This window comes from Mus caroli, unplaced genomic scaffold (assembly GCF_978045245.1).
Source record: "Mus caroli unplaced genomic scaffold, Mus_caroli_1 scaffold_9, whole genome shotgun sequence".
NCBI lineage: Eukaryota > Metazoa > Chordata > Mammalia > Rodentia > Muridae > Mus > Mus caroli.
In genome coordinates this window covers 31,513,753-31,657,931 of record NW_028227264.1, presented here as the reverse complement: position 1 = coordinate 31,657,931, position 144,179 = coordinate 31,513,753, and the positions used below count along the sequence as shown (strand labels likewise).

The 144,179-nt window shown below is 39.3% G+C and overlaps 1 protein-coding gene and 1 pseudogene across 4 annotated transcripts; one reads left to right on the top strand and one right to left on the bottom strand.

Annotated features, from left to right (window-relative positions):
• Positions 1-57,654: 57,654 nt before the first annotated feature.
• On the top strand, positions 57,655-104,653 carry LOC147002604 (amine sulfotransferase-like). Of its 4 annotated transcripts, none has more exons than XM_085842746.1 (7): positions 57,655-57,673; positions 85,267-85,418; positions 94,000-94,208; positions 95,548-95,674; positions 96,585-96,679; positions 101,412-101,598; positions 103,268-104,653. In XM_085842746.1, the coding sequence occupies exons 2-7, from the start codon at positions 85,277-85,279 to the stop codon at positions 103,387-103,389; spliced, it is 882 nt and encodes a 293-aa protein (XP_085698872.1). In that variant the 5' UTR covers positions 57,655-57,673; positions 85,267-85,276; the 3' UTR covers positions 103,390-104,653. The 4 variants fall into 4 exon arrangements, with proteins under 4 accessions (XP_085698872.1, XP_085698870.1, XP_085698873.1 ...); XM_085842744.1 differs by lacking the exon at positions 57,655-57,673 and adding an exon at positions 71,226-71,298; XM_085842747.1 differs by lacking the exon at positions 57,655-57,673 and adding an exon at positions 71,226-71,298 and having other exon boundaries at positions 101,412-101,611.
• Positions 104,654-120,169: 15,516 nt separating this feature from the next.
• On the bottom strand, positions 120,170-121,052 carry LOC147002603 (endogenous retrovirus group K member 7 Pro protein-like; annotated as a pseudogene).
• Between the last annotated feature and the right edge of the window lie 23,127 nt (positions 121,053-144,179).

The window sequence follows — 144,179 nt, the reverse complement described above, 5'->3', positions numbered from 1 at the left end:
CTTTGAGGATTTTCTCCACTTTCTCCTCTATAAGTTTCAGTGTATCTGGTTTTTTGGAGTTCCTTGATCCACTTAGATTTGAGCTTTGTACAAGGAGACAAGAATGGATCAAATTGCATTCTTTTTTTTTTTATTAGGTAATTTCCTCAATTACATTTACAATGCTATCCAAAAAGTCCCCAATACACTCCCCCCCACCCCACCCCCACCCCCACCCCTTGACCATGGCATTCCCCTGTACTGGGGCATATAAAGTTGGCAAGTCCAATGGGCCTCTCTTTCCAGTGATGGCCTACTAGGCCATCTTTTGATACAAATGCAGCTAGAGACAAGAGCTCTGGGGTACTGGTTAGTTCATAATAATGATCCACCTATGGGGATGCAGTTCCCTTTAGCCTCTTGGGTACTTTCTCTAGCTCCTCCATTGGGGGCCCTGTGATCCATCCAATAGCTGACTGTGAGTATCCACTTCTGTGTTTGCTAGTCCCCGGCATTATCTCACAAGAGACAGCTATATCTGGGTCCTTTCAGTAAAATCTTGCTAGTGTATGCAATGGTGTCAGCGTTTGGAAGCTGATTATGGGATGGATCCCTGGATATGGCAGTCTTTAGATGGTCCAACCTTTCATCACAGTTCCAAACTTTATCTCTGTAACTCTTTCCTTGGTGTTTTGTTCCCAATTGGGAATTTTGATGGGGATTGCATTGAATCTGTAGATTGCTTTTGGCAAGATAGCCATTTTTATAATGTTGATCCTGCCAATCCATGAGCATGGGAGGTTTTTCCATCTTCTGAGATCTTCTTTAATTTCTTTCTTCAGGGACTTGAAGTTCTTGTCATATAGATCTTTCACTTCCTTAGTTAGAGTCACGCCAAGGTATTTTATATTGTTTGTGACTATTGAGAAGGGTGTTGTTTCCCTAATTTCTTTCTCTGCTTGTTTATTCTTTGTGTAGAGAAAGGCCATTGACTTGTTTGAGTTAATTTTATATCCAGCTACTTCACCGAAGCTGTTTATCAGGTTTAGGAGTTCTCTGGTGGAATTTTTAGGGTCACTTATATATACTATCATATCATCTGCAAAAAGTGATATTTTGACTTCATCTTTTCCAATTTGTATCCCTTTGATCTCCTTTTGTTGTCGAATTGCTCTGGCTAGGACTTCAAGTACAATGTTGAATAGGTATGGAGAGAGTGGACAGCCTTGTCAAGTCCCTGATTTTAGTGGGATTGCTTCAAGCTTCTCACCATTTACTTTGATGTTGGCTACTGGTTTTCTGTAGATTGCTTTTATCATGTTTAGGTATGGGCCTTGAATTCCTGATCTTTCCAAGACTTTTAACATGAATGGGTGTTGGATCTTGTCAAATGCTTTTTCCACATATGATGAGATGATCATGTGGTTTTGTCTTTGAGTTTGTTTATATAATGGATTATGTTGATGGATTTCCGTATATTGAACCATCCCTGCATCCCTGGGATGAAACCTACTTGGTCAGGATGGATGATTGTTTTGATGTGTTCTTGAATTCGGTTAGCGAGAACTTTATTGAGGATTTTTGCATCAATATTCATAAGGGATATTGGTCTGAAGTTTTCTATCTTTGTTGGGTCTTTTTGTGGTTTAGGTATCAGAGTAATTGTGGCTTCATAGAATGAGTTGGGTAGAGTACCTTCTTTTTTTAATTTTTAATATTTTTATTACATATTTTCCTCAGTTACATTTCCAATGCTATCCCAAAAGTCCCCCATAGCGCCCCCCACTTCCCTACCCACCCATCCCCATTCTTTTGGCCCTGGCATTCCCCTATATTGGGGCATATAAAGTTTGCAAGTCCAATGGGCCTCTCTTTTCAATGATGGCCGACTAGGCCATCTTTCAATACATATGCAGCTAGAGACAAGAGCTCCGGGATTCTGGTTAGTACATCATGTTGTTCCAACAATAGGGTTGCAGATCCCTTTAGTTCCTTGGGTACTTTCTCTAGCTTCTCCATTGGGAGCCCTGTGATACATCCAATAGCTGACTGTGAACATCCACTCCTGTGTTTGCTAGGCCCCGGCATCATCTCACAAGAGACAGCTATATTTGGGTCCTTTCAGCAAAATCTTGCTAGTGTATGCAATGGTGTCAGCGTTTAGAAGCTGCTTATGGGAAGGATCCCTGGATACAGCAGTCTCTAAATGGTCCATCCTTTCATCACAGCTACGAACTTTGTCTCTGTAACTCCTTCCCTGGGTGTTTTGTTCCCAATTCTAAGAAGGGGCACAGTGTCCACACTTTGGTCTTCATTCTTCTTGAGTTTCATGCGTTTAGTAAATTGTATCTTATATCTTGGGTATCCTAAGTTTTGGGCTAATATCCACTTATCAGTGAGTACATATTGTGTGAGTTCTTTTGTGATTGTGTTACCTCACTCAAGATGATGCCCTCCAGGTCCATCCATTTGGCTAGGAATTTCATAAATTCATTCTTTTTAATAGCTGAGTAGTACTCCATTGTGTAAATGTACCATAATTTCTGTATCCATTCTTCTGTTGAGGGACATCTGGGTTCTATCCAGCTTCTGGCTATTATAAATAGGGCTGCTATGAACATAGTGGAGCATGTGTCATTTTTACCGGTTGGGACATCTTCTGGATATATGCCCAGGAGAGGTATTGCTGGATCCTCTGGTAGTACTATGTCAAATTTTCTGAGGAACCGCCAGACTGATTTCCAGAGTGGTTGTACAAGCTTGCAATCGCACCAACAATGGAGGAGTGTTCCTCTTTCTCCACATCCTCGCCAGCATCTGCTGTCACCTGAATTTTTGATCTTAGCCATTCTGACTGGTGTGAGGTGGAATCTCAGGGTTGTTTTGATTTGCATTTCCCTGATGATTAAGGATGTTGAACATTTTTTCAGGTGCTTCTCTGCCATTCGGTATTCCTCAGGTGAGAATTCTTTGTTCAGTTCTGAGCCCCATTTTTTAATGGGGTTATTTGACTTTCTGGTGTCCACCTTCTTGAGTTCTTATATATATTGGATATTAGCCCCTTATCTGATTTAGGATAGGTGAAGATTCTTTCCCAACCTGTTGGTGGTTTTTTTGTCTTATTGATGGTGTCTTTAGCCTTGCAGAAGCTTTGCAGTTTCATGAGGTCCCACTTGTCAATTCTCGATCTTACAGCACAAGCCATTACTGTTCTATTCAAGAATTTTTCCCCTGTGCCCATATCTTCAAGGCTTTTCCCCACTTTCTCCTCTATAAGTTTCAGTGTCTCTGGTTTTATGTGAAGTTCCTTGATCCACTTAGACTTGACCATAGTACAAGGAGATAGGAATGGATCGATTCACATTCTTCTACATGTTAACAACCAGTTGTGCCAGCACCATTTGTTGAAAATGCTGTCTTTCTTCCACTGGATGTTTTTAGCTCCCTTGTCGAAGATCAAGTGACCGTAGGTGTGTGGGTTCTTTTCTGGGTCTTCAATTCTATTCCATTGGTCTATTTGTCTGTCACTATACCAGTACCATGCAGTTTTTATCACAATTGCTCTGTAGTAGAGCTTTAGGTCCGGCATGGTGATTCCACCAGAGGTTCTTTTATCCTTGAGAAGAGTTTTTGCTATCCTAGGTTTTTTGTTATTCCAGATGAATTTGCAGATTGCACTTTCTAATTCATTGAAGAAGTGATTTGGAATTTTGATGGGGATCTCATTGAATCTATAGATTGCTTTTGGCAAGATAGCCATTTTTACAATGTTGATCCTGCCAATCCATGAGCATGGGAGATCTTTCCATCTTCTGAGATATTCTATAATTTCTTTCTTCAGAGACTTGAAGTTTTTATTATACAGATCTTTCACTTCCTTAGTTAGAGTCACGCCAAGATATTTTATATTATTTGTGACTATTGAGAAGGGTGTTGTTTCCCTAATTTCTTTCTCAGCCTGTTTATTCTTTGTGTAGAAAAGTTCATTGATTTGTTTGAGTTAATTTTATATCCAGCTACTTCACCGAAGCTGTTTATCAGGCTTAGGAGTTCTCTGGTGGAATTTTTAGGGTCACTTATATATACTATCATATCATCTGCAAAAAGTGATATTTTGACTTCATCTTTTCCAATTTGTATCCCTTTGATCTCCTTTTGTTGTCGAATTGCTCTGGCTAGGACTTCAAGTACTACGTTGAATAGGTATGGAGAAAGTGGACAGCCTTGTCTAGGCCCTGATTTTAGAGGGATTGCTTCAAGCTTCTCACCGTTTACTTTGATGTTGGTTACTGGTTTGCTGTAGATTGCTTTTATCATGTTTAGGTATGGGCCTTGAATTCCTGATCTTTCCAAGACTTTTTTCATGAATGGGTGTTGGATCTTGTCAAATGCTTTTTCCGCATCTAACGAGATGACCATGTGGTTTTTGTCTTTGAGTTTGTTTATATACTGGATTATGTTGATGGATTTCCGTATATTGAACCATCCCTGCATCCCTGGGATGAAACCTACTTGGTCAGGATGGATGATTGTTTTGATGTGTTCTTGGATTCGGTTAGCAAGAACTTTATTGAGGATTTTTGCATCAATATTCATAAGGGATATTGGCCTGAAGTTTTCTATCTTTGTTGGGTCTTTTTGTGGTTTAGGTATCAGAGTAAATGTGGCTTCATAGAATGAGTTGGGTAGAGTACCTTCTGTTTCTATTTTGTGGAATAGTTTGTGAAGAACTGGGATTAGATCTTCTTTGAAGGTCTGATAGAACTCTGCACTAAACCCATCTGGTCCTGGGCTTTTTTTGGTTGGGAGACTATTAATGACTGCTTCTATTTCTTTGGGGGATATAAGGCTGTTTAGATCATTAACCTGATCTTGATTCAACTTTGGTACCTGGTATCTGTCTAGGAACTTCTCCATTTCATCCAGGTTCTCCAGTTTTGTTGAGTATAGCCTTTGGTAGAAGGATCTGATGGTGTTTTGGATGTCTTCAGGATCTGTTGTTATGTCTCCTTTTTCATTTCTGATTTTGTTAATTAGGATGCTTTCCCTGTGCCCTCTAGTGAGTCTGGCTAAGGGTTTATCTATCTTGTTGATTTTCTCAAAGAACCAGCTCCTTGATTGGTTGATTCTTTGAATAGTTCTTCTTGTTTCCACTTGGTTGATTTCGCCCCTGAGTTTGATTATTTCCTGCCGTCTACTCCTTTGGGTAAATTTGCTTCCTTTTGTTCTAGTGCTTTTAGGTATCTTGACAAGCTGCTAATGTGTGCTCTCTCTAGTTTCCATTTGGATGCACTCAGAGCTATGAGTTTTCCTCTTAGAAATGCTTTCATTGCGTCCCATAAGTTTGGGTATGTTCTGGCTTCATTTTCATTGAACTCTAAAAAGTCCTTAATTTCTCTCTTTATTCCTTCCTTGACCAAGGTATCATTGAGAAGAGTGTTGTTCAGTTTCCACGTGAAGGTTGGCTTTCTATTATTTATTTTGTTATTGAAGATCAGCCTTAGTCCATGGTGATCTGATAGGATGCATGGGACAATTTCAATATTTTTGTATCTGTTGAGGCCTGTTTTGTGACCAATTATGTGGTCAATTTTGGACAAGGTACCATGAGGTGCTGAAAAGAAGGTATATCCTTTTGTTTTAGGATAGAATGTTCTGTAGATATCTGCCAGATCCATTTGATTCATAATTTCTGTTAGTTTCACTGTGTCCCTGTTTAGTTTGTTTCCACATTCTGTCCATTGGTGAAAGTGGTGTGTTGAAGTCTCCCACTATTATTGTATGAGATGCAATGTGTGCTTTGAGATTTACTAAAGTTTCTTTAATGAATGTGGCTGCCTTTGTATTTGGAGCATAAATATTCAGGACTGATAGTTCCTCTTGGAGGATTTTACCTTTGATGAGTATGAAGTGTCCCTCCCTGTCTTCTTTAATGACTTTGGGTTGGAAGTCAATCTTATCAGATATTAGAATGGCTACTCCAGCTTGTTTCTTCATACCATTTGCTTGGAAAATTGTTTTCCAGCCTTTCATTCTGAGGTAGTGTCTATCTTTTTCTCTGAGATGAGTTTCCTGTAAGCAGCAAAATGTTGGGTCTTTTTTGTGTAGCCAGTTTGTTAGTCTATGTCTTTTTATTGGGGAGTTGAGTCCATTGATATTAAGAGATATTAAGGAAAAGTAATTGTTGTTTCCTGTTATTTTTGTTGTTAAAGTTGGCATTCTGTTCTTGTGGCTGTCTTCTTTTAGGTTTGTTGAGGGATTACCTTCTTGTTGTTTCAAGGGCGTGGTTCCTGTCCTTGTATTGGTTTTTTCTGTTATTATCCTTTGAAGGGCTGGATTCGTGGAGAGATAATGTGTGAATTTGGTTTTGTCGTGGAATACTTTGGTTTCTCCATCTATGTTAATTAAGAGTTTGGCTGGGTATAGTAGCCTGGGCTGGAGTTTGTGTTCTTTTAGTGTCTGTATAACATCCGTCCAGGATCTTCTGGCTTTCATAGTCTCTGGTGAGAAATCTGGTGTAATTCTGATAGGCTTGCCTTTATATGTTACTTGGCCTTTTTCTCTTACTGCTTTTAGTATTCTATCTTTATTTAGAGCATTTGTTGTTCTGATTATTATGTGTCGGGAGGTATTTCTTTTCAGGTCCAGTCTATTTGGAGTTCTGTAGGCTTCTTGTATGTTCATGGGCATCTCTTTCTTTAGATTTGGGAAGTTTTCTTCTATAATTTTGTTGAAGATGTTTGCTGGTCCTTTGAGTTGAAAATCTTCATTCTCATCCACTCCTATTATCCGTAGGTTTTGTCTTCTCATTGTGTTCTGTATTTCTTGGATGTTTTGAGTTAGGATCTTTTTGCATTTTACATTTTCCTTGATTGTTGTGCCGATGTTCTCTATGGATTCTTCTGCACCTGAGATTCTCTCTTCCATCTCTTGTATTCTGTTGCTGATGCTGGTATCTATGGTTCCAGATTTCTTTCCTAGGGTTTCTATCTCCAGTGTTGCCTCATTTTGGGTTTTCTTTATTGTGTCTACTTCCCTTTTTAGGTCTAGTATGGTTTTGTTCACTTCCATCATCTGTTTGGATGTGTTTTCCTGTTTTTCTGTAAGGACTTCTACCTGTTTGATTATGTTATCCTGTTTTTCTTTAAGGATTTGTAACTCTTTAGCAGTGTTCTCCTGTAATTCTTTAAGGGATTTTTTTGCTTCCTCTTTACTGTCTTCTACCTGTTTACCAGTGTTCCTTTGTATTTCTTTAAGTGTGTTATTAAAGTCCTTCTTGAAGTCTTCTACCATCATCATGAGATATGCTTTTAGATCCGTGTCTAGCTTTTCCGGTGTGTTGGGGTGCCCTGGACTGGGCAAAGTGGGAGTGCTGGGATCTGATGATGGTGAGTGGTCTTGGTTTCTGTTAGTAAGATTATTACGTTTACCTTTCGCCATCTGGTAATCTCTGGGGTTAGTTGTTGTCGTTGTCACTGTTTAAAGATTGGAGCAGAAGCTGTGTTCCACTCACCAGCAGTCTCAAAATCCTGTGGCGGGGGTCCTGGGTAGCTGGCGGGTGTCAGCCGACCCTGTGCTATAGCTACCCTGGTTTTGGTCCGGCCGGAAGAGGCCTGTGGTCCTACTCAGGCCGGTTTTCTGCTTCCCTAACTAATGCAGTCTCAGCTCCCACGCGCAATTGGATTGGAGCAGAAGCTGTGTTCCACTCACCAGAAGTCTTAAGATCCTGTGGCGGGTGTTGTGGGTAGCTGGCGAGAGTCAGCCAATCCTGTGCCCTAGCTACCCCAGCGCTTTTCTGACCAGAGAGGCTCTTGGCCCTACTGAGGGCGGATTTCTGCCTCCCCAACCAAAGCAGCCTCAGGTCCCGCATCGGGTAGAGTACCTTCTGTTTCTATTTTGTGGAATAGTTTGTGAAGAACAGGGATTAGATCTTCTTTGAAGGTCTGATAGAACTCTGCACTAAACCCATCTGGTCCTGGGCTTTTTTTGGTTGGGAAACTATTAATGACTGCTTCTATTTTTTGGGGGGATATAGGGCTGTTTAGATCATTAACCTGATCTTGATTCAACTTTGGTACCTGGTATCTGTCTAGGAACTTCTCCATTTCATCCAGGTTCTCCAGTTTGTTGAGTATAGCCTTTTGTAGAAGGATCTGAGGTGTTTTGGATTTCTTCAGGATCTGTTGTTATCTCTCCTTTTTCATTTCTGATTTTGTTAATTAGAATGCTTTCCCTGTGCCCTCTAGTGAGTCTGGCTAAGGGTTTATCTATCCTGTTGATTTTCTCAAAGAACCAGCTCCTTGATTGGTTGATTCTTGGAATAATTCTTCTTGTTTCCACTTGGTTGATTTCGCCCCTGAGTTTGATTATTTCCTGCCATCTAATCCTCTTGGGTGAATTTGCTGCCTTTTGTTCTAGAGCTTTTAGGAGCGTTGTCAAGCTGCTAATGTGTGCTCTCTCTAGTTTCTTTTTGGAGGCACTCAGAGCTATGAGTTTTCCTCTTAGAAATGCTTTCATCGCGTCCCATAAGTTTGGGTATGTTGTTGCTTCATTATCATTGAACTCTAAAAAGTCCTTAATTTCTTTCTTTATTCCTTCCTTGACCAAGGTATCATTGAGAAGAGTGTTGTTCAGTTTCCACGTTAATGTTGGCTTTCTATTATTTATTTTATTATTGAAGATCAGCCTTAGTTCATGGTGATCTGATAGGATGCATGGCACAATTTCAATATTTTTGTATCTGTTGAGGCCTGTTTTGTGACCAATTATGTGGTCAATTTTGGAGAAGGTACCATGAGGTGCTGAGAAGAAGGTATATCCTTTTGTTTTAGGATAGAATGTTCTGTAGATATCTGCCAGATCCATTTGATTCATAACTTCTGTTAGTTTCACTGTGTCCCTGTTTAGTTTCTGTTTCCACGATCTGTCCATTGGTGAAAGTGGTGTGTTGAAGTCTCCCACTATTATTGTGTGAGGTGCGATGTATGCTTTGAGCTTTACTAAAGTTTCTTTCATGAATGTGGCTGCCCTTGTATTTGGAGCATAGATATTCAGAATTGATAGTTCCTCTTGGAGGATTTTACCTTTGATGAGAATGAAGTGCCCTTCCTTGTCTTTTTTGATGACTTTGGGTTCGAAGTCAATCTTATCAGATATTAGAATGGCTACTCCAACTTGTTTCTTCATACCATTTGCTTGGAAAATTGTTTTCCAGCCTTTCATTCTGAGGTAGTGTCTATCTTTTTCTCTGAGATGTGTTTCCTGTAAGCAGCAAAATGTTGGGTCTTTTTTGTGTAGCCAGTTTGTTAGTCTATGTCTTTTTATTGGGGAGTTGAGTCCATTGATATTAAGAGATATTAAGGAAAAGTAATTGTTCCTTCCTGTTATTTTTGTTGTTAAAGTTGGCATTGTCTTCTTGTGGCTGTCTTCTTTTAGGTTTGCTGAAGGATTACCTTCTTGTATTTTCTAGGGCGTGGTTTCTGTCCTTGTATTGTTTTTTTTTTTTTTTTTTTTTGTTATTATCCTTTGAAGGGCTGTATTCTTTTTACTTGGCCTTTTTCTCTTACTTCTTTTAGTATTCTATCTTTATTTAGTTCATTTGTTGTTCTGATTATTATGTGTCGGGAGGTATTTCTTTTCTGGTCCAGCAAGCTTGTACAACCATTCTGGAAATCAGTCTGGCAGTTCCTCAGAAAATTGGACATAGTACTACCGAAGGATCCAGTAATACTTCTCCTGGGCATATATCCAGAAGATGTCCCAACCGGTAAGAAGGACACATGCTCCACTATGTTCATAGCAGCCTTCTTTATAATAGCCAGAAGCTGGAAAGAACCCAGATGCCCCTCAACAGAGGAATGGATACAGAAAATATGGTACATTTACCCAATGGAGTACTACTCAGCTATTAAAAAGAATGAATTTATGAAATTCCTAGCCAAATGGATGGACCTGGAGGGCATCATCTTGAGTGAGGTAACACAATCACAAAGGAACTCACACAATATGTATTCACTGATAAGTGGATATTAGCCCAAAACTTAGGATACCCAAGATATAAGATACAATTTGCTAAACGCATGAAACTCAAGAAGAATTAAGACATCTAGGTTGTTTTCAGTCTCTGGCTATTGTGAATAAAGCTGTTATGAACACAGTTGAATAAGTGTCCCTGCGGTATAGTGGGTTAATGTCCAAGAGTGATGTAGCTGGTTCTTGAAGTAGAACTAATTCAAGATTTCTAAGAAACTGCCAAATTGATTTCCAAAGTGGTTGTACAAGTTTGCATACCCACCAGCAATGGAGGAGTATTTTCCTTTCTCTACATCCTCACCAGCATGTTCTATCATTTGAGTTCTTGATCTTGGCCATTCTGATGAGTATAGAGGAGTTACAGAGTTGTTTTGATTTGCATTTCCCTGATAACTAAGGACTTTGAACATTTCTTTTAGTGCTTCTCAGGCATTTAAGAATCCTCTTTTGAATTTTCAGTTTAGCTCTATACCCCACTATTAATTGGATTATTTGGGTTGTTTGTGTCTAACTTCATGGGTTCCTTATGAAGTTTGGATATTAGCCCTCTGTTAGATGTAGAGTGGATGAACATCTTTTCCAAATCTGAAGGTTGCCATTTTTCCTAATGACAGTATCCTTTGCCTTACAGAAGATTTTCAGTTTACTGTATGATTAGATTTTTCAAACCTAATAATGGTTCTTAAATGTTTCAACCTGTATTCCAGCTCACCTATCAGAGGTAGGGAAAAAGAAAGGTTAATAGGAAACAGCAGATTTGTACCTGTTTAGAAGTAGTTTTTTTTGGTGATTCGTATCTTTGTTGTCAGTATATCAGCAGTTCAATCCAAATCACCAAGCATGAATCAGTAGCAGTGACTTAATCCAGAAGAAATTGCAAGGCTTTGCCAAATTAGCATGGCCATAGAAGTGCCAAGAAGTAGCCAGAATACCAAAAGAAGTTCTCTGGCAGGTTCCTTTCTATGAAGCCATGATAAGCAAAGGTCAGAGAAGAACAGTAAAGTGTAAAGTGTACCAATACAAGAACACCATCAATGATGACCAGCAAAGCGTTGCAAAGTAAACCAATGGAAGAACATCCTCTCAGTATCTGTGAGGTTTAATTTATATACTTTCTAAACATCATATGCCCTTTCAAGCATCTGGTATAGTGAAATATCACATGCTCTTTCACAAGACAACTTCCATAAAAAGACCACATATCTTTTCTAGCAAAACATCCTATCACTTGTCTCCTTCAGCAAAACATCCTCTCATGAGACAGCTTCCAGAAAAAGATCACAAGACACAACCAAGTCTCCAAAGAAACCAGAAATTTCTGTTTCCGTTTTATGAGATCTGAACTATCAGTTATTGATCTTAGAGTCTTAGTCATTGTTGCTTTGTTCAGGAAGTTGTCTCCTGTATAAATTAAATCATGGCTATTTCCAACTTTCTTTTCTATTAGATTTAATATATGTTGAAGTTAGGCCCCGGTTTGTCCTCCCAGCTCCATGATCCCAGAAATAAGACTTAAACTCAAAATATATATATATAGAAATACCTTCGTCATATGGCTATGCTCTTCTCTAACTAGATATAACTTAAAAATCCCATTTATTATAACCTACATTCTGCTATGTGGCTAGTTTCTTTTGCTCAGGTATTATGCATTTGGCTCATCATAAATTCCTGTCAAATCTGCCCACCTCCTTTTATCCCAGAATTATTTCTCCTCTCAATTTCCCGCCTTCTATTTCCTGCCTAAGAAATAGTCCTTAGGTTTTTTAATTGACAGGTGATGCATCCATAGAGTACACTAGATGTCCTTTCTACAACTCCTTTTTTTTTTCCTGCTACTTAGCATTTATTGATAGGTTGTCCCTTTGTCCAGTTTTTTTTTTTTACTTTTTTTTTAATTAGGTATTTTCCTCGTTTACATTTCCAATGCCATCCCAAAAGTCCCCCCTCCCCTCCCCTTCACTCCCCTACCCACCCACTCCCACTTTTTGGCCCTGGCATTCCTCTGTACTGGGGCATATAAAGTTTGCAAGTCCAATGGGCCTCTCTTTTCAGTGATGGCCAACTAGGCCATCTTTTGATACATATGCAGTTAGAGTCAAGAGCTCCAGGATACTGGTTAGTTTATAATGTTGTTCCACCTATAGAGTTGCAAATCCATTTAGCTCCTTGGGTATTTTCTCTAGGTCCTCCATTGGGGGCCCTGTGATCCATCCAATAGCTGACTGTGAACTTCCACTTATGTGTTTGCTAGGCCCCCTTTTTTAATCTGATAATATAATCGTTTTCTTTCAAATACAAATTGAATGCAATTATAATAATTATGAAACAATTATAAAAACTATAAGATATGATATACATTTACAATGTCAAGTCTGTTTATACTTGGCAAGTTAAAGTATTTTATCACCCTAAAAACATTTTTTCAAAACTAGAACATCTTCTTAAATGCTAAACAACTGAAGTTTAATTGTGAGACTACAACTATCTATTCTTCAACTTCATCAGAGACCTGAGAATTAATAAATATTGCTTGAGTGTACAGATAGTGCAGGAACGCAGCTTCCAAAAATTAAAGAAATGGCAGAGGCAGCTGAGTGCCTTCACAGTCCCCAATATTCTTTATAATACTGGAGCATTTAAAAGGCAGACACCACCACACCCAGCATTTGATGAATAAGTTATGGAAATTAGGCAACTCGTAAGAAATAATATTTTTGAAGTACAAACCAGAGACTGGAGAGATCGCTCAATATTTAGAGCTTGAACTGTCCTTGCAGAAGACCTGGGTTAGGTTTCCATGGCATTGGCTTATAGCACCTATAACTACAGTTCTAGGACATCCAATACTGCGTTTTATTCTCTTGGGGTACCTGGATATATCAGCACATAGCACACACTATACATGTATGTATACAGAATTTGAAAATAAAATTTTTCTGAATTTACTGTGACAGTTGTGTCAATCTCTTCTACTGTATCTTCTACACCTGAGATCTCTCTTCTATCTCTTGTATTCTGTTGCTGATGTTTACATCTGTAATTCATGACCTCTTTCCTAGGTTTTTCATTTTCAAGTTTACTTTGATTTGTGTTTTCTTAATTGTTTCTACTTCCAGTTTCAGGTCTTGGACAGTTTTAGTCAGTTCCTTCACCTGTTTGATTGTGTTTTCCTGTATTTCTTTAACAGACTTATTTGTTTCCTCTTTAAGGTCTTCTACCTATTTACCTGTGTTTTCCTGTATTTCTTTCAGTGATATATTTGTATCTTCCTAAAAGGACTCTATTATCTTCATGAGATAGGATTTTTAGGTAAGCTTCCTGATCAAAGTTGAAGCTGTTTACTGACATAAGGAATTTTAATGTGAAGTAAGTCCAAAGCATGGAGATATTTTCTTCTTCCTCTTTTTCTTTTTCTTTTTCTTTTTCTTTTTCTTCTTCTTCTTCTTCTTCTTCTTCTTCTTCTTCTTCTTCTTCTTCTTCTTCTTCTTCTTCTTCTTCTTCTTCTTCTTCTTCTTCTTCTTCTTCTCCTTCTTCCTCTTCACCCCAAGGCACTGAATCTAGTTCTGAATCATCCTGATTTGTCTTCATTGCCTCTGTAGTGTACATCTGCTTCTAGCTTCCATATTCAGAAAACTTCCATAAAAGATTTTGGCTTTAAAAATGGACAGAAATGTTACCACAATTGACCTTTATGTCTCTCTTTTAGAAGTTGTAAGAATGGTCTAATGAGTGTGTGTTGGGGGAACATTCCCTCTGCTAAATCCTGGACTGTACAAAATGTAGAAAGACCACAAGCATTCATTGGACTCTATTTCTTTGTTGCAGGATCTATGTATTCAGTTCCTCAAATACTTAAGACTATAACTCCATACTATAATGTATGGAAATCTGAAAATCCTTTCTCCATTAAGTAGCTTTTGTTGAAGTATTTTTTTCTCAGCAATGGAAAAAATAAATAAGATAATAACCTTATACAAAATACTGCAGTGAGGACATCTGCCTAGCAGCTGTCTTTTAGTCTGAAAGCACCCTTGTGATCAGTGTTTTTAGCCAAATGTTATTGTTTTAAGATATTTTTATCGAATGCTCTTTATTTTACTTTTACGTTTTCTCTTGATTTTATCTCTTTAAATATTCCCATAATTCACATTGGTCAATAATTCATATACAGTCCTCCAGTTCTCTATAAGAACATCACTTTTCTTAGGAGTATCTTTGGTTTAGCATCGAAGGATAAAATGACGAAAGAAAACTTCGGGAAATAAATTATAATATTATTTTCATGGTCCTGGGAAGAGGAGAGTTTCTTCAGAAAGGTAATATGATAGTGAAATTCATTTCAGAACCAAGGACAAGGTTCAACTGTCAAGAAGATCTCTCTCTCTCTCTCTCTCTCTCTCTCTCTCTCTCTCTCTCTCTCTCTCTCTCTCTCTCTCTCTTTCTCTATTCCCCCTCCCAACGATTTTCTTTTATTGTATATTTTCTTGTTTTATATTTTATGTTATCCTCTTTTCAGGTATCTGCTCCCAAAAACCCCCTATCCCACACCCTCTCTGACTCTATGAGGGTGTTTCCCCACCCACACACCCATTCCCACCTTACAGCCCCCTTAGGCCCAAGGGCCGCTCCTCACACAGATGTTCAACAAGACCACCCTGTGCCACATATGTGGCCAGAGCCATGTGTACTCTTTGGTTGGTGGTCCAGTTCCCGGGAGCTCCAGAGGGTCTGGTTGGTTGACACTATTGCTCCCAACATGGGGTTGCAAACCCTCTCAGCTTCTTCAGTCCCTTCTCCAACTCTTTCATCGGGGACCCTGCCCTCAGTCCAATGGTTGGCTGCGAGTATCCACCTCTGTTTTTGTCAGGCTCTGGTAGAACCTTTCAGGAGATGGCCATAAATCTTCTGCCTCTTTTCTGGTTCTCTGAGTTAGGTAATCTGCCTTACTGTGCATGAACTATGATTTGAGAGCGGCCAGACAGTTTGGAAATCTATTTCAAAACATTCAGCAAGAGTTGTCAGCCTGGCGTGATGGCACGCTATACAGAGAAACCCTGTCTCAAAACACAAAAACAAAAAACAAACAAACAAACAAAAAAAAAAGAGTTGTCAAAGCCTTGCTCAAATAACAGTTGAAATACCAAATGTATTACACAAATTGTTTCTGGAATTTAAATGGAGTCTTTCTTGTGCCATTTTGTGTGATCACACTCACATGCCACCTATGTGTGTAACTTTATTTCATTGTAGGTTTCACCTATGGATGAACATTTATTTACTGTATCATCATATTTGTATCCTAAAATGATGTTTCTTTCTATGCCTATATTTTATTAAACAGGAACATTTATACACAAGTCTGCAATGTACTTGAAGTATATTTTACTCATGCCCCACTGCCCTTCTTCTTGGCCCTTTTAGTCACCTTTGCTCTGTAGACATACAGATTCATCTCTACCTTCATGTCAACAATACTTACAAGTTATACATATATGGTGTCTGGATACACAAAGTCTTTCTGACACTGACATAATTAGTTTTCTGTTACTAATTTTTTCCTGTTAGTGGCATGAATTTATTTTATTATAGCTGGAAAAAAAAACCCTTTTTTCCCATATCATTGTTGTTTGAAACCTAGGTTGGTTCCAGGAGAGCTGTTGTGAATAGTGCAATAGTCACTTTGTGTTTATATTCTCTTGGTGTATTGACTTGGAGTCTTAGGGTTAAAAAGACAAAAAGCAATGCATAGTGTAGCTGGGCCATTTGAAAGGTTCTCTTGTTAGGCTTTCTTTCTTTTACTTTTTTTTTTTGACATTTCCATAATGATTTCCATGTTGGTTGGGCTACTTTAAATACTCAATGGTAGTGTATAAAGGTTTCCTTTGGTCCATGTTCTTACCAGCATTGTTATTATTTATTTTTCTGGTGATTACCATTCCAAATTAGAGTGAGTCAAGCTCTCAATGTACTCTTAATTTTGAATTTTTCTCATGGCTAATGAAGCTGAACATTTTTAAAATACCCATTGGCCACTTGCACATCAACTTTTAAATTTTATTTTATTTATGTTCTTGTGTATGTATCTCATGTATCTCTCTCTCTCTCTTTGTGTTTGTGTGTGTGTGTTGTGTGTGTGTGTGTATGCCATATGTGTGTAGGTGCCAATGGAAGATAGAGGGTGCCATATTCCCTGGAGCTGAAGCTACAAGTGATTGTAAATTTCTCAAGATCCATGCTAGGAACTGAATATATTTCCTCTGGAAGAGAAGAAAGTGTTATTAACCACTGACACATTACTTAAGCCCCAACATACTTGATTTTGTTGAGAACTTTTTGCTCTTTTTATCAACTCATGTATTAACTAGCATCTTACTTAGTTGTTTTATACTTTTTGAGACTTTTTTTTTTTTTTTTTTTTTTTTTTTTTGGAGACAGGGTTTCTCTGTATAGCCCTGGCTGTCTTGAGACCAGGCTGGCCTCAAACCCAGAAATCTGCTTGCCTCTGCGTCCAGAGTGCTGGGATTAAAGGTGTGCACCACCACACCAGGCACTTTTTGAGATCTTTGAGTGTTAAAAATATGAATCCTCTGGTGTATACCTTGTAAGAATTTTTCCCCATTAGACAAGCTATTCCTTCACCCAGTTGTTTCCTTTTCTGTAGTAAGCTTTTAAGTTCCATGAGGTTTCTTCCTGGGCACCTGTGTCTTATTCACAAAGACTTTACCTATGCCAATGTCTTAAAGTATTATACTTACTTTTTCCCCATACCAATTTTAGCGTTTTAGGTTTTACATTTAGGTCTTTGGTAAAATGAGAGTTTATTTTTCATATGGTATGAGATATTTGGGTCCAGTTTAATTTTTTTATGTATGATAATCCAGTTTTTGTGAGTAACATTTGCAGAAGACATTGCCTTTTACATACAGCGTATTCTTGTAATCTTTTTCTAAAATCAGGTAGCCATAGATACTTGAGTTTATATCTGGTTCTTAGACTTTGTTTCATTGATTTTGTATCTGTATTTGTACCAGAGTCATGCTGTTTTTTTTTTTAAAGATTTTATTATTTATCCATTTGTGTGTGTTTGCATGTAGAAGAATGAAAATTCTTATCCATTCTTATCTCAGTTTATAAAGCTCACGTTCAAGTGGATCAAGGGCCTCCACATAAAACCATATACACTGAAACTAATAGAAGAGAAAGTTGGGAAAAGAATTGAACACATGGGCTAATACGTACAAAGAACTCAAGAAGATAAAACTCCAGAGAAGCAAATATTAAAAATGGGGTACGGAGTTACCATATTAAAAATAGGGTACAGAGCTAAACCAGGAATTCTCAACTGTGGGAATATTGAATGGCTGAGAAGCACCTAATGAAGTGTTCAGCATCCTTAGTTATCAGGGTAATGCAAATCCAAACAACCCTGAAATTCCACCTCACAGCAGTCAGAATGGCTAAGAACAAAAACTCTGGTGAGAGCAGATGCTGATGAGGATGTGGAGAAAGAGGTACACTCCTCAACTGTTGGTCAGATTGCAAGGTGATACAACTACTTTGATATTAATCTGGTTGTTCCTCAGAAAATTGGACATCGTAGTATCTGAGGACCCAGCTTTATCATTTCTGGGCATATGCCCCAAAGATGCTCTAACATATAACAAGGACATATGCTCCACTATGTTCATAGCAGCCTTATTTCTAATAATCAGAAGCTCAAAAGATCCCAGATGTCTTTCAACAGAGGAATGGATACAGAAAATGTGGTATGTTTACTGTTTACACATTGGAATACTACTCAGCTATTAAAAGCAATGAATTTATGAAATTCTTTGGCAAATGAATGGAACTAGAACATATCATACTGATTGAGGTAACCTAGTCTCTCTCTCTCTCTCTCTCTCTCTCTCTCTCTCTCTCTCTCACACACACACACACACACACACACACGCAAACCCACACATGGTATACACTCACTGATAAGTGAATATTTGTCCAAAAGCTCAGAGTACCCAAGATACAATTCACAGATGACATGAAGCTCAAGAAGAAAGACCAAAAGTGTAGATGCTTCAGTCTTTCTAAGAAGGGAGAACAAAATATTCATGGGAGGAAATATGGAGACAAAGTGTGGAGCACAGAATAAAGAATTTCCCAATTCCAGGTATATTTCTCCATATGCCAAAGTCGTGCAGTCCCACTTGTAAGTCCTCCTTCTCTCTGTTGTGGTGGGCTAGTTCTCATTGTCTGACACTTCACTCAGAGAAGTTCTAGCAGCCTCTGAAGGCTCTGCAGATAATAACCAGGTGGTAAAATCCTGGCACAAACACCAAAATGCTCACAGTCAGGATGGCAATGGCCCTGCTGGTCCTTTCATAGCTGACATATCCTGTTAGGAGAAGGCAGCCTGCCAAGATGAGATTAGTACCAATCAAGAACTGCAAGGTCATGCAGATGATGGTCTTAAAAGGAATCTTAGCAGGGCTTTTGTTTAAGAAGTGAGACGTCATTACACCCGGACCTCTTTAATTAGTTAGATGTAGGTTCAGCAGCTCAAATTTCTCCTGAAGGTTACAGTGTTCTGGGTCAGTGCAGATAAGTATCCAATGTTTGCTTTGCTCCCTGAATAACAACATGACAGCTCTGATACTTTTCCAAGGTTACAAAATCTGGGTCAGTGTCAGACAGTAAGCTTTAGTTTGTCGTGATGTAAGGAGAAGTATCCAACTAATACATACTAGAGCTCAGTGATGTGTAGGGTGAGTCATAGACAGTAAAGTTCTGTTTACTTAAGTAATGTCCTGTGCTTCTTCCATTAGGAGCTGTTGTAGACTGGAAACATCATTTGACTGTGGAGCAGAGTGAAACATTGACAAGATATTTCTCAGAAACATGGAAAAATCCCCTTAAAATTCTTCTGGGATATAAATGAGGTGTAGAATGTTAATCACCATGAGAATTAATCAAATGAAAATGTGAAAATCAGAGATGTATTTTAGTATTAAAATTAATGTATTTTTCTCATTTAACTATTAGTTATAAATCATAATTCATGGACAAAATGATTAACTTGTGCCTACTGTTTTCCATACCATGAATTTCCATGGGAGTTACTAGCATTGGATTCATTTACAAAACCCAAACAAACAAAAAAACCCAACCAACCAAAAACACAATAATTCAACAGAAAGCATAAAACACTGCTTGTAGATATCTTTTATGAGTATTCTAAGTTCACCTTTTTAAATCTTCAATTAATTTAGCATCAAACAATCATTTAAAATCTCTTTATACTTGTAATTAAACTTTAGTTCATTCTGTTTAAAATCAGTAAGCTTGATAAAATGTGCTGTGTGAAATAAAGGAAAATGTGATATATGCTTTTTAAAAACTATATATCAAGTGTCAATTTGCAATAAAGACATAAAAATCAAAGATTAAACATTTGCTGGTATAATCAATCATAAGGTATAAGGATGAAAACCTAGTTCTGTTTTCATCTATCACTATTTCAACCCATGCCATATTAATTTCATGGTTAAACATTTAATATAAGTCATTTTTAATAACTAAAAATAGACCAGTCTAAAATTTTCAATGAAAAAAATTTAATTAATAAAGCAACTATAGCCAAAATGTTTACTAAATTTGTATCATGAACATATAAGGTAGCAGCATTCATAACAGTCATCAAATGGAATCAATCCAAGTTGTACAGCTTTACATCTCTGTAAAAAATACCCAAAATGGCTAATTTATTTGGCTCAAAAATTGATTTTGAATTAAGGTTTCAACTTTTGTTAAGTACAGCGTTGACTTACAGTCTATGGCCAGAAAATGCACACTGTAGAATATGGCAGAGCAAAGCAGTTCTCCACACAACCACTGGATGCTACAAGAAGCAAAAGCAGGAAGCTAAGAGCTAATATACCATTCAAGATCATGCATCCATACATATGAGTTCTTCCAATTAGGCCCTTTTACTAAGTTCTAATAGCACCAGGACCTGGAGGATAAGCCTTTACTCTATGACCATTTGGTTAAGATAACATATACCACACTGCCCTTTATGCAGAAATAAATAGAGTAAACCAATGACACTTGAAATGGTTGTGGTGTATGTTATATTCTTTTGCTGTTTTGGAGATTTTGCTGTTGTTATTTTGAGACAGGGTGTGCTTATAGAGTTGTGTTGGTTCTGGACTCACATATGTACATTAGACTGGCCTTAGACTAGCCTGGTTCTGACTACTGAGAGTTGACATTAACAGTATGCACCACTAAACCTGGCTTGTATCACATTATTTTACTATGTGGCAAATACAGGAATCTATTTATGAAGAGAATGATTTACTATGGTCCCTGAGTCCAGTGGTTCTGCGTTTAGATAGATTTATTGTTTCAGGATCCCTGATGGCAGAGAGTATCAAGATAGCTTGAATCTGTTGCAGTTGTATCTTAGTCAAGTATTTTGTTGCAAATAAGAATAATTTGATTCTAATATGTTTATACAAAACATAGTATTTCATTACAGTGATTTATGGAGTATTAGAAAGGAATATTCTTGAACCTATGCAGAACTATATACAAGAAATAATGAGCAGAATGGAATTTATAGTTTACCATTCTTTTCCAATTTCTTATTTTTGGATATTATGTTTTATTTTCAAGGTACACTGTTCATAAAAAGCATTTCAATAATAGCCAGTAAAATATTATAAGAAAGACCATCCTTATGGTGGACCGGTGCAATAGGATTTTGAAATGAGTCGAGAGCAACTCAGAATGATTTATAGCCAAGTTTAGGACAAAGTGAAAACCATACAATTGGTGAACAACTCAGGAAGATTGGAGTGAGGGAAATACTATGTACACTGAATCAACAGGATATTTGCTGAGGCCAATCAGGGTGACTGGTCATCACCTGCAGAAAGAGGAAAGATAAGGAGCCCCATCAAATTTAAGTGGCCATCTAAAGGGTGGGGTAGACTTCTTCAATGGCCTTGCAAGGAATTTTTTCTGTAACATGTATTTGGAGACATGCAGAGAAAAATTTAGAATAGGATCCAGAAGCTTTACTAAAGCTAAGCTAAGCAAAGAAGTTTTCAGTACTCTCCCTTGTTAAAGTAAGGAAGAAGACTATCTCTTTCATTTGGATATATCTAGTTGGCTTTTGTTCACTAACAATCAACAGGATAGGCAGTTTTGATACCTCGTGATAGAATATCCAGGATATTTGCTGGGTTTGTGCAGAGGTTAATTATTTTCTGAGGGGAAAAATCGATGAAAAAAACAATTCAAGAATCAGTAACTGGAAACTCACTATTTGAGTACAGAGAACTGGCTGATGATTAATCAAACTATTGAATCATCTTTAGAGTAATAGCCTGAACCAGAATCTTGGACTGAATTTTGAACATACCATGGAAAAGTGAAAATATTAAGCCAGATTTCAGGGTTCAGGTAACAAGATGGAAAATTACTGAGGAAAAACAACTGGACTGAGGGTGATTCTGTTCAAGAGACATAACAGTGGGTTTGCTTAAAGCAGGACAGAGTGATCAGGCATCACAAGAAACACTGAGGTAGGTGAGTAAGGAGGCTTCAGCTGAGTATGATATGAAATATCTTGCTAAGCCAGTCAGATTAGTAAGTGGGAGAACATTGGTGGTCTTTTAAAACTCTGACCAGGTCTCAGGAAACACATACTCCTCACCCTTCAGGATCATGCATATGACATTGCTGCCCTTTTCCCTAGCAAACTTCTTAACTCTGTGGGTAGTTATACTTTTATACATATTTTTTCAGTTTAACAGACTGAATTGTGGGTAAAGATCACATATAAAAAAGGACTTCACCTGTTCCAAGAAAGAGACCACTCCCAGGATATCCCATGTGTGGGCAAGATAAGAAGAAATTGTAGGTCAAACCTGGTACATATAGGTAATAGAAACAGTCTTGACACTGAAGCTCAGCGGAGGCTGCCCTACGCTCTGGATGATGTGCTTACCTTCTCCTTTACTCTTGACCAGGGCTAAATTAAAATTTCAATGTCCCTGGTGTAAATTCTTTGCATTAAAGAACCCAAGAACTAAGAGCATCTTGAATGTTGATGAAGACTAAATAGAATGTGTAATTAAATGCAAAATTATTCCTGCTAATCACGTGAGATTGCTTTCCACCCCTCAGTGTCTTCTTCAGTTTCCTGATTTGGTGTCTTCACATGTTACTGGTAGAAAATTTTCACTTTCTTGCTTTGAGTCATTAATTGGACTAATTTATCATGCAAAGGAGGAAAATTAATGTGAGGAGAAAATCAGGACTTGGGGACATTTTGTGAATTGCCCAATAGTTTAAAGTGAAACTGAGTGTGCCTTCAATGAAACTCCTTAAAAGAAGGAATCATTCACATTTACATTTGCAAAATTGTGAGCAGACTTCCACTTGAATAATATATCATAAAGAGTGTGTGGTGCAAATAAAAATGATTATTTACATTGTTTAAAATTCAATGATTCTTACAAAATGACTGATGTATAAATTCATTAATATTTTACATTTTAATTATTCCTAATTGGAAGCATCTCATTAGACTTCACTTTTTGCATATTAGAAACAAATGAAAACCTAGGTTATATTTCTGATTTGTTTCCTAATTTTTTTTATGCTCTGTCATACAACAGGCTCACAATTCAAAAAAGCATGGGATGATATAAATATTCTAATCCTATGAGCCAACTCTCTATGAAGGAATAACCAGACCAAGCCAGGTTCCAATGAATCAATAATAATTAATTCATACTTTTCTAAAATAAAGAATTAATTGCTAGTGCATAGGAAATTAATATGAAGTCACTAGAACTAAACGGATGAGAAAAGAATCTCTGTAGTAAAACAAAATTAAGCCCTGATACTGAATGCCTTTGAAGAATGGTAAACACCAGTGGATTCTTGTATTGTTCTAGGGTGAGAAACATTTTACTTTCCCAAGCAAAAGGGAAATAATCAGAGTAAAATATGATATCAAGATTACACTGAGTTGTAGCCTGAGGTATCACATTCACAAGAAGATGATATGTCAGTAAAGATGATCTTGTTCTTTCAGCTGACACTGAGACAATGATGGGTATCATTGATGCCCAACAAAAATAAAGCCATTTCCCAGCATGTTTTGCTGTAGGTACATTTTGCTGATCTCCTTCAGGTCTCTGAATAATTTTACTGCTTTCTAGGATCTTTGAAATATAAATATTTGAGATATTTGTAGGACAGATTTACAGAGTTTAACATTAACATTTCTGAATGATCCCAGGCAATACATGACCAGCCTAGTGGCCAATGATTTTTGTGAAATTTTAGACAAAAATCTTTTAAAATACATATTATCTTTTTGAATATGTTTGTGCTGGATAGTTTTATATTAACATGACATATGCTTGACTGACTTAAAATAAAGGAACCTCAATTGAGAAAATTCCTCCATAAGATCAGGTGTAGGCAAGCCTGTGGCATTTTTAATTGGTGATTCATAGGGGAGTGTGGGGCAATGAGCTATGTACAGACAGCCTGTGGTGGTAATTTTCACATACATGGGACAGAAGGTGTTCCCTCATGTCTCCTTGACCCCCTGGCTCCTGTTGAAGTTATCTCCCCCAACAACCCCCACAGGAGTGTCTTGTGGCTTTCAGTCACACAATGTCACAAGGTTCTGGCCTTCTGTCTAGACTCCTACTCACAGTTGCCTAGCATCAGCAGATAACAAGCCCACTATAAGAGGGGATGCTTAGCCCCTCCTTGATCTCTAAGCTCTCTCTCCCTCTCTCTAAGCTTTTACCTCTCTTTCTCTAAGCCTTCACCTTTCTTACTCTCTAGCTCCTTTTCTCTCTTTTCCTTCTCCCTTCTCTCCTCTTGGCCATGTCCAGTCTCTCTCTCTCTCTCTCTCTCTCTCTCTCTCTCTCTCTCTCTCTCTCTCTCTCTCTCTCTCTCTCTCTCTCTCTCTCTCTTTTATTTTCTCGTTTTTCCCCTGCCTTTCTACAATAAAATTCTAAAACCATAGACTGTCTCTGTTCATCCAGGCCTGGACTAAAGACACTTGCCGGTATGGGAACCAACCAGTTCCCCCCTCCTCTCTCCCCTGCCCCCTCTTCCCATATCTCCAGGGCCTAGTGCTGTATTGCAGGGGAGTTCCGTATCCCTAGGGCCCCTCATCTGTTCTCAGCTCCTCTGTCATAACCGGTGTGGGATGCCAGAGACTGAGAACCTGGTACCAGGGGATGACCCTTGTCTACCCCCTGCCGTGTGGGGTCAGTGGCTTCACACAGCCGGATGCCCACCCCAGGGCCACATGGAAAGCATCTGGCAGTCCTCTCACATCTGCTTGCTCAGAGCACTTGAACTCTGGCCAGACATGGGCACTCTCTCCCTCCCTGCCTCTTCTGCTACACCCACTACACCCACGGCCCCATAAATGGTAGCAGAGAATGGCTATGCCATCCATGAGAGATGGAACCAGCTAAAGAAGACTCTCCGCACACAGAAACCTTCATCAGAACTCCAAATTGTCCAAGACTTTGAGTGACCTAGTTCAAAAACTAGGCTTCTCTCTCTCTCTCTCTCTCTCTCTCTCTCTCTCTCTCTCTCTCTCTCTTGCTTATCTTCTCACTTTTCCCCTGCCTTTCTACAATAAAGCTCTAAAACCATAGACTGTCTCTGTTCATCAAGGCCTGAATTAAACACACTTGCCTGTATGGGAACCACGCAGTGCCCCCCTCGTCTTCCCCCTGCCCCCTCTTCCGATATCTCCAGGGCTTAGTGCTACCCCAGGGCCCCTATTCTGTTCTCAGTTCCTCTGTCATATCTGGCATGGGATGCCAGAGACTGAGTACCTGGTACCAGGGGCTGCCCCTTGTCCACCCCCAGCTGTGAAGTGAGTGCCTCAGCCTGCACAGAGCACCAGAAGTCTGGTTGGACATGGGCATTCTCTCCCTCCCCCGTCTTCCCCTACACCTATGGCCCCACAGGGGAGGACCCAGTTCATTGTAAATGGGGACACGTCTGAGCTGGTGGTCCTGGGTTTTATAAGAAACTAGGCTGAGCAAATCATGGGGAATAAGCTGCCACTAAGCAGCACCCATGCATGGCCTCTGCATAAGCTCCTCCTACTTCCAGATTCCTGCCTTGTCAGAGTTCCTATTCTGATTTCCCTTAATCGTGAACAGTGATATGGAAATGTAAGCCAAATAAACCTTTTCTCCCCAACTTGTTTTGGTAATGACATTTTTTCACAGCACCAATAGCCCAAGCTAAGACTACATCTATGATTAAAGTTTATTTTTATAAATAAGTTAAGTGAATAACTTCATTATAAAAACAAAGAACATGATATGATATACTCCAATTATACCTAGATGATTAACATACTGGTGCTCAATTATTTAAGTACATTCACACAATGAATTATTAGCAACCATACTGCAAAGTCAGTATAGAGTCAGGATATCTCTACAGTACTCTGTGTAGTCATTATTTTTCTACAGCTTGTTCTCTGTTGCTTCTTCTTTTTTTCTATTGTTTGCCAGCAAAACAAGTATAACTTCCAGTCCAGGTTCCCTTATTGCCTTTCATGATCTCACAGAATTAAGGTGAATCTGGGGCTTGGTCCAAGTGATAACAGAGTACGCTTTTATCAGAATTTACCTTTCTTTTCTCATACAGATCTCAGCTAACTATTCTTCAGTTTTCTAAGGCAACAGTCCCTTCTTAAAATCACACTCAGTAGGTCTTAGGCAGCATCTGTGACCTATTTCATACAAAATGATATCATAAGCATACAAGATGATAGGGTCATATGAGACCAACCATTGCCTCCATTATACATTGCCCTGCCTACAGTTATTGTAGAGAAACCTTGACCATGTTAAATCATTAGTAGCTTTATTAATATTTAGCTGCATGACACTTAAGTCAAATAGACTCAATATTCTATTGCTGAGCTTTGTGAGAGGGAAGACTTGTTATAAAATATTATGCAAGTGAATATGATTTTAATTTCCATATTAGATGTAAATTGTTAAAATTGTAAGAAATTACACAGAAAATTATCTCCAGTACTGTTATATTTTTCTAACTTAGAAAAACTGTGTTTGTAGAAAGCAAACAACTCTAGTGTTTCAGTCTGAGAATGTACTAAAAAACCATTTACTTTCCTGGAGTGTATATTCTAACTTGAGTATGAGGTAATGTCAAGCATAAAGGAATACTTATAGAAAATAGATCTCAATGGCTGAATCTAGAATTCCTATTTCCAGTGAGGTTAAGCTGAATCGTGTGTGATAAAGGTATCATTGAGTACAACGTCCAAGTGAAATTTGGCTTCCTATTATTTTTGTTGTTATATAAGATCAGCCTTTGTCCGTGGTGGTCTGAGAGGATGCATGGGATAATTTCAATACTTTTGTATCTGTTGAGGCCTTTTTTTGTGACCAATTATATAGTCAACTTTCAGAAGGTACCATGTGGTCCCGAGAAGAAGGTATATTATTTTGTTTTAGGATAAAATGTTCTGTAGATATCGGTTAAATCCATTTGTTTCATAACTTCTGTTAATTTCAATGTGTCTTTGTTTAGTTTCTGTTTCCAGGATCTGTGCATTGATGATAGTGGGGTGTTAAAGTCTCCCATGATTATTGTGTGAGGAACAATGTATTGTTCAAGCTTTCCTATAGTTTCTTTAATGAATTTACATGCCTTTGCACTTGGAGCATAGATATTCCAAGAATTCATCTAGGAAGATTGTACCTTTGATGTGTATGAAGTGCCCTGTCTTGTCTTTTTTTGATAACTTTGGTTTGGAAATCAATTTTATTCCATATTAGAATGACTACTCCAACTTGTTTCTTCTGACCATTTGCTTGGAAAATTGTTTTCCAGCCTCTTACTCTGAGGTAGTGTCTGTCTTTGTCCCTGAGGTGGGTTTCCTATAAGCAGCAAAATGTTGGGTCCTGTTTATGTAGCCAGTCAGTCAGTCTATGTCTTTTTATTGGGGAATTGAGTACATTGACATTAAGAGACATTAAGGAAAAGTATTTGTTGTTTCCTGTTATTTTTGTTGTTAGAGTTGGGATTCTGTTCTTGTGGCTATCTTCTTTTAGGTTTGTTGACAGATTTCTTTCTTGCTTTTTCTAGAGCTTCATTTCCCTCCTTGTGTTGGAGTTTTCCCTTTATTATCCCTTGAAGGGCTGGATTCATGGAAAGATATTGTGAAAATTCAGTTTTGTCTTGGAATACTTTGGTTTCTCCATCTATGGTAATTGATAGTTTACTGGGTATATTAGTGTGGGTTGGCATTTGTGTTCTCTTAGGGTCTGTATAATATCTTTCCAGCATCTTCTGGCTTTCATAGTCTCTGGTGAGAAGTCTGTTGTAATTCTAAAATGTCTGCCTTTATATGTTACTTGATCTTTTTCCCTTACTGCTTTTAATATTCTATCTTTATTTAGTGCATTTGTTGTTCTGATTATTATGTGTTGTGTAGCAATTTCTTTTCTTGTCCAGTTTATTCAGAGTTCTATAGGCTTCTTGTATGTTCATGGGCATCTCTTTTTTTAGGTTAGGGAAGTTTTTTTCTATAATTTTGTTGAAGACATTCACTGTCCCTTTAAGTTAAAAATCTTCATTCTCATCTATAACTATTTGTTGAGTCCAGGGAGCGGCTCACATGTCCGGGTTTGAGCCTGGAAGGCATCTTGGAATCTGGAAGAAAAGAGGGAATCTAGGTGGCATGAGAAAGGATGGAGCTAAGACAAGATCCTGATCAAAGCTCAACTTTAATGTTGGCAAACACGCTTTATAAGGAAGAGGGGAGGCCCATTTCCAGCCACACAAAGTTCCTTTGAAGTAGACAGATCAGCCTTTTAGTGGGAACTGAAAAGGATCACAGTTCTGTGCTAACTCAGGAAAATCTTGGAGAACCAGTTAGGCCTCAGGCAGGTAGTGGCACATCACAGGAGAGTGATGAGAAAGAGCACAACAGGTGGCTCCGCCTAAGTGGCAGATGGTCTGAGGCCAGCCTAGCTAGGCTGGAAGGAGGTAACAACTATTATACTTAGGTTTGGTCTTCTCATTATGTCCTGGATTTCCTGGGTGTTTTGAGTTAGGATATTTTTGCATTTTGCATTTTCTTTGATTGTTGTGTCCATGTTTTCTATGGAATCTTCTGCACTTGAGATTCTCTCTTCCATCCCTTGTATTCTGTTGCTGATGCATCTCTGTTTCCTGATTTCTTTCCTAGGATTTCTATCTCCAGAGTTGTGTCCCTTTGAGTTTTCTTTATTGTTTCTGCTTATATTTTTAGATCTTGGATGGTTTTGTTCAATTCAGTAACCAGTTTGGTTGGGTTTTACTGAAATTCTTTAACAGATTTTTGTGTTTTTTCTTTAAGGACTTCTACCTAATTATTTTCCTCTTATTCTTTAAGGGATTTTTGTGCTTCCTTTTTAAGAACTTCTACCTGGTCTTCCGGTCTGACTGGCACCGGGGTAGCTAGAGCGCAGGGTCGGCTGACACCTGCCAGCTACCCACTACACCCACCACAGGAATTTGAGACTTCTGAAACCAAGACCACTCACCATCATCAGAACCCAGCATTCCCACTTCACCCAGTCCAGGGCAGCCCAACACACCGGAGAAGCTAGACCCGGATCTAAAAGCATATCTCATGATGATGGTAGAGGACATCAAGAAGGACTTTAATAACACACTTAAAGAAATACAGGAGAACACTGCTAAACAGGTAAAAGACATTAAAGAGGAAGCACAAAAATCCATTAAAGAATTGCAGGAAAACCAGACCAAACAGGTGATGGAATTGAATGAAACCATCCAAGACCTAACAAGGGAAGAAGAGACAATGAAGAAAACCCAAATTGAGGCAATGCTGGAGATAGAAACCCTAGAAAAGAAATCTGGAACCATAGATGTGAGCATCAGCAACAGAATACAAGAGATGGAAGAGAGAATCTCAGGTGCAGAAGACTCCATAGAGAACAACAGCACGACAATCAAAGAAAATACAAAATCCAAAAAGATCCTAACTCAAAACATCCAGGAAATCCAGGACAAAATGAGAAGACCAAACCTACGGATAATAGGAGTAGATGAGAATGAAGATTTTCAACTCAAAGGACCAGCAAATATCTTCAACAGAATGATAGAAGAAAACTTCCCAAACCTAAAGAAAGAGATGCCCATGAACATACAAGAAGCTTACAGAACTCCAAATAGACTGGACCAGAAAAGAAATACCTCCCGACACATAATAATCAGAACAACAAATGTACTAAATAAAGATAGAATACTAAAAGCAGTAACGGAAAAAGGTCAAGTAACATATAAAGGCACGCCTATCAGAATTACACCGGATTTTTCACCACAGACTATGAAAGCCAGAAGGGCCTGGACAGATGTTGTACAGAAACTAAGAGAACACAATTTCCAGCCCAGGCTACTATACCCAGCCAAACTCTCAATTACCATAGATGGAGAAACCAAAGTATTCCACGACAAAACCAAATTCACACATTATCTTTCCACAAAACCAGCACTTCAAAGGATAATAACAGAAAAAAACCAATACAAGGATGGAAAGCACGGCCTAGAAAAAGCAAGAAGGTAATCCCTCAACAAACCTAAAAGAAGACAGCCACAAGAACAGAACACCAACTCTAACAACAAAAATAAAAGGAAACAACAATTACTTCTCCCTAATATCTCTTAATATCAATGGACTCAACTCCCCAATAAAAAGACATAGACTAACAGGCTGGCTACAGAAACAGGACCCAACATTTTGCTGCTTAGAGGAAACTCATCTCAGAGAAAAAGATAGACACTTCCTCAGAATGAAAGGCTGGAAAACAATTTTCCAAGCAAATGGTAGGAAGAAACAAGCTGGAGTAGCCATTATAATATCTGATAAGATTGACTTCCAACCCAAAGTCATCAAAAAAGACAAGGAAGGGCACTTCATTCTCATCAAAGGTAAAATCCTGCAAGAGGAACTATCAATTCTGAATATCTATGCTCCAAATACAAGGGCAGCCTCATTCATTAAAGATACTTTAGTAAAGCTCAAAGCACACATTGCACCTCACACAATAATAGTGGGAGACTTCAACACACCACTTTCACCAATGGACAGATCATGGAAACAGAAACATAACAGGGACACAGTGAAACTAATAGAGGTTATGAAACAAATGGATCTGACAGATATCTACAGAACATTTTATCCTAAAACAAAAGGATATACCTTCTTCTCAATACCTAATGGTACCTTCTCCAAAATTGACCACATAATTGGTCACAAAACAAGCCTCAACAGATACAATAATATTGAAATTGTCCCATGCACCCTATCAGATCACCATGGACTAAGACTGATCTTCAATAACAAAATAAATAATAGAAAGCCAACACACACGTGGAAATTAAACAACACTATTCTCAATGATACCTTGGTCAAGGAAGGAATAAAGAAAGAAATTAAGGACTTTCTGGAGTTTAATGAAAATGAAGCCTCAACATACCCAAACTTATGGGACGCAATGAAAACATTTCTAAGAGGAAAACTCATAGCTCTGAGTGCCTCCAAAAAGAAACTAGAGAGAGCACACATTAGCAGCTTGACAACACAGCTAAAAGCTCTAGAACGAAAGGAAGCAAATTCACCCAAGAGGAGTAGATGGCAAGAAATAATCAAACTCCGGGGTGAAATCAACCAAGTGGAAACAAGAAGAACAATTCAAAGAATCAACCAAAGGAGGAGCTGGTTCTTTAAGAAAATCAACAAGATAGATAAACCGTTAGCCAGACTCACTAGAGGGTGTAGGGAAAATATTCTAATCAACAAAATCAGAAATGAAAAGGGAGACATAACAACATACCCTGAAGAAATCCAAAAAACCATCAGATCCTGCTACAAAAGGCTATACTCAACAAAACTGGAGAACCTGGATGAAATGGACAAGTTTCTAGACAGATACCAGGTACCAAAGTTAAATCAAGATCAGGTTAATGATCTAAACAGAACCATATCCCCTAAAGAAATAGAAGCAGTCATTAATGGTCTCCCAACCAGGAAAAGCCCAGGACCAGATGGGTTTAGTGCAGAGTTCTATCAAACCTTCAAAGAAGATCTAATCCCAGTTCTTCACAAACTATTCCACAAAATAGAATCAGATGGTACTCTACCCAACTCATTCTATGAAGCCACAATTACTCTGATACCTAAACCACATAAAGACCCAACAAAAATAGAGAACTTCAGACCTATTTTCCTTATGAATATTGATGCAAAAATCCTCAATAAAGTTCTAGCTAACCGAATTCAAGAACACATCAAAACAATCATCCATCCTGACCAAGTAGGTTTCATCCCAGGGACGCAAGGATGGTTCAATATACAATGTAATCCATTATATAAACAAAATCAAAGACAAAAACCACATGATCATCTCGTTAGATGCTGAAAAAGCATTTGACAAAATCCAACACACATTCATGATAAAAGTCTTGGAAAGATCAGGAATTCAAGGCCCATACCTAACCATGATAAAAGCAATCTACAGCAAACCAGTAGCCAACATCAAAGTAAATGGTAAGAAGCTGGAAGCAATCCCACTAAAACCAGGGAATAGACAGGGCTGCCCACTCTCTCCCTACCTATTCAACATTGTACTTGAAGTCCTAGCCAGAGCAATTAGACAGCAAAAGGAGATCAAGGGGATACAAATCGGAAAAGAAGAAGTCAAAATATCGCCTTTTGCAGATGATATGATAGTATACATAAGTGACCCTAAAAATTCCACAAGAGAACTCCTAAGCTTGATAAATAGCTTCGGTGAAATAGGTGGATATAAAATTAACTCAAGCAAGTCAATGGCCTTTCTGTACACAAAGGATAAACAGGCAGAGAAGGAAATAAGGGAAACAACACCCTTCTCAATTGTCACAAACAATATAAAATACCTTGGCGTGACTCTAACTAAGGAAGTGAAAGATCTGTATGACAAGAACTTCACGTCCCTGAAGAAAGAAATTAAAGAAGATCTCAGAAGATGGAAAAACCTCCCATGCTCATGGATTGGCAGTATTAACATTGTAAAAATGGCTATCTTGCCAAAAGCATTCTACAGATTCAATGCAATCCCCATCAAAATTCCAACTCAATTCTTCAACGAATTAGAAAGGGCAATCTGCAAATTCATCTGGAACAACAAAAAACCTAGGATAGCAAAAACTCTTCTCAAGGATAAAAGAACCTCTGGTGGAATCACAATGCCTGACCTAAAGCTGTACTACAGAGCAATTGTGATAAAAACTGCATGGTACTGGTATAACCACAGACAAGTAGACCAATGGAACAGAATTGAAGACCCTGAGATCAACCCACATACCTATGGTCACTTGATCTTTGACAAGGGAGCAAAAACCATCTAGTGGAAAAAAGACAGCATTTTCAACAAATGGTGCTGGCACAACTGGTGGTTATCATTAGAAGAATGCGAATTGATCCATTCCTATCTCCTTGTATCAAATCTAAGTGGATTAAAGAACTCCACATAAAACCAGAGACACTGAAACTTATAGAGGAGAAAGTAGGGAAAAGCCTCGAAGATATGGGTACAGGGGAAAAATTCCTGAATAGAACAGCAAAGGCTTGTGCTGTAAGATCGAGAATCGATAAATGGGACCTCATAAAGTTGCAAAGCTTCTGCAAGGCAAAAGACACCATCAATTAGACAAAAAGACCACCAACAGATTGGGAAAGGATCTTTACCTATCCTAAATCAGATAGGGGACTTATATCTAATATATATAGAGAACTCAAGAAGATGGACTCTAGAAAATTAAATAACCCCTTTAAAAAATGGGGCTCAGAACTGAACAAAGAATTCTCACCTGAGGAATACCGAATGGCAGAGAAGCACCTAAAAAATGTTCAACATCCTTAATCATCAGGGAAATGCAAATCAAAACAACCCTGAGATTCCACCTCACACCAGTCAGAATGGCTAAGATCAAAAATTCAGGTGACAGCAGATGCTGGCGAGGATGTGGAGAAAGAGGAACACTCCTTCATTGTTGGTGGTATTGCAAGCTGGTACAACCACTCTGGAAATCAGTTTGGCGGTTCCTTAGAAAATTGGACAGAATACTACCAGAGGATCCAGCAATACCTCTCCTGGGCATATATCTAGAAGATGTTCCAACCGGTAAGAAGAACACATGCTCCACTATGTTCATAGCAGCCTTATTTATAATAGCCAGAAGCTGGAAAGAACCCAGATGCCCCTCAACAGAGGAATGGATACAGAAAATGTGGTACATTTACACAATGGAGTACTACTCAGCTATTAAAAGGAATGAATTTATGAAATTCCTAGGCAAATGGATGGATCTGGAGGGCATCATCCTGAGTGAGGTAACATATTCACAAAGGAACTCACACAAGATGTACTCACTTATAAGTGGATATTAGCCCAAAAACTTAGGATACCCAAGATATAAGATACAATTTGTTAAATGCATGAAACTCAAAGAACGAAGGCCAAAGTTTGGACTCTGTGCCCCTTCTTGGAGTTGGGAATAAAACACCCATGGAAAGAGTTACAGAGATAAAGTTTGGAGCTGTGAAGAAAGGATGACCATCTAAAGACTGCCATATCCAGGGATCCGTCCCATAATCAGCTTCCAAACGCTGACACCATTGGATACACTAGCAAGATTTTGCTGAAAGGACCCAGATATAGCTGTCTCTTGTGAGACAATGGCGGGGCCTACCAAACACAGAAGTGGATGCTCGCAGTCAGCTATTGGATGGATCACAGGGCCCCCAATGGAGGAGCTAGAGAAAGTACCCAAGGAGCTAAAGAGAACTGCAACCCCATAGGTGGAACATTATTATGAACTAACCAGTACCCCAGAGCTCTTGACTCTAGCTGTAGTTGTATCAAAAGATGGCCTATTCGGCCATCACTGGAAAGAGTAGCCCATTGGACTTGCCAACTTTATACGCCCCAGTACAGGGCAATGCCAGGGCCAAGGGTTGGCTGTGGGTGGGTGGAGGACTGGGAGGGGAGTGTATTGGGTACTTTTTGGATAGCATTGGAAATGTAATTTAGGAAAATACCTAATTAAAAAAAAAAGAAAAAAAAAGAACTTCTACCTGTTTAACAGTGTTCTCCTGTATTTATTTAAGTGAGTTATTAATGCTCTTCTTAAATTCCTCTACCAGCATCATGAGATAGGCTTTTAAATCTGAATCTTGCTTTTTGGGTGTGTTGGGGCATCCAGGACTCACTGTGGTGAAAGTACTGGTGATGCCCAGTGGTCTTGGTTTTTGTTAGTTAGATTCTTAGTTTGCCTTTTGCCATCTGGTAAACTGTGGTCTTAGTTGTTCTAGGTGTCTCTGGCTGCAGCTTGTTCTTACTGTGATTGCATTAGCCTCTGTAAGCACTTATGGGAGTCCAACTCTCTCTTGAGTCTGATTGGTCATAGCACCCTCTGCAGGCAAGTTCTCCTCTTGCAGGGAAGGTGCACAGAGGTCTGGAGCTTTGCTCTGCCTCCTGGCTGAAGATGAAGGCCTGAAGTCACTGTTTCCATGACTGTTGCTTCTGCGGTCCCTGTGTTCTCCTGAGAGACCTGGGATACAGGATTGATTTCTCACCTCTGTCCCAGGGTCAGAGTCCTCCTTGGAGGCTGAATCTCCTCTGGCAGGGAAGGTGCCCAGAAGAATGAGTCTCAGCTCTGATTCCTGGCTGAGACCCAGGGTCAGAACCCTCCCTGAAGGCCTACACTCTTCTGGCAGGGAAAGTACGCAGATCTGTGGATTTCAGCTCTGCCTCCTATATGAAAATGAAGGCCGGAAAGGACCCTATTGAAGAACCTCTGTTGCTTCTGTGGTTCAAGCGTTCTCCTTTGAGGACTGGTATCTGAGAGACCCAGAATACAAGATGGCATTTTCACCTTGTCTAGGGGTCAGCGCCCTTCCTGGAGGCCAACCTTCTTCTGGCGGGGAAGGTGTGCATAGCAAATTAATTCATGCTTATCTCCTGAACAAAGCTCAAATCTAGCTGGATCAATGAACTCCACATAAAACCAGAGACACTAAATTTTATAGAGGAGAACGTGGAGAAAAGCCTGAAAGAAAAGGGGAGGCCCATCCCTGGCCAAGCAAAGTTCTTTTGAAGTAGATAGGTCAGCCTTTTAGTGGGAACTCGCAAAGATCACAGTTTGGTGTTAACTCAGGAAGATTCTTGGAAGAGAACTGGTTCGCCCTCTGGCAGGTTGGGCCTCAGGCAGGTAGTGGCACATTAAAAGAGCAGCACAACAGGTCACAGCCAGCCTTGCTAGGCTGGAAGGAGGTAACATTTTCCCCCTTTAAATAATATTAAACAAAACTGGACTGAGGCAAAAAATTTATTTATGTTCTATAATTTTGTCTGAATTTTTAGGGTCCAATGAAGAAACCTGTCTTAGTGGGAATCTCTAACTTTTCTCATGGAAAACCGTATCTGGATAAGACTGCCCTTTTTGTCCTAGTAAACAACTAACAGAAAAGCCCTGAGTAGTAGGTTCTGACTTTAAAATGTTAATTAGTACTGAAAAGGTAACTTCCTAGTTGAATTTTAAGTAGGTCATTGGTACCCTGGCGAGGGTTGACTGTACAAATTTGAAATGTACTTTATTAAGAATAACACTGAGTTGATTTTTTTCTACATTTTTGGATGACAGGCGGGAAACAGGGAGGAGGGGTATGACCGGCTCTGTAGTACAAGGCCAATTGGCTTTTTTAGGGTTGGAGGCTGTGAAGGGCTTGCCCTTCCAACAGTACAGTCTCTAACTTCTCTCTCCCCCTATTAATTAAGTTTAATAAGGCAATGCTTAACTGAGGTAATCAAATGATTTCCTCATCTGTAGATGAGTGGGCTTTTAACCTTGGCTTGAGTGGACATTGTCTCGATTCTTCCCGTGGGTGCTGTCACTACCCACACCTGTGGCTCTTGGTATCTTTTGGGGACGGGAGGCAGAACCTTAGATATTTTTGGTTTTAGCTGGAAATAGATACCAACCTCTATTCAAACTGGGTATATCACACAGGGAACTTAGAACTGGTCAATCTGGACCTCTCCCTGCAGAAGTTCTCTGCACCAAGCGATACCCATACTGTATTCGTATGATCACGAACCAGTATGCATAATTCTGAGTATTGTGCAGCTCCTAAAGGAGAATTGTCAACCTCAGATTTAGCAAGGCCTAGACAAGAATTATGTCATTAGTAACACCACGATTTGTGACTGAAATAGGAGCTGGAAGTCATCCTCTTCATCTCTGTTATTCCCACAGCCTGAGGAACTAAGGGGACGTTGTAGTAACAGCAAGTGTGAAAAGCCAGAGGCCAGCTAAGAAACTAAGGCCGTCTATCAAAAGAAAAACTAATCTCTTTTAATATTAGAAATATCTGCCTTTTTAACTAAGCCTAAATCTCAAATTAGACCCAAAGTCACAAAACTGCTGAAATGAAAATAGTAGCTGCCTCCTTTATGCTCTAGGGGGCAGGGATGCGTGCCCACTGCAGTCCTGCTGAAGGTGTAGATTGACCTGCTTGAAAAACAAAAATCTTAGACAGTGAAGAGTAACATTGCAAAGCTTCTTTTGGGGAAGTTCAGGTACTTTATTCAGTTGCAAATTAGCAAGACACAAGCTCAGTCTCTGGGCTGGTTTTAGAATAGTAAAAAGGCCAGAGACGCTCTTCCGGTCAGAAAAGCACTGGGGTAGCTAGGGCGCAGGGTCGGTTGACACTCGCCAGCTACCCACAACATCCTCCACAGGATCTTAAGACTTCTGGTGAGTGGAACACAGCTTCTGCTCCAATCCAATAGCGCGCTGGACCTGAGGCTGCATTAGTTAGGGAAGCAGAAACCGGCCTGAGTAGGGCCACAGGCCTCATCCGGCCGGATCAGCACCGGGGTAGGTAGAGCGCAGGGTCGGCTGACACCCGCCAGCTATCCACGACCCCCGCCACAGGATTTTGAGACTGCTGGTGAGTGGAACACAGCTTCTGCTCCAGTCCAATCACGCGGGACCTGAGACTGCTTTGGTGGGGGAGGCAGAAATCCGGCCTACGTAGGGCCACAAGCCTCTTCGGGTCAGAAAAGCACCGGGGTAGCTAGGGCGCAGGGTCGGCTGACACTCACCAGCTACCCACAACACCCGCCACAGGATCTTAAGACTTCTGGAGAGTGGAACACAGCTTCTGCTCTAATCCAATTGCGTGGGACCTGAGACTGCATTAGTTAGGGAAGCAGAAAACCGGCCTGAGTAGGACCACAGGCCTCTTCCGGCTGGACCAGCACCGGGGTACCGCCAGCTACCCACGACCCCCGCCACAGGATTTTGAGACTGCTGGTGAGTGGAACACAGCTTCTGCTCCAATCTTTAAACAGTGACAACGACAACAACTAACCCCAGAGATTACCAGATGGCGAAAGGTAAACGTAATAATCTTACTAAAAGAAACCAAGACCACTCACCATCATCAGAACCCAGCACTCCCACTTCGCCCAGTCCAGGGCACCCCAACACACCGGAAAAGCTAGACACGGATCTAAAAGCATATCTCCTGATGATGGTAGAGGACTTCAAGAAAAACTTTAATAACACACTTAAAGAAATACAAAGGAACACTGGTAAACAGGTAGAAGACAGTAAAGAGGAAGCACAAAAATCCCATAAAGAATTGAGGAGAACACTGCTAAAGAGTTACAAATCCATAATTTCTGTATCCATTCCTCTGTTGAGGGACATCTGGGTTCTTTCCAGCTTCTGGCTATTATAAATAGGGCTGCTATGAACATAGTGGAGCATGTGTCCTTCTTACCGGTTGGGACATCTTCTGGATATATGCCCAGAAGAGGTATTGCTGGATCCTCCCGTAATACTATATCCAATTTTCTGAGGAATCGCCAGACTGATTTCCAGAGTGGTTGTACAAGCTTGCAATCCCACCAACAATGGAGGAGTGTTCCTCTTTCTCCACATCCTCGCCAGCATCTGCTGTCACCTGAATTTTTGATCTTAGCCATTCTGACTGCTGTGAAGTGGAATCTCAGGGTTGTTTTGATTTGCATTTCCCTGATGATTAAGGATGTTGAACATTTTTTCAGGTGCTTCTCTGCCATTTGGTATTCTTCAGGTGAGAATTCTTTGTTCAATTCTGAGCCCCATTTTTTAATGGGGTTATTTGACTTTCTGGAGTCCACCTTCTTGAGTTCCTTATATATATTGGATATTAGACCCTTATCTGATTTAGGATAGGTAAAGATCCTTTCCCAATCTGTTGGTGGTTTTTTTTGTCTTATTGATGGTGTCTTTTGCATTGCAGAAGCTTTGCAGTTTCATGAGGTCCCACTTGTCAATTCTCGATCTTACAGCACAAGCCATTGCTGTTCTATTCAAGAATTTTTCCCCTGTGCCCATATCTTCAAGGCTTTTCCCCACTTTCTCCTCTATAAGTTTCAATGTCTCTGGTTTTATGTGAAGTTCCTTGATCCACTTAGACTTAACCTTAGTACAAGGAGATAGGAATGGATCGATTCGCATTCTTCTACATGATAACAACCAGTTGTGCCAGCACCATTTGTTGAAAATGCTGTCTTTCTTCCACTGGATGGTTTTAGCTCCCTTGTCGAAGATCAAGTGACCGTAGGTGTGTGGGTTCATTTCTGGGTCTTCAATTCTATTCCATTGGTCTATTTGTCTGTCACTATACCAGTACCACGCAGTTTTTATCACAATTGCTCTGTAGTAAAGCTTTAGGTCTGGCATGGTGATTCCACCAGAGGTTCTTTTATCCTTGAGAAGAGTTTTTGCTATCCTAGGTTTTTTGTTATTCCAGATGAATTTGCAGATTGCCCTTTCTAATTCATTGAAGAATTGAGTTGGAATTTTGATGGGGATTGCATTGAATCTGTAGATTGCTTTTGGCAAGATAGCCATTTTTAAAATGTTGATCCTGCCAATCCATGAGCATGGAAGATCTTTCCATCTTCTGAGATCTTCTATAATTTCTTTCTTCAGAGACTTGAAGTTCTTATTTTACAGATCTTTCACTTCCTTAGTTAGAGTCACGCCAAGATATTTTATATTATTTGTGACTATTGAGAAGGGTGTTGTTTCCCTAATTTCTTTCTCAGCCTGTTTATTCTTTGTGTAGAGAAAGGCCATTGATTTGTTTGAGTTAATTTTATATCCAGTTACTTCACCGAAGCTGTTTATCAGGTTTAGGAGTTCTCTGGTGGAATTTTTAGGGTCACTTATATATACTATCATATCATCTGCAAAAAGTGATATTTTGACTTCATCTTTTCCAATTTGTATCCCTTTGATCTACTTTTGTTGTCGAATTGCTCTGGCTAGGACTTCAAGTACTATGTTGAATAGGTATGGAGAAAGTGGACAGCAAAACAGGCCTCAACAGATACAAAAATATTGAAATTGTCCCATGCATCCTATCAGATCACCATGGACTAAGGCTGATCTTCAATAACAAAATAAATAATAGAAAGCCAACCTTCACATGGAAACTGAACAACACTCTTCTTAATGATACCTTGGTCAAGGAAGGAATAAAGAAAGAAATTAAGGAATTTTTAGAGTTCAATGAAAATGAAGCCACAACTTACCCAAACTAATGGGACGCAATGAAAGCATTTCTAAGAGGAAAACTCATAGCTCTGAGTGCCTCCAAAAGGAAACTAGAGAGAGCACACATTAGCAGCTTGACAACATACCTAAAAGCACTAGAACAAAAGGAAGCAAATTCACCCAAGATGAGTAGACTGCAGGAAATAATCAAACTCAGGGGCGAAATCAACCAAGTGGAAACAAGAAAAACTATTCAAATAATCAACCAATCAAGGAGCTGGTTCTTTGAGAAAAACAACAAGATAGATAAACCCTTAACCAGACTCACTAGAGGGCACAGGGAAAGCATCCTAATTAACAAAATCAGAAATGAAAAAGGAGACATAACAACAGATCCTGAAGACATCCAAAACACCATCAGATCCTTCTACCAAAGGCTATACTCAACAAAACTGGAGAACCTGGATGAAATGGAGAAGTTCCTAGACAGATACCAGGTACCAAAGTTGAATCAAGATCAGGTTAATGATCTAAACAGCCCTATATCCCCCAAAGAAATAGAAGCAGTCATTAATAGTCTCCCAACTAAAAAAAGCCCAGGACCAGATGGGTTTAGTGCAGAGTTCTATCAGACCTTCAAAGAAGATCTAATCCCAGTTCTTCACAAACTATTCCACAAAATAGAAACAGAAGGTACTCTACCCAACTCATTCTATGAAGCCACAATTACTCTGATACCTAAACCACAAAAAGACCCAACAAAGATAGAGAACTTCAGGCCAATATCCCTTATGAATATTGATGCAAAAATCCTCAATAAAGTTCTTGCTAACCGAATCCAAGAACACATCAAAACAATCATCCATCCTGACCAAGTAGGTTTCATCCCAGGGATGCAGGGATGGTTCAATATACGGAAATCCATCAACGTAATCCAGTATATAAACAAACTCAAAGACAAAAACCACATGGTCATCTCGTTAGATGCGGAAAAAGCATTTGACAAGATCCAACACCCATTCATGATAAAAGTCTTGGAAAGATCAGGAATTCAAGGCCCATACCTAAACATGATAAAAGCAATCTACAGAAAACCAGTAGCCAACATCAAAGTAAATGGTGAGAAGCTTGAAGCAATCCCTCTAAAATCAGGGACTAGACAAGGCTGTCCACTTTCTCCATACCTATTCAACATTGTACTTGAAGTCCTAGCCAGAGCAATTCGACAACAAAAGGAGATCAAAGGGATACAAATTGCAAAAGATGAAGTCAAAATATCACTCTTTGCAGATGATATGATCGTATATATAAGTGACCCTAAAAATTCCACCAGAGAACTACTAAGCCTGATAAACAGCTTCGGTGAAGTAGCAGGATATAAAATTAACTCAAACAAATCAATGGCCTTTCTCTACACAAAGAATAAACAGGCTGAGAAAGAAATTAGGGAAACAACACCCTTCTCAATAGTCACAAATAATATAAAATATCTTGGCGTGACTCTAACTAAGGAAGTGAAAGATCTGTATAATAAGAACTTCAAGTCTCTGAAGAAAGAAATTATAGAAGATCTCAGAAGATGGAAAGATCTCCCATGCTCATGGATTGGCAGGATCAACATTATAAAAATGGCTATCTTGCCAAAAGCAATCTACAGATTCAATGCAATCCCCATCAAAATTCCAAATCAATTCTTCAACGAATTAGAAAGTGCAATCTGCAAATTCATCTGGAATAACAAAAAACCTAGGATAGCAAAAACTCTTCTCAAGGATAAAAGAACCTCTGGTGGAATCACCATGCCGGACCTAAAGCTCTACTACAGAGCAATTGTGATAAAAACTGCATGGTACTGGTATAGTGACAGACAAATAGACCAATGGAATAGAATTGAAGACCCAGAAATGAACCCACACACCTACGGTCACTTGATCTTCGACAAGGGAGCTATAAACATCCAGTGAAAGAAAGACAGCATTTTCAACAAATGGTGCTTACACAACTGGTTGTTAACATGTAGAAGAATGTGAATCGATCCATTCCTATCTCCTTGTACTAAGGTCAAGTCTAAGTGGATCAAGGAACTTCACATAAAACCAGAGACACTGAAACTTATAGAGGAGAAAGTGGGGAAAAGTCTTGAAGATATGGGCACAGGGGAAAAATTCCTGAATAGAACAGTAATGGCTTGTGCTGTAAGATTGAGAATTGACAAGTGGGACCTCATGAAACTACAAAGCTTCTGCAAGGCTAAAGACACCATCAATAAGACAAAAAAACCACCAACAGATTGGGAAAGGATCTTCACCTATCCTAAATCAGATAAGGGACTAATATCCAATATATATAAAGAACTCAAGAAGGTGGACTCCAGAAAGTAAATAACCCCATTAAAAATGGGGCTCAGAACTGAACAAAGAACTCTCACCTGAGGAATACCGAATGGCAGAGAAGCACCTGAAAAAATTTTCAACATCCTTAATCATCAGGGAAATGCAAATCAAAACAACCCTGAGATTCCACCTCACAGCAGTCAGAATGGCTAAGATCAAAAATTCAGGTGACAGCAGATGCTGGCGAGGATGTGGAGAAAGAGGAACACTCCTCCATTGTTGGTGGGATTGCAAGCTTGTACAACCACTCTGGAAATCAGTCTGGCAGTTCCTCAGAAAATTGGACATAGTACTACTGGAGGATCCAGCAATACCTCTCCTGGGCATATATCCAGAGGATGTCCCAACCGGTAAAAAGGAAACATGCTCCACTATGTTCATAGCAGCCCTATTTATAAAAGCCAGAAGCTGGAAAGAACCCAGATGTCCCTCAACAGAGGAATGGATACAGAAATTATGGTACATTTACACAATGGAGTACTACTCAGCTATTAAAAAGAATGAATTTATGAAATTCCTAGCCAAATGGATGGACCTGGAGGGCATCATCTTGAGTGAAGTAACACAATCACAAAAGAACTCACACAATATGTATTCACTGATAAGTGGATATTAGCCCAAAACTTAGGATACCCAAGATATAAGATACAATTTGCTAAACGCATGAAACTCAAGAAAAATGAAGACCAAAGTGTGGACACTGTGCACCTTCTTAGAATTGGGAACAAAACACCCAGGGAAGGAGTTACAGAGACAAATTCGTAGCTGTGATGAAAGGATGGACCATTTAGAGACTGCCTTATCCAGGGATCCATCCCATAATCAGCTTCTAAACGCTGACACCATTGCATACACTAGCAAGATTTTGCTGAAAGGACCCAAATATAGCTGTCTCTTGTGAGACGATGCCGGGGCCTAGCAAACACAGGAGTGGATGTTCACAGTCAGCTATTGGATGTATCACAGGGCTCCCAATGGAGAAGCTAGAGAAAGTACCCAAGGAGATAAAGGGATCTGCAACCCTTTTGTTGGAACAACATGATGTACTAACCAGAACCCCGGAGCTCTTGTCTGTAGCTGCATATGTATAGAAAGATGACCTAGTCGGCCATCAATGGAAAGAGAGGCCCATTGGACTTGCAAACTTTATATGCCCCAATATAGGGGAATGCCAGGGCCAAAAGAATGGGAATGGGTGGGTAGGGAAGTGGGGGGTGCTATGGGGGACTTTTGGGATAGCATTGGATATGTAATTGAGGAAAATATGTAATAAAAATATTAAAAATTTTAAAAAAAAGGCCAGAGACTCTCTGGAAGTGGGGGATGTGCTCTGAATTAACTTTGCTAGGTAATTACGAATATAGGAATCTCTGATATTGGGCTGAATATTAGCCCAGTCTAAGATTGAGTCAGAATGACTGGTCACACTGAAGAAAAAAGAAAAATCTTTATGACTCTATTAAATGAATGATCTTACTAAGTCAGAATATACAGTCTCTGATGTACTATTGCCTTAAAGTTAAAAGGCTTCAAGATAGTCTAATCTGGAAAAATGGCAAGCAAGGATGGATTTAAAACATGAATTTAATTTAGTTTTTTAGTCATTTCAATCAAGACACTGAATCAACTTACCTGTCAGCTCATCACAGGAATGAAACAATATGCTTTTGCAGCGTTCTGGAGAGAACTTGTTTTTCCCTCTCTTACTAAGGTAGCTATTAGGATTACTCTATAAGCCAATAAGTAGATCCTTTTAAGATACTATAAAGCATTTATTAATTTTTTTGACATTTAAATCTCAAATATTGAAAATAAAGGTACGATTTAAATAGTGTGGATGGGAATGCACTAAATAGTATCTACGGGGATACAATTTTTCTCTTTTTTCTTTTTTAAGAAGTTAAAAGTTATAAAGTTTTACAATATCTAATCTTTTGAATTAATAACTTGTTGACAAAACTTTTTAAATACTTGGCTGTAAAGGGGCAGTGACTAATTGCACTTTCAATCATTTTCTTAAGGAGTGATTGTAACTAGAAAGCTTGAAAAGTTATTAAGAGTTACATGTGCATAATTTATTTATTAACTAGAAATAAGAGCATTCATTTGTAGCAAAATATAAAGTAAAAGTCCTCAAGAATTAACACTATTATGTGGAAACAAGTATTAACTGAGGACACTAAAAGGAATTATACATGCACAATTTTTAAGAATACTAAAATATTATCTTAAACCATAACTGTTATGAATATATAAGGAACGAGGTTATATATCTAACCTATTTATATGGATGGCCTTTGGACTGTCTGAGATATAAATTTTTCCTGGCATTGTTTTAAAAATATCCAGGCAATTAGGACAATTTAATAAATGTTTAAAAACCACCTTCTTAAAAGAACAGCATTTTTTCTATGAGTTGTATATGCATAAGCAATTGCAAATTTGAGAATTAATAGTATCTGAGGGATGAACAATTTTAAGCAATTATGAGCTCAGAGATTTGGCATTGACTATTAATATACAAATTAAGGTTTTGATTGTTCAGTAATTAAAAACACCATCTACAGCACACAACTAGATTATTTGTGCTGAAACAGGGGAAACTGTGTGTCTCAAGGCTCTGCCCCACAGCAGCTAGTTGGGCCCACGTGGGCCAAAGATCGGCTGGGAAGATGAGAAAAATGATTTTACAATGTTTTTTTCTGGCCAAAAAATTTTCTTGGGCACAACTAATATTTAATTACCAATGAATATAATTAATAACAATTATAAAAGCTTTCCTTATTTTTTGTAAAACCTTTTGTAGTAAACTAAAACCCTAAGTAATAAGTAATAAAAGGATATTGTCTCTGAATCTTTTGGGTGAGAGCAAGGATTTAAGGTAAACTTCCCTTGAGAAGCATTAGTTAATAAAATACTTTCCACTTAGGAGACAATATACACTGAAAGATTTAAACTCTTGGCTTCTTGTATAGAAGCAGAAACAATAAAAAATTTTCTTACATAATGTAAAGTTACATTAGCCATACCTAGAGGCAGAATTTTCTAGTGATTATCAGTTCACCAGAAGCAAATGCTTTATCATGCTAGGAAAAAATGAACCTTTAAACCTATAACTTTACATGAAGTAGGCAAGCCAGATTGTATTGCCTTTATAAGTTCTACAGTTTGATTGACCCTTCTATAAATTTTGAATTAGAACTTTATTTAGAACAACATCTGACTAGATCTGTAACACTGTTCATTTAGCTAAAACATAATTTCCCTGGAGGCAGGGAGAGGCAAGTTTTAAGAGCTTCCTTAGGCACTGTTTGCAAGACAAAAGAAAGTCACACAAGCCCTGCCAAGGCTGCTCTGAGCTTTGTATGGCTGTATGGCCACAGTATTAGTGTTCTCATAAGATGACTACTCTTGTAATTATCTTAACTAACAATATATGGGTGAGTAGAAAAATCTTAAATTTGCAATCAAACCGCAAGCCGCAGTCAATGGAACACTGACAGTTTTAACCATAATTTTCAAGTTTCTTTTGTAACATTAGGATAATATCTACAAACTCAGGAAAGCAAAACCTAAGTTTAAAACAACTTATCATCTTTAAAATCAATATTAGAAGCATTACCATCATATTACGAAGTTTGGCTGCCAATTAATACCTATGAATACATGTAAGCTTTAATGCTTTAATAAAGAGTCATTGCTTTAAATTTTATCTTAATTTTTACTTTTTAGGATAGGAACCACAATAATTATTATCTAAACTAGAAATATCTTTAGAGACCCAGCCTCTTGGCCTGCCTCATGCCATGTGTCAGAAGAACTCTAAACTTGAGTTATCAAATTTAACACTAGCCATTTGTAGCAATGTAACAATTATTAATCTTAACCAACAACTTATGAGCTGAATGTGAAAACATGCAGAGTGCATTACCAATAAAAAGGAACCAAATGGAGCAATTACATTTAGACCAATCAGAGAATATTAATTTTTGTGCTACAATCATAGAATAAAAGGCACTTTACCATTTGTCAAACACATTAATCATGACCCATTTATCAGCTTTTTTATCCTGAAACTAAGAGGCTGTATACTCACCCTTTTTTCCTAAAATGAACAGTTTTTTCTAGCAGGAACCCTCCTGCCATGTATCTGATTCCTGGTTGAAGCACGTGGCTGCTCTCAGCTTTGTAGATAAAGTTTTTTATACCATCTTTATTATCCAACATAAAACATAGAACATTTATTCATACAGACTGGACACGAACATACATGAATTGAACACGTGAACAGATTGGTGCACCAGACATTAGACAAGACACAAAAGGGGACAGAGTACTTCTGCTATAAGGCCCAGAGAGAACAAAGTATGGCAATCCTGAAATTTCTTTCTGCTTTTTGGGACATTTTCCTCCCTCATGATGTAATCCACCTGATTATTAATTTCCTTTTAATGAACCCTTCCTTTTCTCATGCCTAAAAATGTAGTGTCGAAGAGACACGGCTTACTGCCTGTTATAGTTCCCAGCTACTGTTAAGCTTCAATGCTGAACTTAAGTGAACTAGCGCTCGGGCTTAATGCTGTTTCAGCTTAGCCCACACCGACCTTCTCTGGTATGAATTTTCTTTATTTTCTTCTTCTATGGAGCTCTAAACCAGCAGTGTCTCCTCTAAACGTCCTCTGCCGTTTCTCAGCCTCACATTGGGAGCCAAATGTTGTGTCCGGCCAGCAGATCACAGGTCTGGGTTCTAGACTGGAAAGGCATTTTGGAAACCTGGAAGAGAAGAGGGGCTGTGCTGTGCGAGATAAGGAAGGAACCAAGACAAAGCTCTCTGCTCAAGGTTCAATTTTAATGTCAGCAAACACGCTTTATAAAGAAAAGGGGAGGCCCATCCCTGGCCAAGCAAAGGTCTTTTGAAGTAGATAGGTCAGCCTTTTAGTGGGAACTTGCAAAGATCACAGTTTGGTGTTAACTCTGGAAGATTCTTAGAAGAGAATGAAAAAACCTAGTGGGGAAACCCCCACTCAATTCTCGATTCGGCACTCACCCAAGAATCACGAACAGACGGCCATCTTGATGCAAAAGCATGAGGTAGTTTAATGATGGAGCTCCAGGCCAACACATATCTCCCACAGAAGACAGAGGTGTTGACCACATGGTGGAGCCATAATGGGGGAGCTCCAGTTCGAAACCTATCTCACACAGGAGACAGTGGTTTTGACCCCAAGGCTTGGAAGCTAGGGACTTTTATAGAAAAGGGGTGGGGCTGGGGGAGGAATTGGTGCGGTTTCACATGATTGGTCCATTTAAACATCAACAGACTATCAGAAGGGCGGGAGATAGGGAGGCACCAGGCCAGTCAGAACATGTAACAACAGGCTTGCCCGGGCATGTCCTGGCCTGTTCTGCTATTTTTTCAGCCCCAGGTTTCAAAGCTCACAAACAACTCTTTGGGCTATTTGACATACATTACATGAATCACAGGTCTCAAGTTTTATTTCCTTTCAAGAACTGGTTCGCCCTCTGGCAAGTTGGGCCTCAGGCAGGTAGTGGCACATTAATAGAGCAGCACAGCAGGTGGCTCCGCTCAAGTGGCAGCAGATGGTCACAGCCAGCCTTACTAGGCTGGAAGGAGGTAACAGAAAGTCCCAGACTCCAGGGAAGCAAGAGGCTCCCATTCTCCACTTGCAGTAGATAGGCATGGCCCCCAGTTGAGGGATGGGCCACCATATATCTTAAAATTTTTAGCCCAGAAATGTTCCTGTACAAAGGAAAGACAGGGACAAAATTGGAACAGAGACTGAAGGAAAGGCCAAGAGACCACTCAACCTAGGGATCCATCCCATCTCCAGATACCATACTCTCATACAATTACTATTGCCAAGAAGGACTTGCGAACAGGAGCCAGTATGGCTATTCCTTGAGAGGTTCTACCTGCACCCAACTAATACAAATGCAGATGTTTACAGTCAGTCATCAGACTGAGCCTGTGGACAACAATGGAATATCTAGGAGCTGAAGGGGATTGCAATGTCATAAGAGAGAACAATATCAGCTAACTGTACCACCCAGAATTCCCAGGGACTAAACCACCACCCAAAGTGTATAACTGGAGGGAACCGTGGCTACAAAGGAATATGTAGCAGAGTATGACCTTATCTGATATCAGTGGTAGGGGAGGCTCTTGGTCCTGTGGAGGCTTGATGGCCCAGTTTAGTGAGATGATAGAGCAGAGAGTTAGAAATAGGTGAGTGGGTGGAGGAACATCCTCATAAAAGCAAAGTGGAGGAGGAAGGGGGGGTGGAATTGGGGTTTGCAGAGGGGTAACAGGGAAGTGGAATATCATTTGGTATATCAATGAATAGAACAATCAATAAAAAAGAAACTTCAAAAATACATAAGCCTAAAATTGTAATTTAACTAACCTTTTTTTTTTTTCTTGGATATTTTCTTTATTTACATTTCAAATTTTTCCCCCTTTCCAGGTCTCCCCTTTGGAAATACATTCCATTCCCACTCCCCCCTGCCTCTATGGGGTGCTCTGCTACCTATCCACTTCCATCCTTCTGCCCTGGCATTCTCCTAACTGGGGCATTGAACACCCTCAGGCCTGAGCGCCTCTCTTCCCAATGATGCCCAACAAGGCCATCTACTGACACATATGTGACCAATGCCATGGGCTGCTCCATGTGTATTTTTTGGTTGATGATCTAGTCCTCAGGAGCTCCAGGGCGTCTGACCTGTTGACTCTGTTGCTCCCTCCATGGGGATGCAAACCCCCTCAGCTCCTTCACTCCTAGCCATATCAGCAGGCACGTCCAGGCATCCACAATAATGTCCAGGTTTGGTGGCTATATATGGAATGGATCCCCAGGTGGGACAGTCTCTGGGTAGCCTTTCCTTCAGACTCTGCTCGATACTTAGTCTCCATATTTTCTCCTGTGAGTATTTTGTTCACCCTTCTAATGAGCACTGAAGCATCCCCATTTTGGCCTTCCTTCTTAGGCTTCATATGATCTGTGAATTGAGTCTTGGATATTCTGAAATTTTGGGCTAATATCCACTTATCAGTGTGTGCATACCATGTTTGTTCCTTTGTGACTGAGTCACCTCACTCACGGCGACATTCTCAAGTTCCATCCATTTGCCTGCGAATTTCATGAAGTCACTCTTTTTAATGGCTGAGTATTCCTTCGTTGTGTAAATGTACCACATTTTCCATTTCTATTCCTCTGTTAAAGGACATAAAGATAATTGCTTTGCTTTTGCAATTTGAGGTTATTTCTCCACTTGGAATTTATAAATAAATGTGCTTATTTCTAGTTATTTAATTGGTTTATTGCTGTTTTAAAGAAAATCTTAAATGTTCAATTTTACCAATAAAGAGTCCAGAGTCAGGTAGTGGAGTAAAAACTCAGAGAGTTAGAGAAAACACCAAGCTTACTATCTTCCACAGCAGATATCCCAACAGGAAGATCTCCACCACCCTGTCTCAAAACTGCTTAAATCGAATGTCCCTCCCTTTTACTACCTGTACACCTATTTGTTGCCCTGATTTCCTCTTATTCTCTGTTTTTTTTTCCTATAATTTCTTCTGGTTATGCTTGATCCAAATATTGAGATATGGTTGACTTCATTTAAAGATGTGTTCTAAGGCTGAGCCATACCAAAACTAAAAACAGTTCGTTCAAATAAACAGCATAATTTTTTGATTCACAGTATGATCAAATATCCCTCAACATTTCTCTCTTTCTGTCCAAATTAAAAAAAAAAAGATTTTAATTGTAACACAGTAAAACTGTTCACAATACTATTTTAATACTTGACTATTTCTGCCAAGGTTTCCACAATATCTAGTTTAATTGTATTTGGTCATATTAAGGGTAAATAATTTTTTAGTTCAACATTCTGTAAAATGTTCCTGTCACTCTTCTATACAGTCAGAAATTTTAATGTACTGAGCAGATTATAGTCAGAAGTTGTTATTTACGTGATATTTGGCAGCTTAGTGGCAGTCCTGCCAGGTAGAACATAGCAATCAACACAATTATTTTCATTGTTTTTATAGAACGTGGCAGCAGAAGATGCATGGAGCAGTTTTGTCCAGTGTTTAGCACTAACACAATCCATGTAGATTTGTCATTACAGGGCTCCATCATTTATTAGAATGGTAGAAAACTTAAACATTTTAAATTCCATATTCAGAAGAATTATGAAAGACTTGAATACTGCAATCTATTAAGTCCATCCATGGTACACAAACTCTGTTCCTAGTTACTCAAAGCTGAAAAAATACACAGGAAGCCAGATGAAGCTTATTTACAGAACTAGTACTCTGTATGACTACTGATATCACAACAGAAAGTATATATATACTCACAATAATCTTATATAGACTTTGAGATAATATTCATAGCTTAAAAAGAGTTTTAGAGTCAAATTAAAACTAAAAGATTAAGAGATTAGTGGCACTAGAATAAACCCTTAGGTTTTTGTTTCCCTCTGTTCCATACCAAGGGGTTTTCTGATATGAGACGATTTTGGGGTTTCCCTTTACGAGCATGTGTGGGCTTAGAGCAGCAGAGAGCCATGCTTTCACCCCAAAGCCAGCTTTCATTTTTAATTGAATTGGAGCCACCCAAACCCATCTGTCACTTATGCCTGTTGAGTGCAGCAGAGACAAACTGGAGGTGGGCAATACCACTTGGCCAATTTACTTTTCCTTTGAACATATTTTCTTCCACATCTTTTCCTTTTTTTACAGATGTTTCACTTGTCCAGATTCCATAGTTGAATGCTTTTTTTGGAAAAGCTTGCCACCAACCTAATTCAGGGTGAGAGGTGTGTTTTTTGGAAGTGAAAAATATTATCTTTCAATTGAAAATTAAAAAATATCTTTTCAAAATTTGAAACTAAATATACTTCAGTATGTGTGGGTAAATATGCCTACATTCCCCTTCTTCTTTATATATAAATTGATGGTTTGAGTGTATTTTTAGATCATACAGGAAATTCACTTTAAATTTCAGCTGGACAATTGCAAGCAGTTTTTAAATTTAAATCACAGTAATTCTTTTTTACTTTTATTAGATACTTTCTTTATTTACATTTCAAATGTTATCCCCTTTCCTAGTTTCCTGTCTCAAAATCCTCTATACTCTCCCCCTCCCCCTGCTCCCCAACCTATCCACTCCCACTTCCTGGCCCAGGCATTCCCCTATAATGGGGCATAGAACCTTCACAGGACCAAGGGACTCTCCTCCCATTTAATGACTGACTAGGCTATCCTCTGCTACATATGCAGCTAGAGCCATGAGTCCCTCCATATGTTTTCTTTGATTGGTGATTTAGTCCCAGGGAGCTCTGGGGGGTACTGGTTAGTTCATATGGTTGTTCCTTCTATGGGGCTGCAAACCCCTTCAGCTCCTAAGGTACTTTCTCTAGATCCCTCATTGTGGACCCTGTGTTCTGTCTAATGGATGTTTGTGAGCATCCATTTCTGTATTAGTTAGGTACTAGCAGAGCCTCTCAGAAGACAGCTGTATCAGGCTTCTTTCAGAAAGCTCTAGTTGGCATCTGTAATAGTGTATGGGTTTGGTGGTAATCACTGTAATTCTTAGGTGCTTGCTTCTGCCTACCAAGTGCTGGGATTAAAAGTTTGAACCTACATCTGGCTATAGATTCCTTATAACAGTTATCCCAGTTTTATTTGGTTCCATATTTTCTCTTAATTTTTATTGTTAGGGTAAAGTTTCAAGTTCTTTGGTTGTGTAATCTATCATTCTTTCCTATCTGTTCTGAAATAGTTTCATGGCAAATTTTAATATTCTAGTATAATTAAGTTAAACATAATGTCAACTTGTCTACTATTTCATTATTTTCAGAAATATTTCTTCTGACTTTCTCATATTAGTGATAAAATTTGATGTCTTTGCTAACTTTTGCTAGGTTTTCCCATTTCTATTCTTGCCTCCCATGACCATATATCTTTGCTATTTATATGCCATCTAGTGGCTTTCCATTTTGATAATTATATAGCTATATAAGTGGACATACAACATTAGCAGATAATTCCTTTTGCTTTCCTAGGTGTTTGTCTTATACCTAATAGTGCTTCAGTGATTTGGTGAGTCCTTCCTCAGTAATGGTCATTCCATCTTCCAGTCTATAGGCTGCCCCTTTCCTTTAGTGGCATTTCCATTATCAGTAGCTGATGATCAGTAAATGATTCTGTAGTTAAATGTTGTAATACGAGAAAAACCCAACAGAATTTCAATTTACTAGAGACGCATGCTAGGGCATTGTCAGTATTAATTTGTACAGGTGTCTCATAATAAGAATAACTTCTAATAAATGTGTAGTTACAGAATCAATCTTTTCAGAACATTAAACATTTGCTCATTGAAATCCTGAATACATATCCATGGTATAGGGCACATATTTTAATTTTCCAAACTTTGCAAAATGAAATATATCCTTTTGCCAAATTTCATTTCTTTGGGTACTTTTTGGGTTACTTTCTACAGGTAAGATGGGGTTTGGTTATACAGAGGACTACTAGGAAATCTTACAGTTTCCTTGAGTTGTTTGCAAGTGATAGAAAAATCACTTTTTAAACCTTTGCTGTTAACATGGTGCTACTCATGAAATTGAGAAGCTTCCAGTACATTTAATGTTAGTAGCTGATCAGTCTTATCATTATCTGTACTAGATCTGATACATGTTATATACAATGGATGATTTCTCCATCTTATTTCTTGTTGTATTTAAATAAGTAGTTGTTGGGAACTGCCTGAGGCTCTCATGTCCAGGTTCGAGCCTGGGAGGCAGCCTGGAGCTGAAAGAGAAGAGGGGACCTAGGTGGGTTGAGAAATAATGGAACTAAGACAACTAGTATGCTCAAGGTTCTAATGTTTAATGGTGGAGACGCTTTATAATGGAGGGGGAGGCCCATTCCCGCCAATTCATCCTTGGAGTCCAGCTGCAGGTGACCTTGTATAGTCTCTGGAATAGCTAGGCCACCTTCCCAGCAGGTAGCAGTGACAGTGGCTGAACAATAGTGATCTAGGGAGGCAGGCTCCACCCTAGGTAATCTCCTTAGTGGCTGCAAAGTCAAGGTCTGGTTCAGCCTGCTTCAGGCTAAGAGGGAGGTTACAATTTTCTCCCTGTTATTAATATTAAAATAAAAGCTGGACTGAGGCATAAAATTTATTTATGCTCTATAATTCTGCCTGATTTCTTTGGGCCTAGTGAAGAAACCTGTCTCAGTGGGATTCCCTAACTTTTCTCATGGTAAACCCTTGTTTGGTTAAAACTGGCTACTGTCTTTAGTGAACACTTTGCATACCAGCCCTGAGCTGTTGGCTCTGTCTTTTGTAATGATTAATTAGCTACTGTATAGGTAACTTCCTTACTGAATTCCTACTCAATTCCCAGTTGTTGGCTTCAAGGTCTTTTTAGGATGTTGGAACACTGGAGAAGGCTAGCTATATCAGAATTCAATCTTAAAAGGCACTTATAATAAGATAATACTAAAAGAGAGCACGTGGATCCACACACCAGACTGACACGGGAATAAGGTAAGAATATCTGGGTTATGAGAATGCCAAAGTTCCAGGAGGTGAGTTTTCGTGAAACTCTTTGCCTTGTGAGTGCTCCCAGGCTTCTTGGCCTGCCAAGCAAACTTCACTGGCATGTGCATAGCACTCTCTCTCTTTCTTATATTTCTGCAGAAGTTCTGGAATGTTCTGTCTCATCATAGCTACAGATCTCAGGAGTGCTCTAAAGATGAGTGGAAACACAACTATTTACTAATAAAATAATGCCAATAATAATAGCAAGTAGGAATATATATTGAACACAATCCAGGGGATTTAATGCACTTAGGTTGTTTTTTTTTTTTTTTTTTAATATCTCTGGCCAATTCATAAATGTTCCAAGGGTCCAAGTGCCTATTGCTAATATCTGAAATTTCTGCCTTTCTAGCCTTAATATATGCTATGTCCTGCCCTATTGTTAAGACTACTACTTCTAAGACATTAACCTAATACTGGAATTATTCCTAGACCAGTCCAAGATTGAGTCAGAATAACCGGTCACATCGAAAGAAAGAGAAGAATCACCATAACTCTTTTTATATGACTAATCTTTCTAAGTCCAATTACACAGTCTCTGATATTCTTTTTACCATAAGATTAAAAAGCTTGAAGCAAGGCAGCTTTGCTTGTCCAAACTGGAAAAATCGCAAGCAAGGATGGGTCGAAAACATTTACCCAATTCAGCTTCCTTGCCACTAAGGTCAGGGCAATGAGCGAACTTATCTGTCAGCTTGTCACACAAATTAGCCATCATGCTTCTGCAGCATTCTCTGAAGAAAACCTATGCTTTTCCCTTTCCTAATAAGGTAGCTGTTCAGGATCAAGCCATATGCCAATAAGTAGATCTTTTTAAGATACTATAAGGCATTTATTAAGTTCTTTGACATCCAAATCTCAAAATTCTAAAATAAAAGTATGATTTAAATAATGTGCAGGGGAATACATTAAATAATATCTACAGGGATATAATTTCCCCCTTCTTTGTCTTTTAAGAAGCTAAAGTTTTAAAGTTCCACAATACCTTGTCCTTGAGAATTAATAATTTGTTGACAAAACATCTCAAATACTTGACTATTATATTCAGTATTAATGTAACATGGGCAGTGACTAATTGCACTTTCAATTGTTTCTCTTGAAGAGCAGTTGTAACTAGAAAGCTTGAAAAGTTATTAATAGTCACATGTGTATAATTTATTTATTAACTCAGAATAAGAGCATTTATTTGCAGCAATTTATTAAGTATAAGACCTCAAGAATTAACACTATTATATGGAAACAAGTAGTAACTGAGGACACTAAGACCAAAAGAATTTTTTTTTTTTTTACAATTTGACATGCACATTTTCCAAGAATAACAAAATATTATCTTAAGCCATAATTGTTTCGAATATATAAAGAACGAGATTATATATCCAATCCATCTTATATGTAGGACCTATAGACTGTCTGAGATATAAATCCAGCATTTTTACTTATGTATTGTATATGCATAAGCAATTGCAAATTTGAGAATTAATAGCATTCAAGGGATGAACAATCTTAAGCAATTGTGAGCTCTGAGATATAATAATGACTATTAATATACAAATCAAGGTTTGATTGTTTAACATTTTAAAACACCATCCACAGCACACAACTTAATTATCTGTGCTGAAACAGGGGGAAGTTCAAAAGAATAAACGTGTGATCTAATTCACATCTACTTATTTCCCATAGAGGGGTTGTTTTTAAACACAGTAACTAAATGCAAGCATGAATTTATAGAAGATACAAAAGCATGCATAAAAACAATTTTTTAACTTGTCTATTATTATTTAAAATGATGCTATGCAATAGGCCAATTATTAATATTCTGTAATAGCCAATTTAATTGCTGTTTTAAACAAGGAACAGACACTTTGTCAGGTTCTTAAGACACAATTTTTGTTATAGTTATCCCAAACTATATTAATTTATTTTATAATTCTTTGTTAGCACCACAGTGGCTTAATAGGATGCTGAAACTGTGCTTTGAGGTGAACACCACCTTGGCCTCGCCCACCCTCTGCCTTCCTCTCAGGCAGAAGAGGCTGAAGGCAGCCAATCTGTTGTAGACCAGAAAGCCCAAGCAAGGGCGGCAGAGCACCTTGAGTCTTGGTGGGAAAAATATGGCTATCCCAGCAGGGAATGACAGAGGCTCATGGGGCAATGGTGAGTGCGGCCCTCCCCTGAGTTCGCTACAAAGCTGACCACTTTCTGGTGGCCTCCTGTGCCACTACTGCTCAGGCAAAGCTGCGTGCCCCAAGGCCCTGTCCCAGAGCAGCCAACTGGCTCCATGTGGGCTGACAATCGGCCGGGAGGATGAGAAAAATGACTTTACAATAATGTTTTCTCTTGCCAAAGAATTGCTGTGGGCACAGCTAATATTTAATTGCCATTGATTATAATTAAAAACAATTATAAAAGCTTTCTTTATTTTCTGCAAAGCCTTCTGTAGTAAACTAAAACCCTAAGTATTAAAAAGATATTGCCTCTGAATCTTTTCTGGAGCAACAGCTACTCCCCAGAACTTAAAAGCTCCTTGTATGAGAGCAAGGATTTAAAGTAAACTTCCCTTGAGAGGCATTAGCTAATAAAATACGTTCCACTTAGAAAACAATATACTCTGAAAGATTCAAACTCTTAGCTTCTTGATTACAGCTCACTAGAAGCAAACCCATTACAATTTATCCAGATGCAAAAGAAAAAACAATCTTTAAATCTATAATAATTTATAGAAAGTAGGCAAGTCAAATCGCAATGTCCTGAAAAATTCTACAGCCTGATTGACCTTTTTTATAAACTTAGAATTTAAACTTTATTTAGAACAACATCTGCAAAGGTACTCTTATAGCTAAAAGGAATTCTCTACTGAAGGCAGGGAGGGGGGAGGTTCTCAGAACTTCCCTAGTCACAGTTTGTGAAACAAAGGAGATTTTGTGCCAACTTCACTGAGGCTGCTCTGAACTTGTATTAACTCGAACATAAGAAAAAATTTTCTAACCCGAGCATTTTGGCACTCCTGTAATGAGGACAGATTTGGGGGGAACAAATTGACTGTCTGTCTATGCTTCTAGTTTTTGGACAGTCTTCCTTAAGATTACTTATAGTTAACCTTCTGTTACCAATGTTACACTTATTTAATCCTAACCAGTAACATATGAGCTGAAATGAAGTGGCTACACTTAGACCAATAGGAGAGTTTTAATATTTCTAGCTATAATTATAAAATAAAAAGCACTTTGTCATTAGCTAAATGCAGTAATCATGAATGCAGAGAATTTTCTTAGGAAAAAAATATCTATCAGCTTTTTCGCCCCAAAACCATGAGGCTGCAGACTTCCTTTCTTAAAAACAAACAAATAAACAAACAAACAAACAAACAAAAAACCAAACAGTTTTTCCAGCAGGGGCCCTCCTGCTGTGCCTGATCCTGGCTAAGCATGTGGCCACTCTCTAGGTAAACCAGCAGATAAGGTTTTATTCACCTTTATTTTCCAACATGAAAGAGAACATTCAGTCATTCAGACAACTAGACACGAACACACATGAATTGGACACGTGAACAGACTGGTGCACCAGACATTAGACGTTAAACAACACAAAGAGCAGGGAACCTCTGCTGTAAGGGCTAGAGAGAAAAAGGCAGGGCGTCCCCTAAGATTTCTCTTTGCCTCTGGGAGAATTTCAAAAATCCATTTTCCTCCTGCCTGATGCAGTTTCTGACTGCGGCCAATCCGCCTGATTATTTAATCCCTTTTATTAAATTCTTTTATTTCTCTTGCCTAAAAAGCAGCTTCTGGAAGCTGCGGCCGACTGCCTGTTATGTTCCTAGATCCTGATATCACTGCTGAACCTGAGTGTATCCAGTGTGGGTCACCGCTGTTCCAGCTCAGACCATACCACACCTTAGTAACCTTTTGCCCGTTGCTTCTCCATGTTCTGGTACGAATTTTCTACCTGTGGAGCCACATACCAGTAGTGTTTCTTCCAGTGTCTTCTGCCATTCCCAGGCCCCACATTAGGCGCCAAATTGTTGGGGCTGGCCTGTGGCTCTCATGTCCTGGTTCAAGGCTGGGAGGCAGCCTGGAGTTGAAAGAGAAGAGGGGACCTAGGTGGGTCGAGAAATAATGGAACCAAGACAACTAGTATGCTCAAGGTTCTAATGTTCAATGACAGACACGCTTTATAAAGGAAGGGGGAAGCCCATTCCTGCCAATTCATCCTTGGCGCCCAGCTGCAGGTGACCCTGTGTAGTCTCCAGAATAGCTAGGCTGACTTCCCAGCAGGTAGCAGCAACAGTGGCTGACCAATAGTGATCTAGGGAGGCAAACTCCACCCTAGGTAGTGGCAGCAAAGTAAAGGTCTGTTTCAGCTTGCTTCAGGCTAGGGGGGAGGTTACAAGTAGTGAGCTTAATTCTGAACATCTGGAATAAGTTAAGTGGTTTAAATATGTAAAACAACTATTTCTACATATTGAAAGTCAGTAAGTATATTAATAGATTCAGAAAAATGTTAGCATTACCATAAAATGGCATACAGCTCTGAATTTTTAACTGAATCATAAGAGCTCTAAACTACTTTGCATATTTTTTCTGACTTATAACCTACCTTTTCTGATTTATTTGCATCAATATATAATGAAGAGGCTCCAAAAATAAGTGTCCCTTTTTACTATATGAAGGAGAGTCCAATTACTTAATTTTATAATGATGTCTCTTGTTTGGAACATATTTGTTGTTAATTTCTCTGCAAAAGTTACTGCAAGCTTTTTGCCAATGTTATTTTTTTCCTCATAATGAAGGAAACCCAACATGAGTAAAAGGTACTATGCTTACTGCTGGACTATTCCTGATGAAACAAAGTCTCTCTCTCTCTTTTTTTTTTTTTTTCAGAATAAATTACAAAACTTTTCTCCATAGATCTTTACCTTTTGACACTATGTGCTAAAAATATCCACTGTAAGATATCTTCTCTCTGCATTTGAACTGCTGTGGGAGAATGAGTAGGGAGCAAAATAACTAAAATACAACCCAGCTTTAGATCCAAATGATTCACATCTGCATTATTTAATTTCTAATTTCTTTTCTACTCAAGTCATTCTCTTTCAGCCTCAGCTGATAATTTTCGTGGACTATTTAAGTTCTCATTACCTTTTAAGGTTTGAAATAAGTTACTTGACTCGAGTAGATAAACCTATTATCAGCCATACCCAGTAATATCTTCCAGCAATATTTGAAAACCATTAAGAGTTTTTAATTAATCTTTTCTGATTTGTACATTGGTTGAATTTTTTTTAATCAATCATTCCATTCGTTTAATTCTCAAAGGCTCTCCCATTTTCTGGTTATCCCCTCCATTACCCCCCCCCCCACACACACACACACATAATATACCACTTCCTGGTTAGCCCTCAATAAATCTCCCTCTCACATTTACTTTCCCTCCTGCTCCTTGCCTGTATGAGAGTCTTCCCCGACCTACCCACACTTTCCCACCCCACCGCTCTAGCTTCCCCCTAGTCTGGGGAATCAAATCTCATGGGGACTAAGACCCTCTGCTCCTATTGCTGTCAGGCAAGGGAATCCTCTCCTACATATGTGTCTGGAGCCATGGATCCCTCCAGGTACAGTCCTTGCTTGGTGATCTAGACTCTGGCAGAACTGGGTGGTCAGGCCAGCCTATGTTGTTCTTCCAGTGGGGTTACAAACCCCTTCCACTCCTCCAGTCCTTTAGTGAGCTCACCAATCAGGTTCTCTGAGCTCAGTCTGATGGTTGTTTCCAAACATCTATGTCTGAATTTGTTAGTTGGTGACAGGACCTCCCAAGGAAACATCACACCATACTAGGTTCCTTTCAGCAAGCACCTCTTAACCATGGCAACAGTGTAAGATGTGGTGTCTGCAGACATGATGAATACCTAGGTGGGACTGTCCTCAGTTGTCCCTTCCTTCAGTTTTTGTTCCATTTTGTGTCCCAGTTCATCCTAAGGAAAATAACATTTCTGGGTTAAAAACTCTGAGATAGGTGGGTGGTCCCATTCCTTGACCAGGGCCATGGCTATCTACTTGAAGTAGTCTCAACAGGTTCAATCTCCTACTTCTCTGCACATTTCAGCTAAAGACATCTCTGTGGGTTCTGGTAGCCTCACGTTTCTCTGGTGTCTGTTACTTTCCAGTGGCTATCCCTTATTCCTCATCCCCACTGGTATCTATATTTGTTTGATTTTCTGATCCTCAGTACCTCTCTTACATCTTCTTCAGTTCCTGATACAGCCACCCTTATTTTATCCCCCTTCTTTCTCCTTCCATTGTCTTCCTCTCCCACAAATATCCTGCTTCCCCCTCAATGCAGGACTGAAGAATTGACACCCTGGTCTTCCTTTCCTCTACACTCAATATGGTCTGTAGGCTGTATCATGGGCATTGTGAGATTTTGGGCCAATGTCCACTAATTAGTGAGTACATACCATGTTTGTTCGTTTGGGTCTGAGTTACCTCACTAGTGAGGATATTTTCTTGTTCCATCCACTTGCCTGAGAATTTCATGAAGTCATTGTTTTTAATTGCTGCATAGTCCTCCACTGTATATATGTGCCACATTTTCGGTATCCATTCTTCTGCTGAGCGACATCTGTGCTGTTTCCAGATTCTGGCTTGTATAAATAAGGCTACTATGAACATAGCATGTGTCCTTGTTATATGAAGGAGAATATTTTGGGTATAGGCTTAGGAACAGTGTAGCTGGGTCCTCCCATAGAACTATTTCTAATTTTCTCAGGAACTGCCAGACTAATTTTCAAAGTGGTTTTACTAGCTTACAGTCACACTAGCAATGGAGGAGTGTTCTTCTTTCTCCACATCCTTGACAACATCTGTTGTCACACGTGTTTTTTATTTTAGCCAGTTTGAATGGTGTGAGGTGGAATCTTAGGGTCGATTTGATTTGCATTTCCCTGAAGACTAAGGATGTTGAACTTTCTTTAAGTACTTCTTGGCCATTCAGTATTCTTCACTTGAGAAGTCTTTCTTTAGCTCTCTATTCCACTTTTTAGTGGGTTATTTGTTTCTGGAGTCTAACTTCTTGAGGTTTTTGTTGTTGTTGTTGTTTGTTTGTTTGTTTTGTATATTTTGGATATTAGCTCTCTGTCAGATTACCCTAGTTGATAAAGATCTTTTCCCATTCTGTAGATTTCCATTTGTCCTATTGGCACTGTGCTTTACAGAAGCTTTTCAATTTTATGAGGTCCCATTTGTTGATTGTTGATATTAAAGCATATGCCATTGGTGATCTGTTCAGGAAGTTTTCCCCTGTGCCAAAGTATTCAAGGGCCTTTGCCACTCTCTCTTCTACTGGATTCAGTGTATCTGGTTTTAGGTGGAGGTCTTTGATCCACTTGGACTTGAGCTTTGTACAAGGAAATCAGAATGGATCAATTTGCATTCTTCTACATTCAGACCTTGAGTTGAACTAGCACCATTTGTGAAAATGCTGTCTTTTTTTCCATTGAATGGTTTTAGCCTCTTTGACAAAGAACAAGTGAACATAGTTGTGTGGCTTCGTTTTTTGGATCTTCTATTCTATTCTATTCCATTGATCTACTTGCCTGTCTCTGTAACAATACCATGCACTTTTTATCACTATTGGTCTATACTATAGCTGAAGGTCAGGGATGGAGATTCCCCCAGAAGGTCTTTTATTGTTGAGAGTAGTTTTCGCTATCCTAGGTTTTTGGTTATTTCAAATGGATTTGAGAATTGCTCTTTCTAAATCTGTGAAGAATTGAGTTGGGATTTTGATGGGTGTAGATTGCTTTTGGCAAGATGGCCACTTTTACTATATTAATCCTGCCATTCCATGAGCATGGGAGATCTTTAAATCTTATAGGTTCATCTTTAATTTCTTTCTTCAGGAATTTGAAGTTCTTGTCATATAAATCTTTCACTTGGTTAGTTAGAGTCACACCAAGATATTTTATATACTTTGTAACTCTTATGAAGGGTGTTGTTTTCCAAATTTCTTTCTAGCCATTTTATCCTCTGAGAGAGGAAGGGTACTTATTTGTTTGAGTTAGCTTTATATACAGCCACTTTGCTGATGTTGTTTATCAGCTGTAGGAACTCTCTGGTACATTTTTTTGTAGTCTCTTAACTATACCATCATATCATCTGCAAATAGTGATATTGTGACGTCTTTTCAATTTGTATCTGTTTCATCTCCTGTTGTTGTCTAATTTCTCTGGCTAGAACTTCAAATACTAAATTGAATCGGTAGGGAGAGAGTGAGCAGCCCTGTCTTTTCCCTGATTTTAATAGGATTGCTTTTAGTTTCTTTCCATTTAGTTTGATGTTGGCTATTGGTTGCTGTATATTGCTTTTATTATATTTAGTTATGTACCTTGAATTACTGATTTCTCCTATACCATGAATGGGTGTTGTATTTTGTCAAATGCATTTTCAGCATCTAATGAGTTTATCATGTTGTTTTCTTTGAGTTTGCTTATATAGTGGATTACTTTGATGGATTTCTGTATATTGAACCATCCCTGAATTCCATGAATGAAGCCTTGTTGGGAACAAAATAAAGGGGCGCCTGGGGAGAAGTGGGGAGGATAAGGGGCTTAACATCCGGCCAGAGTTCCTGTGTTCTGGGCAGGTGAACGCAGGCAGAGCTATCGGACACTTTTCCACTCGGCCCTGGGTGAGCATGCCTGACCCATGCAGCAGAGGGTAGAAAAGGGGCAGCCCCCAACTGGGGACCCTGGTGCTACCTTACTAAAACCCCAGGGTTGTAGGAGAGGGGGGAATAGGGGAAGAAGTTCCAAACACTGGTGAGAGTGTGCAGCAGGTCTTGAAGGAGCAGAGACTCTCTATGGTTTAAGAGCTTTATTATAGAAATGCATAAAGAGAGAAGGGAGAGAGAGAGAGAGAGAGAGAAAGAGAGAGAGAGAGAGAGAGAGAGAGAGAGAGAGAGAGAGAGAGAGAGAGAGAGAGAGAGAGAGAGAGGAGGCAAGGAGAAAGGAGAGAGGAGAGAAGACAAATAAAGGGAAGAGGAGGGGGAAGTGAGAGAAGTGAGAGGTAGAGGAACAATAGAGTAAGAGTAAGAGAGTGAGGTGGGGGCTGAGCACCCTTTTTTTTTGGTCTTCACTGTTGCTATGTACCTGGGGACATGTTTAGCCTGAAGGTCAGAAGCTTGGGCCATTGCTTACGTGACTACTGACCATGCTTCTCATGTGGGGGCTGTGGGAGGTGGTACCTTAGGTAGAGGCCAGAGTTCCAGGAGCATGAGGGAACGCCTACCGTGTCATGTGGTGAATTATAACCATCGGGGTTCCTACCTCAGCTCTACTGGAGACCAGCCTGCAATTCCCCACAAAGCCTACTTGTTCAAGGTGAACCATCAATTTGATGTGTTTTGTATTAGATTTGTAAGAAATTTATTGGATATTTTTGCATTGACACTTATATGGGACATTGGTCTGTAGTTCTCTTTCTTTGTTGGGCCTTTTGTGGTTTAGGTATCAGTGTAACTATGGCTTCATAGAAAGAATCAGGTAGTGTTCCTTCTGTTTTTTTTTTTGTTTTTGTTTTTGTTTTGTTTTGTTTTTTTTTTTTTTGAATAGTTTAAGGACTATTGGTATTAGATCTTCTTTGAAGGCCTGATAGAATTTTGCACTAAAACCATTTGGACCTGGGTTTTTGTTGTTATTTTTGTTATTGGGAGCGTTCTAATGACTGCTTCTATTTCTTTGGGACTTTCAGATCTGTTTAGATTATTTATCTGAACCTGATTTAACTTTATTACTTGGTTTTGTCTAGAGAAATCACCCACTTCATCCAGGTTTCCCAGTTTTGTTGAGTATAGAGTTTTGTAGTAGGATCTGATTTTTTCAAAATTTCTTCCCTTTTTGTTGTTTTGTCTCCCTTTTCATTTATGATTTTGCTAATTTGGATATTGTCTCTGTGCCCCCTGGTTAATCTGGCTAAGGGTTTATCTATCGTGTTGATTTTCTCAAAGAACCAGCTCCTTGTTTGGTTGATTTTTTGGCCCCGAGTTTGGTTATTTCCTGCCATCTGTTGCTCTTGGGTATATTTGCTTTTTTTTGTTCTAGAGCTTTCAGGTGTGCTGTCAAGATGCTAGTGCATGCTCTCTCCAGTTTCTTTTTGGAGGCACTCAGAGCTATGAGTTTTCCTCCTGGGCCTGCTTTCCCTGTGTCCCTTAAGATTGGATATGTTGTGCCTTCATTTTCATCGAATTCTAAAAAGTATTTAATTTCTTTATTTCTTCCCTGACCAAGTTATCATTGAGTTCAACTTCCACATGTATGTGGGCTTTCTATTGTTTTTGTTGCTATTAAAGACCAACCTTAATGCCTGGTGCTCTGATAGAATATATTAGATGAATTCAATGTTTTTGTATCTATTGAGGTTTGTTTTGGGTCTGAGTATATGGTTGATTTTTGAGAAGGTACCTTGAGGTGCTGAGAAGAAGGTATATTCCTTTTTTTAGGGTGAAGTCTTTTGTAGATATATGTTAAATAGATTTGGTTCATAACTTCTTTTAGTTTCACTGTGTCTCTGTTTAGGTTCTGTTTCTATGATTTGTCCATTGCTGAGAGCCTGAACTCTCCCACTATTAAAGTGTGCAGTACAGTGTGTGCTTTGAGCTTCAGTAAAGTTTCTTCAATGAATATGGGGGCCCTTGCATTTGGAGCATAGATGTTCAGAATTGAGAGTTCATCCAGGTGGATTTTTTCATTTGATGAGTATGTAGTGTCATTTCCCAACTGCAAACCCATCCCTGTACCAGATAAGTTGTTTTTCTGATTTAATGTCCTTAGCAGTCATATCAAAAATCATTTGCAATTATAAGTAAGAGATGATTCTTGGGAACTCTATTCTGTTTTATCACGTCACTCACATCATTACTAAACTGTTAAGAATGCAATGAAACTGAAGTGGTTTTTCTGTGTAGAGATGATCATTTAGTTGCAATTTGTAATCCCCATCAAGGCAAAATTCTTTCTTTCATCAAATATTATATCAACCTTGTCCCAACCATTGAAATCTGCTAAACAACATTGTACCAATATGTGATTATCAAATTCAAACTATTTTTTTTTAGCAATTTTTATTAGGTATTTTCTTATTTTACATTTCAAATGCTATCCCAAAAGTCCCCCATACCCTCCCCGCCAACTCCCTTACCCACCCACTCCCACTTCTTGGCCCTGGTGTTCCCCTGTACTGAGGCATATAAAGTTTTCAAGACCAAGGGGCCTCTATTCCCAATGATGTCCCACTAGGCCATCTTCTGCTACATATGCAGCTAGAGACACAAGCTCTGGGGGTACTGGTTAGTTCATATTGTTGTTCCACCTGTAGGGTTGCAGACCCCTTTAGCTCCATGGGTACTTTCTCTAGCTCCTCCATTGGGGGTCCTGTGTTCCATCCAATAGCTGACTGTGAGCATCCACTTATGTGTTTGCTAGGCCCCGGCATAGCCTCACAAGAGACAGCTATATCAAGGTCCTTTCAGCAGAATGTTGCTGGTGTATGCAATGGTGTCTGCATTTGGAAGCTTATTAAGGGATGGATCCCTAGGTGCGGCAGTCTCTAGATGGTCCATCCTTTTGTCTCAGCTCCAAACTTTGTCTCTGTAACTCCTTCCATGGGCGTTTTGTTCCCAATTCTAAGAAGGGGCAAAGTGATCACACTTTGGTCTTCGTTCTTGAGTTTCATGTGTTTTGCAACTTGTAACTTGGGTATTCTAAGTTTCTGGGCTAATATCCACTTATCAGTGAGTACATATCATGTGAGTTCTTTTGTGATTGGGTTACCTCACTCAGGATGGTATCCTCCAGGTCCATCCATTTGCTAAGAATTTCATAAATTCATTGTTTTATAATAGCTGAGTAGTATTCCATTGTGTAAATGTATCATATTTCCTGTATCCATTCCTCTGTTGAGGGACATCTGGGTTCGTTTCAGCTTCTGGCTATTATAAATGAGGTTGCTATGAACATAGTGGAGCATGTCAAACTGTTTTGTTTTAACCCAGCATAATGGTGTTCACCTAGTAATTGATCCTGGGAAATATCAATGCCTCTCACCTTATGTCATTGTTCTATGGGCCTAGTTTTCTCTTTCAATCATGTTTGTGATTGTAACTTAGGATCACCTTATAATATTGCTACTGTCAAATCTTTCCAGTCTTGAGAGGCAATTCTCTTCTGAGTTAATCATGAATTTAATATCTGTTTCACGTAGGGTTGTTAAATTTTAGGGAACTGTTATCTGGCTAACTCCCATTAAAATGAAACTTTCTTACATGTTTCTATTGTTAATAGGAAGTTTCTCATGCCCCATTTGATTACACATTCTGTGCCCTTAGAAGCCAATCATAATTGGAGTCAGTAGAAATACTTTGTACAATTAACCAATAATAAATTTGGACTCAACCCAACCACCCAGCAGAATTTCCTACACCTCTGTATATGCTTATATTTTATAAGTTGCCCCTGGGATAGACACCAAGATAAGAGAGACACCTACCCCAATGTAAAAACAAAACAAAATAAAACACAAAACAAAAAAACCCAAAAAACCAACCAAACAAACAAATAAAAAAGGTAAGCAGAAGGTGGGGGCAGCAGTGGTGGACAGAAAGCAAGTGATCTATGCAAGCAACCTCCCTGAAGGGACATCAGCCCAGAAAGCCGAACTTGTGGCTTTGATACAAGCTCTATGATTGGCAAAGGGGAAGTCTATCAACATTTACACTGACAGCAGGTCTGCTTTTGCCACTGCACGGAGCAATATACAGACAAAGAGGGCTGTTGACATCTGCAGGGAAAGACATAAAAAATAGGAAATTTGGAGACTCCTCAAGGCTATATACTGGCCAAAAATGGTGGCCATTATATATTGTCCAGGACACCAGAAAACCCGAGATGCTGTGGCCAAAGGGAATCAGATGGCAGACCTAACCGCCAAACAGGTAGCCCAAGGAGCAATGATTCTGGCAGTCAAGGAGCCTAAAGATTATTATGACATCAGAGAGACCAGCTTTATATACACCTCTGAAGACTATTGAGTTAGTGAACAAATTAGGACTGGTAAAGGAAACCCCATATTGGGTAGTAGAAACAGAAGAAGGAAAACTAGTCCTCCCATGGGAAGAAGGACACAAGTATGTTACCAGCTTACATTACTTGACCCACTTGGGGCCCAAGAAATTAAAAGGTGTGGTTAGGTCCTGTGACTACTATGTTATAGGACTCTCTGACTTGGCAGATGAAATAGTCAAAAGCTGCAAGGCCTGTGCTATGACTAATGCAGGACACTCCATGTATACTCCTGAGAAGAGGCTCAGGAGTGAACGGCCTGGAGCCTACTGGGAGGTAGATTTTACAGAAATTAAGCCAACTAGATATGGCAACAAGTATTTATTAGTGTTTATAGACACCTTTTCAAGCTGGGTAGAAGCTTTTCCTACCAGGACTGAGACAGCCAATGTGATGGCCAGGAAGATCTTAGAAGAAATCTTCCCGAGACTTGGGATAAAAGGTAATCGGGTCTGATAATGGACCTGCCTTTGTTGCCCAGGTAAGTCAGGGACTGGTCAAGATATTGGGGATTGATTAGAAGTTACATTGTACATACAGGCCCCAAAGCTCAAGACAGGTAGAGAGGATGAATAAAACCATTAAAGAAACCCTTACGAAATTGACAGAGGAGACTGGCGCTAATTATTGGATAGCTTTCCTACCCTTTGTGATCTTCAGGGTTAGAAACACCCCTGGACAGTTTGGACTGACCCCTCCCCCCTATAAATTACTCTATGGGGGGCTCCTCCACTGGTAAAAATAGCCTCTGTACATAGTGCTGACTTGCTGCTTTCCCAGCCTTTGTTCTCTAGGCTCAAGGTACTCAAGTGGGTGAGACAGCGAGCATGGAAGCAGCTCTAGAAGGCCTATTCAAGAGATGGAGACCTGCAAGCCCCACATCGCTTCCAAGTTAGAGATTAAGTCTACATTAGACGCCATCGTGCAGAAAACCTTGAAATTCAGTAGAAAGGCTCTTATCTTGTACTCTTGACCACCTTAATTTCTACTCTTATGGGACCCCTTTTGATTTTGCTTCTACTTTTAATTATAGGTCCATGTGTGTTAGAGAACAAGAATTAGTGCAGTGCAGTTTTTAGTTTTGAGACAACAGTACCATGCCCTAAAGGATCAAGTGCACCAGGGAGAAGATAGTGTCTAGTTCTATTCTAAGATTAGACCTACTAACAAGTAGAAGTGGGGAATGAAAAAGTGAAACATAAAAAACAAAAAATTCTAGGCCTTTAGGCCCAGGCTTCAGAATGTGACCTTTGTGACTCAATGCTCCAAGGTATGCTAATCTTAAAACAGATAGTGATTTTCCTCCACTCACTTGCTTCCTGGGTTCAGGGAGTGTTCATTCAAAGAAAGTCACCCTGACCATTGCTGGAACCCACTATGTGAATGTGCTATTGTGAGAGGCTCATAGAAAACTGTCTTGACTTTCCACTTAACTGGTATTTTTGGTATTTTCCAACAACGCCCTCCCCACCCCCTTGAGTTGTGGTTTCTTCCTTTTAAATACCCCCCTTACCCAGCTACTAGGTGCACCATGGTCCTCTCCCTCTGCAGGGTGTATGAATGTGGGCCCAAGAGTGCTCTTGAAATAAAAGTCCTCTTGCAATTTGCAAAAAACAAAACAAAACAAAACAAAAAAAACCAACTATTTTGAGAAGTGGTTAAGAAATGTCCCTGTACCTAACATCCTTCTTGGAATAAGGAGACATATACATGGGTAACTGACAACCTAGTTGGCCAGTTAAGACATGAATGTTAGAAAAGGCATTTACCCTCCTGGTAGATGATTTGAGATATGAACATAAGACCAGGCAAATCCCCTAAATCAGTTGGAAACCCTAACCAATGGGAATAGGATAAATATATAACAAAGGTGTGTCCCTAAGGAAATTCCCTATTCCTAAATAATGACTAGTGGAATAATTGCACACAGATGTTTGTTGATTGGAGACTTTATAATTTCATAGGTCATTAAGTCAGTGTCATAGTTCAGGTCCCAAATCTTGACCATGAGCCTAGTAGGTCAGCCCTGGGGCGTATGCTTAATTAACTATCCTTGTCTAATTAAGATCAGTGTTTGTGTGGATTGTGAGCCAATTGCGGCACCTCAACAGGGTGAATGCATACTATTTGAAACAATTACTTACTTAAATTTCATCAAACTTAATATATCTATAGGATTACATTTAATTTATCCAATAACTTGGAGGTGTCTATCACCTGCTTTTAGGTCTTGAAGAGTATCTGGAAAAACTGAGGTTTGTAACTTTAACAGCCTTGGGACATTTCCTCTTCACTTTAAACATGTGGTTCAGTAGGTACTTATCTATTCCTCTGTGTGTGTCTGAGTTTTTTTTTTTTTTTCATTTCTAAGAAAGAAAAGGCTTTTCTAAATTTCTCTGCCTGTGCCTGAGTAATTCTTTCACTTGTATTTATAAATATTTTGAAGGCTTATAGCTTATCAGTCAACTTTTCACAGTTTTCTTTTTCCCATCTATCTAAAGGCTTTTTTCTTTTAGATGATACCAAATGCAGGTATGGATATTAATGATCAAATATGAACTACAAAATAGTATTAACTATAATAATAATGATGCTATTGAACTAATTTCAGTTAAGTCTTTTAGCTTTTAAATTTTCTGCTTCTATGTTCAAGCCATCTAAAGTATCACCAAACAGGGTCCTAGTGTCTAGTGTTATAATATTTCCCATCCTTAACTCGATTTTTGAGTACTTTGCAGTGAGGTAACAAATCTAATAGCTTCTTAGTTTGCTTACAGCTAACATGATTTCTCTAAACATGTGCTCATGCCATGCATTGGAATACCAAATATTTTTTGAAATCATAAATATTTAACTTTGCCAATAAACACTAAGGATCCAGATGCTAGGTTGAAAGCCTACCAAGCTCAGAGAGGCAGAAAAAGCATATAGGTGACCTTCCTCCACACCCAGTGTTCCAAAGGGAAGCTCTACTACATACCATCTCTAAAAACCCTCCAACTAATGTCCCTTCCTTCTATTCCCTGTGTCTCTCTCTATCCATCCTCCTGACTTCTACTTATTCATTGTGGTTTTGTCCTATGTTCCTTTCCTGTCAACTGGTTGTGTGCTCTGCCTCTTGACCTAGTTGACTTTATTTAATCCCTTTTACAATTAACAGAAAACCCTTTGATTAAAGTTATGTGCTAAGGCTGAGCCACGCCACAACTAGAAACAGGTTTTTCCAGTAAACAACACAGTCTCCAGGTTCACACTATGATCAAATATCCTGCAATAGTTTATGATATTTGGTAAATATATGTATATTTTACTAAAACTATGAGTGATATATTATATATGCAATTATTTCTCATCGCCATACTTAATTACATGCGAAATTCATTTATCTGATCTCTTTGTTTTTAAGACAAATTAAAATGCAACATTATTAGAATGAAGCATATACTCATACTTATTACTCCATGTAAGTTCTCTTGATTTGTATTTCTATAACTGGCAGAAAAAAATGAGCATAATCATGAACCCAAATGGAAATGTGGACACAGTTAAGGGTTTCCCAAAAAGACTCTAATAGTACATGAAACTATGGAAAATATTGCTAATGGAATTAAGTGAAATTAAAACCTCCTCACAGCAAAGGAAAAAATCTACAGAGTGAAAAGACAGCACTCAGAATTGGAAATATCATTACTAACTATTAGTAAGAATTAGGGTTTGTTTCAAAAGCATCAAAAGCATTGCAAACTCTAAATACTTAAAGTCTAATTTGTCTAATCAACAAATGTGCTAGTGAAATGAATAGACAATTCTCAAGATAGTGCACAAATATTTGACAAATATTCAACAATTTAGAGACAGTTAAATTAAAAGTGCTTTGACAGCCAGGTCTATACAGAGAAACCCTGTCTCGAAAAACCAAAAAAAAAAAAAAAAAAAAAAAAAGTGCTTTGATACTCCATCTTGACAGTCAAATGGATATCACCAGGAAAGCAGATGAGGATGATTGACTTCAGGGCTTGAGGGGTTTTCTATATCTCATTGTTCTTTCTCCCAATATGGCCACATTGAGTAAATCTCCTTTTTCTGACTTCTTTTATTAATTTGGCTCTCTAGTTGACTTTATCAAGGATTGGTATCAGAATCTGACTTGGGGCCCATGTTGGGACCAACAAGCCCAATAACAAAATTATGACCACAAAGGGACAAAGACATATTTTGGGGGTGTTTACCCCTCACAATGAGCTTAATCCAGATGGAGAGGAAAGATGAAAATGAGTTGCACCACTTGCAGTGTTTGTGTAAGGGGAGGTTCCCTAAGTGTTGATTGATTGGGTCAATAAAGTTGGCAGAGGCTTATCGTTTGGCTAAAATATAAAATTGGGATTTCTCAGCCCCAGCAGAAAGAGGAGGAGAAGAGATAAAGAACGGGACCTCTTTTGTCCAGGTTTGTGACAAGAGGACAGGAACCATGTAGGCTTGGGAGCTATTAGAACTGGTGGCAGACTTCACCACCAAATGAAATTCAACATAGGACAGCTGATGAGTTTAGGACTATAGATTCCATGCTGAGAGGCTTTGCCATCTGGCTGATTTTAAAATACTAAGATTTCTTGGTGTTTTCCATTCAAGGCAACAAAGGTGGGAAGGAGAAAGCAGGCACAGGCCATCATGGTGGCAAGTCAGTGGAATGTGAGCAGTAGCTTCAGGCATTCTTAGGAGTGACAGGTTCCCCCTGACCCCCACCCCGTGGGTTAGCAGAGTCAGCTGGATGTATTGGAGTTGTGGAAGTGGAAGCAATAGCAGAGTGATCTCAGAACTAAGTTGTGAGGGGCTGAAGCTCCGGACAAGGAGACCATGTTAGTGCAGCCATCTGCACTAAGGGGATGGACAGTATGGAACGATCACTGCTCCCAAAATTTATGAGAAAAGCATTAGCTATCTGTTGGGACTGGGTAGATGGCTGGTTGAAGGCTGAAGATCTCAGGGCCTAACCAGTTCAAGCAGGTTTTTAAAATTACACACAACATCGTTTTTGTTAAGCAGCAGCAGATACATTTTGCCTCTATTGTGTCTTCTATCTGGAAACAAACTGATCAAAGGCAGAGTAGAAATTCCCTATTTATATTTATATAAAATATTTACTACAATAGATATCTGCATACCTTTGTATCCTGGGTGCTGGGATTAAAGGAAAGCACCACCATGTCTAAGCCTATATTTTTCTTGAATTCGTTTTCATAAGTTGGAAGCCTAGTCACATATATTGTGGTTTAATATTTCTGTAACAGTCCTTTCTAAGCATGACAATCAAATTAGATAACACAGATTAATACATTGATAGACATGATGATCTGTTTTCTGTGAAATATTTTAAGTTGTAGTTCCATGACTATGGCCAAATTAGAAAGTTTAGTGTATATCTTAGTAAACGATTCCGATTTCTTTTGCATTTTACTTATTTCATTTATTATGGTTTCAGTCATTTAATCTATTGGATTATTTTGTTATGTTTTGTGTTTTGCTAATTTAAAGAAATGATATATAGTGGATCAGAATCATTGACAGTTACACTTTGATAAGTTTGGATAAAATGTATTTTTAAGAACAGTCTCACGATTTACCCTTAGGTGGCTAAAATGCATTAGGATCCATCTGCCTTTGCCACTTAAGTAGTGGCATTAAACTCACAGTCCACCATACCCTGAAGACTAAACTTTCTTATGTTTACATACATTCAAACTTCAATTAAAATCATTTTTTTTTCTTTAAGCAGGAAAGTATTTAATTTTAATTGAGGTCAACTTTAAAACATGGAGAATATTTTGTATAAAGTATTCCATTTTTATTCTTTTTAAAAATATTTTTATTACACATTTTCCTCAATTACATTTCCAATGCCATCCCAAAAGTCCCCCATATCCTCCCCCCACCCCCCTACTGACCCGTTCCCACTATTTGGCCCTGGCGTTCCCCTGTACTAGGGCATATAAAGTTTGCATGTCCAATGGGCCTATCTTTCCACTGATGGCCAACTAGGCCATCTTTTGATACATATGCAGCTAGAGTCAAGAGCTCCGGGGTACTGGTTAGTTCACAATGCTGTTGCACCTACAGGGTTGCAGATCTCTTTAGCTCCTTGGATACTTTCTCTAGCTCCTCCATTGGGGGCCCTGTGATCCATCCAATAGCTGACTGTGAGCATCCACTTATGTGTTTGCTAGGCCCCAGCCTAGTCTCACAGGAGACAGCTATATCAGGGTCCTTTCAGCAAACGCTTGCTAATGAATGCAATGGTGTCATCATTTGGAGGCAAATTATGGGATGGATCCCTGGATATGGCAGTCTCTAGATGGTCCATCCTTTTGTCCCAGCTCCCTGGGTGATTGTTCCCTATTCTAAGAAGGGGCACAGTGTCCACACTTTGGTCTTCGTTCTTCTTAATTTTCATGTGTTTTGCAAATTGTATCTTATATCTCGGCTATACTAAGTTTCTGGGCTAATATCCACTTATCAGTGAGTACATATCATTTGAGTTCTTTTGTGATTGTGTTACCTTACTCAGGATGATGCCCTCCAGGTCCAACCATTTGCCTAGGAATTTCATAAATTCATTCCTTTTAATAGCTGAGTAGTACTCCATTGTGTAAATGTACCACATTATTTTGTATCCATTCTTCTGTTGAGGGACATCTGGATTCTTTCCAGCTTCTGGCTATTATAAATAAGGCTGCTATAAACATAGTGGTGCATGTGTCCTTCTTACTGGTTGGGACATCTTCTGGATATATGCCCAGGAGAGGTATTGTGGGATCTTCGGGTAGTACTATGTTCAATTTTCTGAGAAACCGCCAGACTGATTTCCAGAGTGGTTGTACAAGCTTGCCATCCCACCAGCAATGGAGGAGTGTTCCTCTTTCTCCACATCCTTGCCAGCATCTGCTGACACCTGAATTTTTGATCTTAGCCATTCTGACTGGTGTGAGATGGAATCTCAGGGTTGTTTTGATTTGCATTTCTCAGATGATTAAGGATGCTGAACATTTTTTCAGGTGCTTCTCAGCCATTCGATATTCCTCAGGTGAGAATACTTTGTTTAGCTCTGAGCCCCATTTTTTAATGGGGTTATTTGATTTTCTGGAGTCTACCTTCTTGAGTTCTTTATATATATTGGATATTAGTCCCCTATCTGATTTAGGATAGGTTAAGATCCTTTCCCAATCTGTTGGTGATATTTTTGTCTTATTGACGGTGTCTTTTGCCTTACAGAAGCTTTGCAGTTTCATGAGGTCCCATTTGTCAATTTTCAATCTTACAGCACAAGTCATTGCCATTCTATTCAGGAATTTTTCCCCTGTGCCCATATCTTCGAGGCTTTTCCCCACTTTCTCCTCTATAAGTTTCAGTGTCTCTGGTTTTATGTGGAGTTCCTTGATCCACTTAGATTTGACCTTAGTACAAGGAAATAGGAATGGATCAATACACATTCTTCTACATGATAACCACCAGTTATGCCAGCACCATTTGTTGAAAATGCTGTCTTTTTTCCACTGGATGGTTTTAGCTCCCTTGTCGAAGATCAAGTGACTATAGGTGTGTGGGTTCATTTCTGGGTCTTCAATTCTATTCCATTGCTCTACTTGTCTGTCACTATACCAGTACCATGCAGTTTTTATCACAATTGCTCAATAGTAAAGCTTTCGGTCAGGCATGGTGATTCCACCAGAGATTCTTTTATCCTTGAGAAGAGTTTTTGCTATCCTAGGTTATTTGTTAGTCCAGATTAACTTGCAGATTGCTCTTTCTAATTCGTTGAAGAATTGAGTTGGAATTTTGATGGGGATTGCATTTAATTTCTAGATTGCTTTTGGCAAGATAGCCATTTTTACAATGTTGATCCTGCCATTGCATGAGCATGGGAGATCTTTCCATCTTCTGAGATCTTCTTTAATTTCTTTCTTCAGAGACTTGAAGTTCTTCTCATACAGATCTTTCACTTCCTTAGTTAGAGTCATGCCAAGGTATTTTATATTATTTGTGACTATTGAGAAGTGTGTTTTTTCCCTAATTTATTTGTCAGCCTGTTTATTCTTTGTGTACAGAAAGGCCATTGACTTGCTTGAGTTAATTTTATATCCAGCTACTTCACCGAAGCTGTTTATCAGGTTTAGGAGTTCTCTGGTAAAATTTTTAGGGTCACTTATATATACTATCATATCATCTGCAAAAAGTCATATTTTGACTTCATCTTTTCCAATTTGTATCTCCTTGATCTCCTTTTGTTGTCGAATTGCTCTGGCTAGGACTTCAAGTAAGATGTTGAATAGGTATGGAGAGTATGGACAGCCTTGTCTAGTCCCTGATTTTAGAGGGATTGCTTCCAGCTTCTCACCATTTACTTTGATATTTGCTACTGTTTTGCTGTAGATTGCTTTTATCATTTTTAGAAATGGGCCTTGAATTCCCGATCTTTCCAGAGTTTTATTGGGAATGGGCGTTGGATCTTGTCGAATGCTTTTTCCGTATCTAACAAGATGATCATGTGGTTTTTGTCTTTGAGTTTGTTTATATAATGGATTATGTTGATGGATTTCTGTATATTAAACCATCCCTGCATCCCTGGAATAATACCTACTTGGTCAGGATGAATGATTGTTTTAATGTGTTCTTGGATTCGGTTAGCGAGAATTTTATTGAGTATTTTTGCATCAATATTCATAAGGGAAATTGCTCTGAAGTTCTCTATCTTTGCTGGATCTTTCTGTGGTTAAGGTATCAGAGTAATTGTGGCTTCATAGAATGAGTTGGGTAGAGTTCCTTCTACTTCTATTTTGTGGAATAGTTCATGCAGAACTGGAATTAGATCTTCTTTGAAGGTCTGATAGAACTCTGCACTAAACCCATCTGGTCCTGGGCTTTTGTTGGCTGGGAGACTATTAATGACTGCTTCTCTTTCTTTAGGGGATATGGGACTGTTTAGATCGTTAACTTGATCCTGATTTAGTTTTGGTACCTGGTATCTCTCTATAAATTTGTCCATTTTGTTCAGGTTTTCCAGTTTTGTTGAGTATAGTCTTTTGTAGAAGGATCTGATGGTGTTTTGGATTTCTTCAGGGTCTGTTGTTATGTCTCCCTTTTCATTTCTGATTTTGTTAATTAGTTTGCTGTCCTTGAGTCCTCAAGTGATTCTAGCTAAGGGTTTATCTATCTTGTTGATTTTCTCAAAGAACCACCTCCTCTTTTTGTTGATTCTTTGAATAGCTCTTCTTGTTTCCACTTGGTTGATTTTGCCCCTGAGTTTGATTATTTCCTGCCGTCCACTCCTCTTGGGTGAATTTTATTTATTTATTTTTTGTAGAGCTTTTAGGTGTGTTGTCAAGCTGCTAGTGTGTGCTCTATCTAGTTTCTTTTTGGAGGCACTCAGAGCTATTAGTTTCCCTCTTAGAAATGCTTTCATTGTGTCCCATAGGTTTGGGTATGTTGTGGCTTCATTTTCATTAAACTCTAAAAAGTCTTTAATTTCTTTCTTTATTCCTTCCTTGACCAAGGTATCATTGAGAAGAGTGTTGTTCATTTTCCACGTGAATGTTGGCTTTCCATTATTTATATTGTTATTGAAGATCAGCCTTAGTCCGTGGTGGTCTGATAGGATGCATGGGACAATGTCAATATTTTTTTTATCTATTGAGGCCTGTTTTGTGACCAATTATATGGTCAATTTTGTAGAAGGTACCATGAGGTGCTGAGAAGAAGGTATATCCTTTTGTTTTAGGATAAAATGTTCTGTAGATATTTGTTAAGTCCATTTGTTTCATCACTTCTATTAGTTTCACTGTGTCCCTGTTTATTTTCTGTTTCCATGATCTGTCCATTGATGAAAGTGGTGTGTTGAAGTCTCCCACAATTATTGTGTGAGGTGCAATGTGTGCTTTGAGCTTTACTAAAGTGTCTCTAATGAATGTGGCTGCCCTTGCATTTGGAGCATAGATATTTATAATTGAGAGTTTTTGTTTGAGGATTTTACCTTTGATGAGTATGAAGTGTCCCTCCTTGTCTTTTTTGATAACTTTGGGTTAGACGTCGATTTTATTCTATATTAGAATGGCTACTCCAGCTTCTTTCTTCAGACCATTTGCTTGGAAAATTTTTTTTCAGCCTTTCACTCTGAGCTAGTGTCTGTCTTCTTCCCTGAGATGGGTTTCTTGTAAGCAGCAGAATGTTGGGTCCTGTTTGTGTAGCCAGTCCGTTAGTCTATGTGTTTTTATTGGGGAATTGAGTCCATTGATATTAAGAGATATTAAGGAAAAGTTATTGTTGCTTCCTTTTATTTTTGTTGTCAGAGTTGGCATTCTGTTCTTGTGGCTGTCTTCTTTTTGGTTTGTTGAGGGATTACTTTCTTGCTTTTTCGAGGGTGTGATTTCCGTCCTTGTATTGGTTTTTTCTGTTATTATCCTTTGAAGGGCTGGATTCGTGGAAAGATAATGTGTGAATTTGGTTTTGTCCTGGAATAGGTTGGTTTCTCCATCTACAGAATTGAGAGTTTGGCTGGGTATAGTAGCCTGGACTGGCATTTGTGTTCTCTTAGTGTCTGTATAACATCTGTCCAGGCTCTTCTGGCTTTCATAGTCTCTGGTGAATAGTCTGGTGTAATTCTCTTAGGCCTGCCTTTATATGTTACTTGACCTTTCTCCTTACTGCTTTTAATATTCTCTCTTTATTTATTGCATTTGTTTTTCTGATTATTATGTGTTGGGAGCAATTTCTTTTCTGTTCCAGTCAATTTGCTGTTCTGTAGGCTTTTGTATGTTCATGGGCATGTCATTCTTTAGGTTTGGGAAGTTTTCTTCTATAATTTTGTTGAAGATATTTGCTGGCCCTTTAAGTTGAAAATCTTCATTCTCATCAATCCTATTATGCGTAGGTTTGGTCTTCTCATTGTGTCCTGGATTTCCTGGATGTTTTGAGTTAGGATCTTTTTGTGTTTTGTATTTTGTTTGATTTTTGTGCTGATGTTCTCTATGGAATCTTCTGCACCTGAGATTCTCTCTTCCATCTCTTGTATTCTGTTGCTGATGCTCACATCTATGGTTCCAGATTTCTTTTCTATTGTTTGTATCTCCAGCATTGCCTCACTTTGGGTTTTCTTTATTGTGTCTACTTCCCTTTTTAGGTCTTGGATGGTTTTATTCAATTCCATCACCTGTTTGGTCGTGTTTTCCTTCAATTCTTTAAGGGATTTTCGTGTTTCCTCTTTAAGTTCTTCTACCTGTTTAGCTGTGTTCTCCTGTATTTCTTTTTGTTAGTTATTAAAGTCCTTCTTGATGTCCTCTACCATCATCATGAGATATGCTTTTAAATCCGGGTCTAGATTTTCGGGTGTGTTGGGGTGCCCAGTACTAGGTGGGGTGCGAGTGCTGGGGCAAGGAACCCTGGTGTTGGAGTGGACCGGAAGGGACTTTTGCACCTGGTCAGGCCAGGTTATCTGCTTCCCTAGTTAATGCAGTCTCAGGTCCCGTGTGATTGGATTGGAGCAGATGCTGTGATCTACTCACCAGATGTCTTAACATCCCATGGGGGATCCTGTGAGGGTCCTTGAGGGGGTCCAGAGACTCTGCAGGCAAGGAACCCCGGTGCTGGACTAATTAAGGTCATTTAAATGTAATATGTATGTATGAATATATATATATATACACATATATATACATATACATATATATATATATACATATACATATGTATATATATATATATATATATTTACAATTTGACAACTGTAATGATTTCACAACCATTTGTTCTTTATTCTAATTTTCTTCCCCTGACCCCTTTTTTATATGTGTAGTTTTCCTGTCTCATTCCATATGATAAATAGATAGATAAATAGATAGATAGATGGATAGATAGATGGATAGATAGATGGATAGATAGAAGATAGATAGATCTATTTCATAGGACACTGAAAACATGACAACTTGTATTATAAATGTTTATCTAGGTTGTTCCCTTGAGTAAGTAGTCTACTACAGCAATTTCAACATTCTGTACTCACTGCTTTCACAAGAAGTATTATTTTGCAAGCACTGCTTAAGTTTGCAACATTGAACACACAGGGACAGCCTTGATGTTTAAAAGTTTAAATTATTCTCAGACTATCCTCTTCCATTACCAGGAAAGATTTGTACACCTGGAGTAACGATCTATCTTTGGTGGCAATCAAAGATTAATCATTACCAAAGAGGAATTCATATGTGTAACTAAAGAGTGAAGAATGGACTAAGAAATGACAGTAGATGGTAGAACACAGTTAGACAAGGACCCTATTAAAGGTGGCGCACACCTTTAATTCCAGCACTTGGGAGGCAGAGGCAGGCATATTTCTCATTTCAAGGCCAGCCTGGTCTACAAAGTGAGTTCCAGGACAGCCAGGGCTATACAGAGAAAACCTGTCTCAAAAACAAAACAAAACAAAACAAAAACCAAAACAAAAAGAAAAAAACAAAAAACAAAAAGCAAAACAAAAGAAAAAAGGAAAGAAAAGAAAAGAAAAGAAAAGAAAAGAAAAGAAAAGAAAAGAAAAGAAAAGAAAAGGACCCTATTATTTTAGGAAACAAAAGACATGTTTTTTTCTACCAATAAGAAGCAAATGGCATTTGGAAGGTCTTTGCTAAGAAGATACTTTGAACATCAGAAAATGAATACATTTACTCAGGGAGGTTATAAAGCCACTGATCTCTCTATTGCTGCATGCTGTGTTTGAAATGGAAGAAACAGGCTAGATAAACATCAAAACAGGGACACGGGATAGTGATGCTAAAATCTTGAGGAATGCAGCCACAACCCAGGCCTAGCACAGGATTACTTTTTATCCAAGTAAGTCATCATCAAAGCTCATTGTACCTGTCACTTTCAAATATATCTAAACTATTTGCTCATACATTTTTGTAACTGAGTAAATAGCTACCATCTTTTCCTGTAGCTCTCTGTAGTTAATCCATAAATAAAACTCCTTTGAAGTTGAAATAATAGTATGATATTTACAAAGATTAATGATTACCCAACTATCTAGGCTAAACTTCTTTTTTTTCTTTTTTTTTTATTACGTCTTTTCCTCAATTACATTTCCAATGCTATCCCAAAAGTCTCCCATACCCCCCCCCCACTTCCCTACCCACCCATTCCCATTCTTTTGGCCCTGGTATTCCCCTGTATTGGGGCATATAAAGTTTGCAAGTCCAATGGGCCTCTCTTTCTAGTGATGGCCGACTAGGCCATCTTTTGATACATATGCAGCTAGAGACAAGAGCTCCGGGGTACTGGTTAGTTCATCATGTTGTTCCAACTATAGGGTTGTAGTTCCCCTTAGCTCCTTGGGTACTTTCTCTAGCTTCTCCATTGGGAGCACTGTGATCCATCCAATAGCTGACAGTGAGCATCCACTTCAGTGTTTGTTTGGCCCCGGCATAGTTGCACAAGAGAGAGTTATATCTGGGTCCTTTCAGCAAAATCTTGCTAGTGTATGCAATGGTTTCAGCGTTTGGAAGCTGATTATGGGATGGATCCCTGGACATGGCAGTCTCTAGATGGTCTATCCTTACATCACAGCTCCAAACTTTGTCTCTGTAACTCCTTCCATGGGTGTTTTGTTCCCAATTCTAAGAAGCGGCATAGTGTCCACACTTTGGTCTTCATTCTTGAGTTTCATGCTTTTAGCAAATTGTATCTTATATCTTGGGTGTCCTAAGTTTTGGGCTAATATCCACTTATTAGTGAGTACATATTGTGTGAGTTCCTTTGTGATTGTGTTACCTCACTCAAGATGATGCCCTCCAGGTCCATCCATTTGGCTAGGAATTTCATAAATTCATTCTTTTTAATAGCTGAGTAGTACTCCATTGTGTAAATGTACCATAATTTCTGTATTCATTCCTCTGTTGAGGGGCATCTGGGTTCTTTCCAGCTTCTGGCTATTATAAATAAGGCTGCTATGAACATAGTGGAGCCTGTGTCCTTCTTATGGTTTTATGTGAGTTAGATGGTTCTAAAGAAATGAAACGATTCAGGTAGCATGTAACACCAACAGAATGAGATTCTTTTTGGATTTTGGCACATTAAATTTCTTAATGTACACAGATATTTCTTTGTAATAAACAGCTGAAAATATACTTCTAATGATATTGGACCACTGACATTCTCCTATATATTTAAGCATTAAGTAGAGATTTCACTGGCAGGTCCTACACACACACACACACAGAGTTCTGAACTGAGTTTTGAAAACATGTAATCTGACTTTTAAAAAAAGATAAGTTTCTTCTCTCTCTCTCTCTCTCTCTCTCTCTCTCTCTCTCTCTCTCTCTCACACACACACACATACACACACACACATACACACACACACGTGTGTGTGTGTGTGTGTGTATGTGTGTGTGATTCTGAAGGAGAGTAAATTTACAGAATTATCTTAACTACTTTATTTTTTTTGAATTTCAATTAAAAGCTAATAATTAAGAGAAAAGTTTAGCTAATATTTAAATATTTTGTTCTCTAAGATTGTTATTTGAAATTTTACAAGTAATTACTAATACCTAAATCTTATCTAATTTAGTCAATTGTATAACATATTTTCAGTTGATTTTTTTTATATTTACTACATTTCTTTCTAGTCTGTCCCTATTAATATGCTTTATGATAATATATACTTCATATTACTAAGTTAGTACATATAATATGGGTTGTTAATCCTAATTTTCCTTATACTTGCTATTGGTTAGGCCATTTTGTGTTAATTGCCATATTGTACCAGGATTCATAAAGACAATATCACTCACACATTAGTATATCATTCACACTGAACACATTCATCTCCATGCAATTTAGAGCTAGACTAGTGAAATGAAACTATTATATATTTATGGTTTCTAAAACTTATGGGTCCTAGATTTTTCTGATACAGAAAACTGTGTGTGTGTGTGTGTGAAGTGCTGGAGGAGAAATGCAGAGTATTTTTATAATTTGGTCAGTTTTTTAGTTCTTTATAAATTCTAAGTATTGACTTAGTTATTTTTTAATATTGATTTTTATTGTGAAATTCGCTGGTTTCTTGATTTCATTCACAGCCCATTTATCACTTTTATGAAGGAGGGATGATTTTTTTTAAGTTAATTTGTATCCAATGATGGAGGTCTCTGGTAAAGTTTTTTGAGTCATTCGTGACCCAGATAATATAATAGTATGCTAAATATGATGTAATAGTTAGTATGCTAAAGCATACTCCCACACCCAGGCCAAACTGTGTTCTTTAAGAAAATCTATTAATACAAAGCCAAAACACCAATAACGAGAGAAGTAGCAAGACAGAGCAAAGTTGATACACTAAATTAAAACTGTGTAATAAGCAATGTGTTGTGCACATGCTCCTTAAAGGTCCATTTTTCATGTCCAGAAAGAAAGGCAGTCATGGTCCTTCATGATTTAGAGGAATATGTAAGTAGCCATGGGCAAATTACACATACTTACTGGCACTCAAGCCTTTGGAGGTATACACCCAAGACTACAGATGAGCACAGGTTGACTGTCATCAAGAAAGGAGAAGATGAAGGCTCAGGCTTCTTAAAAACATATTTATACAGAATCACACATGCATGTCAGTTTTCCATGTAATTGTATTACAGCTTTTATCGCTGTTTACAAGTTCCTGGATCATTTGGTTTGTACTCACTCATTAACTTCAAGATGTCCAGCACTATCTATTTTGACCCACGGTATATTTATATCTGTACTCTGTTGTCTAAACATAAACTGACTATTAAGGTCTTGTGTTTCCAACATGTCTCTTGCATGGCTCTAAATTGTCTACCACTAACTATGACTCAGACCAGATATTCATATCAAAGAGCATTGCTACATTCTGACTCAATGGTTTTCTTTTCAACATAAAACTATTCTATAGGTCAAATGATAAGAATATAATCACAAGGCTCTTCCCCCTGACTCCCAGGATAAGCCATGAATAAAGAAATCTTTGCCTGTAGGGCTGCCTAACCTCCAACTCAGCAAGCTTTTTCCTAAAATGACTTTTTGTCAATCCTCTGTTAACATTTACTAGCACTGCCTTATCCTATGCCATAAATAGTACCTACATCTTGTCTCTGTGTCTCTCTCTTTCTGTCTGTCTCCATCTCTCTGTGTCTGTCTCTCCATATTTGTCTTTGTCTATGGGTCTGCCTGCCTCTGTGTCTGCCTGTCTCTGTGTCTGCCTGTCTCTGTTTCTGTCTGTCTCTGTCTCTGTATCTGTCTCTCTCTGTGTCTCTCTGTGCATCTCTGTCTCTCTATCTGCCCCCTATCTCTCCTTAAAATATACTGTTATTTAAAGTGTGGTACAAATATTCTGAGGCTTTCTCTTGGTTTTTGTGCTGTGGTTCTAACTCCCAGCAGTAGCACTCAACTGGAATGTGCTAATCCTTCACTGAATCTGAGCCCCTTGGAACAGATTCTGAAGTTTGTTTTGAAGTTTCTTCTGATCGTTTGCTTGTTTGTTCTTTGCTACAGAAACTATATTTTCCTAACATGACCTAGATCACATATTGATTATTTCCTGCAATTCCTGTGTTACTTTGTGGAGAGTACAGCAGTCCATTTTGTGTTCACTTCCACTTTCCTCTTTCCTTCTTTCTACTTTTACCTTATTACGACTAACACTGGCGAGGATGAGGAACAGGAGGAAACTTTATTAACTATTAGTGGGAGTGTAAGCTGATGAAGGGACTGTGGAATCAGGATCAGCCAACTCTACTCCTCGTACACATATGCCCAAGAGAATCTATATCTTGTTAAACAGATACTTGTATTCATGGTTTACAAAAGATTTTGGGATTCCACCAGAGTCACACATGTTACTGGGGAAATCAGAGTCGCCTCTAGGGAGTCTTTGTCTCAGTAATAAAAGAATTTAAGATCAAACATGTAGTAGCTTATAGGGACAGAACTAGAGAGCTGGGATTCTGGGGATGATAAGTACACTATCTCAATAATAGCCAACTATTCCTCGATTTCTTTAATATGGATTAAGGTAAGACTGCCTTCCTAGGTTATTCCAGTCAAGTCATTGTACTGCCTAATTATAATGTTAGATCTCCACCCAGGTCAGAGATTTTATTATCGTGACCATACAGAAATTATTTCCTTTAAAGGAACTTGAATGCTATCACCATAACCAACACCATCACCATCACCATCACCACCACCACCATCATCATCACCATCATCATCATCTCATCATTGATTGTGTATTCACAGTAAGAAGGAAATGGAATCAGTCTCAATATTTACCTACCAATGAATGGATAAAAATGATACTATGGAATTAGAAAAAAATGGATTAATCTAGAAAATATTATATTAAATGTAGAAACTTAAGCTCACCAAGAAAAATTATCACTGGTTCTCTACTCTATGCAGATCCTAGTTTCCAGATTTTACATATATGTATTTATATGGGAATTTGAACATTAATAATGAAACTAGAAAAAAGGATAAAAAGAGGGGAAATGATGGTTAAGAAAGAAAGACATTAGGTCAGCAATGTATTTATGAAATGTAAGGAAAATTTTGAGGGTAGACACGTTCAGGGAGCATGGGAAATGGGATCCCTTCAAAGAAGTGTGCATGAAAGTGCCAGGTGGATACATGGTAACCTGTATCACAATTAAACAAATGTTGCCACACATTTTTTATTTTATATATCTCTGTTCAAAATTATATTACCTTTATTAACATTTTCATACAATGTTTGTGGCCATAGAAGAATGATGTCACTAAACACCATAAGTTTTATTCAGGTAAGATTTATTTTTTTAATTAGAAATGGTCTTTCAGATACCAAGTTTAGAAGAAACACCCAGAGATAGAAGGTGATTTGTACTGTAGGAATAGAATAATTGAATCATATTCCTTACAGATTTTCTTATTTTTATAACAAAAGTATAAGGAATAAAAGTATAATATACAAAAAAACTCCTTCATTATAAACCTGAATTCCATGCCAAATTTTTATTGTCTTTTTAAGTTAACCATCTGGATAACCTTGAATAACTTGGCTGTATCCTCTGTACCCTAGATTCTGCATCTGTATGTTTAGAGTAAGGATCACTTTTTCTCATATCTAATCATAGAAAAATATTTCTACCTTGATGTTGTCTTTATTTTCTCATATCTCATAAAGTGTCAGTAGAAACATAGTAATATAATACTATTATGAATTTAAATAAATTTGTATACATAATATATTTATTATAGTAAGTGTTAATACATGAGGGACATTTCAGTGGTGCTTGTCCCATGTAGGCCACTCAGTAATTATTATTTACTATTGTAAACTACTAAGATTGTAAAGAAAATTTTATATTTTTACTTTTAGGTGACTAATTATGGACAATGAAGATGGACATACTTTTAAATTCAAAGGCCATAAGTTTCTCAGTGCTTTAGTTAATATGGAGACAGTGAAAAATATGGAAGATTATGAACTTCGGGATGATGACATCTTTATAGTCACATATCCAAAGTCTGGTAAGTGTCATATTAGGACATATTATGCTGGTCTTTTGTGTTGGTTGAATAAGTCCATATAATGTGCACATGGTGATGTCAATTAAACTGTATTAGTTTCTTTCCTCATTTAAAAATGAAAGACCTCATCAAGTCAAAGATATCACACTGGCAGAAGCTTGTCACTTTCTATCTTCAGTCAGGAACCCTAGTGGATGAACCTAATAGAGATAACTCCTCACACACATGCACAAAGATTTGTCTCTATGCTAACTCCAAATCTCATAAGAAAACCAATATCAGCTGCTGCTGCACTCTAAGTTTTAGAATAAGTTATGGTAAAGAGAGATTAAATCAAATGTAAGACTCTATATCATATATTTCTATGCTTATATTTTAATTTCTTGTGGAAAAATACAGGGAAAAAAAGTTTGTAGGCAATAGCAACTAATTTGTAAATGATGATGAATGCCTTAGCCTGTTGAACAAGACTGAAATAGTACAAAACCTTTTTCTACAAGAGACACATGCTTTATTATTTAGAGGCATTTTTTTTCTCAAACAATGATTCAATTTCCAATACATTTAATTTTGTTGACAAGATTTCTGAGAGAACTGTAATTCACTGCAAATTTTCAAAAAAAAAAAAAAAAAAAAAAAGAAAAGGAGAAAGAAAGAAGGAACGAACGAACAAAGAAGAGAAAGAAAGAAAGAAAGAAAGAAAGAAAGAAAGAAAGAAAGAAAGAAAGAAAGAAAGAAATCTTGAGCGGGGAGGATTCCTAGTTTCTTGGTAAGATTGAGATGAACAATAAGTGTTCATATTGTACAACCCAGGATATAAGACACATTCATTGTAACAAGCTCTGGAGACTGAAGGCATAACTTACAATCAAGTCATCACTTCCACCACTGAATTATCTTGGATAGTCATTAATAAATTATGAGTAAATAATTAATAAATAAATAAATAATTTTATTATGAACCCAGTGAATTATTTCAAATAACCATGAAAATAATAAATATATTATAATAAATTATAAATTTAATATAAATGTATTATTTATATATTTTTTATTTAATAAAATAAACTTAATGAAATAGATTAAATACTGTAAATAAATTTTGTTTAAGATAACTAAATTTATATTATAAATAAATTATAAATAATAAATAACAACCTTACCACTATCTTTCCACGGTGTGACTTGACTCTAATGATTAAGAAACCAAATATTAGTAAGAACACTGAAATCTTTAGTGTCCTCTTTCAACATCTGTGTTCTGATCTGTTGCTTGGAATATGCCAGAGAAGTGCTTGAGCATGCAAAGAAAATGAAGGAGTGGAAACTGGAAATATTTGATTCTAATAGTTTTATTATAGGCAAACAAGTAATGAAGTAACTTAAGAAACGAAATGTTGCCGGGTGTGGTGGCACATGCCTTTAATCCCAGCACTCGGGAGGCAGAGGCAGGCAGATTTCTGAGTTCAAGGCCAGCCTAGTCTACAGAGTGAGTTCCAGGACAGCCAGGACTACACACAAAAACAAAAACAAAAACAAAAACAAAAAAGAAAGAAATGAAATGTCTCATGAACAACAATAAAGTGGCATTAAGTAACCTGATGTATCTTTTACGAAAATCAAGAAAAATATTGTAGAAGGCTTAAATATTTAAAAATGACAAAGAGAGAAAAGCACCTGGGCAGCTGGGGCGCAGGGCCGACTGACACTTGCCAGCTACCCACAACACCCGCCACAGGATCTTAAGACTTCTGGTGAGTGGAGCACAGCTTCTGCTCCAATCCAATTGCGCGGGACCTGAGACTGCATTAGTTAGGGAAGCAGAAACCGGCCTGAGTAGGGCCACAGGCCTTATCCGGCCGGATCAGCGCCGGGGTAGCGGGAGAGCAGGGTTGCCTGACACCCACCAGCTACCCACGACCCCCGCCGCAGGATTTTGGGACTGCTGGTGAGTGGAACACAGCTTCTGCTCCAGTCCAATCACGCGGGACCTGAGACTGCTCTGGTTGGGGAGAGAGAAATCCGGCCTACATAGGGCCACAACCCTCTTCCAGTCAGAAAAGCACCTGGGCAGCTGGGGCGCAGGGTCGGCTGACACTCGCCAGCTACCCACAACACCCGCCACAGGATCTTAAGACTTCTGGTGAGTGGAGCACAGCTTCTGCTCCAACCCAAGTGCTCGGGACCTGAGACTGCATTAGTTAGGGAAGCAGAAACCGGCCTGAGTAGGGCCACAGGCCTCATCCAGCCGGATCAGCACCGGGGTAGCGGGAGCGCAGGGTTGCCTGACACCCGCCAGCTACCCATGACCCCCGCCGCAGGATTTTGGGACTGCTGGTGAGTGGAACACAGCTTCTGCTCCAATCTTTAAACAGTGACAACAATAACAACTAACCCCAGAGATTACCAGATGGCGAAAGGTAAACGTAATAATCTTACTAACAAAAACCAAGACCACTCACCATCATCAGAACCCAGCACCCCCACTTCGCCCAGTCCAGGGCACCCCAACACACCGGAAAAGCTAGACACGGATTTAAAAGCATATCTCCTGATGATGATAGAGGACTTCAAGAAGGACTTTAATAACACACTTAAAGAAATGCAGGAGAACACTGCTAAACAGGCAGAAGACAATAAAGAGGAAGCACAAAAATCCCTTAAAGAATTGCAGGAGAACACTGCTAAAGAGTTACAAATCCTTAAAGAAAAACAGGATAACATAATCAAACAGGTCCTTACAGAAAAACAGGAAAACACATCCAAACAGATGATGGAAATGAACAAAACCATACTAGACCTAAAAAGGGAAGTAGACACAATAAAGAAAACCCAAAATGAGGCAACACTGGAGATAGAAACCCTAGGAAAGAAATCTGGAACCATAGATACGAGCATCAGCAACAGAATACAAGAGATGGAAGAGAGAATCTCAGGTGCAGAAGATTCCATAGAGAACATCATCGGCACAACAATCAAGGAAAATGTAAAATGCAAAAAGATCCTAACTCAAAACATCCAAGAAATACAGGACACAATGAGAAGACCAAACCTACGGATAATAGGAGTGGATGAGAATGAAGATTTTCAACTCAAAGGACCAGCAAACATCTTCAACAAAATTATAGAAGAAAACTTCCCAAATCTAAAGAAAGAGATGCCCATGAACATACAAGAAGCCTACAGAACTCCAAATAGACTGGACCAGAAAAGAAATACCTCCCGACACATTATAATCAGAACAACAAATGCTCTAAATAAAGATAGAATACTAAAAGCAGTAAGAGAAAAAGGCCAAGTAACATATAAAGGCAAGCCTATCAGAATTACACCAGATTTTTCACCAGAGACTATGAAAGCCAGAAGATCCTGGACGGATGTTATACAGACACTAAAAGAACACAAATTCCAGCCCAGGCTACTATACCCAGCCAAACTCTCAATTAACATAGATGGAGAAACCAAAGTATTCCACGACAAAACCAAATTCACACATTATCTCTCCACGAATCCAGCCCTTCAAAGGATAATAACAGAAAAAAACCAATACAAGGACAGGAACCACGCCCTAGAAACAACAAGAAGGTAATCCCTCAACAAACCTAAAAGAAGACAGCCACAAGAACAAAATGCCAACTTTAACAACAATAATAACAGGAAACAACAATTACTTTTCCTTAATATCTCTTAATATCAATGGACTCAACTCCCCGATAAAAAGACATAGACTAACAAACTGGCTACACAAACAAGACCCAACATTTTGCTGCTTACAGGAAACTCATCTCAGAGAAAAGGATAGACACTACCTCAGAATGAAAGGCTGGAAAACAATTTTCCAAGCAAATGGCATGAAGAAACAAGCTGGAGTAGCCATTCTAATATCTGATAAGATTGACTTCCAACCCAAAGTCATTAAAAAAGACAGGGAGGGCACTTCATACTCATCAAAGGTAAAATCCTCCAAGAGGAACTATCAATCCTGAATATCTATGCTCTAAATACAAAGGCAGCCACATTCATTAAAGAAACTTTAGTAAATCTCAAAGCACACATTGCACCTCATACAATAATAGTGGGAGACTTCAACACACCACTTTCACCAATGGACAGATCATGGAAACTGAAACTAAACAGGCACACAGTGAAAGTAACAGAAATTATGAATCAAATGGATCTGGCAGATATCTACAGAACATTCTATCCTAAAACAAAAGGATATACCTTCTTCTCAGCACCTCATGGTACCTTATCCAATTTTGACCACATAATTGGTCACAAAACAGGCCTCAACAGATACAAAAATATTGAAATTGTCCCATGCATCTTATCAGATCACCATGGACTAAGGCTGATCTTCAATAACAAAATAAATAATAGAAAGCCAACAAACAAGTGGAAACTGAACAACACTCTTCTCAATGATACCTTGGTCAAGGAAGGAATAAAGAAAGAAATTAAGGACTTTTTAGAATTCAATGAAAATGAAGCCACAACATACCCAAACTTATGAGATGCAATGAAAGCATTTCTAAGAGGAAAACTCATAGCTCTGAGTGCCTCCAAAAGGAAACTAGAGAGAGCACACATTAGCTGCTTGAAAACACACCTAAAAGCACTCGAACAAAAGGAAGCAAATTCATCCAAGAGGAGTAGACGGCAGGAAATAATCAAACTCAGGGGCGAAATCAACCAAGTGGAAACAAGAAGAATTATTCAAAGAATCAACCAATCAAGGAGCTGGTTCTTTGAGAAAATCAACAAGATAGATGAACACTTAGCCAGACTCACTAGAGGGCACAAGGAAAGCATCCTAATTAACAAAATCAGAAATGAAAAAGGAGACATAACAACAGATCCTGAAGACATCCAAAACACCATCAGATCCTTCTACCAAAGGCTATACTCAACAAAACTGGAGAACCTGGATGAAATGGAGAAGTGCCTAGACAGATACCAGGTACCAAAGTTGAATCAAGATCAGGTTAATGATCTAAACAGCCCTATATCCCCCAAAGAAATAGAAGCAGTCATTAATAGTCTCCCAACTAAAAAAAGCCCAGGACCAGATGACTTTAGTGCAGAGTTCTATCAGACCTTCAAAGAAGATCTAATCCCAGTTCTTCACAAACTATTCCACAAAATAGAAACAGAAGGTACTCTACCCAACTCATTCTATGAAGCCACAATTACTTTGATACCTAAACCACAAAAAGACCCAACAAAGATAGAAAACTTCAGACCAATATCCCTTATGAATATTGATGCAAAAATCCTCAATAAAGTTCTTGCTAACCGAATCCAAGAACACATCAAAACAATCATCCATCCTGACCAAGTAGGTTTCATCCCAGGGATGCAGGGATGGTTCAATATACGGAAATCCCTCAACATAATCCAGTATATAAACAAACTCAAAGACAAAAACCACATGATCATCTCGTTAGATGCGGAAAAAGCATTTGACAAGATCCAACACCCATTCATGATAAAAGTCTTGGAAAGATCAGGAATTCAAGGCCCATACCTAAACATGATAAAAGCAATCTACAGCAAACCAGTAGCCAACATCAAAGTAAATGGTGAGAAGCTTGAATCAATCCCTCTAAAATCAGGGACTAGACAAGGCTGTCCACTTTCTCCATACCTATTCAACATTGTACTTGAAGTCCTAGCCAGAGCAATTCGACAACAAAAGGAGATCAAAGGGTTACAAATTGGAAAAGATGAAGTCAAAATATCACTTTTTGCAGAAGATATGATAGTATATATAAGTGACCCTAAAAATTCCACCATGAACTCCTAAGCCTGATAAACAGCTTTGGTGAAGTAGCTTTATATAAAATTAACTCAAACAAATCAATGGCCTTTCTCTACACAAAGAATAAACAGGCTGAGAAAGAAATTAGGGAAACAACACCCTTCTCAATAGTCACAAATAATATAAAATATCTTGGTGTGACTCTAACTAAGGAAGTGAAAGATCTGTATAATAAAAACTTCAAGTCTCTGAAGAAAGAAATTATAGAAGATCTCAGAAGATGGAAAGATCTCCCATGCTCATGGATTGGCAGGATCAACATTGTAAAAGTGGCTATCTTGCCAAAAGCAATCTACAGATTCAATGCAATCCCCATCAAAATTCCAACTCAATTCTTCAACGAATTAGAAAGTGCAATCTGCAAATTCATCTGGAATAACAAAAAACCTAGGATAGCAAAAACTCTTCTCAAGGATAAAAGAACCTCTGGTGGAATCACCATGCCGGACCTAAAGCTCTACTACAGAGCAATTGTGATAAAAACTGCATGGTACTGGTATAGTGACAGACAAATAGACCAATGGAATTGAATTGAAGACCCAGAAATGAACCCACACACCTATGGTCACTTGATCTTCGACAAGGGAGCTAAAAACATCCAGTGGAAGAAAGACAGCATTTTCAACAAATGGTGCTGGCACAACTGGTTGTTAACATGTAGAAGAATGCGAATCGATCCATTCCTATCTCCTTGTACTAAGGTCAAGTCTAAGTGGATCAAGGAACTTCACATAAAACCAGAGACACTGAAACTTATAGAGGAGAAAGTGGGGAAAAGCCTTGAAGATATGGGCACAGGGGAAAAATTCCTGAATAGAACAGTAATGGCTTGTGCTGTAAGATCGAGAATTGACAAGTGGGACCTCATGAAACTACAAAGATTCTGCAAGGCTAAAGACACCATCAATAAGACAAAAAACCACCAACAGATTGGGAAAGGATCTTCACCTATCCTAAATCAGATAAGGGACTAATATCCAATATATATAAAGTACTCAAGAAGGTGGACTCCAGAAAGTCAAATAACCCCATTAAAAAATGGGGCTCAGAACTGAACAAAGAATTCTCACCTGAGGAATACCGAATGGCAGAGAAACACCTGAAAAAATGTTCAACATCCTTAATCATCAGGGTAATGCAAATCAAAACAACCCTGAGATTCCACCTCACACCAGTCAGAATGGCTAAGATCAAAAATTCAGGTGACAGCAGATGCTGGCGAGGATGTGGAGAAAGAGGAACACTCCTCCATTGTTGGTGGGATTGCAAGCTTGTACAACCACTCTGGAAATCAGTCTGGCGGTTCCTCAGAAAATTGGACATAGTACTACCGGAGGATCCAGCAATACCTCTCCTGGGCATATATCCAGAAGATGTCCCAACCGGTAAAAAGGACACATGCTCCACTATGTTCATAGCAGCCCTATTTATAATAGCCAGAAGCTGGAAAGAACCCAGATGTCCCTCAACAGAGGAATGGATACAGAAATTATGGTACATTTACACAATGGAGTACTACACAGCTATTAAAAAGAATGAATTTATGAAATTCCTACCCTGGAGGGCATCATCTTGAGTGAAGTAACACAATCACAAAAGAACTCACACAATATGTATTCACTGATAAGTGGATATTAGCCCAAAACTTAGGATACCCAAGATATAAGATACAATTTGCTAAACGCATGAAACTCAAGAAGAATGAAGACCAAAGTGTGGACACTGTGCACCTTCTTAGAATTGGGAACAAAACACCCAGGGAAGGAGTTACAGAGACAAAGTTCGTAGCTGTGATGAAAGGATGGACCATTTAGAGACTGCTGTATCCAGGGATCCATCCCATAATCAGCTTCTAAACGCTGACACCATTGCATACACTAGCAAGATTTTGCTGAAAGGACCCAAATATAGCTGTCTCTTGTGAGAGGATGCCGGGGCCTAGCAAACACAGGAGTGGATGTTCACAGTCAGCTATTGGATGTGTCACAGGGCTCCCAATGGAGAAGCTAGAGAAAGTACCCAAGGAGCTAAAGGGATCTGCAACCCTATTGTTGGAACAACATGATGTACTAACCAGAACCCCGGAGCTCTTGTCTCTAGCTGCATATGTATCGAGAGATGGCCTAGTCGGCCATCAATGGAAAGAGCAGCCCATTGGACTTGCAAACTTTATATGCCCCAATATAGGGGAATGCCAGGGCCAAAAGAATGGGAATGGGTGGGTAGGGAAGTGGGGGGCGCTATGGGGGACTTTTGGGATAGCATTGGAAATGTAATTGAGGAAAATATGTAATAAAAATATTAAAAATCAAAAAAAATGACAAAGAAAAAAAGATGTAGTAAGAGGGAAGCACCACTTACCCTGGCCTGATCTGATCTGAAAACACTCTATTCATGTGTAGTGATGTTGCACTTTGATGGTGAATATCAGCACATGTTATACAAATAACAGCTAAACGTTACCACAAGTATTCCCCATGAAGAATGGAATACACAGTCACTACAAGAAAAATCTGAATCATCACTCCTAAAACACTACCTCCATTCACAAGAAAATGGAATGAAGTCATTGATTTTAGCCTTAAGTACTTGGGTATAAATACAGACAACAGGGAATAACACTGGGCATATTGAAGCATGCTCAAAGTGCAAAGAAGGACAAAGAACCAAATTATATTCAAGATAGATGGCATTACTATTAATATTCATTATTAAAACCTACTTCAGGATTGAAAACAGCATTATTCTCTATTTTAACAGGTACCATCTGGACTCAACACATCCTCTGCTTGATTTGTTTTGAGGGTTACCGGAATGGAACTGAAAACATCACAACATTCGATAGAATACCATCCCTTGAGTACAATATTAAAAAATTAGACTATGCCAAAATGACATCCCCTCGAATCTTCACTTCCCACCTTCCATATTACTTAGTACCAAAAGGTCTCAAGGACAAAAAAGCCAAAGTATGTCACAGAACTTAGCCACTTGCTGTACTCACAAAAATGACTTTTCTAAGTACTGTATAATTAGTTTATTTCAGTATTCTGCTGTTATAATGCAACTGCTATCAATAACCACAAGTACCAGAGTACTCAGCTTTTTCCTCTGAAGAAAGTAGATTTATCATTATCTCAATTTAATGTTTGAAAGAGTTTTTATCAGAGTTTTAAATGTTTATCAACATGGCATCTAATAAAATGTGTCTCAAGTAGACCTTTATTTGCATACTCATAATTAGAATAATCATGTTTGATATTTATTGTCCATAAGTGTTTTTCATTCTTTGAAAGGGCTCTGTCTAATGACCAACATTTTGTTACATTTTTTATCAGTTTTCTTTGCATTACTTCTAGAATTTAATCTATTTCAGCTCATCCACATTGCTTTTTCATATATGTTTTGATTAGCAACATTCTTTTTTTGTTTCTTAATTCATCTATTTGTTCACTTTACATCCGTACTGCAGTCCCCCCTCTCCTTTCACTCACACTTTCCTTAGCCCTCCCCTCCCTTCTTTTCTGAGAACAGAAGGCCCTCTCATAGGTACTAACCTACCTCAACATAGGAAAATCTAAAAGATACATTCTTAATTTTAGTGTTATCAAACTGATTGTTTTTCATTCAAATAAATTCATATTTAATATATATTTCCTTGCTTTAGGAGTAGATATATGGTTTTTGGGTTTTGTATTTCTTTCTTATTCTTTTCCTTCCTCACCTCCTTTTTTTCTGGTGATAGTCTGTGTAGCCAAGGCAGGCATGAGCTTTTCCTCCTGTCCTAATCTCCCAGATTCTAGGATTGTAGACAGACAAGATTATCATTTTGTGTGTGGGTTTTTATACTACTTATATGTTTAATCTACATATGTTATTTTTGAAAGTTATGAAGGAAAGATGTATATTGATCTGATTATTGTTTTTTTTTAATTATCTCCTATATTGCCCTAGTTGTACATTTACTATCACATGAGAAATTAATTTTCTTTTCAAAATTGGAATACAATATATTTTGATCATATAATGTAAATTAACTTTCCATATTTATGAACTGCAAATAATATCACTTCTTGAGAACTTAGATACATTTTGTAGACATGTATGAAATGCCATTGAGAAAAGCTGTTTGTTAGAATATTGGTTGTAATACCAAAACGACAAAATAACCACTTGCCTTTGCACAGCTGAAATACTGGAAGAAATAATTATGCTTATTGTCATAATCAAATAGTATAAATTGTTTTTTAAATTTATAAGCCTAACCAAGGATTGTTAAATGAAATGATTTCATAATTGTGTCTACAGATTATTTATGTCTACAGGAATCCTAAGGATGTTTTGATCTCCCTTTTTCATTTCTCAAATTTGATGGCTGTACTCAAAGGTTCAGATAATCTGGAAAATTTTATGCAAAGATTTCTAAGTGGAAACTGTAAGTATTCATCCTTTTAACTGGATATAAATGAATTACACCAAAGCTTCTAGTTAGCCAAAGTTTCAAACTTACAGAACACAATTTAAAGAAATGGAACATGCCAATGAAATGAAAATCCATGTTTCAATTCTGAGAAAGGAAAATGAAAAGAAGAAATAAAAACAATAATGACAAACAAATGAACAAACAAAAAACAAACCCCAAACAATTCATCTTGAGTGACAATTTTATGTCAAATCCATCTGCCTCCAATAGAATAACTGTTCTATCTTTGTACACCACTGGATTGTCAAGGTCACAAAGGAAGTATTTTGTTTATAGCTATTCTATAAATTACTTCCAGCTAGAGACAACCATAGAGTGAACCATTCTGGCCCAGTGAATTTTGAGGACGAGTGTATGTTTTTCATGGTCCTGTGTAAGGATTTAAATTCAACTGAAGAATTGTTCATTCCACTACTTAGGTGGAATAATTAATGCAAGAGGTTCATTGAGTGTGGAGCCAGTGTCCCAATCATTTGTAAGAGGATAGTCATATTTTGTGCCACCATACACAGTGAACATTGTTGCTCAGATATCTTATCAAACAAGAGGAGAAATAGAGACATGGAGGAAAATGAAACATAAGCATAGACATATGTTATTTGGATTTTGTATTAGTAAAGCCATCTTCAGCCTTGGGCTCTTGGGTATTGCTTCCTTGCTACTTTTGGTTACTTTATATAGGGGATTTTGACAAATGTCAGCTAACTGTTCCCCAAAACACTAAACATTTTAAATAGTGACACAGATGTCCACTGCAACAACTCTGTTTTATTTCTGAACATTCACAGAAAAGAGGGTCAAGTTTGTTGTTTCCTACAGGCACACACAGCTCACCATTCTTACTCATTACCTTTCATTGCAGGGGGAGTAAACCTTTGGTTTGACCACATAAGAGGCTGGTATGAACACAGACATGATTTCAATATAATGTTCATAAGCTTTGAAGACATGAAGAAGGTAAGATGGGAAAATTGTAGTTTTTAATTACTCTTTTTTTTTTAAATGCATTCATTAACCCCCTTGTAGCTGCTCAACTAACAGTTCCTCATCCCATTCCCCCTTCCCCCTGTCTCCAAGAGGATGTCCTACTCCACACACTACCAGGCATTTCTCCTACCCGGGGCCTCACGTCTCTTGAGGGTCAGTTTTACATGATTTTTTACTTTGTTTTCCTCTTGTTTGAAAGCTCACTCTCCCTGGTATCTCCATATATAACTCTTCCTTGGTTTTTTTTTTGCTGGAGAAGATTCCTAATCTCTTGCCTTTGCTCATTGACTGGACTTCCCCAGTACTCTCTTTTCTCTGTTCAGTAGTCTTTCCTGGTCCCTTCTTTTACAACCACATGCGTAAAACCAATCTTAAACTTTCACAGCAGCAATGGCTTTCATTCATAAATACTTGATTATTTCAGGATAATTACATATACTAATGGTGTCTAGTGTGGTGTTCCTGCATATGAATAGAGTATGTATTGAACAGAATACTCATCTATCCACTCTTCTTGAATTGTCATCTGTTCTTCCCCTAAAACCTTTCCCAATCACTGTTAATCCAAATCATTATTAATCACAATTCTACTGTAATTTTCAAAATATGAGATCACACATGGCATTTGTTCTGGCTTATTTAACTTAGCCCATAACTTCATACATTCATGCATGTGCCAGAATTTCATCTTATTGTTATGTATGAGTAATAATTTATTTCATAAGTATAGTATATGACATGTATCATAAATTCTTTACTCTTCAGTCTATTGAAGGACTATAGGCTGAGTCCTTGTCTTGTGGTTGTAAATACAGAACATTAGCACTAGATAACAATAAGGCTTTAAATGGCAGCATCATTTCCATTAGCTATAGCCTCAGGGATACTATAGCTGGCATGATGATCCATTTTCTCATAGTCTTCCATGCTCAGTTCTTTTTTTTTAATGTTTTGCATTTTATCATTTTAATATGTAATTATCATGCAAATATGAATAACATTTCATTTTAAATTGGGGTGCAAATGTAAACATTGGTAATTTTCCTTTAAAAGTATCTTCTATCCATTTGTCATAATCCATAAATAAGATTTAACAACATCCTTAGCAATAGGAGATAAACAATTTTTCCTTAGCAATTTAATTTTTTAATAGTTTTATTACATATTTTCCTCAATTACATTTCCATTGCTATCCCAAAAGTCCCCCATACCCTCCCCCCCCCAGTTCCTTACCCACCCATTCCCATTTTTTTGGCCCTGGCGTTCCCCTGTACTGGGGCATATAAAGTTTGCATGTCCAATGGGCCTCTCTTTCCAGTGATGGCTGACTAGGCCATCTTTTGATACATATGCAGCTAGAGTCAAGAGCTCCGGGGTACTGGTTAGTTCACAATGTTGTTCCACCTATAGGGTTGCAGATCCCTTTAGCTCCTTGGGTACTTTCTCTAGCTCCTCCATTGGGAGCCCTGTGATCCATCCACTAGCTGACTGTGAGCATCCACTTCTGTGTTTGCTAGGCCCCGGCATAGTCTCACAAGAGAAAGCTATATCTGGGTCCTTTCAGCAAATTCTTGCTAGTGTATACATGCTCAGTTCTTAATAAAAGCTACCAACTAACATGAATCTACTGTAAAATGTGAACAGTTAGAGCCACAGCCCAGAACTGACCATGCAGGACAAGTTCTCTCTGTTTTAAAAAAGATTATTGGAGCATATCTTCCAGATAAATCTTTAGGATGTTTTTTAGGTTGGCTACAAGTAAATGTGCTCTCTCTCTCTCTCTCTCTCTCTCTCTCTCTCTCTCTCTCTCTCTCTCTCTCTCTCTCCCACTCTCTCTTTCTCTCTCTGTCTCCCTCTCTTTCTCTCTTTTGCAAGTCTTGTCTGCCTTATTTTGATTTACTATCTTTAGTAAATTATCCTCTAGACTTAACATATTTTGACCTATAAAATCCTGAACCTTTAGTTCTAGTGTTTCCTCTAATCTCTTTTCTAAGTTTTTTTTTTTTTTTTTGCCTAGGGCCCTGTCTTTTGAGAAGCCATAGCAAATCAAGAGACTAACTATTGAAACACCAGTAAATAACAGAATGTGTGTTTCCTTTAAATTCATCCCTGTTGAACAGTTCAAAATATCTTCCCCTAAAGTCCATCTACTGCTTGATTCAGAACCATGTAGTCTTCTCCAATTCCTTTGTTTACAGGGAGGGGCTTTCTGTAGAAAGGAGTGCCACTTAGCTGGCTTTCTGTCCTTTGTTTGGGTTGCAGGTGGCAGCATATGCTTATGTGCTGATGTAACAGAAGCACAAGTAGCTGGGAAAGCCCAGTGCATTTCCTCTGTACACACATAGAATATGGGGGAAGGGGTGGCTCTCTCTCAGGCATAGATGCTCTGATCCGTTCACTGTATTTGCCCAAAATCCACCTCATAGACAGTTGTGCTCCTGGGTTCCCAGACCTTCCCTTAGAGTCCTACACAGTGATGCCCAATATCAGCTCTAGGCTGGGATGCTGCCACCAGCCATACCTGTTTTTCTGGGGCTTGAGGAATGAGCCTCTCTGCAGTTCTTTGTAAGCCCCTCAGACCCAGTCAGCTTTCAATCTACACACTGCTGCAGACTAGATCACTGCCCCAGCCACTTATTTGTGGGTGTTGGAGTGGCATTGAACTTTTATCTCAGGTTAGTTGGGTTCTAATCAATATGATGGGCTCCAAATTGTTACAGTAAATCTCTAACCCCAATAAGCCTGTGCAAAGAACACACGACTCAGTTATATTATGTATAAACTGCATACCTAGATTGGGCAGATATACTACTACACTACTCTTCCTCAGCTACGAAATCCATTGCTACTTGTGCTTCCTCCAGGCCATATGCTACTGCTCCATCTTCCTACAACCTCTTCTTTTTTGACCTCCTTTCTCTCCCTCATCACCTGATCTGCCCTTCCCCTTCCTCTCTCTCCCTTTCAAAAACTCCCAGCTCCACCTTTTCCTTCCACTAGTCAATCACAGGCTGTAGCCTTCATTTGACCAGTTAACAAGGCGAGAGGTTTCACCTGAAATATCATGAATAAGTGATCTACACATAATCAGGGCACCTTTTTTGAGGGAGCAGAATTAGCATCAAAGTACAAACAGAAATCCACAGCATAAGCCAATTTAGCAGGGCCAAAATCCTCTTGTACCCATCTGCAAACCCATCCCTGTACCAGATAATTGGTCTTTCCCATTTAATGTCCTTAGCAGTCATATCAAAAATCATTTGCACTTTAAGTAAGAGATGATTCTTGTGAATTCTATTCTGTCCTATCACATCATTGAAGTTATTACCACACTGTTAAGAGTACCATAAAACTGAGCTGATTTTTCTGTGTAGAGATGATCATTAAGTGACTTAAGGGGCTTGCTGCCTATTATGATGATTTACATTCAATTGACAAGACACACAGTGGAAGGAGAGAATCAGCAGTTGTCCTACCAGTTGTCCTCTGAGAGAATGTGTGATACAAAAATAAACAGGTACTATGCATAAATGCATAAATAATCAAGATATGTAAAATATAATGAAGTAATTTTGAAATCTGAAAATATGACTCCTGCAAATTTAATCTTCTATTGCAAAACTAGCTGTTCAGATTCTTTGAGCTTTCATATACATCTTTGAAAGATTTTCTTTTCTTTCTCTTTTTTTCCTCAAAAGTAAAAAGCTTCTTGAATCTTTAATAAAGACTGCATTGAATTTGTGAATCACTGTGCATAGCCATGTTTAAAATGACTGCCCAATCCATGCATGAAAAATAGTGTTCTGTGTATTTTTGTTTTTTATTTCTTTCATCAAAGTTTTGTTTATATCAATAGATCTGCCACTCACCTTTGTAAATTTATCAAACTTAAATCATAGGTTTTTTATTAGTCTTAATATTTATTTTATTTTATTTTTGCTTAATGCTATGATTACAAAGTTCATGTATTTTTTTCTTATTTTGTTTCAGATAACCCACTGCTGCTATTTAGAATTTAAACTAATATTTGTGTGTTGATTTTTTTATTTAATATCTGAAAACTTTGTTAACTTCTTGCTCTAGTAGTTTTCTGTGTATGCGCTTTTGCTAGTTTTATACTTATGAGACCATTCTCTCTGCTTTAAGGAGAAAATTGTACTTTTTTGTCTCTAATTCAGATCCTAAGTTTCTATTCATTGGCCAAATGATCTGCCTATTTACCAGTAATGTGCTAAATAGAAAGGATGAAATATGGCTTATTCCAGACCTCAGGTGAAAATGACCACATTCTCCTCAACCATGTGTCTTTTAGCTACAAGTATTTAATATACAGTGTTTTGTATTGCGGTACTTTCCTTCTTCCATTACTTGGCAGTTTTTATTTTACAGAAAGATGTTGAGATATTGTAGTTGCCCCATACATGGAACACTAAACAGCAACACCATTCTAACTTTGAAAGCAGCCTAGCGTACTAAGCAGCTAGCTTAGAATACAAAGTCTCAAAACATTGTGTTTTATTAAAGGCCTATTCTTTATCATTGACCTTAAATAATGATTTCAGTATTTTGCTTCACCCTGTTTCTGTGCTATTTTCATGTGTTGAACAATCTTTCCATTCCAAAAGTAAATCCTACCCATTCATATCACAAGTTTGGCTGTAATTCATAAGGTCAGTAATTTCTCAGCTGATGACTATTTCAGGACCTCAGAAGCTCAGTGCTTAAAATCTGCAGTTTTCTGGAGAAAGAACTGAGTGAAGAAGAATTGGATGCTGTTTTAAGACAAGCTACCTTTCAGAAAATGAAAGCTGACCCACGAGCAAACTATGAACACATTATAAAATATGAACTTGGAACAAGAAATAATACGGGAAGTTTCCTTCGCAAAGGTGATATCCAGTGGTCTGTAGTAGCAAATATGTTGTGTGTTCCCTCAAGTGTTTATATGCAGTAGTAATTATCTGCGTTTCCAAAATATTTCTCAAGCTGATAATATTTGGAAGAATCAAATATTTTAGCTAACAGAGGGCCTAAGTTTCTAATAGTGTTTTAGTGCAAAATCTGTCAATTTCACTTACTATATAAATATGACTTTCCTTCATTTTGGCCCACACAAATCAACTTTTTAAAGTGTATCAGCAGTTTTATTCTAGTTGAGAGATGTGTTAGAAGTGAAGATTATAATTTATCTTGTGCTGTTGTTCTGTTATTTTGCTTTGATCTGGTTTGTTGCTGGTGTTGCTGGTGTTAGTGGTGGTGACATGAGTGTGCAAGCATGCATGTATGTGTGTGCATGCATGATTGTATATATGTGTGTTTGTGTGTCTGAGAGAGAGAGAGAGAGAGAGAGAGAGAGAGAGAGAGAGAACTACAGTATAACCCAGGCAACCAAGGCTTGAATTGATATTCTTCTTGTCTCTGCAACAAACCCTTCCCAATGTTTGTAACTTGAGGATTAGATTTAAAGTGTTTCTCCATGTTTGAGATAGTTTATTATAAAATTTGAATGATGTCTTAATACATTTATGTGGTATGAATTGAATTTTATCAAAGGCATTATACATTCTTATAATCTCATTATGAGCCAGTAGGTGTGGATAAGAAAGAAAATTTCTTATAATGCTCTTCAAACATCATTATTATGGGCACTGGGTTATATTGTATTATCTCTGGATTTTTATATTTTTCAGGAACTCTTCTTCTTTGTCTGTTCTGCCACTTAATGTCAACTCTCACATCTCATTCTCAATAAGACCAAATGTCTTACCGAGAATAGCTCACCATCTGTCCCAAATGCAAACAATAATTTAATGTTCTCATCTCGACAGCTGTAGATCCCAAATGACTATTTGCCTTTAAATGATATAGTAGTGATCCTTCCAAATTCTGTTTTGTTTTGTTTTTATTTGATTTACTTTGTTTTTTTTTTCAAGATAGGGTTTCTCTGTGTAGCCCTGTATGTCCTGAAACTCACTCTGCAGACCATGTTGCCCTTGAACTCACAAAAATCTGCTTATCTCTGCCCTCCACATGCTGTGATTAAAGGCATGTGCAATTACCAACTGACTATTTAAAATTCCTGTCCAGTAGAATTATGACATTGGCTCTTCTGACACACTGTGTCACTTTGATTTTACTTGCTGAAACCGTGAAAATTCATTTGTGTGTGTGTGTGTGTGTGTGTGTGTGTGTTTGGAAAAGTCTCATATGTATCTCATGAGGTTGCTTTGAAATATAGTATTTTTTTAAGTTAAGAATTGTTAGATGGCAAAATATAGTTTTAAGGTTCTAATATAGTTTAACATTTAATGAAGTTTTTTTTTTTTTCCTAAAAATTGGTATGGTTAGGTAGTAGTAACTAGTGATATATATATATATATATATATATATATATATATATATATATACTATGCTCCTAAAGGGAAGTTTAGTTTACTGATCAGTGATAAAAGGAGAGGTATCCACCTGATCCCTACTGAGAACTTAGTGATATGCAATGTGAGTTAAAGACAGTAGAGTTCTGTTTATGTAGAGACTGCTCTGTGCTTCTCCTATTAGGTATCGTTGGAGACTGGAAACATCATTTGACTGTGGATCAAAGTGAAAGATTTGACAAGATATTTCATATGAACATGAAAAACATCCCCTTAAAATTCATCTGGGATATAAATGAGAAGTAGAACTTTAATCTCCATGTGAATATGAAAATGTACTATGAAGAGGATGTAGTTTAATATTAAAATTAATGTATTCTCTCATTTAACTATTAATTTTAAAGAAAAATTTATCTACAAAATGAATAACTTATGCCTAGATTGTTTGCCATAACATGACTTTCAAAGGGAGCTATGAGCATTGGTTCCATTAACAAAAACACACAAAAAAACTAAAAACAAAACAAACCCAAAATTCAAAAACAAGAAAACAAACAAATGATATAACAGAAAGCATAAAACACAGTTCGTAGATATATTTTTTTGAGTATTCTATAGTTCACATTTTTCCTTTCAATTAATTAAGGGTCAAACAATCATTTAGAAATCCCTTTATTCTTGTAATTAAACTACAGTTAATTTTGTTCAAAATCAGTAAGTTTGATAGAATATGCTGTGTGACATAAAGACAAATGGCATATAAAAACAAATTTCATATGCTTTTTAAAAACAGTGTTAACAGGTCTCAGTTTGCCAAAGACATAAAAATCAAAAATTAAATAATTGTCAGTTTAATCACAGGGTAAAAGGATGAAAACAGTTCTCTTTTCATGTATCACTAATTGAAATCATATCATATCAATGAAATGGTTAAACATTTAATATGAAGTCACTTTAATAACTAGAAATAAAGGTGAATCCAAAATTTTCAATGAAGAATAAATGTAATTAGTAAAGCAACTGTAGACAAAATGTTTAATAAATTTGGATCATGTATACATATGGTAGTGGCCTTATGAATTACAGCCAAACTTGTGATATGAATGGGTAGGGTTTACTTTTGGAATGGAAAGATTGTTCAACACATGAAAATATCCTCACAGTAGCAGTATTCATAACAGTCATCAAATGGAACCCACATGTTCTGCTTTACATCATTGAAACTAAATACCCAAAATGGTTAATTTATTCAGATCAAAAATTGATTTTGTTTGTGGTTTCAACTGTTGTAAATGTACTGTTGGCTTACAGTTTTGCAATACACATTTTAAAATATGGCAGAGCAAATAGTTCTCTCCACAATTACTGGATGAAAGAGAAGAAAAAGCAGGAAGCTTATCCCATCCAAGGGTATGCTTCATACATATGAGTTTCTCAAATTAGTCCCTTCTAACATGTACTAGTAACACCAGGCCCTGAAGACAATCCTTTACTGTATAGCCATTTGGTTAAGATAACATATATCATACTGTCCTTGTAGGCACAAATAAATCAATGGCACTTTAAATGATCGTGGCGTATGTTATATTCATTTGTTGTTTTGGAAATTTTGCTGTTGTTATTTTGAGACAGGGTCTATCTAAATAGTCGTGGGTATCCTGGGCTCACTTATGTAGATCAGACTGGCCACAGACTATCGTGGCTCTGATTCCTGAGTGCTGGGATTAACAGTGTGCACCACTAATCCTGACTTGTATCACATTCTTTTACTATGTGGCAAATACATGAGAGAGTCTATTTAAGAAGAGAAAGATTTACGTTAGTTCCTAGGTCCAGAGGTGCCATGGTTAGTTAGCTTCATTGACAGAGAGCATCATGATAGCTTGAATCTGTTGCAGGAATATCTTAGTCAAATATTTTGTTGCAAATAAGAATAATTTGATTCTAATATATTTACACAAAATATAGTATTTCATTAAAGTGATTTATGGATTACTAGAAAGGAATTTTATTGAATCTATTCTGAAATATATACAAAATGTAAGAAGCAGAAAGCGATTTATAGTTTGTCAAGCACAAAGGATTACATATTGAAAATAGAGCTCATTGGTTGAATCTAAAATTCCTATTCCCAGTGAGGTTAGACAAAATGATGTGTGAAAAAAAATTTATATCACACACTGTAGAAATTGTAGTTTGGGAAAAGCATGCCTAGTGGATTGAAAAGGAAGCATCTGGTACAGACTAATGACGGATTTTAAAGAAGCTGTAGCTTTGATTCATGAGGTTAAAGAATTGGGAGATAATTCAGATGCCCTCACTTAAATGGAAGCCTCAAGGTTAGGACAATCACAGAAGACCAAACTGCTTCTGCTTTCTTCCTCTCTAAAGGTGGTGGACCTTCTGAGGGATATCTCCTGTCTCTCAACTTTATGGAAAAGTGCTACATAGAAAATAACCTGGTCTTGAGCTTCACAGAAGGCAGCTATAAAGTCCTGGATGAATTTCAATCTTCATGACCTCTTGTTGAATCTTAGGAGCTACTATCCCAATTGTGAAAGAATGGGCCAGGGTCCTATTTAAGACTATGACAAAGGTGCTGCACCAGGATGATTGCGAACCCCTCAATCTCTCTTCCCAATCACTAGCCACTTAGATGGATCAGCATTTTGAGCTTTCCAGTGGCTCACAAGGATGAGTATACATGAGTAGCAGACCAGCGCTGAAAGAGAGGGAAACTAGGCTACAAGAGAAATATGGAACCAAGACAGTGTTCTGATGAAGGTTCAAATTTTAGTGGCAGACACGCTTAATAAAAGGGGGCGGTGCAGGGAGAGTCCATTTCCACCAATTCATCTTTGGAGCTTGGAACCAGCTGTAAGTGATGATGTGCAGGATAGGACATAGTCTCTGGAATAGCTCCTGAGGGGGGCGGGGGGTTCTCAGCAGGTAGCAGTATCTTGAAGAGGAACAGCAGCAGTGGCAGAACAATAGAGTGATCTAGGGAGGAAGGCTCCACCCTAGATAATTTCCTTAGTGGCAGCAAGGTCAAGTTCTGGTTTAGCCTGCTTCAGGTTTATGGGAGGCTACAGATCAGATTAAATACATGTGTTACTTGTTAACCACATTGAAAGTTCAAAGAGATCATGGAGTTCTAGGATGGTTGGCTGCAGAGGTGGTTCTTTGAGAAGATCAACTAGAGAAATAAACCTATAGTCAAACTGATGATCCAGAAACAGTATCAAAATTACTAACATCAGAATTGATAAAGGAGACAAAACAACAGAACCTGAAGAAATTCAAAAAGTCATCAGATCCTACTACAAAACAATATACTCAAGAAAACTGAAATTCTAGGTGAAATGGATGATTTTCTACACACATACTATGTATAAAGTTAAATCAGGATCAGATAAACCATCTAAACATCCCATAACCTCTAAGGAAATATAAGCAGTCACTAAAAGTCTCCCAACTAAAAAAGGCCCAGGGCCAGATGCTTTTAGTCCAGAATTTTACCACATCTCCAAAGAAGACCAAGTACCAATATTTTTCAAACTATTCCACAAAGTAGAAACAGAAGAAATACTACTTAATTCATTCTATGAAGTGACAGTTATGCTGCTGCACAAAGACCCAACAAAAAAAGGGAGCATTAGAATAATTTCCCTTGTGAATATCCATGCAAAAATACTCAATAAGATACTTGCAAATCAAATTCAAGAACACATGTAAACAAACGGTCTCCATGATTAAGTGGACTTCATTCCAGGGGTGCAGGCATGGAAACCCATTAATTTAATCCACCATATAAACAAATTCAAACAAAATAATGAATGTTAAATACAGCAAACCTACAGTCACCAATATAATACATGTTTAACAACTGAAATATTTCACTATAGTCAGGAGCAAGACAAGGGTGTTGTTCATTTTCTCAGCTCTTTTTTCATATTGGGCTTGAAGCATGTAGACAAGATCATAAAGAGACAAAAATTAAATGTAAACAAACAGGAAAAAGATCCGTATATTCTTGTCAGGAAATGATGTCTTGTTGATAGTAATTAGAAACACACCAAGAAAGAATTTAGGAAAATAATTTCATTCAAAATTGCTTCAAAGAAAAGTAAACAGCAAAGATTGAGAATTAGCCTCACCAAGAATTCATTTGCCTTTTGTTTCTGTGCGAGTACAATGATCAAAATTTACTTTTGGGAGGAAAGGATTTATATTAGCACTGACTTATACATTCCGTCTTTGAAAGGGGAGAGAAGGAGGAGATTAGGAACAGAAGCACAAACCATTGAGAAATTTTTCTTACTCGTTTATTTTGTGGATCATGGTCAATTCACATTCTTATTCCTGTTTAGAGACTGTGTCACATGTGGTGAACTGGGCTCTCTTGCATCAGTCATTCATTAAGACAGTCTTTCATGTCATGGCCACTGAGATCTGAAAGAAACAATCCTTCAGTTGAGTATCTCTTCCCAAGTGACTCTAGATTCTATCAAATTTATAATGAAATCTAGGTTAAGATAAAGATGGACACAACTCAAGAAAAGGATCAGGGCCTTGATATTGTTACTGATGCTGTGGTGTGCTTGCAGACAGGAGCCTAGCATGGATGGCTGCTGAGAGACCCAACCAATGATCTGAAGCTAGGGACCACTGTGGTTGAATTGGGAAAAAGCTGGGAGAAAGGTGGCCCCATGGGAAGGCCAACAGTCTCAACTGACTGGACCCCCAAGAACTCTCATACACTGAGCCACCAACCAGGTAGCATACACCAGCCAATATGATGCTGCCAAGACATATATAGCAAAGGACTGCCTGGTTTGGCCCCAGTGTGGGAATATGGGCCTAACTCTTGAGAGATTTGATGCCTCAGGGTATGTGAAGACCTGGTGTGGTGAGGGTGGGGAGTGGGGATATCCTCTTGGAAATGGGTGGGGGAGGTTCGGGATGGGGAGCTGTTGGGGCAGATTCAAAGAGGATATAGTCTGGAATGTAAAAAAAATGATTAAAGAATAAAAATAGATAAAGGTAGTTTTAAAATTAAATGAAGAAACCAGTTGTCTTAATTAGGACTTCTGTTGTTCTGATAAAATACCATGACCAAAGAAAATTGGCTTTTAGTCATGAGTTTCCACATAGGCTACCCAAACCTAAAGGGTCAGCCCTAAAACATAGGTCCAATATTAGATAATTTTACCATGTGTTCATAAACCCTATATGAATATAGAAAGTGGAAGGAGTTTAATCAGCTTACAATTCTTCATCACAGTTTATCCCTGAAGGAATTCAGAGCAGAGATTTGGTGGCAGGAACTGATGCAGAGGCCACAGAGGGGTACTGATTACCAGCTTACATTCCATAACTGGTTCAGACTAGTTTCTTATTGTACTAAGGACCATCAACTCAGAGTGTCACACCACTTATTTCAATCTTCAATCAAGAAATTGTGAAATTGGATTGAGGCATTTTCTCAACTGAGTTTCATGATTCCAAAATGAATCTACTTTGTATTAGGTTGATGTAGAAATTAAATAGCACAATAGAACACCAAAGAAGTGAAAGACATTTACAATAAAAACTTTAAAACACTAAAAATGAAGCTGCAGATACTAAAAGATGGGAAGCGATATCTCCCATGCTCATGTATGGGAAGAATTGATACTATAGAATTATTTATACTACTAATAATAACCTACAGATGTAGTACCTCATCCAAACCTCTGTATGATATTTCACAAAACTTTTATCTCTCACAAAACATCAGTTCTATAAGAAAAGCTACAGTAAATTAATGTTTGCTGAGATAGGAGAGAGAGAGAGAGAGAGAGAGAGAGAGAGAGAGAGAGAGAGAGAGAGAGAGAGGGAGGGAGGGAGGGAGGGAGAGAGAGAGAGAGAGAGAGAGAGAGAGAGAGAGAGAGAGAGAGAGAGAATACCAGACTTCTCCAGAGTTGAGTTTCCCCAATAGGCTAGCCAATCCTAAAGAATCAGCTGTAAACACATAGGGCCAATATTTTAAAAGGTTGCATTTATAAACCAATATGCATATGTATATGTAATAATCATAATTAATAAGAGACTCTGAACTTAAGGAAATGGAGAGACACTGGGAGATTAAAAGGAGGAGAGTGGAGGAACATGATGTTTCATACACATATATGACTTTCTAAACAAAAATTATATATGAATACGAAATACCCTAGATAGCCAAAGTAATCCTGAGAAAAATGGAGTGAATATTCACAATTTATTTCAAATTCTACTTCAGAGCCTTACTAATAGAAATAGCTGAAGCTGTTGACATGGCTCAGTAGTTAAGAACACTCATTGTGAGAGGAACACTCGTCCATTGTCAGTGGGATTGCAAGCTTGTACAACCACTCTGGAAATCAGTCGAGCAGTTCCTCAGAAAACGGGACATAGTACTATCAGAGGATCCCACAATACCTCCTGGGCATATATCCAGAAGATTTTCCAACTGGTAATAAGGACACATGCACCACTATGTTCATAGCAGCCTTATTTATAATAGCCAGAAGCTGGAAAGAACCCTGATGTCACTCAACAGAGGAATGGATACAAAAAATGTGGTACATTTACACAATGGAGTACTACTTTGCTATTAAAAAGAATGAATTTATGAAATTCCTAGGCAAGTGGATAGACCTGGAGTGAGGTAACCCAATCACAAAAGAACTCACATGATATATACTCACTGATAAGTGGATATTAACCCAGAAACTTAGAATACCCAAGTTACAATTGCAAAACACATGAAACTCAAGAAGAACGAAGACCAAAGTGTGACTGGGAACAAAACACTCAAAGAAGGAGTTACAGAGACAAAGTTTGGAGCTGAGACAAAAGGATGGACCATCTAGAGACTGCCATACCTGGGGATCCATCCCATAATCAACCTCCAAACACAGACACCATCACATACACTAGCAAGATTTTGCTGAAAGGACCCTGATATAGCTGTCTTTTGTGAGGCAATGCCATTGCCTGGCACACATAGAAGTGGATGCTCACAGTCAGCTATTGGATGGAACACAGGACCCCCAATGGAGGAGCTAGAGAAAGTACACAAGGAGCTAAAGGGCTCTGCAACACTATAGGTGGAACAACAATATGAACTAACCAGTACCCCCAGAGCTTGTGTCTCTAGGTGCATATGTAGCAGAAGATGGCCTAGTCAGCCATCTCTGGGAAGAGAGGCCCCTTGGTATTGCAAAGTTTATATGCCCCAGTACAGGGGAACTTCAGGGCCAAGAAGTGGGAGTGGGTGGGTAGGGGAGTGGGAGTGGGAGGGGGAGGGTATGGAGGACTTTTGGGATAGCATTGGAAATGTAAATGAAGAAAATTCCGAATTAAAAAAAATATATATATAAAGAACACTCATTGTGGTTGGTGCCAGCTCCTGGCAACCTTGGGCATGAACATGGAGGATGGTCCCACATCCCCAGAGGACTCTCCATGCCACAGCCGCCCTAGCAGTCCCAAGATCTTATGATCACTGGTGAGTGGAACACAACATCTGTTCCAAAACAATCATGATGGGCCTGTGACAGCAGCAGTAAGGACATAGGAGCCCTGCCTGACAATTGGCTTGGGTTACTTATGATTGGTGCTGGTATACCTTGGTTTTGACCACACCAGACAGCCCCATGGTCCCCAGAGGAGACACCACTTCCAGGCACCTTAAGATGCCCATGAACTTAGGATTTCAGCATACCAGGATAGCAGGAGATTGATTATACCAGGATCTCAGGGTCTCAGAGGAAGCTTAACTGCCAACACATCCAGAATCTCAGATTCACAAGGTCCTGGAATCACAGGATCAGAGAGAAAGCTGGACTCTGAGGAGTCCTGAATCAACTGGGATTAAAGGAAGGACAGGCTCCAATCAGATATACTGTGGGCCACAAGCACTTGAGATAATCATATGTAAGGAGGCAGGAATAAGAACAGAAGCAACAGAAATCAAGATTACTTGGCATCATCAGAACCAAGATCTCCCACCACAGTAAGTCGTGGATACACCATCACAGCAGAAAAGCAAGAATATGGATCTAAAGTCACTTCTCATAATGATGATGGAGGACTTTAAGAAATACAGGAGAACACAGGTTTGAATCTCTTAAAAGGAAACACAAAAATCCTATTAAGAGTTACAGAAAAACACTATCAAACAGGGGAAATAGTGAACAAAACCATCCAGGATCTAAAAATGGAAGTAGAAACTGTAAAGAAATCACAAAGGGAGACAACTCTGGAGATATAAATACTAGGAAAGAAATCAAGAACCATAGTATTAGCAATAGAATATAAGAGATGAAAGAGAGAATCTCAGGTGCAGAAGATTCCATAGAGAACATGGGCACAACAATCAAAGAAAATGCAAAATGCAAAAAGATCCTAACTCAAAACATCTAGGAAATCCAGGACACAATGAGAAGACCAAACCTAAGGATAATAGGTTAGGTGAGAATGAAGATTTTCAACTTAAAGGGCTAGCAAATATCTTCAACAAAATTATAGAAGAAAACTTCCCTAACCTAAAGAAAGAGATGCCCATGAACATACAGGAAGCCTACAGAACTCCAAATAGACTGGACCAAAAAAGAAATTCCTTCTGACACATAATAATCATTACAATGAATGAACTAAATAAAGATAGAATATTAAAAGCAGTAAGGGAAAAAGGTCAAGTAACATATAAAGGAAAACCTATTTGAATTACAATGGATTTCTCAACAGAGGCTATGAAAGCCAGAAGATCCTGGACAGATGTTATACAGACCCTAAGAGAACACAAATGCCAGCCCAGGCTACTATAATCAGGAAAACTTTCAATTACCATAGATGGAGAAACCAAAGTATTCCATGACAAAACCAAATTCACACAATATCATTCCATGAATCCAGCCCTTCAAAGGATAATAAAGGGAAAACTACAGCACAAGGAGTGAAATGATACCCTAGAAAAAGTAAGAAAGCACAACTTCAATAAACCTAAAAGAAGATAGCAGCAAGAACAGAATCCCAACTCTAACAAGAAAAATAACAGGAAGAAACAATTACTTTTCCTTAATATCTCTTAACATCAATGGACTCAATTCCGCAATAAAAAGACATAGACTAACAGACTGGCTACATAAACAGGACCCAACATATTGCTGCACACAGGAAACCCACCTCAGGGGAAAAGAGCCACTACTTCAGAGTTAAAGGCTGGATAACAATTTTCCAAGCAAATGGTCCAAAGAAACAAGCTGGAGTAGCCATTCTAATATCAAATAAAATTGACTTCCAATCCAAAGTTATCAAAAAAGACAAGGCGGGGCACTTCATACTCATCAAAATGTAACATCTACCAAGATGAACACTCCATTCTGAATATCTATGCTCCAAACGCAAGGGCAACCACACTCATTAAGGAAACTTTACTAAAGCTTAAAGCACACATTGCAGCACACACAATAATAGGGAGGAGACTTTAACACCCTACTATCATCAATGGACATATCCGGTAAACAGAAACTAAATAGACACAGTGAAACTAATAGAAATTATGAAACAAATGGATTTAACAGATATCTACAGAGCATTTTACCCTAAAACAAAAAAATATACCTTCTTCTCAGCACTTCATGGTACCTCCTCAAAAATTGACCATATAAATGGTGACAAAACTGGTCTCAGCAGATACAAAAATACAGATATTATTCCATTCATCCTCTCAGATCACCAAGGACTAAGTCTGATCTTCAATAACAACATAAATAATAGAAAGCCAACGTTGATGTAGAAGCTGAACAGCACTCTCCTCAATAATAACGTGGTCAAGGAAGAGACAAAGAAAGAAATTAAAGACTTTTTAGAGTTTAATGAAAATGAAGCCACAACTTACCCACACTTATGGGACACAATGAAAGTAATCCTAAGAGGAAAACTTATAGTTCTGAGTGTCACCAAAAAGAAACTAGAGAGAGTACACACTAGCAGCTTGATAGCACACCTAAAAGCTCTAGAACAAAAGGAAGCAAATTCACCTAAAAGAGTAGATGGCAGGAAATAATAAACTCAGGGCTGAAATCCACCAAGTAGAAACAGAATATACTATACAAAGAATCAACCAAACCATAAGCTGTTTCTTTGAATAAATCAACAAGATAGATAAACCCTTAGCCAGAATAACTAGAGGGCACAGGGACAGTATCCTAATTAACAAAATCAGAAATGAAAAGGGACACATAACAACAGAACCTGAGGAAATCCAAAGCATCATCAGATCCTACTACAAAGGTTATACTCAACAAAACTGGAAAATCTGGAAGGAAGGAATAATTTTCTAGACAGATACCAGGCATCAATGTTATATCAGTATCTGATTAATGATCTAAAAAGCCCCATATGCCCTAAAAAACTAGAGGCAGTCATTAATAGTTTCACAACCCCCTCCACCCCCCAAAAGCCCAGTACTTTAGTGTAGAGTTCTATCAGACCTTCACAGAAGACCTAAATCCAATTATCCTCAAACTATTTCATGAAGTAGAAATAGAAGGTACTCTACTCAGTTCATTCTATGAAGCCACATTTACTTTGATACCTAAACTACATAAAGACCAAACAAAGAAAGAGATCTTCAGACCAATTTCCCTTATGAATATCAATGCCAAAATACTCAATACAATTCTTGCAAACCTAATCCAAGAACACATCAAAACAATCATCCATTATGATAAAGTAGGGTGGTATACAGGGATAGTTTAATATACAGAAATTCATCAATGTTATCTACTATATTAACAAACTCAAAGACAAAAACCACATGACCATCTTGTTAGATGCTGAGAAAGCATTTTACAAAATCCAACACCCATTCATGATAAAAGTCTTGGGAAGATCAGGAATTCAAGGCACATACCTAAACATAAAAAAAGCAATCTACAGCAAAACAGTAGCAAATATCAAACTGAATGCATAGAAACTTGAAGCAATCCCACTAAAATCAGGGACTAGACAAGGCTGCTCACTTTCTACCTACCTACTGAATATAGTACTTAAAGTCCTAGCTAGAGCAATTAAACAACACAAGGAGTTCAAGAAAATACAAATTGGAAAGGAAGAAGTCAAAATATTACTATTTGCAGATGATATGATAGTATATATGAGTGACCCTAAAAATTCCACCAGAGAACTCCTAAACCTGATTAAACAGCTTCCGTCAAGAGCTGGATATAAAATTAACTCAAACAAATCAGTGGCCGTTCTCTACACAAAGGATAAATAGGTTGAAAAAGAAATTACGGAAACAACACTCTTCACAGTAGTCACAAATAATATAAAATACCTTGGTGTGACTCTAACTAAGAAAGTGAAGGATCTCTATTATAAGAACTTCAGACAAGTTCTTTCTAGTTGGCACCAGCACTGGGACACATTGTGTGCAGAGTTGGCAGACACCCCCAAGGTCCCTAGTGGACTCTCCACACAATCTTAGGACCTCTGGTGAGTGGAACACAACTTTTGTTCCAATCCAATTGCGTGGGACCTGAGACAGCATTAGGGAAGCAGAAAACCAGGCCTGACCAGGGTCACAAGTCCCCTTTCAGTCAGTGCCAGCACCTGGTCTCCTTGTGCACGTGTCCCAACAGCAGGACTTAGTTATTCCGTGGGTCAAGGAGGACCGAGGCCTGAAAGAGAAATGGGCAGAGAAAAGGGAGCCAGACCAAGCAAAGAGTTGTCAAGGTCTGTTTAATGGAGGCTAGAAGCCTGATTATAAGCACACAATGAGAGAAAATAGGGAGGGGTCAAGGGGGTATAATAAAAGTACAGAGAAAGGGATGGACATCTGGGGCAGATGCTGATTGCAGGCTTCAAACATCTTGCAGCTTTCCTGGAATGCTGGCCCTATTTAAACAGTCTGAGGCACCAAATGGAGACATGAAGGAGGAGGTGATGCTGGCTCTATCTAAACAGTCTCAGGTGCCAAGTGGAGACATGAAGGAGAGGGTGACATAACTCCCATCAAAGGGTCAGCCGAATCTTCAGGGTGAGAGTTGTTGAGGGTCTGGTTTCCCACAATTTGTTCTCTCACATCTCCCCCTTTTTTCTTTATCAAAGTTAGGGGATGGCCATGAAAAGAAAATTGGTGGAGCACTTGTCTTAGGCCTTTTTGTGCCTTGCACCCACGTCCAGCACCGCAGTAACTAGGCCTTTTCAGGCCTCTGTCTTAGGCAATGCAGGTTGCAACCACTCCTGGCATCACATCTTATTCCTATGGCTTAATCAGGCCATTTGTAGTAGTGATGGGCACCCAGGCAGTGGACGCACAATAATCCCATCATGGAGTTACCCTGCAGCCAATAGGTGGTGTGCATCTGGCTTGTGGCACCACAAGATCCCATCATTGGTAACTCCACAGCTTATGGCCCTCAGCCACTATTAGGATCCGGAGGTCACCCCCTCCATCATTGTTGTTTCCACAGCTTACGGAACCAAGAAGGCTCCGTTTCTGCAGCAAGGGTGGAAAACTGAAGGCCAATGGCTGCCCTCTCTGCATTGTCGGAAGAGAGGTCTTCGGATGAGTCTCGGATGTCTAGCCAATGGTAGTGGACTGCAACTGTTTTGTTTAAGGCAGAATCAATCTGAGTCTTAATAAAACTGGTTATTCAATTGAAGGCCCAAGGACCAAAGGAGACAAGGAGGAGTAGTCCCAACACAGGTCCCAAGAAGGGGAGGAGAAAAGGCAAAGCCCCATTCAAAAAACTCCACACGGGGTTATCAAAAAGTTCTTTACGTCTCTTCTCTAACTCCTCTTGATGTTTTCTAATTCTATCTCTAACTATGCATGATTTATTTGTATAAAAACAGCATTTTTCTTGCAGGGCAGGCAAATACATCCCTTATCTGCAGTCAAAAAGATCAAGCCCTCTTCTGTTTTGGAGAACAACTTCGGCAAGGGAGTCTATCTGATCCTGAATATCTTTTATAGACTCATATATCATATTAACATCAGAGATCAAGTGTAAGGAAAGCTTCTTGTATGAGTCTATGGTTACCCCTAACCCTGCAGTTCTGGATGCAAGAGCACTAATTATGCCGAGCCCCACCAGTAGGGGAATGAATTAGAGTGCCCTTTTATGTCGAGGGACAAAAGTATCAAAGCTAGGAAGGGGAACGGTTTCATCATCAGGGAGAATATCTATATCGGGGACGAGCAGGGCAGGGGTGCAAAGTCCCGTCCAATTTATGGGCAGGAAGAGATAAGCCATATTATCTCCACAAATGAAAACTTTGCCAGGGGGAACCAGCCTGGGAGGAATTAACTATAGTAGAGCAATAGGTAAAAGAGATCAACATCGAAGGAATTATTTTGCATAGGGCTTCAAAAACAAAAAGGCATTAAACTCAGTAGGCTGAACCTCTAAAGGTTTTGTAAAACTGCAATTATGTAAGGTGGGGGAGGGCGGATCAGAGGTGTTGAGCAATGGAAAGGCCAAAGGCCACGTCACCCTCAAGCCCAAACACAACCAGGAATCCTCAGCAAGTGTAGGATTGGTGGAATTTAGTACTTTGTGAGTAGCTTTAATAATATCCATGGTCTGTGGTTCCAAATCTACCCCTTTTGGCATTATCTTGAGCAAGGGGTTGTATTCTAGCTTGGGGAACAAATTCTCTACCTGATGTTGAATGGTGAACTGAACCCTTTCTTCTCTAACCATGTCTGTTGGGCCTCCACCATCTGAGACATGAATAGGAGCACCACAGGGCCAGCAGGGTTGATCACCCACTGGGGCTAAGCAGGAGGCACCTGCATATTTATGGAACTTACAACCAACGACATAGACATCAGAGGTCCAATCCCCCCCGAAGGAACCTGTGGAATATTTATAGGGAATGGCAGTAAAATACTTGAGGCTATTATGAAAGCAGGTTGTGATCTGCTTGTAACAGCCAGAACGCATTTGGGAAACAAAATTACATTTGGTGGGGCAGGTGCCATTGGGTCCCACAGGGATGGGCTTTGGTTTATCTTTGTAGACCCACCATCCCTTTGCCCCACCCATAAGTGAAGCTAGCAATCTGGTTGCCACAGTCCACCATATATGAGGATCCACCAGAGAGTTTCAAGGGCCCATTATGATTGCCCCTACATGACTGGCAGGGCTTGTCATAAATGCCAGTCAGAAAAGTCAGTATCTGTGGGTTGGTCGAATCCAGCTCTGATCGCAGCCAGGGAAGCCAAGGTGAATGTAAAGATCCAAATCGCCACCTGGAAGTTAGAAAAGGGAAGGCTTTCTCAGGGCTTTTCTTCCCTGGATGAGTTATATGGTTTTATTAGCCATCTAACATTTTGGGCCCTTGAATCATAGATACCAGCGTGTTCTTTGCCCCATATAAGGACCGACTGGATCTGGACTCTGCCATTTGTTGGACAAGGGATCTCTCCACATGGCTTGTGCATAATTGTTGGCAGTTGAAGGGTGCCAAAGGTGATCTGTGGCAGACTTGCCTACAGTGTCATATGTAAGAAAATTTAAGACAAATAGTGCATGATTGAAGAGGGTCTTGAAGTTGCCAGATTGGGGATATAGAATTCCTCCCCCAAACTGCAATTTAAAGAGCATATTTTTAAGGGTTTGATGAGGCCTTTCTACAATGCTTTGGCCTTGGGGATTATATGGAATGCCAGTAGTGTGTTTGATGCCCATTTGAGCACAAAACTGTTTAAAGCTGGAACTAGCATATCTGGGGCCATTATCTGACTTGAGGATCTTGGGTTGTGGTGTAACCACCAAGCAGGAGAGAACATGACTGATAACATGTTTAGTGGCCTCCCCCATCTGTAAAGATGCACAGATAAAACCACTAAAAGTATCAACAGAAACATGGATATAATTTAACTTTCCAAAGGGGGAATAGTGGGTGACATCCATCTGCCACAACTCACCAGGAATTAACCTGTGGGGGTTGACTTCCACATGTGGCTCAGGTAAAAGGGTCAGGCAGCCCTTACACTGCCAAACAAATTGTCTTGCTTGTTCGTGGGTGATGGAAAATTTCACTCTCAAAGTATGAGCATTAAGATGGTGTAAATCATGGGCCTGTTGAGTGGCGGCGAGAGGAGTGGTAGACAAGGCAGAAGCCACTACCTGGGTCGCCTGATCAACTGTATCATTGCCTTCAGATAGCGGCCCAGGCAGGCCAGAATGAGCATGAATATGGCCAACAAAAAAAGGAAAATTGCAGGCAAGGATAAGTTTTTGAAGTTTAGCAAACAACGGAAAGCACTGATAGAGGGGCGAATATATGCAACAGTTTCTAGAAGAGGAACAGAGACGGCCACATAAGCGCTATCTGTATACAAACTAAAAGGGGTTTCAGGCAAGAGTTCAAACACTCTAACAATAGCTGCCAGTTCAACAAACTGTGCCGAGGAAAAGTCTGTCATAAAACATGAGACCTCTCCACCAATGCTGAAGGCAGCCATACCTGAGGAAGACCCATCGGTAAAGACTACTGCAGCCCCAGCAATCGGGCCTGGCTTTGTTCTCTTTGGGAAAACCACAGGTGTCCTATGTAGGAATTGAACTAGTTTATCAGTGGGATAATGGTTATCAATTACACCTTGGAAGGAGGTGCAATTAACTGCCCTGTCATCATTATTTCGAATTAGCCACTGAACCTGGGAGGCATCATAGGGGAGAACAATAATATCAGGATCTTTGCCAAAAAGCCTAAGGGCAGCCGGGCGTGGTGGCGCACACCTTTAATCCCAGCACTCGGGAGGCAGAGGCAGGCGGATTTCTGAGTTCGAGGCCAGCCTGGTCTACAAAGTGAGCTCCAGGACAGCCAGGGCTATACAGAGAAACCCTGTCTCGAAAAAAAAAACCAAAAAAAAAAAAAAAAAAAAAAAAAAAAAAGCCTAAGGGCAGCTTCCCTGCCAAGACACAGAATATGGGCAACCAGCTGAGAATATGTGGGTAGCACCCTAGAGGGAGAAGCCGGAAGATGGACCCAAAACAGAGGTTTAAGTTGCCACAGAAGGCCAGTGGGAGAAAAGGGAGTAGGGAAAACAAGAAACTGGAGGGGGAGTTCTGGGGAAAAATATCCAATGTTTTGTTCATTGATGGCCCGTTCTACCATGGCCAATGATATTTGTGCCTCATGGGTCAGCATACGTGGGGAGGACAGATATGAGTCCCCTCGCAAAATGTCGAACAAAGGTTTTAACTCCTCTGTTTGTAAGTTTCAAATAAGGGTGGAGCCAGTTAATATCTCCTAACAGGCGTTGAAAATCATTGAGAGTCTGTAAGGAATCTCGTCTTAATTGAACCTTCTGGGAGAGAACCTTATTAGGGAACAATTCAAAGCCCAAGAATAAATTAGTGTGTGGGGGGGTGAATCTGAACTTTCTCGGGGGAGATCTGGAGTCCCTGACTCTGGAGGGCATTAGTAAGTTTTTGGCCCATACAATAAAGTTGACCCTCATCGGGCCCCGCAAGAAGAATGTCATCTGTATAATGTATAATATATAAGTCAGGGTAAGACATCCTGAAAGGGTCAATTGTCTGAGCCACATACTTTTGGCAAAGGGTGGGACTATTGGCCAGACCTTGAGGGAGAATCCTCCACTGGAAACGGGGGGAAGGCCAGACACAACTGACTATGGAGAGGCTAAATGCAAAGGGTTTGCAATCTTCAGGGTGAAGAGGAATGGAAAAGAAGCAATCTTTTAAGTCAATGACTAATTTGACATCTCCCCTGGGAATAGCCACTGGAGAGGGAAGCCCAGGCTGAAAAGCCCCCATGGGGACTATGGACTTATTGACCGCTCTAAGATCTTGTAACAATCGCCATTTGCCACTTCACTTTCATATGGCGAATACTGGAGTATTCCAAGGTGATGTGGAAGGCTCAATATGCCCAGCAGCCAACTGTTCCTACACTAACTGTATGGCTGCTGACAGCTTTTCGGTGGGGAGGGACCATTGGTCAATCCAGACAGGGGAGTCATCTTTCCACGTAATCTTGTTTGACTGGCGTGCAGGGGAAGCAATAGTTCTTATGAAAAATGGGTATTATAGCCCAAGCCTGCACGATCCACCTTGGGAGTGGCCTCTATCGGTGTAGGCCTCCCTTGGCTATTTTTACCTAGTTCCTGTCCAGGGAGATAGCCCTGGGAAAGCATTTGTTGAGCAATAACTGCATTGGGACTGCACGTAAAGACTTTCATTTGAGAGAGAATATCTCTTCCCAAAAGGTTAACAGGTAGGCCAGGAACAACGAAGGGCTGAATGGAGCCAGAATTTCCCTCATTATCTTCCCAAGTCAGCATCTGTGAGCTCTGGAGAGAATTTTTTGATTGTCCAATTTCCTGCAAGTGGGTTAAAGAGGCTTGCAACGGCTATGTGATGGGCCAGGCACTCTGTGAGATTACAGTGGAATCAGCACCTGAGTCTAAGAGGCCCTCAAAGCTCTTGCCGTTTATCTTAAGGTGGAGTGTAGGGCGGTCCCTGGTAATTGCCTGGACCCAGTAAACATCTGATGAGCCTGGCTGCGAGGAGCCACGCAGAGGCAGGACTTGCGCTAGGAGTTGCCCTTTGAATATAGATACCGGGCTTTGAGGGGCACTAACTAAAATCTTAATTTCTGTGGTGTAATCATTATCTACTAGAGAGGGGTGAACCATAAGTCTCTTTAAGATGGTGGAGGCATGCCCCAGAATTAAAAAAACAAGTATGAGGTGGAGGAGGCCCAAAGACCCCAGTGGAAAGGATTTGGATGCCATTCTCAGGTGTTAGTATTGAGTCGCCAGAGGCATACAAGTCCAGTCGTGTGCTACCTGGTGTGACTCTGTAGAGACTAGGGGCTGGTTTGGCTGCCAGCTGTTCCCCATGACCAGAAGAAATGAGATAGGTTGGGGGCCCTGGGGCTGGCCCCGCCATCCATTTCCCTGAAAGGGGAGGGGGGGCAGAGGATTCTCAGAGATGTCTGTTTTAGATTTACAGGCATTAGCCCAGTGTTTGTCCTTCCAGCACCATGGGCAGGGACTGTTGGACGGTACAAGGTGGGCAGCGGCAGACCCCACTGAAGGCTGGGGGACATTAGCGAAAGGAGATGACAAGGAACACTGGCAGGCAAAATGCCCAGGCTGGTCACATTTAAAACAGCTTTTCTATGGGCCAGTCTGCTGAAGAGCCGCACCAATAGCCATAATAGGCTGAAGTGCTGTGCTCATCGCAAGGTGGACTATTTGAGACATCTTATGGATAAAGGTATCCATATCACGGCAGAGGCGAATCATTTCATTAAGGTCTTTGTTCCTAATTTTACCGTGCAAGACAGCCTTATAGGCCAAATTAGCATTCTCATAAGCCAATTGTTTAATAAGCTTATTGTCTGCATCCTCATGACCTAGGGTCCTCTCTGCAGCCTCAAGTAGATGACTCACAAATTCACTATAGTCTTCTAGGGCCCGTTGAATAACTTTAGTTAGGGGCATGGTAACTGAACCTTTTCCTGGAACTGCTTGCCAAGCACTAAGCGCTGCATTGGCAGTTTGAGTCAAGAGAACAACAGGGAGGAGTCGCTGCCATGCCTCTGTTGCATATTTATCTTGACCACTAAGTTTTTCAAAAGTCCAGGGGGACAAGCCTCTTCCGGTCAGAAAAGCACCAGGGCAGCTGGGGCACAGGGTCGGCTGACACTCCCAGCTACCCACAACACCCACCACAGGATCTTAAGACTTCTGGAGAGTGGAACACAGCTTCTGCTCCAATCCAACTGCGCGCGGGACCTGTGACTGCATTAGTTAGGGAAGCAGAAACCGGCCTGAGTAGGGCCACAGGCCTCATCCGGCCGGATCAGCACCGGGGTAGCTGGAGCGCAGGGTTGCCTGACACCCGCCAGCTACCCACGACCCGCGCCGCAGGATTTTGGGACTGCTGGTGAGTGGAACACAGCTTCTGCTCCAGTCCAATCACGCGGGACCTGAGACTGCTCTGGTTGGGGAGAGAGAAATCCGGCCTACATAGGGCCACAAGCCTCTTCCGGTCAGAAAAGCACCAGGGCAGCTGGGGCGCAGGGTCGGCCAACACTCGCCAGCTACCCACAACACCCGCCACAGGATCTTAAGACTTCTGGTGAGTGGAGCACAGCTTCTGCTCCAATCCAATTGCGCGCGGGACCTGAGAATGCATTAGTTAGGGAAGCAGAAACCGGCCTGAGTAGGGCCACAGGCCTCATTGGCCGGATCAGCGCCGGGGTAGCTGGAGCTCAGGGTTGCCTGACACCCGCCAGCTACCCACGACCCGCGCCGCAGGATTTTGGGACTGCTGGTGAGTGGAAGACAGCTTCTGCTCCAGTCCAATCACGCGGGACCTGAGACTGCTCTGGTTGGGGAGAGAGAAATCCGGCCTACATAGGGCCACAAGCCTCTTCCGGTCAGAAAAGCACCAGGGCAGCTGGGGCGCAGGGTCGGCTGACACTCGCCAGCTACCCACAACACCCACCACAGGATCTTAAGACTTCTGGTGAGTGGAGCACAGCTTCTGCTCCAATCCAATTGCGCGCGGGACCTGAGAATGCATTAGTTAGGGAAGCAGAAACCGGCCTGAGTAGGGCCACAGGCCTCATCCGGCCGGATCAGCGCCAGGGTAGCTGGAGCGCAGGGTTGCCTGACACCCGCCAGCTACCCACGACCCGCGCCGCAGGATTTTGGGACTGCTGGTGAGTGGAACACAGCTTCTGCTCCAGTCCAATCACGCGGGACCTGAGACTGCTCTGGTTGGGGAGAGAGAAATCCGGCCTACATAGGGCCACAAGCCTCTTCCGGTCAGAAAAGCACCGGGGCAGCTGGGGCCCAGGGTCGGCTGACACTCGCCAGCTACCCACAACACCCACCACAGGATCTTAAGACTTCTGGTGAGTGGAGCACAGCTTCTGCTCCAATCCAATTACACGCGGGACCAGAGACTGCATTAGTTAGGGAAGCAGAAAACCGGCCTGAGTAGGACCACAGGCCTCTTCCGGCTGGACCAGCACCGGGGTACCTTCAGCTACCTACGACCCCCGCCGCAGGATTTTGAGACTGCTGGTGAGTGGAACACAGCTTCTGCTTCAATCTTTAAACAGTGACAACGATAACAACTAACCCCAGAGATTACCAGAAGGCGAAAGGTAAACGTAATAATCTTACTAACAGAAACCAAGACCACTCACCATCATCAGAACCCAGCACCCCCACTTCGCCCAGTCCAGGGCACCCCAACACACCGGAAAAGCTAGACACGGATCTAAAAGCATATCTCCTGATGATGGTAGAGGACTTCAAGAAGGACTTTAATAACACACTTAAAGAAATACAGGAGAACAATGCTAAACAGGCAGAAGATACTAAAGAGGAAGCACAAAAATCCCTTAAAGAATTGCAGGAGAACACTGCTAAAGAGTTACAGATCCTTAAAGAAAAACAGGATAACATAATCAAACAGGTAGAAGTCCTTACAGAAAAACAGGAAAACACATCCAAACAGATGATGGAAATGAACAAAACCATACTAGACCTAAAAAGGGAAGTAGACACAATAAAGAAAACCCAAAATGAGGCAACACTGGAGATAGAAACCCTAGGAAAGAAATCTGGAACCATAGATACGAGCATCAGCAACAGAATACAAGAGATGGAAGAGAGAATCTCAGGTACAGAAGATTCCATAGAGAACATCGGCACAACAATCAAGGAAAATGTAAAATGCAAAAAGATCCTAACTCAAAACATCCAAGAAATACAGGACACAATGAGAAGACCAAACCTACGGATAATAGGAGTGGATGAGAATGAAGATTTTCAACTCAAAGGACCAGCAAATATCTTCAACAAAATTATAGAAGAAAACTTCCCAAATCTAAAGAAAGAGATGCCCATGAACATACAAGAAGCCTACAGAACTCCAAATAGACTGGACCAGAAAAGAAATACCTCCCGACACATAATAATCAGAACAACAAATGCTCTAAATAAAGATAGAATACTAAAAGCAGTAAGAGAAAAAGGCCAAGTAACATATAAAGGCAAGCCTATCAGAATTACACCAGATTTTTCACCAGAGACTATGAAAGCCAGAAGATCCTGGACGGATGTTATACAGACACTAAAAGAACACAAATTCCAGCCCAGGCTACTATACCCAGCCAAACTCTCAATTAACATAGATGGAGAAACCAAAGTATTCCACGACAAAACCAAATTCACACATTATCTCTCCACGAATCCAGCCCTTCAAAGGATAATAACAGAAAAAAACCAATACAAGGACAGGAACCACACCCTAGAAACAACAAGAAGGTAATCCCTCAACAAACCTAAAAGAAGACAGCCACAAGAACAAAATGCCAACTTTAACAACAAAAATAACAGGAAACAACAATTACTTTTCCTTAATATCTCTTAATATCAATGGACTCAACTCCCCAATAAAAAGACATAGACTAACAAACTGGCTACACAAACAAGACCCAACATTTTGCTGCTTACAGGAAACTCATCTCAGAGAAAAGGATAGACACTACCTCAGAATGAAAGGCTGGAAAACAATTTTCCAAGCAAATGGCATGAAGAAACAAGCTGGAGTAGCCATTCTAATATCTGATAAGATTGACTTCCAACCCAAAGTCATTAAAAAAGACAGGGAGGGACACTTCATACTCATCAAAGGTAAAATCCTCCAAGAGGAACTATAAATCCTGAATATCTATGCTCCAAATACAAAGGCAGCCACATTCATTAAAGAAACTTTAGTAAATCTCAAAGCACACATTGCACCTCATACAATAATAGTGGGAGACTTCAACACACCACTTTCACCAATGGACAGATCATGGAAACAGAAACTAAACAGGGACACAGAGAAACTAAGAGAAATTATGAATCAAATGGATCTCGCAGATATCTACAGAACATTCTATCCTAAAACAAAAGGATATACCTTCTTCTCAGCACCTCATGGTACCTTCTCCAAAATTGACCACATAATTGGTCACAAAACAGGCCTCAACAGATACAAAAATATTGAAATTGTCCCATGCATCCTATCAGAACACCATGGACTAAGGCTGATCTTCAATAACAAAATAAATAATAGAAAGCCAACCTTCACGTGGAAACTGAACAACACTCTTCTCAATGATACCTTGGTCAAGGAAGGAATAAAGAAAGAAATTAAGGACTTTTTAGAGTTCAATGAAAATGAAGCCACAACATACCCAAACTTATGGGACGCAATGAAAGCATTTCTAAGAGGAAAACTCATAGCTCTGAGTGCCTCCAAAAGGAAACTAGAGAGAGCACACATTAGCAGCTTGACAACACACCTAAAAGCACTAGAACAAAAGGAAGCAAATTCACCCAAGAGGAGTAGACGGCAGGAAATAATCAAACTCAGGGGTGAAATCAACCAAGTGGAAACAAGAAAAACTATTCAAAGAATCAACCAATCAAGGAGCTGGTTCTTTGAGAAAATCAACAAGATAGATAAACCCTTAGCCAGACTCACTAGAGGGCACAGGGAAAGCATCCTAATTAACAAAATCAGAAATGAAAAAGGAGACATAACAACAGATCCTGAAGACATCCAAAACACCATCAGATCCTTCTACCAAAGGCTATACTCAACAAAACTGGAGAACCTGGATGAAATGGAGAAGTTCCTAGACAGATACCAGGTACCAAAGTTGAATCAAGATCAGGTTAATGATCTAAACAGCCCTATATCCCCCAAAGAAATAGAAGCAGTCATTAATAGTCTCCCAACTAAAAAAAGACCAGGACCAGATGGGTTTAGTGCAGAGTTCTATCAGACCTTCAAAGAAGATCTAATCCCAGTTCTTCACAAACTATTCCACAAAATAGAAACAGAAGGTACTCTACCCAACTCATTCTATGAAACCACAATTACTCTGATACCTAAACCACAAAAAGACCCAACAAAGATAGAAAATTTCAGACCAATATCCCTTATGAATATTGGTGCAAAAATCCTCAATAAAGTTCTTGCTAACCGAATCCAAGAACACATCAAAACAATCATCCATCCTGACCAAGTAGGTTTCATCGCAGGGATGCAGGGATGGTTCAATATATGGAAATCCATCAATGTAATCCAGTATATAAACAAACTCAAAGACAAAAACCACATGGTCATCTCGTTAGATGCGGAAAAAGCATTTGACAAGATCCAATACCCATTCATTATAAAAGTCTTGGAAAGATCAGGAATTCAAGGCCCATACCTAAACATGATAAAAGCAATCTACAGCAAACCAGTAGCCAACATCAAAGTAAATGGTCAGAAGCTTGAAGCAATCCCTCTAAAATCAGGGACTAGACAAGGCTGTCCACTTTCTCCATACCTATTCAACATTGTACTTGAAGTCCTAGCCAGAGCAATTCGACAACAAAAGGAGATCAAAGGGATACAAATTGGAAAAGATGAAGTCAAAATATCACTTTTTGCAGATGATATGATAGTATATATAAGTGACCCTAAAAATTCCACCAGAGAACTCCTAAGCCTGATAAACAGCTTCGGTGAAGTAGCTGGATATAAAATTAACTCAAACAAATCAATGGCCTTTCTCTACACAAAGAATAAACAGGCTGAGAAAGAAATTAGGGAAACAACACCCTTCTCAATAGTCACAAATAATATAAAATATCTTGGCGTGACTCTAACTAAGGAAGTGAAAGATCTGTATAATAAAAACTTCAAGTCTCTGAAGAAAGAAATTATAGAAGATCTCAGAAGATGGAAAGATCTCCCATGCTCATGGATTGGCAGGATCAACATTGTAAAAATGGCTATCTTGCCAAAAGCAATCTACAGATTCAATGCAATCCCCATCAAAATTCCAAATCAATTCTTCAACGAATTAGAAAGTGCAATCTGCAAATTCATCTGGAATAACAAGAAACCTAGGATAGCAAAAACTCTTCTCAAGGATAAAAGAACCTCTGGTGGAATCACCATGCCGGACCTAAATTCTCTACTACAGAGCAATTGTGATAAAAACTGCATGGTACTGGTATAGTGACAGACAAATAGACCAATGGAATAGAATTGAAGACCCAGAAATGAACCCACACACCTATGGTCACTTGATCTTCGACAAGGGAGCTAAAAACATCCAGTGGGAGAAAGACAGCATTTTCAACAAATGGTGCTGGCACAACTGGTTGTTAACATGTAGAAGAATGCGAATCGATCCATTCCTATCTCCTTGTACTAAGGTCAAGTCTAAGTGGATCAAGGAACTTCACATAAAACCAGAGACACTGAAACTTATAGAGGAGAAAGTGGGGAAAAGCCTTGAAGATATGGGCACAGGAGAAAAATTCCTGAATAGAACAGTAATGGCTTGTGCTGTAAGATCGAGAATTGACAAGTGGGACTTCATGAAACTACAAAGCTTCTGCAAGGCTAAAGACACCATCAATAAGACAAAAAAACCACCAACAGATTGGGAAAGGATCTTCACCTATCCTAAATCAGATAAGTGACTAATATCCAATATATATAAAGAACTCAAGAAGGTGGACTCCAGAAAATCAAATAACCCCATTAGAAAATGGGGCTCAGAACTGAACAAAGAATTCTCACCTGAGGAATACCGAATGGCAGAGAAACACCTGAAAAAATGTTCAACATCCTTAATCATCAGGGAAATGCAAATCAAAACAACCCTGAGATTCCACCTCACACCAGTCAGAATGGCTAAGATCAAAAATTCAGGTGACAGCAGATGCTGGCGAGGATGTGGAGAAAGAGGAACACTCCTCCATTGTTGGTGGGATTGCAAGCTTGTACAACCACTCTGGAAATCAGTCTGGCGGTTCCTCAGAAAATTGGACATAGTACTCCCGGAGGATCCAGCAATACCTCTCCTGGGCATATATCCAGAAGATGTCCCAACTGGTAAAAAGGACACATGCTCCACTATGTTCATAGCAGCCCTATTTATAATAGCCAGAAGCTGGAAAGAACCCAGATGTCCCTCAACAGAGGAATGGATACAGAAATTATGGTACATTTACACAATGGAGTACTACTCAGCTATTAAAAAGAATGAATTTATGAAATTCCTAGCCAAATGGATGGACCTGGAGGGCATCATCTTGAGTGAAATAACACAATCACAAAAGAACTCACACAATATGTATTCACTGATAAGTGGATATTAGCCCAAATCTTAGGGTACCCAAGATATAAGATACAATTTGATAAACGCATGAAACTCAAGAAGAATGAAGACCAAAGTGTGGACACTGTGCACCTTCTTAGAATTGGGAACAAAACACCCAGGGAAGGAGTTACAGAGACAAAGTTCGTAGCTGTGATGAAAGGATGGACCATTTAGAGACTGCCGTATCCAGGGATCCATCCCATAATCAGCTTCTAAACGCTGACACCATTGCATACACTAGCAAGATTTTGCTGAAAGGACCCAAATATAGCTGTCTCTTGTGAGACGATGCCGGGGCCTAGCAAACACAGGAGTGGATGTTCACAGTCAGCTATTGGATGTATCACAGGGCTCCCAATGGAGAAGCTAGAGAAAGTACCCAAGGAGCTAAAGGGAACTACAACCCTATTGTTGGAACAACATGATGCACTAACCAGAACCCCGGAGCTCTTGTCTCTAGCTGCATATGTATCGAAAGATGGCCTAGTCGGCCATCAATGGAAAGAGAGGCCCATTGGACTTGCAAACTTTATATGCCCCAATATAGGGGAATGCCAGGGCCAAAAGAATGGGAATGGGTGGGTAGGGAAGTGGGGGGCGCTATGGGGGACTTTTGGGAAAGCATTGGAAATGTAATTGAGGAAAATATGTAATAAAAATCAAAATAAATAAATAAATAAATAAATAAATAAATATGAAAAAAAAAAAAAAGTCCAGGGGGCAGAGGATGCCCGAGGGTACCTCTGGTTAGTTACTGCAATTGACTGGCAAAGATTGAGGAAGTTTGCTTTCCATGACAGGAATTGCCTGCGGGTCAAAACAGATTGAACTACCTGAATCCATTCACCAGGAAGCATATGCCTGCCTCCTGGGATTGGGTCAAGAACAGAAAGAGTGTAAAGGGCATTGGGCCCATACGTTTGTACTGCAGATTAAGCTCCCTCAGGTCTTTAAAGTGCAGCCTGTGGAATTCTGTCTGCTGGGTGGGAGCAGGCATTCACTCCTCAGCCTCACTTTTCTGTTTTGCTATCTCTCCCCCACTGGCAGTTCTGCCTTTGCTACCAGACTAAGCAGAGAGGTCGTCATGAGGAGGCACCGCTCTCCTAGCTGAGGGTATGATTTCTGTGGAGGTAGATTCAGCTTGGGCGGTTGGAGGGTGGTCCTCCAGGGTGGAAGTGTGAGGGTCATAGCTGGCAGCTCCCATGGAACGGGTGATTACAGGGAAAGCCAGCGTTTTTAGATGTTATGCCCTGGGGAGTTTTCTGTTTTACGCTGCCCAAGGCTGCAGATGGGGGAGGGGCAAGGATAGTTTCCTTAGGGGATGCCTGCAGTGAGGTGAGTTCTGTAGAAAGGTGGTTGTACTGTTTCTGGAGCTGTAAAGCTTCTTGTAACCCTGTGACCTGAGACACGAGTTTGTCTCTGGCATCTATGAGAGTGGGGATGGGCAATGCCAGAGGCGAAGGGGCAAGTGCACAGATTGGCAGCAGGTAGGGAGGAAGCCCCTGCAGAGGGGCTGAGGCACGCTGGCTGCTGATGATCAGGCTTATAAGAACGAACCACTTCTTCCTCCGGAAGTGTCTGCATCCCCAGGACCTAGAGGCTCCTCAGCCAAGGGTTTTTTAAAGACTGCATTGATCAGTGGCATGTCAATAGGAGACGGATCCACTGGGAGAGGGGGTAAAGAGAAGCCTGCAGGGCTTCAGGCATGTCTGTAATTATTGAAGAAGGTTTCTTGGTGGGGAGGGAGCTCACTGAAGCCACCTGAGACAAGGGGCGGAGACAGTATTCCACAAATGACAAAAGTTGCTGCTTCTCAGGATCATTAACCGTGCTTTCTACTAAATCACGAATGAGTCCCCAGTAAGTGAAAAGATTTGCAGGGATAGCATTGGGGCTCTGCCTGGTCAATATTTCATTTAATTCTCGACCTACCCTTTACCATTTTTTACGGTGTATCTCTGCCCCATCAATGATAAACCAGGGCCATGCTTGATCTATAAAAATAAAAGAGTTTATCAAATCTTTTTTCTTAACTTGAACTCCACTTTCCCTGAGTGAAATTTTCAGGTCTCTGATGAAGACAGCTTCCTTTGACAGCTTAGTTCCCATTTCTTAGCAGAGAGGAATCAACTTACCGATAACGACTTTCCTCTATGAGCTGAAGGAGTGTTCCTCAAATGGCTTATTCTAGTCGAGACAAAATTCTCTTGGAGCTAGTCTCCGTGGTCTCCACAGGGCAAAGGTCCATGCCTTGAGGCACCACTCTGTCCGGACCAGCAGGACGCAGGACTTAGTTATTCCCTGAGTTGCGGAGGACCAAGACCTGAAAGAGAAACAGGCAGAGAAAAGGGAGCGAGACCAAGCAAAGAGTTGTCAAGGTCTGTTTAATGGAGGCTAGGAGCCTGGTTATAAGCACACAATGAGAGAAAATAGGGAGGGGTCGAGGGGGTATAATAAAGTACAGAGAAAGGGATGGACATCTGGGGCAGATGCTGATTGCAGACTTCAAACATTTTGCAGCGTATCCTGGAATGTTGGCCCTATCTAAACAGTCCGATGCACCAAATGGAGACATGAAGGAGGAGGTGATGCTGGCTCTATCTAAACAGTGTCAGGCGCCAAGTGGAGACATGAAGGAGAGGGTGACATAACACCCATGAAAGGGTCAGCCACATCTTCAGGGTGAGAGTTGTTGAGGGTCTGGTTTCCCACAGCTTGGTCTCTCACATGTGCAGAGTCAGCAGACACCCCTATGATCCCTAGAGGACTCTCCACTCAATCTTAGGACCACTGGTGAGTGGAACACAACTTCTGTTCCTATCCAATCTTGCGGCACCTGAGACAGCATTAGGGAAGCAGAAAACCGGCCTGACCAGGGGCACAAGTCCCTTCTGGTCGGTGCCAGCACTGGGTCACCTCGTGTGCAGAGTCAGGGGAAACCCCCATGGTCCCTAGAGGACTCTGTACACGATCTTAGGACCACGGACCCGACAGCTCCACCCTCCTCAAAGGAGACACCACTTCCAGGCATTGTAACAGGCCCAGGATCTTTGACAACAGGATCCTAGGATAAAGGGGCTTGGTCACACCAGTATTTCAGGGTCTCAGAGGAACTTGACTGCCAAGAACTCTGACACATCCAGAATCTCAGGTTCACAGGAGCCCACAAGCAAAGGATCACAGAGAAAGCTGGACTCTGAGGAGTCCTGAATCAGCTGGGATTATAGGAAGGACAGGTTCCACTCAGATATATTGAGGACAGCAAATACTTGAGATAATCAGATGGCAGGAAGCAAGCATAAGAACAGAAGCAACAGAAACCAAGGTTACTTGGCATCATCAGAACCAAACTCTCCCACAATAGCAAGTCCTAGATACACCATCACATCAGAAAAGCAAGACATGGCTCTAAAGTCACTTCTGATGATGATGATGGAGGACTTTAAGAAGGAAATACAGAAAAACTTGGGTAAACAGCTAGAAGCCTTTAAAGAGGAGACACAAAAATGTCTGAAAGCATTACAGGAAAACACTACCCAACAGGTGATGGAATTGAACAAATCCATCGAGGATCTAAAAATGGAAGTAGAAACAATAAAGAAAACCAAAAGGGAGACAACTCTGGAGATAGAAACCCTAGGAAAGAAATCAGGAACCATAGACATGAGCATCAGCAACAGAATACAAGAGATGGAAGAGAGAATCTCAGGTGCAGAAGACTCCATAGGGAACATGGACACGACAATCAAAGAAAATGCAAAATGCAAAAAGATCCTAACTCAAAACATCCAGGAAATCCAGGACACATGAGAAGACCAAACCTACCTATAATAGGAGTAGATGAGAATGAAGATTTTCAACTTAAAGGGCCAGCAAATATCTTCAACAAAATTATAGAAGAAAACTTCCCTAACCTAAAGAAAGAGATGCCCATGAACATACAAGAAGCCTACAGAACAGCAAATAGACTGGACCAGAAAAGAAATTCCTCCCGACACATAATAACCATTACAATGAATGCACTAAATAAAGATAGAACATTAAAAGCAGTAATGGAAAAAGGTCAAGTAACATATAAAGGCAGGCCTATCAGCATTACACCAGACTTCACCAGAGACTATGAAAGCCAGAAGATCCTGGACAGATGTTATACAGACCCTAAGAGAACACAAATGCCAGCCCAGGCTACTATACCCAGCCAAACTCTCAATTACCATAGATGGAGAAACCAAAGAAAAGCCACATATACGGTGAAGCTGAACAACACTCTAATCAATGATAACTTGGTCATGGAAGAAATAAAGAAAAAATTAAAAATTTTTAGAGTGTAATGAAAATTAATTCACAACTTATTCAAACTTATGGTTCACAATGAAAGCAGTTCTAAGATGAAAACTTATAGCTCTGAGTGCCTCCAAAAAGATTCTGAGGAAAGAATATACAAGCAGTTTGACAGCACACCTAAAAACTTTAGAATAAAAGGAAGCAAATTCACCCAAGAGAAGTGGATGAGAAGAAATAATCAAAATCGGGGCTCAAATCAACCAAATAGAACAAAAGGAACTAAACAAAGAATCATCCAAACTAGGAGGTGGTTCTTTGAGAAAATCAACAAGATAGATAAACCCTCAGCCAGACTAACTAGAGGGCACAGGGACAGTGTCCTAATTAACAAAATGAGAGATGAAAAGGGAGACATAACAACAGAATCTGAGGAAATCCAAAAAATCATCAGATTCTACTACAAAAGCCTATACTCAACACAACTGGAAAAGCTGGATGAAATGGAAATTTTTCTAGAAAAATACCATGTTCCAAATTTAAATCAGGATCCAGATTAACAATCTAAATAGTCCCATATTCTCTAAAGAAGTAGAAATAGTCATTAATAGTCTCCCAACCAAAAAAAAGCCCAGACCTGATGGGTTTAGTTCAGAGTTATATCAGACATTCAAAGAGGAACTAATTCCAGTTTCCTCAAACTATTCCAGAAAGTAGAAACAGAAGGGACTTTACCCAGTTCATTCTATGAAGCCACAGTTACTCCGATACCTAAACCACACAAAGACCCAACAAAGAAAGAGAACTTCAAACCACTTTCCCTTATGAATACCGATGCAAAAATTCTCAATAAAATTATCTCAAACTGAATCCAAGAAAACATCAAAACGTTTATCAAGTAGGCTTCATCCCAGTGTATCAGGGATGGTTCAATATATGGAAATTCATTAACCTAATCCACTATATCAACAAACTCAAAGACAAAAACCTCATGATCATCTCATTAGATGCTGAGAAAGCATTTGACAAAATCCAAAGTACTTGAAAGATGAGGAATTCAAGGCCAATACCTAAACACAATAAAAACAATATACAGAAAACCAGTAGCCAACATCAAAATAAATGGAGAGAAACTTGAAGCAGTCCCATTAAAATCAAGGACTAGGCAAGGCTGTCCACTCTCTCCCTACCTAATCAATATAGTACTTGAAGTTCTAGCAAGAGCAATTAAACAACAAAGGGAGATCAAATGAATTCTAATTAGAAAGGAAGAAGTCAAAATATCACTATTTGAAGATGATATGATAGTATATATAAGTGACCCCAAAAATTCTACCAGAGAACTCCTAAAAGTGATAAACAACTTCAATGAAGTAGCTGAATATAAAATTAACTTAAACAAAACAGTATCCTTTCTTTACACAAAGGATAAACAGGCTGAGAAAACATTAGGGATACAACACACTTCAACATAGTCACAAATATTATAAAATATATAGATAGTGATGCTAACTAAGGAAGTGAAAGATCTGCATGATCTTCAAGTCTCTGAAGAAAGAAAATGAAGAAGTTCTCAGAAGTTGGATAGACCTCCCATGCTCATGGATTGGCAGGATTATATAGTAAAAGGGATATATTGCCCAAAGCAATCTACAGATTCAATGCAATCCCCAACAAAATTCCAACTCAATTCTTCACAGAGTTAGAAAGTGCAATTTGCAAATTCATCTGGAAAAACAAAAAAACCTAGGATAGCAAAAAGTATTCTCAACAATAAAGGAAACTCGGTGGAACCACCATGCCTGACCTCAAGCTGTACTACAGAGCAATTGTCATAAAAATTGCATAATACTTGTACAGTGACAGACAGGTAAATCAATGGAATAGAATCAAAGACACAGAAATGAACCCACACACCTATGGTCACATGATATTTGACAAAGGAGCTAAAACCATCGAATGTAATGAGAACAGCATTTTCAACAAATGGTGCAGATTCAACTATCGGTTAGCATGTAGAAGAAAGTGAGTTGATCAATACTAATTTCCTTGTATAAAGCTTAAGTCTAAGTAGATCAAGGAGTAGAGTAGAAAGTGGGGAAGAGCCTTGAAGATATGGGCACAGGGGAAAAATTCCTGAACAGAACAGCAATGTCTTGTGCTGTAAGATAAAGAATCAACAAATGGGACTTCATAAAATAGCAAAGCTTCTGCAAGGCAAAGGACACTGTTAATAAGACAAAGGGCAACCAACAGATTAGGAAAAGATCCTTCCCAATCCTAAATCTGATAGGGGATTAATATCCAATATTTATAAAGAACCCAAGAAGCTGGTCTTCAGAAAACCAAATAACCCTATTAAAAAATGGTGTACAGAACTAAACAAAAAATTCTCAACTGAGGAATACTGAATGGCTGAGAAATACTTAAAAATATGATCAACATCCTTTAATCATCAGGGAAATGTAAATTAAAACAACACGGAGATTCCACCTTATACAAATCATAATGGTTATGATCAAAAATTCAGGTGACAGGAGATGCTGGCAAGCATGTGGAGAAAGAGGAACACTTTTCCATTGCTGATGGGATTTCAAGCTGGTACAACCACTCTGGAAAGCCGTCTGGCAGCTCCTCTGATAATTGGACATTGTACTACCTGAAGACCCATCTATTCCACTCTTACTCACATACCCAGAAGATACTCCAAAATGTAATAAGGACACATGCTCCACTGCATTCATAGCAGCCTGCTTTATAATAGCCAGAAGCTGGAAAGAACCCAGATGTCCCTCAGCAGATAAATGGATATAGAAAACGTGGTACATTTACACAACGGAGAATTACACAGCTATTAAAAACAATGATTTCATGAAATTCCTATAAAAATTGATGGATTTGGAGGATATCATCCTATGTGATGTAGACCAATCACAAAAGAGCACACATGATATGGACTCACTGATAAGTGGATATTAGCCCAGAGTTTCAGAATATCCAAGATACAATTTCCAAAACACATGAAACTCAAGAGGAAGGGAGACCAAAGTATGGACACTTTGATACTTCTTTGAAGGGAGGAACAAAATACACATGGAAGGAATAACAGAGACAAAGTTCAGAGTAGAGACAGAAAGAATGACAAACCATGTAGGGCAATGGGCTACGTGCAGACGGGCAGACAACCTGGTTTCCAGTCGAGGCTAGAACTTGAACCATGGGACCAGGAGTGATAATTCACTTACATGGAATGGAAGGACTTCTCTCATGTCTCCTGTTGGAGTTACTGCCCCCACAACCACCACAGGAGAGGCTTGGCTATCAGCCACTTAGGAATAGCACCAAGCCCTCCCACATGCAAATAACGTTTCCCCCAAACTCTCAGTCCAAGCCAATGAGAGGTGCCTGCTGTCAAACCCTGAATCACCCCCAGAACTGTATATAAGCCATGCAGGGAATTAAAGGTATGCGAGAACTATTCCTTTGTCTGAGCCTTTTGTTCCAAGAGCTGTATGTAACACTTGGGAAGAGATTTTCTCTCCCCAAGAGCCACCTGAGGTCCCGCCGCACTCCTCACTGGATTGTTGGCTTTTCTCTGGCCCAGCCCGACCCAACTCGGTTCAGAGAGGCTCGGAATTACCAAGCTACTTGGAAGGCATGGCAGAGACTTCGTCTCCCTGCCTGCACTCACTTCCCCTCGCTGAAGCCTTCCCACCCGGCCTTGACAGAGATCTTCTCTGGTGCCCAGGCCCACATCTGGTGCCCCGACGAGGAGCAAGCGTGGAAAAACAACAACAACAACAACAACAACAACAACAAAAACGACCTCACAGAATGAATACTGTGGGAAGGTGACCACCCCTCACCCCCACCCCACCCCCACCCCACCCCTGCCTCACCTCAGAGAACAATCTATCTTTGCCTTCTATGGTTTCAGTCAGTGCCATCACATGGATTTAGACAAGCTAAAGGGACAACTGAAGCCAGAGTTACTCTCTGGTGTTGGCTGAAGGTCCCTCTGGCCTCTGTCTAAATCTTCTCCTTAAAACAAAAGAAGAGCAGAGGCCTCTAAGAACTCCAGAGTGCTCACCATGCCACAAGACCTCGGGATCACAGGTGAGTGGATTGCAACATCAGCTTCAAAGAATCGTGGTGGGTCTTGTGCCAGCAGGAACAGGGACAGAGGAACCCTGCTGGACCAGGGGCTGGGATCCCTTACAGTCTGTGCCAAACCTGCCATCTTTCTTCTGAGACCAGCAGGGGTTGCTGAGGGCTCCAGGGTAATCTCCACTCCACAGGACCTTGGACTAACCTCGGGATCATGGGAGGTAGAGCTGAGACCCAGACTCCTAGGCACCTTCCTTGCCAGAGGAGAGTCGGCCTACAGGGAGGGCTCTGACTCCAGGACTCAGAAGGTGGACTTAGAAGGTGCTCTAGACTTCTGGACAACTGCCATGCAAGAGGAGAGCTTGCCTGTAGAGAGTGCTCTGACCACTGGAACTCAGGTGAGAGTTGTACTCCCAGGAGTGCTAACAGAGGCTAACAATCACAGGACGATCAAGCTCCAACCAGAGACAGATGGATCATTAACACCAGAGATTACCAGATGGTGAAAGGCAAAAGTAAGAATATTACTAACAGAAAACAAGACCACTGGGCATTGTCAGAACCCAGTACACCCACCACAGCGAGTCCTGAATACTCCAACACATCCGAAAAGCAAGACGAGGATTTAAAACCATATCTCATGATGGTGGTAGAAGATTATAAAAAGGGCATTAATAACTCACTTAAAGAAATACAGGAGAACACTGCTAAACAGGTAGAAGCCATTAAAGAGGAAGCACAAAAATCACTCAAGGAATTACATGAGAACACTGCAAAACAGCTAGAAGTCCTTAAAGAAGAAACACAAAAATCCCTTAAGGAATTAAAGGAAAACAAAACCAAACAGGAGATGGAATTGAATAAAACCATCCGGGATCTAAAAGTGGAAGTAGAAACAATGAAGAAAACCCAAAGGGAGACAACTCTGGAGATAGAAACACTAGGAAAGAAATCAGGAACCATAGATGTGAGCATCAGCAACAGAATACAAGAGATGGAAGAGAGAAACTCAGGTGCAGAAGATTCCATAGGGAACATGGAAACAACAATCAAAGAAAATACAAAATGCAAAAAGATCCTAACTCAAAACATCCAGGATATCTAGGACACAATGAGAAGACCAACCTACAGATAAAAGGAGTAGATGAGAATGAAGATTTTCAACTTAAAGGGCCAGCAAATATCTTCAACAAAATTATAGAAGAAACCTTCCCTAACCTAAAGAAAGAGATGCCCATGAACATACAAGAAGCCTACAAAACTCCAAATAGACTGGACCAGAAAAGAAATACCTCCCGACACATAATAATCATTACAATGGATGCACTAAATAAAGATAGAATATTAAAAGCAGTAAGGGAAGAAGGTCAAGTAACATATAAAGGCAGGCCTATTAGAATTCCTCCAGACTTCTCACCAGAGACTATGAAAGCCAGAAGATCCTGGACAGATGTTATACAGACCCTAAGAGAATACAAATGCCAGCCTAGGCTATCATACCAGCCAAACTTTCAATTACCATAGATGGAGAAACCAAAGTATTCCATGACAAAACCAAATTCACATAATATCTTTCCATGATTGTAGCCCTTCAAAGGATAATAAAGAGAAAACACCAACACAACAATGGAAACTACACCCTAGAAAAAGCAAGAAAGTAATCCTTCAACAAAACTAAAAGAAGACAGCCACAAGAACAGAATCCCAACGTTAACAACAAAAATGACAGGAACCAACAATTACATTACTTTAAGTTCTCTTAACATCAATGGAATCAATTCCCCAATTAAAAAAAAAATCATAGACTAGTAGACTGGCTACACCAACAGGACCCAACATTTTGCTGCTTACAGCAAACTCACCTTAGGGACAAAGACAGACACTACCTCAGAGTAGAAGGCTGGAAAACAATTTTCCAAGCAAATGGTCTGAAGAAACAATTTGGAGTAGCCATTCTAATATCGAATAAAATTGACTTCCAACCCAAAGTTATCAGAAAAAGACAAGGAGTGGCACTTCATACTCATCAAAGGTAAAATCTACCAAGAAGAACATTCAATTCTAAATATTATGCTCCAAATGCAAGGGCATCCACATTCATTAAAGAAACTATAGTAAACCTCACACACACATTGCACAGCACATAGTAATAGTGGGAGACTTCAACGCCCCACTCTCAACAATGGACAGATCCTGAAAACAGAAACTAAAATGAGACACATGGACACTAACAGAATCTTTGAAACAAATGTATTTAACAGATATTTACAGAACATTTTATCCTAAAATAAAAGGATATACCTTCTTCTCAGCAACTCATGGTACCTCCTCCAAAAATGACCATATAATCGGTCACAAAACAGGCCTTAACAGATACAAAAATGTTAAAATTATCCCTTGCATCTTATCGGATCACCATGGATTAAGGCTGATCTTCAATAACAACATAAATAATAGAAAGCCAACATTCATGTGGAAACTGAACAACAATCTACTACTCAATGATACCTTGGTCAAGGAAGAAGTAAAGAAAGAAAGTAAAGACTTTTTAGAGTTTAATAAAAATGAAGCCACATCATACCCACACTTATGGGACACAATGAAAGCATTTCTAAGAGGAAAACTCATACCTCTGAGTGCCTGCAAAAAGAAACTAGAAAGAGCATGCACTAGCAGTCTGACAGCACACCTAGAAGCTCTAGAATGAAAGGAAGCAAATTCACCCAAGAGGAGTAAACTGGAGAAAATAATCAAACTTAGGACTGAAATCAACCAAGTGGAAACAAAAAGGGCTATTCAAAGAATCAACCATACCAGGAGCTGGTTCTTTGAGAAAATCAACAAGATAGATAAACCCTTAGCCAGACTAACTAGAGGGCACAGGGACAGTGTCCTAACTAACAAAATCAGAAATAAAAGGAGATATAAAACCAGAACCTGAGCAAATCCAAAACATCATCAGATTCTACTACAAAAGTCTGTACTTAACAAAACTGGAAAACATAGATGAAGTGAACAATTTCCTAGACAGATACCAGGTACCAAAGTAAAATCAGGATCAGATTAATGATCTTTACAGTCCCATTTCCCCTAAGGAAATAGAAGCAGTCATCAATAGTCTCCCAATCAAAAAAAGCCCAGAACCAGATGGGTTTAGTGCAGAGTTCTATCAGACCTTCAAAGAAGACCTAATTCCAACTCTCCTCAAACTATTCCACAAAATAAGAAAAGAAGGTTCTCTACTCAATTCATTCTATGAAGCCACAATTACTCTGATACGTAATCCACACAAAGATCCAACAAAGAGAACTTTAGATCAATTTCCCTTAAGAATATTGATGCAAAAATACTCAATAAAATCCTCACAAACCGCATCCAAGAACACATCAAAACAATCATTCATCATGATCAAGTCGACTTATCCCAGGGATGCAGTGATGGTTTAATATATGAAAATCCATCAACAAAATCCACTATATAAACAAAGAAAAAAAACCACATGATCATCTCATTAGATGCTGAGAAAGCATTGGCCAAAATCCAATACCCCTTCATGATAAAAGTCTTGGAAAGTTCAGGAATTCAAGACCCATACATAAATATAATACAAGCAATCTACAGAAAACCAGTAGCCAACATCAAAATAAATGGAGAAGCTGGAAGCAATTCCACTAAAATCAGGGACTAGACAAGGCTGCCCACTTTCTCCCTACCTATTCAATATAGAACTTGAATTCCTAGCCAGAGCAATTAAACACCAAAAGGATATCAAGAGGATACAAATTAGAAAGAAAGAAGTCAAAATAACACTATTTGCAGATGATATGATAGTATATATAAATGACCCCAAAAATTCCACCAGAAAACTCCTAAACCTGATAAAAGGCTTCAGTGAGTGTAGTAGCTGGATATAAAATTAACTAAAACAAATCAGTGGCCTTTCTTTACACAAAGGATAAACAGGATGAGAAAGAAATTAGGGAAACAACACCCCTCACAATAGTCACAAATAATATAAAATTCCTTGTCGTGACTCTAACTAAGCAAGTGTAAGATCTGTATGACAAGCACTTCCTGTCTCTGAAGAAAGAAATTGAGGAAGATCTCAGAAGGTGGCAAGATCTCCCATGCTCATGTATTGGCAGGATTAATATAGTAAAAGTGGCTATCCTGCTGAAAGCAATGTAAAGATTTAATGCAATCCCCATCAATATTCTAACTCAATTCTTCACTGAGTTAGAAAGGGCAATTTGCAATTCATCTGGAATAACAAAAAACCTAGAATAGCAAAAACTATTCTCAACATTAAAGGAACCTCTGGGGGAATCACCATGCCTGACCTACAGAGCAATTGTGATAAAAACTGCATGGTACTGGTACAGTGACAGACAGGTACATCAATGGAATAGAATTGAAGACCCATAAATGAACACACACACCTATGGTTAATTGATCTTTGACAAGGGAGCTAAAACCATTCAGTGGGAAAAAGACAGGATTTTCAACAAATGGTGCTGGCATAAGTGGCGGTTATCATGTAGAATAATTGGAATGGGCAACAGATACTGTCAATAAGACAAAAAGGACACCAACAGATTAGGAAAGGATTTTTACCAATCCTAAATTTGACAGGGGACTAATATCAAATATATACAAAGAGCTCAAGAAGCTGAGCTGCAGAAATTCAAATAACCCCATTAAAAATAGGGTACAGAGCTAAACAAAGAGTTCTTAACTGAGGAATACAGTAGGGCTGAGAAGCACTTGAAAAAATATTCAACATCCTTAATCATCAGGGAAATGCAAATCAAAACAACCCTGAGATTCCACCTCACACCAGTCAGAATGGCTAGGATCAAAAATTCAGGTATCAGCAGATGCTGGCAAGGATGTGGAGAAAGAGGAACACTCCTCCATTGCTGGTGGGATTGCAAGCTGGTACAACCACTCTGCAAATCATTTTGGCAATTCCTCAAAAAATTGGATGTAGTACTACCAGAAGATCCAGCAATACCTCTCCTGGGCGTATACCCAGAAGATTTTCCAACTGGTTATAAGGACACATGTTCCCCTATGTTCATAGCAGCCCTTTTTATAATAGCTAGAAACTGGAAAGAACCCATATGTCCTTCAACAGAGGATTGGATACAGAATGTGTCGTATATTTACACAATAAATTTATGAAATTCTTAGGCAAATGATGTATCTGGAGTATATCATCCTGAGTGAGGTAACCCAATCACAAAAGAAGTCACTTGATATGCACTCACTGATAAGTGGATATTAGTCCAGAAGCCTAGAATACCCAAGATACTATGTCCAAAACACAAGAAAACCAAGAAGAAGGAAGACTAAGGAGTTGATACTTCATTCCTCCCTAGAATAGGGAATAAAATACCCATGGAAGGATTTGTATAGACAAAGTTTGCAGCTAAGACAAAAGGATGGACCATCCAGAGACTGCCTCACCCTGTGGTCCATCACATAATAAGTCACCAAACGCAGGCACTATTGCATATGCCAGCAAGGTTTTGCTGAAGGGACCCTGATATAGCTATCTCCTGTGAGGCTATGCCAGTGCCTGGCAAATACAGAAGTGGATGCTCACAGTCATCTATAGGTTGGAACACAGGGCCCCCAATGGAGGAGCTAGAGAAAGTACCCAAGGAGCTGAAGGGATCTGCAACCCTATAGGTGGAACAACAATATGAACTAACCAGTACCCCCAGAGCTCGTGTCTCTAGCAACATACGTAGCAGAAGATGGCCTAGTCGGCCATCATTGGGAAAAGAGGCCCCTTGGTCTTGCAAATTTTCTATACCCCAGTACAGGGGATTGTCAGGGCCAAAAAGTGGGAGTCGGTGAGTAGGGGAACAGGGTGTGGGGAGGGTATAGGGAACTTTTGGGATAGCATTTGAAATGTAAATAAAAAAATCTAATAATAATAATAATAATAGCTACAGGGCGGCTGCCAGTTCTTAAATCTTTGGAAAGGCTTAGTGTTTTGGACCTTTGTGGAATCCCCTGAAGCCAAATAGGCCAAGGGAACGTTCCCATTGGACAAGCACTTCTCTTTTCTATCATAGGCAACTCACCATCATATAAAAGGCCAGGGAAATATGTGCCTACTAAAACACAGAGGGATAAAGATAGCCAAAAACAAGCCTTCTTATTTTGGGAGGAAGTCCTTCAGATAGTGCCATGCATAGCCAATGACAATATTTATAGCCCAGACTCATGGATCAGAGTAGCTTCTCTTATCAAAAACAAAGTATCTGAGAAGGTAAAACACCCTCTTGTGAATTTTTGCCAATCTTATCCGCAATTAGGCAGTGCATAGGGCTATCTAAAATAGGACAAACTGATAGCAACACAGCTGCTGAGTGCCCTCAGTCAGATGAACCCAAAGGTCAAGGTCCTAAAAACCACTCCATTTCAGATCTCACAGCCCTTACCCAATTAATCAAGAGAGATAAAATCCATCTATCCACCCCTACCTCTCTATGCTTCAGAGGAAAAACTAATTAAACCGCCTGCTCCTCTGGCCCCTCCCTCTCCCTCTCAAAGGCAAAGCTTCATTAAAAAGACAAAGGAGATACCATCTTCCACCTCCCCCAGAGAGAGGCACCTCTCCTCCCCTTTCTTCAAGCTGTAAAAGTGAAATACCTTCAAAACTCACATATGAAGCCCTTAGTCTCTTACCCCCAACCATCTATTACCCAACAACTTTGCAATATTCGAGATTCTCTTGCAAAAACTAACCCCAACTCCCATGCTACTCAGGAGTCAGATACAAAACTAAAATCCCAAACTGTTCAGGCATTCCCAGTTAATATCAACCCCAGCCGAAATAAACCCCTTAATTGGTACCCACTCCAAGCCTCAGACTTAAAAGAACTCATGCAGGCAGTGAAGGACCACACACCCTGGACAAAATCTCTCCTACAGAGTCATATTGCCAACCTAAATACCCCCCAAGATTGGAGAGATATTTGTCGTTCTCCCCTTCCTGGACCAATGTTTTTGGAATGGGAAGCCTTATTTCGAGATGAATGCAAGTCAGGCAAAACCAGAGCAGAGGAGATACCCCATGGGGCTTTGCCAAACTCTTTGGCCAGGAAGACTTTTCTACTGGAGGACAGCAGGCAACTCAGTCAGCAGGGTACTATGAGCAGGTCCTCCCCTGTGCAACCCAACACAGAGTAGGCTCACTCCACTCTCAGGGTCACAAGACCTTGCCTCCTCCCTGCTCTCTCTCCAACAAAAGCCCAGAGAACCCCTATCTGATTTTATTCTCAGAACCAAAATGAGCCTAGAAAGAAAAATTCCCAACCTCACAGCCAGAGACCTCCTTCTTAAAACCATCATATGGGAAGGCATGACCTCTGAATCCAGACTTGCTTGCCTGGGTCTCCAGGAGGAGCATCACGATAGGTGGATTGTGG

Excerpts from the sequence above, each read along its gene's own strand:
- LOC147002604 (XM_085842746.1), top strand. The coding sequence starts at position 85,277 with ATGGACAATGAAGATGGACATACTTTTAAATTCAAAGGCCATAAGTTT. Across the intron at positions 85,419-93,999 it reads AGTCACATATCCAAAGTCTG|GTACCATCTGGACTCAACAC; the intron begins GTAAGTGTCATA and ends CTATTTTAACAG. Across the intron at positions 95,675-96,584 it reads AAGATTTCTAAGTGGAAACT|GGGGAGTAAACCTTTGGTTT; the intron begins GTAAGTATTCAT and ends CTTTCATTGCAG.